This window comes from Aricia agestis, chromosome 5, assembly GCF_905147365.1.
Source record: "Aricia agestis chromosome 5, ilAriAges1.1, whole genome shotgun sequence".
Lineage (NCBI taxonomy): Eukaryota > Metazoa > Arthropoda > Insecta > Lepidoptera > Lycaenidae > Aricia > Aricia agestis.
Window position 1 is genome coordinate 13,123,975 of NC_056410.1, and position 144,179 is coordinate 13,268,153.

A 144,179-nucleotide genomic window follows, 5' to 3' on the forward strand; every position below is an offset into this window, starting at 1 on the left:
CAAAGCACTAAATATTTAAAATTGACATGGATTTCAAAAGAAAGACATATAAAACTTACGTCAAATAAGCGAGTGGGCGAAATCTTTTGGTATTCTTGTTAATCCCGAGAAATCTAAGGCGCTCATCATAGGTAGTAGACGAATGCGTGCGATTCTTGACATACAATCTCTACCACCTATCACACTAAATGATGCACGCATTCCTTTCTCCGAGTCCGCTAAATACTTGGGTGTTACAGTGGATTCTACACTATCCTGGAATGTCAACATTAATGACATCAGTCGAAAGGTCAACTATGTTATTCATCCTCTTAAAGCTATGCAAAACTTTTTACCCATCTCCACCAAAATCACACTCATGCAGAGCATTGTAATGCCTATTATTGACTATGCAGACGTCTGTTATCCTGATGCTACTGAGGAAAATTTAAATAAATTAGAACGCTTACAAAACCTCTGCATTCGGTTTATATTTGGGCTAAAGAAATTTGACCACATCTCGGACTATCGCAATTAATTACAGTGGCTTCCTATTCGCCAGCGTCGAAACTATAGGACTCTTAGTCTGCTGTTCAAAGTACTTTTCTGTCCTTCTTCCCCCTCCTATCTGCACGATCTTTTTTCTTTTCCTCATCTCCAGGACGAGTCTTGTAGAACTTTTAGACGAACTCTTCTCCAAATTCCTTCTCACCATACTGACTTCTTTTCTTATTCTTTCACAGTTCATGCCGCCAGGCTTTGGAACTCCCTACCACCAGAGATTCGTGAAAGTAAAACTTTGGCACTATTTAAGAAGAGAGTCAGGTTACATTATCTGCGACAAAACACGTAAAATATATAATATTACTACTGTTATTCCATGTTAAGTTCATCTATAAATTATTTTTATTGTAAGTATATAAATTTTTATTATATTCAATATATGTTATATATAATTATATATGTATGTATATAATAATATATACTTCAATATATTTTATATATATTATATTATTATTATATGTTGTATATGTATATACTTTACTATAATATTACTAAATAAAAATAATGTACTAAGTTTATCTTTACTATTAAGTAATAATAATTTAAGCGTGCACACTAATTTTTGCATATTATATTTTTACAATCACACATTCCTATTTTCAGTCAGGTCTTCTGGAAGACATTCCATTTTGGAATAAGATGTACCTTTGTACAAACATATTTTTAGTTCTAAGCTGGTTTGTTAACTTCTATTTGTGTGTACATAAATTGTAAAATAAATAAAAAATAAATAAAATTCAAAACATAGTTTTTAATACCTACATTTTAATACGACATTAAATCAATCAACTCAAAATATTTAAAGTCAACAGAAAGAATAAAAGTTCAAACTAAACACTTATCAAGGGACACAAGTAACTGATTAAACGCAAAACAAAACGTATGTACGTACGCGTAAGGAACGACTTCACTGAGTACTGAAAAAAAATCCCCGGCCATAGAGAAGAGAGCGACACTAGTGTGACTGGTGAGTGGTGACTGGTGTCATCATCGATATCCAACTCGTGTATAGTCTGTCAAAAAGTGAAGAAATTAAAAAGTGGCAACATTGTAGTGTCATATTATCGTTTGTTTTGTATCTTTCAAATCAATCGAAAAAAAAGGGATGACACTAGGATGTTGCCACTTTTTAATTTCTTCACTTTTTTGACAGACTATAAATGCGAGAGATAGCGTGAGCGGTGAAATGATTCCAGAAAAAGGTCACTATATCAATTTATTTATAATTAAAGAACAGACATGAAAAAAACACTAAAATTGCACTGTGCACTAAAAATCTTGGATGCGCACTGAACATACCAAAAATGCAATAGATTTAGTGCCGAAAGCACTAAAATGGCAACACTAAAGCTCCTTAAAGCTTCATACAGATTGGTCTAAGCGGAGCGATCCGTACCAACTGTCCGCGTGACACTAAAACCAGTCTCATACATAAAAGTACCTTAGTAATTTACAAATACATTAGATGTACTTGCAGCTCTTTTGTACACAGAAGGAATCATTTTTGGGTTTGTATAGTTTCATTGAGGGGTGGCTGAGGTATATCACTTGATCCAGCATCTGTCAGTCGTCAGAATACCTCTTAACAAACCAGGGCAATTGGAGTCTTGCTCATCATGATTCTCTTTCAGCTGACCTCCAGCAAGCAGCACAAACTCTTTCCAATCTTGAGATCTAAAAAGTAATATGTAATATAGTAATAATATATTCATTTTATTATTAAAACTTAAAACTTACAAATAATAGTGACAAGAAATAAAAATGTTTCATTAAATTATTTGTGAAACCATATTTATTAGGACGCGATAAGAAAAGCACTACCAACAGTATCAAATATTGGAGACTAAAAATGAAAAATATTAATAGGATACAACTTAAAATAAACAAAAATTATTACCAAGTGCAACGGAACTAGTCTACTGTCTAATATAATGTTTCTCTCATGTCGATCTTGTCTTACAGGATATTATGTTCTTGTAGTAGGAAGAATAGACTGGCCACAAGAAAAACATACTCTTCTATGAGTTATGACCAAAAGCAGTTAAAGAGCCTTCACTGGTTCTGTTTGCTCTGTACAGAATCGGAAGTCAGCTGTAATAAAACAATGAATTAAATAGTGTTTGTAATATATTCATAGAAATAACATCTATACTTTAAAGTCTAAATGGTAATTGTGAAATCAAATCTATACTAATATGTATTATAATTCTGCAGTTTGTTTGTTTGTTTGTTTGAACGCACTAATCTCAGGAACTACAGGTCCGATTTGAAATTTTTTTTTACTGTTGGATAGCCCATTGATCGAGGAAGGGCTGTATTTTATCACGCTAAGACTAATAGGAGCGAAGAAATAGAGTAAAATGTGGAAAAAACGGGGGAAATTATATGAAAGGGCTTATTTGAACGCGCTAATGTCAGGAACTACTGGTACGATTTGAAAAATTCTTTCAGTGTTAGATAGCCCATTGATTGAGGAAGGCTATAGGCTATATTTTATCTCGCTAAGACTAATAGGAGCTAAGAAATAGAGGACAATGTGGAAAAAACGTGGGAAATTATATGAAAGGGCTTATTTAAACGCGCTAATCTCAGGAACTACTGGTCCGATTTGAAAAAATTTTTCAGTGTTAGATAGCCCATTTCTCGAGGAAGGCTATAGGCTATATTTTATCACGCTAAGATTAATAAAAGCAAAGAAATAGAGGAAAATGTGGAAAAAACGGAGGGAAATTATTTGAAATTGCTTATTATCTTAAGAACTACTGGAGCAATTTTTATGTTATTTGGCAAACATGAAGAATAGACCACGTGAAGGGACAAATGCTATTTTTTGCGGAAAAATATACGGTTGCGTGAAATTCCTAAATTACGCAAGTGAAGCCGCGCGGAACATCTACATATAATAAAATCGTAGGAAAGTCAATTCTGTACATTGAATATTTTTGTACAATAAATAATACTTGGGATGTGATCTACTATGCTAAAGCGGACGAAGTCGCGGGCTACAGCTAGTACTAGATGATTTGTCAGGAAATAGGTACATAGAAGGTGCTTTTTTACTTAGAATTTAATATAGGTACCTACTTACTTTACATATTCAGAATATAAATTAAGGTGTGCTTACCGGACTAAGAGTTATCCAAGATTGTGATTAATTAAACATTGTAGTAGACACTTGTTCTGAAGTATTTATTATTATTTTGTGAAAATAATTCTGAAAAATAAAAGACGTATTCGCAAATGTCACAATGACAGATGTTAGAAAAAATGCGTCGGCTAGGGATGCAATCGATAAATCGAAGTCTATGAAAAAAATCTATTTTATGTCTAATAGCAGTAATGAATCGATTAGGTGTAATGGATTAGCTTAATTTTACTGTTATTTAACACACATAATATAGAAAAGCTAATGCATGATATCAATAAATAATATTGATATCACGAAATTGGTATTAAAGCAAGTAATATTTATAAAAATTGGAATATCGATTGAATTAACTGCTTTAGTCGAATGAATCGATATTGTTACAATATATTGTTTGATGTGTTTCTAATGTCGGCTGTACACTCTCGCCGAGACACAGCGAGGCGGACCGAGTGCGAGAGTGTAAATGGGTGCGCTCGCCTCGTCTCGCCTGTCTCGGACCCTCTCGGTCCGGTGTCGGTATTTTGCGCCCGAGACAAAGGGTCTCGCGAGGAAAGCGAGCGCATTACTGTACACTCTCGCGTTTTTCACTACTAGTCGCGCCGCTAGACAGTGCATAACAGAAAAATAACAATAATAAACGTCATTATCAGTCATTATCTGTGAGAAATAAAATTATTTATGATTATAGATCTTTGGATTACAATGATTTCTTTCGATGCATAGAGAAAAATAATGGTCCATCTTCTCTGAGTTCATAACTGCAATTGAACTAAGCGAGAATGTACATGATCGCACTCAGGCAAGGGGCTCTCGCACGAGACTCTCGCCCGAGAGCTCTCGGCGAGAGTGTACAGCCGACATAATAATGCATCACTAATCGAATGTGGAGGGAGTTATTTAGTAACTTTTATTCTTTAATTTAAATTCCGGGTTTAAAAATTGGATTCCGGGTAATTATGTAAAAAACGTCGAACAATAATTACTATAAGAATTTCATATTGACGCATGAGAATTAATGGTACCGACCTTGGGCATTCTCCTTTGACCGATATATCCATATTTTTTTCGCGATATATCGAGACCGATATTGATATTTTTTCAAATATCGATGTATCAATACATCGATATTTTCTTTCAATTTTGACATCCCTATTATACGACACTTTGACAGTTTATGTACCTATGGAGAACCGGAACATAAAATGGCGGACCGGCCACACTATTTTGATTAGGTAGAGACCATTATGCCGAGTCCACTCTATAAAAGTCAATGCCAAAAAATGATGGAATCGTCAGCTGTCGCCTGACAGAAGATGTCATTATAAAAGTCAATGGTCATTACCGGTGAGTGCGCGGCGGTGACACGCACAGACGCACAGTAGATCGAAAATCGAGTTTCAAGTTTCAACTTTCATAGGAACTTGAATATTAATATTTTTTTTGGTTGAAATATACAGTTTTCCTAGTTGCTATAGGCAGGTATTACACGCATCAATATTATCACGATTAAGATTCCGTGATGATATTGATGGCTAATAAGCACTTATTCCACCTTACTAAATTTAGACGTCTAAATGATTCAGTAACTAAATTCAGTCAAGTGGAATAGCATTTAGAAAGTTACTAAATGTTATTTTACTTGACTAAAATGCCAGAGCTTGAAGATATTTACATTAGGAAACTACAGACTAGAACGTACACCAGCAAACTCTCTTGTAGCTCACAACTTCCTAAGCAATAGAGTTGTGCAGACTTGGAATATGTTGTCCGATGATATTGTATCTGCACCAACTGTTAACAAATAACAGCTTTAAAAATAGACTTGACAAATGGTTGATGACAAATAAGTCCTGCAAAAAAAATTAATAACGGCCGTGTTCGTCGGCGTATTTTTGGACAAACCTTTTATTGCGCATGTCCAAAAGATGTCATGGCAACGCCATAACAAGTTGCTGGTCAAGTCGTAAACAACGTCTTAATTGTTTATACATGATTAAAATAATAAATGCTAAACATAAAATATACATAAGCCAAAATTGTCTAACAGCCGCACAAATAATTTATTTAACACTATGATAGTGTTTGATTATTTTATTTTGGAAAATATGGATATGGATCACTTTTTTTTTATGAAATAAGAGGGCAAACGAGCAAACGGGTCACCTGATGGAAAATAACTTCCGTCACCCATGGACACTCGTAGCATCAGAAGAGATGCAGGTGCGTTGCCGGCTTTTTAAGAGGGAATAGGGTAACAGGGGAGGGTAGGGATGGGAATAGGGGAAGGTAGGGAAGGGAATAGGGGAAGGTAGGGAAGGGAATAGGGTAGGGGATTGGGCCTCCGGTAAACTCACTCAAACGGCGTGAAACAGCGCAAGCGCTGTTTCACGCCGGTTTTCTAAGAGAGCGTGGTATTTCTCCGGTCGTGCCGGCCCATTCGTGCCGAAGCATGGCTCTCCCACTGGTTTGTTCATTGCAACGCCACCAACAAATTGCAATTGGGTTAAATGTCAAGTCGTAAACAGTTGTCGTTGCCATGGCATGACATGATTTGGACATGCGCAATAACTAAGTTTTGCAGTGAATGCGCTAAAAATTACGCCGACGAACACGGCTAACGAGTGTGTGAATTACAACACTATGTCATATGGTCATTATCAGCTAAATGCTGCTAGATCATTAATTAAAAATAAATAAATAAATAAATTTAGTTACTAGTATGTAACTTTAATCTTTGGATTCAGCGCGGATGTCAGAGTGCGATCAGCTGTAAAATACGGTTTATCTAAAATGAAAACACGTTGATAACGTAAAAAGTGCTTCAGAGCACAGAGGAAAATATGGGTGGTACAGTAACTACAGTTGTGACTCTTGTGAGTTGTGGCTTTGTGAGTCGTCACCATTGACTTTTATAAGGTCGTCACCGCAATTAGTCGTGTCGTCAGTCGTGTCGTGTCTCGTGGGAAAACGTCCTTTTAATTTCCATAGACAAATGTCAAAAGATCAAAAATAAAAAGTGTTACGCCACCAACTTTGTCTATTCCTCTTACGTAAACTCTACTGAGTGCCGATTTTCGAAAGAGGAATAATTTTGCGACCACTTTACATTCCTTCGAAGACTCCCAAAAACGAAAATGTTTTCTACCGTCGGTAGAGCTGGCCTTCTGGCCACAAGAACGGTAGTAAACAACTCCTTGGCCGAAAAAACTCCGTTGGTTGCTGGTGCCCTGGCGAACAAACGTGATTATGCTGCTAAAGCCGCTGGCAAAGGTCAAGGTAAGGTGGTCGCTGTTATCGGTGCCGTCGTAGACGTGCAGTTTGAAGACAATCTACCACCCATCCTCAATGCCCTGGAAGTACAAAACCGCTCCCCGCGCCTCGTTCTTGAGGTCGCGCAGCACTTGGGTGAGAACACCGTCCGCACCATCGCCATGGACGGAACTGAGGGTCTAGTGCGAGGCCAACCCGTCCTCGACTCGGGCTCGCCCATCCGTATTCCCGTGGGAGCAGAAACTTTGGGCCGTATCATCAACGTAATCGGCGAGCCCATCGACGAGCGCGGCCCCATTCCCACCGACAAGACCGCTGCTATCCACGCCGAAGCCCCGGAGTTCGTTGACATGTCTGTCCAGCAGGAGATCCTGGTCACTGGTATCAAGGTCGTAGATTTACTCGCCCCTTACGCCAAGGGAGGAAAGATCGGCCTCTTCGGTGGCGCCGGTGTCGGTAAAACTGTACTCATTATGGAGCTCATCAACAACGTCGCCAAGGCTCACGGTGGTTACTCAGTATTTGCTGGCGTGGGTGAGCGCACCCGTGAGGGTAACGATTTGTACCATGAAATGATTGAGTCTGGTGTAATCTCCCTGAAGGACAAGACCTCCAAAGTAGCCCTTGTATATGGTCAGATGAACGAGCCCCCCGGCGCGCGTGCCCGTGTTGCCCTGACTGGTTTGACTGTGGCTGAGTACTTCCGTGATCAGGAGGGTCAGGATGTACTGCTGTTCATTGACAACATTTTCCGTTTCACCCAGGCCGGTTCCGAGGTGTCTGCCTTGCTGGGTCGTATTCCATCAGCTGTAGGTTATCAACCAACTCTGGCCACTGACATGGGTACCATGCAGGAACGTATCACCACCACAAAGAAGGGATCCATCACATCTGTACAGGCTATCTATGTACCAGCCGATGACTTGACTGATCCAGCCCCTGCTACCACCTTCGCTCATTTGGACGCCACCACTGTGCTGTCAAGAGCTATAGCTGAATTGGGTATCTACCCAGCAGTGGACCCTCTCGACTCCACCTCTCGTATCATGGACCCCAACATTATTGGAGCTGAGCACTACAATGTTGCCCGTGGTGTGCAGAAGATCCTTCAAGATTACAAATCCCTGCAGGACATCATTGCTATCCTGGGTATGGATGAATTGTCTGAGGAAGACAAACTTACTGTAGCCCGTGCCCGTAAAATCCAGAGGTTCCTGTCTCAACCTTTCCAAGTAGCCGAGGTGTTCACTGGTCATGCTGGAAAACTTGTCCCCCTAGAGGAAACTATCAAGGGATTCTCCAAGATCTTACAAGGAGAATATGACCATTTGCCTGAGGTAGCATTTTATATGGTTGGACCAATTGAAGAGGTAGTAGCTAAAGCTGAAACCCTGGCTAAGAATGCCTAAGCTATATTACAACTAAATAGTCTATTATTTTAATTTATTAACTTTTGTCAGTCTATTGTATCTAGCATGTTTGTTTAATAAAGGTAAACAAATGCATACAATAAAGTGATCAAAGCATGTTAGCTAATGTTTTTACTTTTTTTTGTTAATACCCAGGGTAAAGGGTGTTCCAGTTTGTGCTCTATAAAAGAATTTTGCTGCAATGAAATTGCAGGTTGCAATCTAGATGCAAGAAATTGTCAGACTAAAAAAATCGGCCAAATGCGAGTCGGACTCGCGCACAAAAACAGTCCAAAAATTGTGATTTTTGTATTGGAGCCCCCCTTAAATATTTTTTTATTTTTATAATTATGTAAGTAAGGTACAAATATAATTAAATATTTTGTGAAAATTTCAAGTACTTAGCTATTATGCGCAAAAAAGGGGAAAAAAACACGGTTCTTGTATGGGAGCCCTTAAATATTTAATTTCTTTTGTTTTTAGTCCTACTAATCTATACCTACTAATATTATAAAGCGGAAGAGTTTGTTTGTTTGTTTGAACGCGCTAATCTCAGGAACTACTGGTCCGATTTGAAAAATTCTTTCAGTGTTAGTCCATTTATCGAGGAAGGCTATAGGTTAGATTTTATCACGCTAAGACTAATAGGAGCGAAGAAATAGTAGAAAATGTGGGAAAACGGGGGGAAATTATTTGAAAGGGCTTATTTGAACGCGCTAAGCTCAGGAACTACTGTACCGATTCGAAAAATTATTTCAGTGTTAGATAGCCCAGTTATTGAGGAAGGCTATAGGCTGTATTTTATCTTGCTTAAACTAATAGGAACGAAGAAATAGAGGAAAATGTGGAAAAACGGGGAAAATTATTTGAAAGGGTTTATTTTAACGCGCTAATCTCAGGAACTACTGGTCCGATTTAAAAAATTATTTCAGTGTTAGATAGCCCAGTTATCGACAAAGGCTATAAGCTATATTTTATCACGCTAAAACTAATAAGAGCGAAGAATAGAGGAAAATGTGGAAAAAAACGGGGGAAATTATTTGAAAGGGCTTATTTGAACGCGCTAATCTCAGGTAATACTGATTAGATTTAAAAAATTCTTTCAGTGTTAGATAGCCCAGTTATCGACAAAGGCTATAAGCTATATTTTATCACGCTAAGACTAATAGGAGCGAAGAAATAGAGGAAAAAACGGGGGAAATTATTTGAAAGGGCTTATTTGAACGCGCTAATCTCAGGAAATACTGATTAGATTTAAAAAAATATTTCAATGTTAGATAGCGCAGTCAGAAAATGTGGAAAAAACTGGGGAAATTATATAAAAGGGCTTATTTCAAGAACTACTAGAGCATTTTTTCTGTTAATTGGATCAGATAAGAAAGAAAGTGAAAGATAGGCTTTTTTTGTGGACTAATTTTTCTGTGAAACCTCTAATTTACGCGGGCGAAGCCACGCGGAACGTCTAGTCTAGTATATTATTATAAAGGCGAAAGTTTGTATGTATGGGTGTGTGGATGTATGGATGTTTGTTACTCTTTCACGCAAAAACTACTGAATGTATCTTAATGAAACTTTACAATAATATAGCTTATACATCATAATAACACATAGGCTACAATTTTAACCGACTTTCAAAATGGGGGAGGTGTTATCTTCGTTTTCTTTTCAACTAGATGTCCCGCGTGGCTATATAAATTAGGAATTTTACGGAAACCGTACATTTTCCTATAAAAAATAGCTTATGCCCCTACTCCCTTCACGTGGTCTACTCTATATCTGTACCAGATATTGCCATAAAAATTGCTCCAGTAGTTCGTGAGATAAACCCTTTCTAATATTTCCCCCGTTTTCCCCATATTTTCCTTATTTTCTTCGGTCGTATTAGTCTCAGCGTGAATTATCACGTTAGTAGTAGTGATGATGATGAATGTAATTTGCATAGTAGCATAATATGCTTTCCGTTTTTAAAACAACGCCGCTACTCCCAAACTTGTATCTATAAAGAATTAGGAGTTCTCTCAGCACCTTCCGAACCACGGTATACCAGGTATAGCTCGTTGTAAAATCTTACTTATTGGTAGCATATGCTTAGAAATTAGAATACTTCTCACGAAACCGAAGTCACCACACGTTTCCCTATAAATTTTGAGGAGTTCCCTCGATTACTTATGGATCTTTCATCAGATCACCACTTTTGTAAATGTAATACCAAATTGGGATGATACTCTATATACCAAAAGAAAAATTTTGAAAATCGGTTAACAAACGGCGGAGTAATCGATAAACATAAAAAAACGAACATAATTACACCATCAGATCACTACTTTGAAAGTCGGTTAAAATTGTAGCCTATGTGCTAGATGTTTATGCTATATTAGGTATTGTAAAGTTTCATTAAAATCCGTCAAGTAGTTTTTGCGTGAATAGGCGGGTCCACATCAAGCGAGCCGCCTCGGGCGAGGCCCGCCGCGGGCGAGGCATGCTCGCCGAGGGCGAGGCGGACAGGCGTACACAGCAAGGTTGCCTCACTCGAACAGCCTGAGCCATTGCTCACAAAGACACGATGGCACCGCACGTACGCACAGCCGTGGCAGCTTATGTTTTATTTTGCTATACACAACTATAAAAAATAGGAGAATCTCGTCTGTATGATCCAAACAAAGACTCCATATTTTTAGATCCTTACAGGAATATTCATTTTGCGGCTGATTTTTCTCCAAGATCCCTGGCATCCCAAAGCCATACATTTGCGGCGTATAAACTTATTAGTTGTCGACTCTGATCGTTCAGTTTTGACTGCGGCACAAAATAAAACATGTCGCTACTCGCCGCCCTAGTTCAACAGATGTCAAAAAAATGCCGTTCCTTTTTGGCAACTCACCGAGGCGGCCATTTTTAAAAGAAGAAGAAGAATGGTTGCTATGGAAAGAGTTTCTTGTCTTTTGTCCACTGAAACTCAACTCGATGGGTGGTGCCATGCTCGGGAAAAAGATATGTAGTCATGGGAAAGAAACTGCCATTACTTTCTTCCGAAGAATCGACTGGGAAACCCCTTGCTAGCTATGCTGGTTTTGAGTTGGAAGAAGACAAATATATATCTGCGAAAACTACATTCAAATCGGATCAGTAGTTTTCTTGTGATGCTGGAACAAACATACAGACAGACAGAACTAACCACAGTTTTGGCTTCTATAGCGATGTAGTGACACCCCCCGCTTATTATTTTTTGAATATCTTTAAGGGCTCATTTTCATTAGTCGTTAACTCGTACGGTATACAGCATACGGGGAGTCTATGATAACGAATGGCGCATGTCTATTGGTCGTGCCATGATCTCCCGCACCCGCATGCGGCCCTATCGACCAGTGAAAATGCGCCATGTACAGAATTTTCATTTCTACCGTTTTATTAAGTATATTATGTTGTATAGACAAAGTCGCTTTTTTTTGCTCATTTCCCTTTAATCTACTTCTACTACGCAACGGATTTTGATGATTCTTCCAGTGTTAGATAGCCCATTTATCAAGGAAGGCTATAGGCTATAGTCTATCTCGCTAAGACTAATAAGAGCGAAGAATTAAAAGCTAAGGAGGGCTAGCCCTCCTCAATAAATGGGCTATCTAACACTGAAAGATTTTTTCAAATCGGACCAGTAATTCGACCTGAGATTTGCGCGTTCAAGTTATAATTTTCCCCGTTTTTTCCACATTTTCCTCTATTGGCCATGCTTTTTATCACGCTAAGACTAATAGGAGAATGTGGAAAAAACGGGGAAAATTATAACTTGAACGCGCTAATCTCAGGAACTACTGGAGCAATTTTTGTTATTTGGCACAGATAAGAAGTAGACCACGTGAAGGATCATAAGGCTATCAATTTTAATCATTTTTTCAGTGGCTATATATTTTTCAAAGCCTTCACCAATGAGTTTCTAAAATAGTAACATAGAATATCATTGGCCTTCACAGACACATCTGTAATAACAAAACTCAACTTTAACACCAACCACCGCATGGTAAGAAGTTCCCTACGAATAGAAGCACCAAAACGGTCAAGGAATCAACTAAGACCACCAAAAACAGATCTTGACAAAACAACTATAGGAAACATAGCATCTTCGTTGGTGGGCTTCAGTAAGTCTATCAGAACAGAAGACCGTCAAAAGTCCTTGCAAAATACTCAGAAACTAGAAAAGAAATTAACTGGAATCCCAAAAGTACCTAAGCACAAATCGCACTAAATATAACCTATCCGATACAACATTGCAACTAATTGAAGAAAGGAAAAAAAATATCTCAAACAACACTAAAAAAGAAAACATTAAAAAGATATCTGAGCTAAGTAAAAAAATTAGGACAAACATTAGGAAAGAGAGAAAAATTAAGAGACTCCAAACATTAGAAAAACATATTGTTACGGTACATGGTATACGGACACGTGGTCTATCTAGCGACAAACCAGCGAAGCTTACCGAGAGAGCACAGGCAACATAAATCCCCTACTCAATACTAGATGGCATCAGGTGCGCAAGTACATACTCGAACCTTCTAGAAAGGTCCAATGTTTGTTTACGTGTTTACCGTTTATTTGTTAGCGTGTTTTAATTTAGACCTTATGACTGAGTCCATAAGGTCTAAATTAAATTCAACTTACTGCACTTATCGTAAGGACGGCAGTTTTATTGTGGTACATGCCCGAGCCTCCTACACAGTTCCCACGGTTGTTTACTTGTTTACGTGAATCGGGAAATTTCTGGAATTCGTCTCGCCATATAAAAAGAGCCGCAGGCAGGCCCGGCCAGTCAGTTCGTTTCGAGCTATCATCAAGGCGATTTCGGAGTGACAAGTGATTAATAGTGAGTGAACCAGTGAAACCTGCGACTTGGCTACGACCTAGGACAGTGATAGTGCTTAGTGATTGGACCTAGTGATTAGTGTTTGGACTTAGTGCTAAGTGTTGTGACCTAGTGTTTAGTGCAGTGTTAATAAAGTCTTCAAGAGAGTCACCAGGTCTTTCTCTCCAAATCCTCGAACCCTAGCACGTAACAATATAATCAGAAAAGGAGGGGTGAGCACTTAAGGAACCCAAAGGACACACTAAAGAGTGGATACCCAATCTTAAAAAACGTACAACTACCAGCACAAATAGAAAAGGCGTCAGCAAAATAGCTACAACTTTTTACAGAAATGTGTATGCAAACTCACAAAAGCAAACTACAGTAAATAGAGAAAGTGTGGCGTCTCTGTCGCACCTGCGAGCTATTCGCCATATTATATTGTCGAGAATCGGGACTTTTCGCTGGCGATCAATTCGGTGGTGTGGCCCTACAGTAGTCTACTTCCGCTTTCACTTCATTCGTTTATAGTGTTGGCCGTATTTACTAGTGACATAATATTTTGTCATTCGTTTCCGAATCTTTGACTGTGACTTTTACACCTCGGAACATATGGTATTATTATCTATGCTCGGAACGGTCTTTTGTCGTTTGTGGTACGTCAATATCTGTCAAGTGAGAAAAACGTAAACAAACTTTGGTGATAACGGGAAAAGAGTTTTTATGTCGTTTTCTTCGAACTTTTAACAGTAAGTTAGTTAGGTTTTTTTCAAAGGACAATTTAGTTAGTACGTAGTTATAATGTGTATAAACGTATATTGGTAAATGTTTGGCACGTTTTGTTTGCAATTAATCACATTTTTGGGACATTGCATTAACATAGACTAATTTTGTTTTCTTACCGGTTTAAACTTAACTTTATGCATATATTATGCTATTTTGCTAAAAACTAATAGTAATATTGTCAATTCACGCCAGGCACTACATTAGTTTTACGCAATTAAGGTTTTTTTTGCACTAATTTCACGTGTTTTTGCCTGTAAAGTCTGAATGTTTATTTTAACAAACTAATTTTTATTTTTACAACATTATTGCCTTTAGTTTAACATTTCTTTTAATTTTTGCATTTCTTTGTGTGTTTGAATGCTGTTTTCGGGAAATAACCTTTCCTTTGTAAATATGTGTTTGCGAAATACTTAATTTTAATTTTTATTAATAAGATATTAGTTTTTAAGTTACCATTTGTACATTAACTTGGGACATATTTGGTGCACAATTTTTTTTTTTCTTTTCTCGCGGTTTTGGTTATTCCTTTTTCTCAATATGGCAGACAGTGAGGGTGAAGGTGACACATTTCAGCCGGATTTGTCACAACAGTTAGCTAATCTAGTACCTTCGGCAGTGTTCTTTACAGCTGCGTCGTCAGCCAGCGTTTCACCCTCCTTTCCTCCTTCCCAGGATCTTTTGGTCAGTTTGATGGATAAAATCGAGAAACTTAGCAAACGGATCAATGCTCTCTCCTTACGTGACCGTCCCCGACCCCGTGTCCGCAACCGGAACAGGTCAAGGTCTAGGAACTCTCGTGCGAACTCACCAGTTCCAAGTACACTATGCTGGTACCACCGGCATTTCGGGGTTAAAGGTGCCAAATGCATAAAGCCGTGCACCTGGACCGAGCCCCCGGAAAACTCCAGAGGCAATCAGTAGTGGCGGAGACTGATTGTTCATCAGTTAGCCGCCGTCTCTTCGTTACTGACCAGGTAACTAAACGCCAATTTTTAATTGACACCGGATCGGATTTATGCTGCTTCCCCCATAGCTGGCTTCCTAGACGGGCAGAATCGCCTGACTACGTGTTAACAGCTGCAAACGGAAGTAATGTCAAAACTTTTGGTACAGTCAACCTCCGGCTCAATTTAGGTTTACGCCGGGACTTTGAGTGGCTATTTGTCGTTGCTGACGTACAGCGGGCGATAATAGGTGCGGATTTTCTAGCACATTACCGCCTGTTACCTGATTGTCGCAATAAGACATTGATAGATGGTATCACCGGTTTATCTTGCCCTGCATCCTGCGCATCCGTCGAGCAGCCCAGCGTCAAAGCCATCGTCGGCGGTAATTCCAACTTTGTGTCTGTACTCGCTGAATTTCCGGATATCACCCGACCGCCTGGTTTGCCCAGAGTCATTAAGCACAATACTGTGCATCACATACAGACTACGGATGGTCCCCCAGTTTCTTGCCGCCCTCGTCGTTTAGCGCCTCAGAAATTGATTTCTGCTAAAAAAGAATTCGAGGACATGGTACGTAGTGGCATTGCCAGACCTTCTAAGAGCGCCTGGTCGTCTCCCTTGCATATGACCGTAAAAAAGGACAATTCCTGGCGCCCTTGTGGCGACTACCGCGCCCTGAACGCTAGGACCATTCCCGATAAGTACCCCGTGAGGCACATTAATGACTTTACTCACAACCTCGCTGGAGCCAAGGTGTTCAGTACCCTCGTCCTGGTGAAAGCATACCATCAGATCCCGGTCTTCAAGGACCATATTTCGAAGACAGCCATCACGACTCCGTTTGGCCTCTTCGAATTTCCTTTTATGACCTTCGGTTTGCGCAACGCTGGTCAAACTTTCCAGCGTTTTATTGATGAGGTCACTCGGGGTCTTGATTTCTGCTTCCCTTATGTGGATGACATTCTGATCTTTTCACCAGACGAGGGTACTCACAAAGAGCACTTGCGCACTCTATTTTTGCGTCTCCAGGAGTATGGTGTTGTGTTAAACCCCTCCAAGTGCATCCTGGGTGTCAGCGAGGTAAAGTTCCTAGGATATCACATCAGTGCCGATGGCACTCGTCCTCCACAGGAACGTGTCCAAGCACTTTTGGATTTTAAGCCCCCTGAGAATGTCCAGGGGATGCGCCGTTTCCTAGGCATGATTAACTTTTATAGGCGTTTTATTCCCCAAGCTGCTAAGTTTCAGGCGCCTCTCATTAACGCCCTGGTTGCTACCAAAAGTAAAGGCTCGAAGCCATTTCCTTGGTCACCAGAACTTCTTAAAAATTTCGAGGAGTGTAAGAAGACCCTCTCGGCTGCAACAATGCTCCATCATCCCGTCGCCAATGCACCTCTCGGCTTATTTACCGACGCGTCCAGTGTGCATATCGGCGCTTGCTTACAGCAACATATCGATGGGCAATGGTTACCGCTAGCATTTTTTAGTAAAAAACTGACCCCTCGTCAGTGTGAGTGGCCAGCGTACTATCGCGAACTTTTGGCTGTGTACGAAAGTGTACAGCACTTTCGGCACATCGTTGAGGTTCAACACGTGACTGTTTTCACGGACCACAAGCCATTGCTGTACGCTTTCGTACAACGTCGCGAAAAGCTACCTCCACCACAGTTGAACCAGTTGTCATTTATCAGTCAATTCACGACTGATATTAGATACATTCATGGGGAGGACAACATCGTTGCAGACGCTATGTCACGAATCGACGCAATATCCCTGGAACAGGAATATGAGGCACTTGCCAAGTCGCAGGAGACAGACAAAGAGTTGTCCCAACTTCTGAAAAATTCCAGTTTAAAGCTTACAAAAGTAAGCGTACCAGGCACTGACTTCTCTTTATTCTGTGATTTCTCGACTGGCAAGCCTCGTCCTTATGTTCCCTTGGATCTACGTCGCTTAGTATTTAATAAAATGCACAATTTGAGCCACCCTGGCATAAAGTGTTCGGCTCGCCTCATAGCTGATCGCTATGTCTGGCCGTCTCTTAACAAAGATTGCCGGCAGTGGGCTCGTACATGCGATGCGTGTCAACGCAGTAAAGTGTCGAGACACAATTCGTCTCCACTTGGTCAATTCGACACTCCGACTGGTCGATTTATGCATGTGAATATCGACATTGTCGGTCCACTTCCTCCTTGCAAAGGCTTTCGTTATTGCCTAACCGCCATTGATCGGGTATCTAGATGGCCCGAAGTCTGGCCAATGCAAGGTATAACTGCTGAGGAAGTAGCGGAAACTTTTGTTCGTGAGTGGGTCTCGCGCTTTGGTGTACCATCGACCATTACGACTGACCAAGGTACTCAATTTGAGTCGGACTTGTTTCGTAGGTTGATGCAGAGTTTTGCCACTAAGCGCATCAGAACCACCGCTTATCATCCACAAGCGAATGGAATGATCGAGAGATTTCATCGACAGTTAAAGGCTTCCATCATGTGTCACGGTGGCGACTGGGTTACTGCCCTGCCCCTGGCACTGTTGGGCATCCGTTCTGCTTTTAAGGAGGACATTGGATCATCTGCTGCGGAGATGCTTTATGGTGAAACTCTGCGTCTTCCGGGCGAATTAGTAGTTCCCCCTCTTCATGCTGTTGCCTCTAGAGATCCTGCTGATTTCGTGACGCGCCTTTGCGAGCATATGTCTTCAATTCGACCGACACCTGTTTCTCGTCATGGGAATAAATCCAATTTTATTTTCAAGGATCTAGCTTCAGCCTCGCATATCTACTTAAGAGATGATGCTGTTCGTCGACCCCTTCAGCCACCGTATAGCGGACCATTTAAAATTCTGGATAGATCTGCCGACGGTAAGACCTTTACAGTCTCTATCAAGGGAAAATCAGTCAATGTTAGTGTCGACCGAATAAAACCAGCGTACATAGTTCAGGATGATGCTCCCTCCTCTGTAGCTCCAAATCTACCTTTTCCTGACCCTGTCATTCCTTCGTCCACAGTTACTTCATCTCCTCAGCCTTCACCTTCTACTGATCTGCCCAAAGAACCTTACACAACAAGGTCTGGCAGACGAGTGAGGTTCAGATTGTTTGATTAGTTTGCCCCCGGGGTTTGCTTTCTCCGTGGGGGGGTGGTGTGGCGTCTCTGTCGCACCTGCGAGCTTAATTTTAATTAATATTAATGATCGTTATTTAAATCTGATAATTTTAGTTTGTAGTCTATGACACTATTGCTTATATTATATTTTAAGGCTGGAGAGGAAAAAAATGTACGGAAGACAGTTGGTTGACAAATTGTTAAAAATTTATTATGGCTAGTCTCTTTTATGGCTAGCGACAAGCTAGATGTTGATTTTGTGAACACGCATTTTTTAAATATTATATTTCAGTGAGCTTTGAAGATCTGGTAGTTTCATTTATAGAAATATCTGCCTATCATTTCAATAATCTCCAAAAAAGCTTACCCAAAGCTAGCTACGGAGCTAGTCAAGTGCCGGAAATTCTGCCATGCGAAGTTGAAAAAGCCATTCGCAGTTAAAAAATGGAGAGAGCCCCAGGCCCAGACAAAGTACCAAACGAAATCCTAAAAGGCAGCATCAGTGAACTCGTACCTGTTCTTACCACAATATTTAATGACATACTAAAGACCTGCACATAACCGAAGCAATGGAAAACATTGCATATCATCTTAATACACAAGAAAGGTTCTAAAGAAGACTTAGGGAACTACAGACCAATAGGTCTCTTGTCAAATATCTACAAGGTCTTCTCCAAAGTTATCTTAGAGAGAATCAACAAACAGCTGGATGAAAGCCAACCGAAAGAGCAAGCAGGATTCAGGAAAAACTTTTCTACGTTAGACCACATAGACACAGTAAAGCAGATAATAGAAAAGTACAATGAATACAAGAAGGAACTGTATATGGCATTCATTGATTACTAAAAGGCCTTCGACAGCATAAGTCATGAAGCGATCTGGAAAAGCCTAGACCAGCAAGGCATACCCGTAACTTATATTGATATCATCAAAAACATATACCTAAATAGTGAAGCCAGAATAAGACTTGAAACAATAGGAAACAAATTTCAGATCGAAAGAGGCGCAAAACAGGGCGACCCCCTCTCTCCAAAACTATTTTCAGCTGTACTGGAAACCATCTTTCATGAACTAGACTGGGAGAAGTATGGCCTTAACGTGAACAGAGAAAAGCTAAAACATTTAAGATTTGCTGATGATATAATTATCTTTGAAGAAAACCCAAACAACCTTGACAATGATAAAAGCTCTTGATACAGAAAGCAAAAAAGTAGGCTGCAGCATGAATAAGGACAAAACCAAAGTACTTACAAACTCCAAGCTAATCACCATAAAAGTTGACGATCAACCTCTCGAATACGTAAAAGATTACATCTACCTTGGACAACTAATCTCCCATGAAAACCAGACCACAAAAGAAGTCAACCGTAGAATTGCAAATGGTTGGAAGAAGTACTGGTCGCTCAAAGAAATATTTAAATCTGACATGAGACCAACTGTAAAAAAGAAAGCATTCAACACCTGTGTCCTACCCATTATAACATATGGCTGTGAAAGTTGAAACGATGCCAGAGATCCATGGAGAGAAGCATGCTAGGTATAAAGACACAAGACAGGATCAGAAACACTACAATAAGAGAAAAAAACAAAAGTAATAGACATACTTACTCAAATAGACCAAAGAAAGTGGAGATGGGCCAGACACATGCTAAGAGACAAACAAAATAAATGGAGCACAGCCATCACTCACTGGTACCCGAGAGATGGTAAACGGAGTAGAGGTCGCCAACAAACCAGATGGGGAGATGATCTAGCATTAACAGCTGAACGCCAGTGGAGAAGAGTAGCACTAGACAGAACTGAGTGGAAAAGGCTGGAGGAGGCCTATGCCGAGAGGCACACTGACTTTCGAGACATCCTATAGCTTGAAGGCAGAATAAAAGGCTATCATCATCATCATAATATATTTTATACACGTGCGACGCCAGGGCGGGTCCCTAGTACATAATAATGATATTATAATCACAGAAATTTTTGAACATCCTACGAAGAGAAGAGATGTATATTTTACATGGAAATATATTGAGATGTATTAAAATGTAAATTTATATTTTCATATAGCTCAGTATCTTAAATATGAAGATGTAAAAATATACATCATAGCTGTTGTGTGTGGTCTGACGGTTTCTATAGAAAGATGTATCATGCTATTTTTTTTTTATGAAATAAGGGGGCAAACGAGCAAACGGGTCACCTGATGGAAAGCAACTTCCATCGCCCATGGACACTCACAGCATCAGAAGAGCTGCAAGTGCGTTGCCGACCTTTTAAGAGGGAATAGGGTAATAGGGGAGGGTAGGGAAGGGAAGGGAATAGTTGAGGGTAGGGAAGGGAATAGGGTAGGGGTTAGGGGATTGGGCCTCCGGTAAACTCACTCACTAGGCGAAACACAGCGCAAGCGCTGTTTCACGCTGGTTTTCTGTGAGAATGTGGTATTTATCCGGTCGAGCCGGCCCATTCGTGCCGAAGCATGGCTCTCCCACGTATATAATATACATCTTTACATTACCTGCTCTGTCTATGACAGCCTTAAATCTTGACAGATCCGATGACATATCAATATTTAAAAAAAAAATTTTTACCCACCACATGAGAAATTTGATTTCTATACCATGAAAACTAGACATGTCAGAAGCCTATACTAGCTTAATCTGACTCGAGCTTGTCCCGAAATCCCCTCTTCCCCTCCTCAACTATAAATAAAAACAATAAGTTAATTGAGGTGTTTATTTATAGTCCTTATCGTTTTCCGCCAACACGGGGTGCAGCCTTTTGACTGACTTTGGCAGCCTTAGGTTTGGGCGGTGCCTTTACTTTTGTTGGTGGAGCTGTCGCTTTCTTTGCAGCTTTAGTGGACTTCTTCTGTTCCTTTGCAGCTCTGAAAAATTAATGTTTTAGGTTTACATTTTTTTCTCTTAATGAATTAATACAGAGAAGTATAAATATATGGACTTGAAAAAGATATTTATGAATAAACTAAGAACATAAAATTAACATTTATTTTTTAATATAATACAGTTTTATTAAACTCCAGTATGATAGATAACACTTACTTGATAGCTTGTTCTCTCTGAGCCTTCCTCACTTCAGGCTTCATGTTGCGCTTAGCCATGATGTCACTGAGGGAAGCTCCAACAATAGCACGTTGGAATTTCTGTGTCCTCCTTGTGCGCTTCTTGGCCTGTTCTTCTTCTTGACCCTTCTTGAACTTACGCCTGTAATTACATGAAGACATTTTTAGTTTTTACATAGTCTCTCATCTAATAAAAGTGTATCCATTTTGATATTACATATTTTGTTATAAATGAAGATAAATATAAAAAAACTGACAATAAATAATGGTAGTTTTCACTCCATAAACAAATATGTACATCATAACAAAAGGAGGATTAAAATGCTACAGGAGTTCAGGTTTTAAATCCTTAAAAAATTGGAAATATTTTTAAGCTTACCTATATAACACTGTCCAGGTTACTTTACGGGGATTTCTTCTCATCAAGTGAGCGGCTTCACATTTTGAATTTAAGAATGTGAATGTCTGAAATCAAATCAAATGGAGTTCAATGCTTGGATTAGCTGAAAATAAATTCATAAAATTAATATGGAGATTGCAATGTAATAGATATGATCCCTTTAAGTAGTTGTTAGTGACATATAAAATAAAACAATCAGCACTACTCTGCCTGAGGCAGAGATTTTCGATTAGACGTCAAAGAACGGAGGCAGTATGACATTTTATGTGAACAATATATGAACAAATACTTAATCATAAAGTACTCACTACTCAGTCATACATAGTAACAAACTTTTGCTTAATAAATAACAAATACATACCTTGCCGTCCACCTTAACCATGGTTTTACCATGGCCGGGGTAAATCTTGTAACCACTGTAGGCACACAGTCCGATCCTGAAAATAAAACACCGTAATCAAAAAACGTTCACTGCACTTTACATAATTTTCGACACACAAATTTATATTAAAGGATTACTGAGATAAATAGAAATTAAAATTTTAATACAAACGTACTTCATCTTGACTTCTTGTACAAAAAGAAAGAGCAAAAACTGAAACAGTCAAGTGTCAAAAGAAGTGACATTGACATAACCATAGACATTTTTTTTAATTCGTCCCGGTCGGGACAGGCAAAGAGAGCGTTGCCCATACAGCCATTTCTATGTTTTCTCTAAAATGCGTCAAGAATGTCTAATGTCGGCTGTACACTCTCGCCGAGAGCTCTCGGGCGAGAGTCTCGTGCGAGAGCCCCTTGCCCGAGTGGGAACTGGGATCATGTACATTCTCGCTTAGTTCAATTGCAGTTATGAACTCAGAGAAGATGGACCATTATTTTTCTCTATGCATCGAAAGATATCATTGTAATCCAAAGATCTATAATCATATTTAATTTTATTTCTTACAGATAATGACTGATAATGACGTTTATTATTGTTATTTTTCTGTTGATAGGAAGTGAAACTTTTTTTTTTAGCAATAGCAACACTCTTTTGACATTTGTCCCTTTGTTGTATCAATACTCTTTGACATAAAATTTACAAAACAAAGATTTTAAATTTTTGGTTTTACAATGTGAAAACTACATGTTACTTTGATTAATATTAATAATTAAAGTGAAAGACGTGTCAGAGTGCTGAAAATTTGAAGATTTTCATTGATGAAAAATAGTATAACACAAAAATATCACTGAAATTCTCGCGTCCACATTTTCGATTCTGATCGCCTAATCGCCATAGTAGCAGGTATTTAAGCGTTTGTTTTATAAATTCTGTATGTTAATTTTATTGTATAGTGCAATTTAAAGTAGCCTGAGTAAGTATTATGTGGAATAACAAAATAACAATTTTACATAAACCTTATGTTTACCTACGTAAACAATGAATCATTTAACGGGCCTAACAATGATTGATACTTTGACTTAGGTGCAGGGTTGCCAGATGCAATTTTACGATTTCCCCCAAACTGATTTTTATATTTCCCCAAAATGATACGTTTTCAAAAAAAATCCCCAATCACTTTGTTAGAGAAAAAAAAAGCGAATATAAAATTGAAACTACTTTTATTCGATCTAGTAGTTTCAATCACTCGACAGTTAAACAGATACACAACACATGGTCGCTCGCTCGATCAAAGAGACAATTTTTTTAAGGGGGTGACAGACGCGCGTGTAAGTACGCGGACTATGGCTCGACGATCTTAGGAGTTAGGTTGGTATATAGATAATATGGTCTCAAGACTCCAAATGTTGACAGCCAACCAATCACAGAGCCTGAACCGTGTCTTGAGACCGAGATGCATCTTGAGTACTGACTATTTATACCAGCCTTAATCGCCTGCAAAGAGCCGCGAGCCGCGAGCCGCGAGCCTGGGGGCATGGTAATCCAGTGTGAGCGATTCTCGTGTGTCACCGACGCGAGCCGAGTAAGTTCGCGAACTTAAAACCCGCGTAATTTAAGTTCGTACGTCTGTCAGGCCTTTTACGCACTCGACCAAACAAACCAAAACAAACAAACAACAAATTTGTCAGGATGTTAATCGAATGAAAAGGACGTTGGTTTCATTTGTTTGTTATGTTTTTTGGAAGTGCTAACCCCAAAAAATCCCCATAGTGTATTTATTTTCCCCAAACATTTTCCCAAAGATACTGTTTCCCCAAATTTTCGCCTAGAGTCAAAATTTTCCCCAGAATTGCGAAAAAAACCCCCAATCTGGCAACCCTGCTTAGGTGCTTTGCGTAAAATTATGTATCATAATGAGGGATTTTCATTTATTTTTAATTTGATTGTCAAACAGTTTCCATTTTAGTAACTAGATGGCGTATGGGTAGACAACTATCGGTAATACCAGGGAATACCATCAATAATTGCTACAAAACTGGGCAAAAGAATGTAAAACTTGATACATTTCAACTTGAAAAAGACGCAATAATATTCCAATGAATAGGATAATAAAGTTATTATAACGATATTTTAGTTAAATTCACGGAAGAAATAGCCCTATTTACCGATATTCACACCAAATGTCACAGAAATTATACATTTTGGTTTTGACAACATCTTACCTGCACTTGTGCAAGATAACGGATATTTAATGGCTAATATTTTACCAATAAGGAATATCAAAAACCCAAAAACCACAATTTAGGGAAAAAATAATAAAAACCACACCAACAATAAAAAGTAGAAGAAGTTTGAAAGTGACATGCCCGCCAAAACTCTTTCAGTTGTCAAGTTTCAGTTTGACAAGTTTTTATTATGTCAGCGTGTTCCTAAACTATTACTAGTGTACTGGCCTATTCGCTTAGGCCAATGATCGCTTAGGTTTAAGATATTTTGATTTATGTTTAGGTTTAAGATATTTTGATAATTTCAGATCGATGAGGAACCTATAGGGACCGTGCAGAAACTATAGAGGGCGTCGTAATTCGACAGCAGCGACACGATGCGAGTAAAAGAAGTAACTTGTGAGTGACTTTGGTTTCGCATTCTCTTTGACCCCGGCTAGTTCATAAGTGTTTTTTTTATGTTTTAGACTATAAAATGATTTAATGGCCACATGCAGCCGCGAGAACAACAACAGATTTCCAAGAACCCCCGATCGAAGGATTAAAGTAAAAGACTAGATGACGCCCGCAACTCCGTTGCGCCAAAAAACATTTATCGCGCGAGAACCGTACATTTTCCTGGGATAAAAAGTATCCTATCTATCCTTTCTCGGGGTTCAAATTAAATCCATACCAAATCTCAGCAAAATTGGTTCAGCGGTTTGGACGTTAAGTGCTAACAGACACACACTTTCGCATTTATAATATTTAGTATGGATGAGTTTCTAACCGTAAACAAAGAACGAAAGCGTGAATTAAAATGTATAAAGCTTATCTAGTAACTAGTTATCTAAGAAAATATCTGAAAAAGCAATGATATTGTATGCAAAAGTAGAATATCATTGAGAAAAAGTAATTAGTAGCATCCATCAGCATAGAAAGTAAAAACTTGATAAATATTGCAATAAAATAATGATTATGCAAAAATACTTATAATTATTACTGAAAATGCTTGTGGATTAATAAAATAAAACAAGTTCACTAAAATAAATGCTTTTATTTCATCAACCTTCTGCGAATCGCTCGATACCATCTTCACAACTTTTGTTTGTCACTATTTTTAACTAATTTCAGTCTGGACCTCATCAGTGCAAACACCAAATAAGTATTCTTTAAATAACACCCAAAGACCGCACTATTAATCTATTGCCTACTGGAAGAATCATCCTTTTGAGAACCAACACTTTGACAAGATGGTTCAAGTTCAATACTATCCTCAGTGTTGAATTCCTGGCAGGACTTCTCCAAATTATCCTTACTTTTGATGCAAATTTATGCCAAATAAATGAGCGGTGCTTATGTATGTATATCAATTTAGATGGAAGCCACTTTGGATGTTTACTGAAAGAAGCAAAGGTTATAGGTTAGGTTCATATTGTGTTCATCAAAAATGAATTTGTTTATAATCTACAAAATCCAGTGTTTTTACGAGTCTACACATAACATTCATGGAACTTTTTAAATGCTTACGTTGGTTTTTACCGGTTTTATCCATTTCTTTCGTTTTTCAATATGCCAAGGGATGTGAATACTTTTGGCAGAAAAATAGTAAAATTTTACTTCGTTCGATTTCCCTTTATTTTTCTTGTATGTATTAGAAAATCCGGGAACACAACAATGCATTTCCTTTCTTATAAATTCCCAAATGTCTCAAGAAATCTTATAATTTTCTGTAGCTCAACTAGAGCTTGACAATAAAATTTTCGTAAAAGTTTCGGCTACTCGTCACTAGTGGCAGTGTCATCGCTCTGCACGGTCTCTATAGAAAATCTAGAAGTGTCTATCCTTACGCCATCTAGTTAAGATTGTTAAAATTAAAATTAAAAAATATAAATGAAAATCCCTCTTTCTTAGATGTATATAAAATTCTTGTGTCACAGTGTATATGTCTCCTACACTTTGATGCAGCCATAGATAAAGTATTATAGTATAGATGTAGTCTTAGCCTGTCATCGCGAGGCCATTTTGTGCTTATTTTCATACAAGTAGTGTGCGTTTATTTTCTTGAATATTTCTATTTGTCGATTATTTCGAAGCACATTATGAAACAGGAAAGAAAGTCAATTAGTTCATGATATCGATTAACTATAGTTCAAGTGATGAGAATCCGTAAACACACGTAAAAAGCTATGCAATTTTTATATCCAAATTATTAATTGATGTGACATTTTTATCACTAATGCCTTATTATAAATCCACGTGTTTGAGGCATTCTTTGACCATTCCTACGGTTTATTATTTAGCGGAACTACAAAACTCAACAATATCTAGCATTAAATGTTCACTAAACACCTTTATTAACAACTAGCTGTTGCCCGCGACTTCGTCCGCGTGGACTTTAGTTTATAGCGCGCGGTGTCAACAAAATTTGTGTCAAATTTAAAAACTTTTTAAAACCCTGGTAAGTGGTACCCCTCTTAGGGCCGCGCTACACCGGAATGGCAGCGCTGAAAGTGCTCGCCTCGCCGCTGCCATTCCGGTGTAGCGCGGCCCTTAATTAATCAAAATACCCAAAAACAGCTGTGCAGTGTGCACATAATCTATACTTATACAGATAGTCTAAAGCCTGAGAAAGGACATAGGCTACTTTTTTTACTGGAAAAAAGGGTTGTAAGGGGGTGAAAATGCGTAAATTTGTTCAAATTAAATTAGTTCCAACAATTCATAATAGATGGCGCCGTGCGTCTTCTACATCGCGCTGACGCTTGCTCAAAAGTCTTCCTATAAGACGTGGTATCATCTTACATTTAAGTTTCGATTTTTTTCGATTGTTATATCTATTCTACGGTATTAAATAACTCAGTAGGTACTTTATCTGTGCAGTGACGTTACCTTAAATCTATCAATGATAAATAGTTTATGGGTAAAGTTGTGTAATCGGGGGGCTAAATAAGCTTTAAAATTTGGCATAAAATATAAAATTTAATATAAAAAAATGAAATACTTATTGTGTGCACACTGCACAGCTGTATTGATTTAAGGGGTACCAGGGTTTTTTTTTTATACACAGCTTTTGACACCAATTTTGTTGACATCGCGCGCTATAAAGTACTATAAACTGAAGTCCACGCGGACGAAGTCGCGGGCAACAGCTAGTACATAAAATATGTTTAAGATTTTTGAAATTTTATTTTAATACACATCCAAGACCCAGGAACATTGAAAACTTTTTGTTCCGCCTGCGGGACTCGAACCCAGGACCCCCGGGATGAGCGCTGGCCACGCGCAATGCGAATTCATTTTCATCGATATTTTCATGGAAATAAGATATTTTCCCACATCAAAATGTAGCCTATGTCCTTTCTCAGACTCTAGAATAACTGTGTACAAAATTTCATTGCAATCGGTTCAGTAGTTTTGGCGTGAAAGCAAGACAGACAGACAGACAGACAGACAGACAGACAGAGATACTTTCGCATTTATAATATTAGTATGGATAGTATGGATTAGAAATGCAGTAGGAGTTCTATAAGATAAGATAGATTGATTATTATTATACCAAGTGATTATATTATTAAACATAATATTCTAACGTATTAAAAACTATAAACAAAAACATACTAACAACTAATAAGTATGATTAGTTCTATGGTACAATAAAGTAAAAAATAAAACGCCATCTGTTGAATCGTATTAGAACTAAAATGTTCATTGCGTCGATATATTTCTGGATTTTTTATAATATTATACATAAAATATGTTTAAGATTTTTGAAATTTTATTTTAATACACATCCAAGACCCAGGAACATTGAAAACTTTTTGTTCCGCCTGCGGGACTCGAACCCAGGACCCCCGGGATGAGCGCTGGCCACGCGCAATGCGAATTCATTTTCATCGATATTTTCATGGAAATAAGATATTTTCCCACATCAAAATGTAGCCTATGTCCTTTCTCAGACTCTAGAATAACTGTGTACAAAATTTCATTGCAATCGGTTTAGTAGTTTTGGCGTGAAAGCAAGACAGACAGACAGACAGACAGACAGACAGACAGACAGACAGAGATACTTTCGCATTTATAATATTAGTATGGATTTTATTACATGAAATAATATGCAGACCGACTCCTTTGTTTTGTCCTAGTAAGTAGGACATAACATTACACGCTTTTGACGCTTATAAATGCACCGATAGGCTCTCTCCAGTCTATTGTACCTCAATGGATGCAGCGTTTTATAATATTATAATTATAATTATTAGTTACGTTACGTTACGTTTTATATTTACAGGTAGCCGAAAAAGCAATTAAACGAAATGACTGGGAGAATCCATACTAATATTATAAATGCGAAAGTATCTCTGTCTGTCTGTCTCGCTTTCACGCCAAAACTACTGAACCGATTGCAATAAAATTTTGTACACAGTTATTCTAGAGTCTGAGAAAGGACATAGGCTACATTTTGATGTGGGAAAATATCTTATTTCCATGAAAATATCGATGAAAATGAATTCGCATTGCGCGTGGCCAGCGCTCATCCCGGGGGTCCTGGGTTCGAGTCCCGCAGGCGGAACAAAAAGTTTTCAATGTTCCTGGATCTTGGATGTGTATTAAAATAAAATTTCAAAAATCTTAAATATATTTTATGTATAATATTATAAAAAATCCAGAAATATATCGATGCAATGAACATTTTAGTTCTAATACGATTCAACAGATGGCGTTTTATTTTTTACTTCATTGTAACATAGAACTAATCATATTTATTAGTTATTATGTTTTTGTTTATAGTTTTTAATACGTTAGAATATTATGTTTAATAATATTATCACTTGGTATAATAATAATCAATCTATCTTATCTTATAGAACTCCTACTGCATTTCTAATCCATATCCGTACTAATATTATAAATGCGAAAGTATCTCTGTCTGTCTGTCTGTCTGTCTCGCTTTCACGCCAAAACTACTGAACCGATTGCAATGAAATTTTGTACATAGTTATTCTAGAGTCTGAGAAAGGATATTGGTTACATTTTGATGTGGGAAAATATCTTATTTCCATGAAAATATCGATGAAAATGAATTCGCATTGCGCGTGGCCAGCGCTCATCCCGGGGGTCCTGGGTTCGAGTCCCGCAGGCGGAACAAAAAGTTTTCAATGCTCCTGGGTCTTGGATGTGTATTAAAATAAAATTTCAAAAATCTTAAATATATTTTATGTATAATATTATAAAAAATCCAGAAATATATCGATGCAATGAACATTTTAGTTCTAATACGATTCAACAGATGGCGTTTTGTTTTTTACTTCATTGTAACATAGAACTAATCATACTTATTAGTTACTAGCTGTTGCCCGCGACTTCGTCCGCGTGGACCTCAGTTTATAGCGCGCGATGTTCAAACAACAAAATTGGTGTCAAAAGCTTTTATAAAAAAAAACCCTGGTACCCCTTAAATCAAAACACCCAAAAACAGCTGTGCAGTGTGCACATAACTTATTTAATTTTTTTAAATTAAACTTTATTTATGGCAAATTTTAAAGTATATATTTTAGCCCCCCAATTACACAACTTTACCCATAAACTATCATTGATAGGTTTAAGGTTACGTCACTCATCACTGCATAGATAAAGTACAAAGTTATAATTTAATAAAGAAATGACAATCGAAAAAACCGAAAATCGAATGTAAGATGATACCACATTTATAGAAAGACTTTTGCGCAAGCGTCAGCGCGATGTAGGAGACGGCACGGCGCCATCTATTATGTATTTTTGGAAGTAACTTAATTTGAACAAATTTACGGATTTTTACCCCCTTACAACCTTTTTTTCCGGTTAAAAAGTAGCCTATGTCCTTTCTCAGGCTTTAGACTATCTGTGTACAAAATTTCATTACAATCGATTCGGTAGTTTTGGCGTGAAAGTGAGACAGACAGACAGACAGATATACTTTCGCATTTATAATATTAGTATAGATTATGTTTTTGTTTATAGTTTTTAATACGTTAGAATATTATGTTTAATAATATTATCACTTGGTATAATAATAATCAATCTATCTTATCTTATAGAACTCCTACTGCATTTCTAATCCATATCCATACTAATATTATAAATGCGAAAGTATCTCTGTCTGTCTGTCTGTCTGTCTGTCTGTCTTGCTTTCACGCCAAAACTACTGAACCGATTGCAATAAAATTTTGTACACAGTTATTCTAGAGTGCGTGGCCAGCGCTCATCCCGGGGGTCCTGGGTTCGAGCCCCGCAGGCGGAACAAAACGTTTTCAATGTTCCTGGGTCTTGGATGTGTATTAAAATAAAATTTCAAAAATCTTAAACATATTTTATGTATAATACTAGCTGTTGACTTCAGTTTATAGCGTGCGATGTCAACAAAATTGGTGTCAAAAGCTTTTATAAAAAAAACCCTGGTACCCCTTAAATCAAAACAGCTGTGCAGTGTGCACATAATATTTCATTTTTTATTAAAATTAAACTTTATATTTTATGCCAAATTTTAAAGCTTATTTAGCCCCCCCAATTAAACAACTTTACCCATAAACTATTTATCATTGACAGGTTTAAGGTTACGTCACTGTATATGATATAAAGTACTTACTTATTACGAGTAAATAACGTAAAAAAGAAATAACAATCGAAAAAATCGAAACTTGTATGTATGATGATACCACCTCTTATAGAAAGATGTAGGGCAAGCGTTAGCGCGATGTAAGAGACGAACGGCGCCATCTAGTATGAATTTTTGGAACTAACTTAATTTGAACAAATTTTCGTATTTTCACCCCTTACAACCCTTTTTTCCAGTATAAAAGTAGCCTATGTCCTTTCTCAGGCTTTAGACTATCTGTATATAAAATTTCATTACAATCGGTTCGGTAGTTTTGGTGTGAAAGCAAGACAGACAGACAGACAGAGATACTTTCGCATTTATAATATTAGTATAGATTATAAAAAATCCAGAAATATATCGATGCAATGAACATTTTAGTTCTAATACGATTCAACAGATGGCGTTTTATTTTTTACTTTATTGTAACATAGAACTAATCATACTTATTAGTTAGTATGTTTTTGTTTATAGTTTTTAATACGTTAGAATATTATGTTTAATAATATAATCACTTGATATAATAATAATCAATTTATCTTATCTTATAGAACTCCTACTGCATTTCTAATTTAAGTGACAAGTTGACAACAGAAGGCGCTCTAAAATAAAGGAGTTCGAGTGTACCGTGTTGGCCTATATTCCATCCAGAAAATATATCAATGCAATCAACATTTTAATTCTAATATATGAAAACAGATGGCGTTTTATTTTTTACTTTATTATTGTAACAGAACTAATCATACCTACTTTACTATATAATATTGTTTTTATTCATAACTAGCTGTTGCCCGCGACATCGTCTGCGTGGACTTTAGTTTATAGCGCGCGGTGTCAACAAAATTTGTGTCAAATTTAAAAACTTTTTAAAACCCTGGTAAGTGGTACCCCTCTTAGGGCCGCGCTACACCGGAATGGCAGCGCTGAAAGTGCTCGCCTCGCATGGCAGCTCCATTCCGGTGTAGCGCGGCCCTTAATTAATCAAAATACCCAAAAACAGCTGTGCAGTGTGCACATAATCTATACTAATATTATAAATGCGAAAGTATCTCTGTCTGTCTGTCTGTCAGTCTCGCTTTCACGCCAAACGCCAAAAGTATCTCTGTCTGTTTGTTTGTCTGTCTGTATGTCAGTCTCGCTTTCACGCCAAACGCCAAAACTTCCGAACCGATTGCAATGAAATTTTGTATACAGATAGTCTAAAGCCTGAGAAAGGACATAGGCTACTTTTTTACTAGAAAAAAGGGTTGTAAGGGGGTGAAAATGCGTAAATTTGTTCAAATTAAGTTAGTTCCAACAATTCATAATAGATGGCGTCTTCTACATCGCGCTGACGCTTGCTCAAAAGTCTTTCTAAAAGACGTGGTATCATCTTACATTTAAGTTTCGATTTTTTTTTATTGTTATATCTATTCTACGGTATTAAATAACTCAGTACTTTATCTGTGCAGTGACGTAACCTTAAATCTATCAATGGTAGGCATCATGTAGGACTTTCTGAAAACATTTATTTTAAATTTATTCAGAAATAAAACAATTTTGATTTTGATTTTGATTTTTGATAATGATAAATAGTTTATGGGTAAAGTTGTGTAATTGGAGGGCTAAATAAGCTTTAAAATTTGGCATTAAATATAAAGTTTAATATAAAAAATTAAATACTTATTGTGTGCACACTGCACAGCTGTATTGATTTAAGGGGTACCAGGGTTTTTTTTATAAAAGCTTTTGACACCAATTTTGTTGACATCGCGCGCTATAAACTGAAGTCCACGCGGACGAAGTCGCGGGCAACAGCTAGTGTTATATAAAATACTAAGACTGGGTTGCACCAGAGGCGTGGGTAAAGTTAAATATGGCGTCCAAACACCCCATAATCTCATACGACATCTGTCAATTTTTCCGGTTATAGTTAAGGTTAAAGTTAAAGTTAGTTGGTGCAATCCAGTCTAACAATTTCTGCAGATTTTAGAATATGACACTTACACTGACACTCATTTTTAACTTCCCGCATGCGTAATGTGCATTGAAAAACGAAACGAACTCGACTTATGACATATACAAAGATTATAATACTTTACATAGATTCGATTGTTTCTTGTAATGTCGTAAATTAAACACACACTATAACTACATCATAATTATTTCCAATTTTCTTAACTACATAATTTATATAAATCATAATCACAGATTACTAGTATATATTTGATCATAATATTTACAACGTGTTTGTTAAACTGTATTTAATAGGGACCGTGCAGAGCGATGACACTGCCACTTGTGACGAGTAGCCGAAACTTTTACGAAAATTTTATTGACAAGTTCAAGTCAAGCTACGGAAAAGAGCTTTCTTGAGAAATTTGAGTATTTTCAAGCCACGATCAGTAATAACAAGGATGAGATTTGGACATTGCTTGGTCCCCTCCCACCTCCATAAATTAAGAATTTTAGATGATGCAAAATGCCCCAAATGCTTAGAAAATGATGCTGACCTCAAACATAATATAATCTTTGATTGCAAAGCACTAGGTCTGGAGTGGACAGAATTTTACTCTGCTTTGAAATAGATAAAATTTGTAAAGATGAAGATATAAGTGTACCCCGCCGCCCAGAAGATTTACTGTCTAATTACAATTTCTTCAAATGTTTATACCGTTATATATGCTCAACGATGGAAAAAGTTTAAATTGTAAAAAATAGGTACCGTCAGTGTTACCACCTCTCAAAAATATTTATCCCTAAATTGGTGTCAAAAACCCTTAAATCGCCTTAATTTTTCTGTTTTCCCCCTAAAATCTGTATATATATAAAAATGGATTTTCAATTATGTTAGTAACGCTAAAACTCGAAAACGGCTGAACGGATTGGGCTAATTTTAGTTAAATATTTCATCTTCATCTGAAGATTCAGATGTTTTGAAGTCGTACATCTTATTATTGAATAAATTCAACATTTTATTTGTTGGATTAAATGTTGCACAAGTGACATCATTACGATTTAATGTAAATCGGACCATCAGTATTGCCGCCAGTCACCACAGAGTGGTCATAGAATTACGTAATAGATGTCGCTAGAAGTCGCTAGGTCAAGAAATAATTAATATTAATATCAACAATTTAAAAATATTAAAAAGTATAAAAATCCCTGAAAATACCCCTAAAAATTTTAGACCCCTAAAAAAATCCCATCTCACTTATTTAACCCCTAAATCTGGGGGGAAAACCCCTAAGTTGGGAACACTGGGTACCGTAGTGTTTTTTTTTTTTTTTTTTGTAAATAGTGCTTAGTGTGAACATTGGTGAGAGCCTGTGGTGAGAACCATAGACATAATATAATGCTAAAGACCAACAAAGAGTGCGAGAGAGAAGAAAATCCTTTATGGAATTATAACAAGATGAAAAGAGAGAGGCAGTCTAATGAAAATTGTAACAACTTTTATTTGACAGGTCGTCAAAAGTCGTCAATCGTTTTTATGCCCTTCCGGTATTTGCAATTTATTATTTAAATCGTATGTTATTTTCAACAAATACTATTATATATAACAATAATAACTTGTGCTGTGAGTGATTGCAGTGTAAATCATAGGAATAATCCTGAAAAATATACATTTCACCCGTAATTAATCTTCATGTCCTAATTGCTACGATGTGTTTATTTTTGCTATATTCTGGTCTTTAGTTCTCTATTTCAAATAAAATATTGTGAATCCTCCCTTTTACTTTCATATTTTGCGTAACTAAAGGTACTATTGTTCCTATATTACACAAATTTTGAAGAAAAATTTTTCATAAAAATTTCTTACATATACGCTAGTGCTTGAATCAATTTTATCGATATGCTTATCGATATTTTACAATAACATAAATCTAAAATAAAAATCATTTACCTTTATATTTATCACCTTAAGCCCGGCCGCACATTATCCGAAATTTCTAATCAGAAAAATTCGGACGCCCGGCGGAACGCACTCTGTTATATAGTATACATTTTGTTGTAGACCCATCATACTAAAAGAATTTCTGACGTGTCAAAATGTATGAGCGGGGCGGGGCGTCCGAATTTTTGTGATCAAAAATTCGGAAAATGTGCGGCCGGACTAAAAAGGACATATTATCTTATTTTAACTAATATAATATAGTATAGTATAATATAGCTAATATAATATAACTACTATAATATAGAGTGACTCTAAAACTAGAGGAAGGTTTATATTTATACATCATAATCATTTGTTTTACAGATTCCCTCAAGATCCTCTAATAAGAGGAAAATGGCTGAAATTAATTGGGCGTGTTGGTTGGAATCCCAAGAAAAATTCAACAATATGTAGGCAAACATTTCATTGAAAATTTTTAAAGAAAAATTAGAATAAATACTAGTTTGGTTAAAGGAGCTATCCCAACTTTATTTGTGCCAGTAAGTTTGACATACTGTTGCACTTGTTACTGAAGCAATTATTAAAAATAAGCAATATAAGCAATTAATGCTTTTTAGTTCATTTAAGATTATACTTATATGAACTAAAAAGTATTAAATAATCCTTATTCTGTACTCAATCTTCATAATTTTGAAGTCGGTACCAGTCCTAAGTATATAAGTTGCTGTTATACCTATTCTGTCAGAGAACTGGCGATTAGGTTAGCTGGTACCGATTGCAAAATAATGAAGATTGAGAACAGAATTAATACTGAGTACAGAATAAGAATTATTTAATACTTTTTAGTTCATTTAAGTATAATATTACTATTGTCATTGCCTTGGAAGTCGGTTTTAATTTTTTGTTTAAAAATAATAATTTTACTCATTTAGCTGTCCTTAACGTTTTCTATACTTACAGTTGGTGTTTTAAAAAATCAAAATCAAAATTGCTTTATTTCTGAACAAATCTAAAATAAAATATATTTTCAGAATACATGGTGCCTACCACCGGTTCGGTAACTAAGCCGACGAGAAGAACCGGTGTAAGAAACTCGCACGCCCACTTTTTACCAAAAAAAGTGAGAAAAAAAATAATCTTTTAAAACAAAATTTACAATGCTGTAACTAAAAATTATACAATGTAAACATAGATAGATACATAATAATTGTAAGTCATGTAGAAGTAGCCTTGCAAGCAGTCATTCAGCATTCTACTCCCAAGATGTGCCATCAATTATGAAATCATTTTGGCTTTGGCACAAAACGTTCTTTGACTACTTTTTTAAATTTATTAATCGAAAGATTTTGAACGTTTTCTGGGACCATATGTTCCCATTTGAATATCAAGGAGTCACTTCGATTTCTCATTGTTTCCATCACCAGACCACCACTTTTGTGAACATGATACCTACTCGGAACAATACAATGTACAGCAAAAGAAAAAATTTGAAAATCGGTTCATAAACGGCGGAGTAATCGTTGAACATACATAAAAATATATCCACAGGCGAACGTCTAGACTCCTCCTGTTTGGAAGTCGGTTCAAAATAATTGTAATAAAATATTATGATATTTTATAATATGTATTTAATTTAAGAATAAAATATAATATACTATGTGTGTACTTTCAACGTTTACTTTCAATGTAAGGACTGATTTACCAGATAGATTTTACCTGAGTAATAAATAAGTAACTTTATAATGTGTTAAGTGTAAATTATTTACCTCTATAAGAACCCCATGTCATAACATATCCGACGATTGAAAAATCATTCCAAAAGAAAATGTGTATCTACTTTTCAATCGTCACCTTTTTTTGCCAATTAAAATTTATGATACCTTATTTTGAAATACAAATCTATCAAAGTTGCATATTATTTATTTCTTATAGAAACTCAGGTAAAATAACTCGAACGGACTAAACTATCGATAGCAAAATACTATACTATCGATAGTAAAATATACATCACTAGCACACGCACACATTGACAGATCAAAAATGGTCACGCATTTTCGAGTTGTCAGGTGGTCTTTACGACAGTATATATTATGTCTATGGTGAGAACCAACCATACGTAGTATCCCTAAGTAGTCTGTGGAACCAACATAGAAGAAAGCATAAACCTATAATGCTAAAGACCAACAAAGAGTGCGAGAGAGAAGAAAATCCTTTATGGAATTATAACAAGATGAAAAGAGAGAGGCAGTCTAATGAAAATTGTAACAACTTTTATTTGACAGGTCGTCAAAAGTCGTCAATCGTTTTTATGCCCTTTCGGTATTTGCAATTTATTATTTAAATCGTATGTTATTTTCAACAAATACTATTATATATAACAATAATAACTTGTGCTGTGAGTGATTGCAGTGTAAATCATAGGAATAATCCTGAAAAATATACATTTCACCCGTAATTAATCTTCATGTCCTAATTGATACGATGTGTTTATTTTTGCTATATTCTGTCTTTAGTTCTCTATTTCTAATAAAATATTGCGAATCCTCCCTTTTACTTTCATATTTTGCGTAACTAAAGGTACTATTGTTCCTATATTACACAAATTTTGAAGAAAAATTTTTCATCAAAATTTCTTACATATACGCTAGTGCTTGAATCAAATTTATCGATATGCTTATCGATATTTTACAATAACATAAATCTAAAATAAAAATCATTTACCTTAATATTTATCACCTCAAGCCCGGCCGCACATTATCCGAAATTTCTGATCAGAAAAAATCGGACGCCCGGCGGAACGCACTCTGTTCATAAAATTTGTTGTAGACCCATCATACTAAAAGAATTTCTGACGTGTCAAAATGTATGAGCGGGGCGGGGCGTCCGAATTTTTGTGATCAGAAATTCGGAAAATGTGCGGCCGGACTAAAAAGGACATATTATCTTATTTTAACTAATATAATATAGTATAGTATAATATAGCTAATATAATATAACTACTATAATATAGAGTGAGAGGAAGGTTTATATTTATATATCATAATCATTTGTTTTACAGATTCCCTCAAGATCCTCTAATAAGAGGAAAATGGCTGAAATTAATTGGGCGTGTTGGTTGGAATCCCAAGAAAAATTCAACAATATGTAGCAAACATTTCATTGAAAATTTTTAAAGAAAAATTAGAATAAATACTATTTTGGTTAAAGGAGCTATCCCAACTTTATTTGTGCCAGTAAGTTTGACATACTGTTGCACTTGTTACTGAAGCAATTATTAAAAATAAGCAATTATAAGCAATTAATGCTTTTTAGTTCATTTAAGATTATACTTATATGAACTAAAAAGTATTAAATAATCCTTATTCTGTACTCAATCTTCATAATTTTGAAGTCGGTACCAGTCCTAAGTATATAAGTTGCTGTTATACCTATTCTGTCAGAGAACTGGCGATTAGGTTAGCTGGTACCGATTGCAAAATAATGAAGATTGAGAACAGAATTAATACTGAGTACAGAATAAGAATTATTTAATACTTTTTAGTTCATTTAAGTATAATATTACTATTGTTATTGCCTTGGAAGTCGGTTATAATTTTTTGTTTAAAAATAACAATTTTACTCATTTTAGCTGTCCTTAAGGTTTTCTATACTTACAGTTGGTGTTTTAAAAAATCAAAATCAAAATTGCTTTATTTCTGAACAAATCTAAAATAAAATATATGTTCAGAATACATGGTGCCTACCACCGGTTCGGGAACTAAGCCGACGAGAAGAACCGGCGTAAGAAACTCGCACGGGGCCCACTTTTTACCAAAAAAAGTGAGAAAAAAATAATCTTTTAAAACAAAATTTACAATGCTGTAATAAAAATTATACAATGTAAACATAGATAGATACATAATAATTGTAAGTCATGTAGAAGTAGCCTTGCAAGCAGTCATTCAGCATTCTACTCCCAAGATGTGCCATCGTTTATGAAATCATTTTGGCTTTGGCACAAAACGTTCTTTGACTACTTTTTTAAATTTATTTATCGAAAGATTTTGAACGTTTTCTGGGACCATATGTTCCCATTTGAATATCAAGGAGTCACCTCGATTTCTCATTGTTTCCATCACCAGACCACCACTTTTGTGAACATGATACCTACTCGGAACAATAGAATGTACAGCAAAAGAAAAAATTTGAAAATCAGTTCATAAACGGCGGAGTAATCGTTGAACATACATAAAAATATATCCACAGGCGAACGTCTAGACTCCTCCTGTTTGGAAGTCGGTTCAAAATAATTGTAATAAAATATTATGATATTTTATAATATGTAAGTAAGTATTTAATTTAAGAATAAAATATAATATACTATGTGTGTTGTTTACTTTCAACGTTTACTTTCAATGTAAGGACTGATTTATCAGATAGATTTTACCTGAGTAATAAATAAGTAAGTAACTTTATAATGTGTTAAGTGTAAATTATTTACCCCTATAAGGGGGTCATGTCATAACATATCCGACGATTGAAAAATCATTCCAAAAGAAAATGTGTATCTACTTTTCAATCGTCACCTTTTTTTGCCAATTAAAATTTATGATACGTAGATACGTAATTTGAAATACAAATCTATCAAAGTTGCATATTATTTATTTCTTATAGAAACTCAGGTAAAATAACTCGAACGGACTAAACTATCGATAGCAAAATACTATACTATCGATAGTAAAATATACATCACTAGCCCACGCATACATTGACAGATCAAAAATGGTCACGCATTTTCGAGTTGTCAGGTGGTCTTTACGACAGTATATATTATGTCTATGGAAGAAAGACATTCCTTGTTTTTATTGTATTTTTTTTGGAGCTAAGGACTCGTTTCCAGCTCCCAATAAATTTAAAAAAAAAGTACAGGTGAAAGACTAGTAATCTGTGTGAAAGATCTACACACGATCTACAAATTTAAACTAGTAATCGGAAGAATGTGAAAGAGTGATGTTGTGTTTTTATATTATTTTCCTAAAATTGTGTTATCTGGGTTTTTAATGTGTAATATTGGTAGGATATTAACCATTAAATATTCGTTATCGTGCACAAGTGTAGGAAAGTGATGTAATAACCAGAAACGTGCTCTTTTGTGTTCCCTCCAAAACTCCATCAAAAGTTTCAGTAAAGCGTCCTACCACTTTACTGAATCGACCGACTTGACTTCTTGACTGTATTGACTTTATACTTAGACTTTGACTATACTTTAGACCTGACTGACCTGTCTTTCATATAGAAAAAATTGTATAAAGAATATTGTTTTCCCGCCATAATATTATACTCGACTAGAGTTGTAAATTGACCGTCACGTTATATCTGACAGACGGTCAGATTCGTCATTTATGGTCATTTATTCATTTCGACCGTCATTTTTGGTCATTTATTGTCAGAAACGTCAGATATGTTTTTTCTTTGTAAGTTTTACTTTCTTCAGCTCAATTATATAAAAAGAGACTGGTATTATGGTAGAATCTTTACATCTTAACAGATGTCGTTCATCTCCTGCAATACAGAAACAGTGAATATAAAGTGGTTTTGGAAAAGTCAGTGAGTAACATTTTTTCACCTTTTCAGCTTTTCGAGCCCTTTCATTTGATATATTGTGTGGATGTGCTACAGCTTGGGTACGGCTTACATACATTATTATTTTTTAACAAAAAATTAAAACCGACATCCAAGGTAAAAACAAAAGTAATATTCGTAAAAATAATCTAAAAAAATCAAATAATTTTTATTCCTTATTATAGTGCCGTCTTCAGACTTCGCCTAAACCTCAACTATTTCTGTACTCAATCTTCGTACTTTTGAAGTCGCTACCAGCCCGGAAAAGTTCTGAGATCCTTGACATAGAACTTACGCTAAGGTAAGCTGGTACCGACTTCAAAAGTACGAAGATTGAGTACAGAAATAGTTAAGGTTTAGGCGAAGTCTGAAGACGGCACTATAATAAGGAATAAAAATTATTTGATTCTTTTTAGATTATTTTTACGAATATTACTTTTGTTTTTACCTTGGAAGTCGGTTTTAATTCTTTGTTAAAAAATAATAATTTTACACTTTTTAGTTACCTATGAGACCACAAGGCTATATTACTTATAGCTTGTTGTCTTAGAGTTGTACAATGTACATATTATTACTAGCGGTCGCCCGCGGCTCCGCCCGCGTGGATGTCGGTTACGGCTGCAAAAAGCCTACCCAGGAAAGACTCGGTCAGCAAAATGATTCCCAGGTCAATTCATAGACTCCAATGCTGACATCGACGACGCGGAAGCATCATTATCCGAAGGGATGCAATATAGTGCACACTGCATAGCTGATTGTCTTCCTCCCGCACGCGCACCCCCGCTTAGTGACGCCCACTATCGTTATATTTTAAGTAATTTAATGTAGCCCAAAAAAAACCAAGATTTTTAAATAAAAAAATGGTTATTGTGCCTCACTCGACATATATAATTATAGTGTGTCGCGTACTTTTTCGTACATATTTATAAGATCTACAATTACTTATAACATTTTATGGTTCGATCTTTTATAGTTCCGGCAGCGTACGCAAAATAAGTAACTTTTTTGGTTGATTTTACACCTGGCGTCCGAAAATCCCAAATATCTTACGAAACCCAATTTTTTCCAAAATAAAATTTACTTAGCCTATGTTCAGCAGAAATAATGTAGAATTCATTGGCTTTTGCTTGGAGTAGTTTAAATAAAGCCAAAATCCTCGAACTTGTATCTACATATAAGGATTCAAAAGTTCTGTTGGGTAGCTTCGGAACCAGGGTACATCCTGGTGCAAAATCTTACTTTTTGGTAGTATATGCCTGAAACACTTCAGAAAAAATAGAAATCACTATATGTTTCCATATAAATTTTGAGGAGTTCCCTCGATTACTCATGGATCCCATCATCAAGTCACCATTTTTATGAACATGGTACCAAATTCGAGTCAAACCCTATACAACACAAAAAGAATTTTGTAAATCGGACCACAAACAGCTGAGTAATCGTTGAACATACATAAAAAAATAATAAAAAAAGATACATACAGCCAAACGTATCACCTCCTCCTTTTTGGAAGTCGGTCAAAAAATGTCCCATGTTCTTTCAATGGTTTTCTATTGATATTCTATTGTCAAATTGCATAATCGGTTCAGCGGTTTCGGCATGAAGAGGTAACAGACAGACAGACAGGCAGACAGACGGACGGACGGACAGACAGACACACTTTCGCATTTATGATATTATTAGTATGGAAGTAGGTATAAATATTTTTTCACTTTCACTTTCACTATGGTCACTTTATACTAAAACGTACTGCACCTTAAATTTTTAATTGAAATTTTAATAAAAAAAATAACGGATATTTATTGTTTTTCGTGTAATTCCGAAATAATATAACCCTTAAAGTCTTAAACGGTGAGGCAAAATTTAAAATACTTAGATAATTTAGAAGAAAATCCACATGATTCCGACAGAACCGGACTTCCTCATTTCTGCCGATGCCTTAGAATTTGAAATCCAAGGAATCGACAGGACTGACGAAGTAGATGAAGAAGAGGAAAGTATTTAACTTGCAACAAATATAACTGACACTAAAACTTGAAAAAAAAGAACCTTTATTTATTTACTCCTAAGTTTAGTTGCTAGTTACTAACTAAGTCGCTTTAAAAAGTTAGTAGGTATCATTTTACATTCATAAAGTTTTGAGTATGCTCAAAACTTAATTTTTTTACAAAATTATTGTCACACCAAGTAAAACATACTAATTATTATATCTGACCTATCTGACAATAAATGACTTTAAATGACGGTCATTTATTATAAATGACGGTCACTTATCGTATGTGACGGTCAGTTTACAATACTATACTCGACACTGGCCATGGTTATAGCCGAAGTGCCATTATATGGAAAAAAAAAACTAGTAATCTGTGGTGAAAGACGTCTCGAGTCTCAACATACGTAGTATCCCTTAGTAGTCTGTGGTCTCGACCGTCGTTGCCGCAGCGTTGCCAGAATGTTACTTTTGTAACATTTTACGTTACTTTTGACCCTTGCATGTAGAGATGGGCGATGGGTAAATACCCAATCTACCCACCTGGGTATTTACCGGGTAGATTGGGTATTTACCGGGTAGATTGGGTAAATACCCAAAAATGGTGGGTATTTATAATTCAGCGTACGTTTTCACATATTTTTTTTAGTAAATCCTTAGTAAAACTTCCATTAAATAATGCAAATTTGGTCACTAGCCCGTAACTGTTCGAATAAGCCCCTTTAAGTCTTAAACTAATGTATGTTTGCAATACAAAACCATGTTTTTCATGAATTTCGGCGCGCATGTCAAAGAGTGACGGTGTCTTTTTGAACTTTTTTCTAAATTTTGGCTTTGTATCTGTCGTATTAATATTCTTTAAAGTATACTACCTTTTTACAGTGATAAAAGTTAGCATTTAACACTTTTGGGGATTGAATAAATCGTCTTAGTGGACGCCTTCATCGTTAAGAGAAACACGCGTGCGAAATTTCAAAACGTTAATCCCTCCTTTAGGCTGAACTTTGAAAAATTCTAATATACGTACCTACGTACGAGTACGAGTATCTACTCGTAATTCAATATTTGTTAGTAATTGTAGGTACTTAACACGAAATATTGTTGAGTAATTTTGTCTAAGAAATTTTAAGGTTCCACTAGCTAACCTTGAGCCTATACAATTCCAACCTCAAGGTATAAAACCTCTTTGACGTAAGAATTTTGTGAAATACAATTATAATTAATGCCTGTTTCATTAGAGGAACACGTGTGCAAAATCTTGTCTCTTATATAGCCAGTACACAATGGCACGATGACCCACTGCAGGGCACGCGATTGCTCGCCACGCCTGAAAATCGTCCGCCATCATACACCATTATTCCGTTTACACAATGGCGATGACTTGTAGTGGACCTGCATAGTCCATTGTGAACCTTTACAGTCTTGAACCTATATATTATGTACATGCAAATTAATGTATTATGCAAATGAGAACTGTTTTTGAGTAAACGCTAATGACTCTAATAACGCGCAGGCCAAGAACTTTTTATATTTGAATATAAAAAGTTCTTGGCCTGTGCGTTAATTAAAAGAAAATTTTTCCCTTTTAACCGTGGGAGAGCGAACCTTCGGTACAAATGGGTCGACTCCGAAAAAACCGGCGTGAAACAGCGCTTGCACTGTGTTTCCTTCAACACACAAAAGAGAATGCCGATCTTATGACATGCTCTTTGCGTCCAACTCGACCCTTTATGATGAGGGCGGAAACCGCCAACCATACCGCGATGTACGAGCGTCATGTCGGATATTCGGTTTCATCAGCGCTCAGTGCAAGTAGCTCCAGTGAGTGCTCCAGAGTTGGCTCCGGTCTTAACTCTTAACGCGTCTTTTATGGCTCAACTATCCTTCTCACATAGTTTCGGCTTCTTGAAAGACAGCTTTTTGTGAATCCGATACTTAAAAATGTGACCGTTCCAATTCTTCCAACGGCAGATCAATCGCTATAACCTCCCTCTTCTCGAAGATGATGGAGTCCATCATCAATAGCCAGCTCTTTCGACACTTGGACGCTCAGGGATTACTAAGGCTCGGCTCGGCTCTCTTGGCGTACCTAATTCATCGTTGGCTCAGGCGATTAACAATGTGTTGGTATTAGCTGTCAGTTTGGACATCGCGAAGGCCTTTGATCGGGTTTGGTACAAATCACTATTATCCAAGATTCCATCATACGGAGTCCCAAGAAATTATGCAAGTGGTTCACAAGTTTCTTAGCAGTCATAGTTGATGGTGAATGCTCTGATACTCTATCTGTTGACGCTGGTATCCCTCAGGGCTGTGTGCTGTCGCTTACCCTATTCATACAACATATCAATGACATGTTACAGACCAACGGCATTCATTGATATGCGGATGATTGTACAGATAATGTGACTTCCCGTATATTTCTCGGGGTTGAATGGGGTAGACGTAACTCAGTTCCATTTAACCGCACCAAAACACAAGTCAGCGCGTTCACCACAAAAAAGTCACCAATGGTATATCCTCGTTTGAGGGAATCACTTTATCAATCTTCCCCAGCATGAAAATTGGCGTAAACATTTCACCAAAAATACTAAAAGAGCTACCAAAAAAAGGAATCAAATATCTCACTCAAATCTTTAACGCGTGTATTTAAAAAAGTAGCCCCCCGGAAAGTAGCAGAGATTATATTAATCCCCAAACCCAAAGAATCCATCGGATGAAAAAGATCCATCGGATGAAAAATCTCACCGGAATATAAGTCTTCTGCCAGTGTCCTCCAAGGTCTTAGAAATACTCTTCCTGAAACGCATGATGCTAGAAAGCTAGTAAACTGTTACCCCATCACCAATTCGGTTTTCGCCAAGCGCATTGGACTATTGAGCAGGTACCTGCTCAATAGTCCCATGCGCTTGGCGAAACTGGGACTATTGAGCAGGACAGACTGGTATAAGAAGTTCAAAAAGCTTTTGAAAGCAAATCTTACTGTTTTTCTGGATATATTACAGGCCTTCGATCGATTATGGCATCGTAGACTGTTGTATAAAGTTCGTAAAAAGCCACCCTTAAACTTCTACCTCTTCATAAACTGGCAGAACAGTGCCCTCCAAGGTCTTACAAATACTTTTCCTGAAACGCATGATGTCAGAAATCAGAGCTAGTAAACTGTTACCCGATATCAATTCGGTTTTCGCCAAGCGCATGGGACTGAAGACTGGTAGAAGAAATTCAAAAAGCTTTTGAAAGCAAATCTTACTGTTTTTCTGGATATATCACAGGCCTTCGATCGATTATGGCATCGTAAACTGTTGTATAAAGTTCATAAAAAGTCACTCTTAAACTTTTACCTCTTCATTAACGCATACCTCAGCAATAGATATTTCTATGTTAAGTACGGAGATAGTGTCACATGTCTCCATGAAATCGAAGCAGGAGTGCCGCAAGGCAGTATATTGAGCCGTTATCTCTACCTTCTAAACACATTTGACCTTCCAAGTGCTAATGAAGCTCTGACAGGCACATTCGCAGATGACACAGCAATCCTCGCAGTAGACCAAACAGCCCATGTAGCATCGGCAAAATTGCAAAGAACTTTAAACCTATCAAAGTGGTTAAAAGATTGGAGGATAAAAGCCAACGAGAATAAATCTGTCCATGTAACTTTCACATTAAGACACGAAACATGTCCAGAAGTAGAACTTAATCGTATAAAAATACCACAGTCAAACGATGTTAGATACCTAGGAATTTATCTCAACAGGCGATTAACATGGAGAACACATAGGAACAAAAGAAAGGCTTTAGACAAGCAGCTACGAAAGCTTTACTGGCTGATAGGCCGCAAGTCACAACTATCACTAGAAAATAAACTTATTTTGTATAAAAGAATACTCAAACCCATCTGAACCTATGGGATGCAGTTGTGGGGCACAACCTCCACATCAAACATAGAAGTTCTACAACGATTCCAATCTAAAACCCTGCGTTCAATAACTGGAGCCCCATATTATGTTAGGAATAGCCAAATCCACAATGATCTAAAAATCAAGTATGTAAAAGAGGAAATTAAAAACTCCCTCCAAAACTATTGTAAAAGGATAAAATCACATCCCAATATATTGGCAAAAAAATTAATGAAAACTATACCAAACCAAACATTCAAAAGATTAAAAAGACGAGCCCCACAAGATCTTCTGTAAATAAAGATAAATAGTAAATACATGGACGCATCAATGGATGCGTGCCATACAAAGAAGAAATTCAAAATTTTAAAAGTAATTTTCGAGGGTCTTCGGCAAATCGATTTATTACGTCTTCTGTGTAAGAATCGCTCATATTATCTTTTAGTTTTCTGTGAAAGTACTAGATATTTTTTCTCAGGTGGGGGCAGCTGCCCCCCTGCCCCCCTCGGTACGCCCATATGTGAAAGAATAACAAACATCCATACATCTAAACAAACTTTCGCCTTTATAAGATTAGTAGGATTAACATTTTAAGTATAAAAATGTAATAAAATAATAGAATGTAAATAAAAAAATCGGCCAAGTGCGAGTCGGACTCGCGCACGAAGGGTTCCGTACCATTATAGAGAAAAATTAGGGTAAAATTTGTGTTTTTTGTATGACAGCCCCTTTTATTTTTTTATTTTATATTAATATTATTGTTAAATATTAAAGTTAACATAAAACTAAAGATTGTGTGAAAAAATCAAGTACCTACCTGTTGCTTTTATTGATATAGAGCAGAAAAGGCCAAAAAAATCACGTTTGTTGTATGGGAGCCCCCCTTAAATATTAATTTTAATTTGTTTTTAGTATTTGTTGTTATAGTGGCAACGGATATACAAAATCTGCGAAAATTTCAACTCTTTAGCTATTACCGTTCTTGAGGTGGTTGTAACTTAAGTATTGAATTTTATCTACCCGCCCTTTTGGGTAGATACGGGTATTTACCGGGTACGTGAGGGTAAATACCGGGTAGATGGGTAAATACCCAGGTACGTGCCCATCTCTACTTGCATGTTACATTCATGTGACATGACTACAGATGTTACTTTTACGTTACTTTTGGTAATTGAAAAAAAAAAGATATTTGAAACCAAAAATGCGAAAACGAAACCATAACGAAACGCACTAAGTTTTATTGAGTTTTGTCGTCACAGCTGACAAAGCTTTAAATGAACGTGGCGAAAAAAGGAACTAATGCTGCCATCATACAAAAACGCCCCCGCCCACGTTCATAAAATTAAAGCCTTGTCGCACCTTAGTTTAAAGTTTTAATGACGGTCCTATTGGTAGACTTGGAGCTAAACAAAATAAAATGCCTTCGTAAAAATAAAATATAATCGGCCAAGTGTGAGTCTGACTCACTCATAAAGGGTTCCATACCGTGGTAGAGCAAAAATAGGTCAAAAATTGTGTTTTTTTTGTATAAGAGCTTATTTTATTATAATATGTTAATTTGAATATTTTTTTATTTAAGTATAAATAAAGTACACATGGGATTTTGTGGAAATATCAAGTGCCTACCTATTATTGATATCCAGCAAAAAATGCCAAGAAATCAAGTTATAGGAGCCCCCTTTAACTATAATATTTTGTTTTTAGTATTTGTTGTTATAGCGGGAACAAAAATACATAATCTGTGAAAATTTCATAAGTCTAGCTATAGCGGTTCTTGCGATACAGCCTGGGGACAGACACACGGATAGACGGACATACATTAAAGTCTCAGTAATAGGGTCCCGTTTTACCGGAACCCTAAAAATAAATAACTTCATCTCTATATGTATAGTATTTTTCGTGCATTCTGAATCCTAACACCCCCCCCCCCCCCCTCCCCCCGGCATTTTAAATATTAAATAATACGAAATGTTACTTTTCCCCACAAAATGTTACTTTTAGCATGACATTAAGTAACTTTGGAACATACAGCACTGGCAACACTGCGTTGCCGTCAAGTCGCCGCCTCGATCGAATTCGTTGAGCAATCCGAAAAAATACAAATGAATTACGAAAAGTTTATAGTAATCTGATTTATGATATGAAATTACATAATGTTATGTACTAATTAAGCAATATCTTCTACGATTTTAAACATTGTTTTTATGCAGTTCAATTTTTAAGGTTATGCAGAGATTGACGATTGTGATTATCATCTATTGATATTACTTTTTGAGAAAAGAAACACAAGATGACTTTCATTTGCCCTGATTTTTTAGAGTTTCAGGTTTGTATTTCGTATTACATACATAAATTTTATATCATTGCCGGCGAAATAACCTCTTTTCATTTCTGTAGGACATCCTGAAGAAAATGAGGGTCCTAGACGACAAAATTGTTTATGCATTGAATACTTCTATCCCCACTGAATCGTTTAAAGCAAAAGTAGATGCTTCTTCTGCTTGTCAAGATTTATATGAACAAATTCAAAAAGGACATACTGAAAGGGAAAATGTTATTAAAAATTGTATTGTTGTCACTGCTGAAACTGTAAAAAATCTTAAGATTGCCAAGGAACAGCAACCTGATAGTTTAGACATCCTAAAAAAATTAAAATTTGAACAAAGAAAGGTATGTATTGCAAAATCATGTAAAATGAATTTGTGTTTATAAAAGTTGCAGCAAGAGAAACTATGTCATAACGAGAAAAAAAAAGAAAGAGATTATTTTGACTATTTAATTCTTCAAGCCTCATAAGAGCACTGATGATTGCGACAACAATAGAATACAAAAGCATTTCCTGGAATCTGCGATCGAAGTATTAATCATCTAATAGGTCATCTAAGGGACCATCCATAAAGTATGTCACACAATTTTCATGATTTTCACCCCCTTTGTCACATTTGAGTGTCCGTGGCGGGTCACCTAATGGGTAGACCTTTGGCTCGCACTCAAAGAGGGTGCAGGTTCGATCCCGATAAATATTTAGTTGTGCCAAGAATCTCGTATAATATATACATATAAATATATGCACATTGCACATATTATAATGCAAAATCCTGAATCAACAAAAATTTTTTTTTTGTTTCAGTTACGCCTGCTGCGAACAGAGTTAAGTGTGGAAGAGGTTATTAAGGAAAAGACTGGAAAATTGTTTACAGAAAAATGTAGAACTTACTATAAACCCAATGAGTTATGAAGACTGTTGTTTTACAAATAAATTTTGTATAGTCTATAGTTAAAGCACTGTTTTATTAAAGACTAGATGACGCCCGCAACTCCGTAGCGCCGAAATTCGTTTATCGCGTATATTATTATACATTTTTCCGGGATAAAAAGTATCCCATCACCTATGTCCTTTCCTGGGACTCAAACATACCAAATTTCAGCAAAATCGGTTCAGAGGCTTGGGCGTGAAGAGGTAACAGACAGCCAGACAGACACTTTCGCAGTTATAATATTAATATGGATCTTAAAACCATCTATACTAATATAATTATGCAGAGTTTGTTTGTTTGTTTGTTTGAACGCGCTAATCTCAGGCACTACTGGTCCGATTTGAACAATTCTTTCAGTGTTAGATAGCCCATTTATCGAGGAAGGCTATCCATACTAATATTATAAATGCGAAAGTATCTCTGTCTGTCTCGCTTTCACGCCAAAACTACTGAACCGATTCCAATGAAATTTTGTACACAGTTATTCTAGAGTCTGAGAAAGGACCATAGGCTACATTTTGATGTGGGAAAATATCTTATTTCCATGAAAATATCGATGAAAATGAATTCGCATTGCGCGTGGCCAGCGCTCATCCCGGGGGCCCTGGGTTCGTGTCCCGCAGGCGGAACAAAAAGTTTTCAATGTTCCTGGGTCTTAGATGTGTATTAAAATAATATTTCAAAAATCTTAAATGTATTAATTTATGTATAATATTATAAAAAATCCAGAAATATATCGATGCAATGAACACTTTAGTTCTAATACGATTCAACAGATGGCGTTTTATTTTTTACTTTATTGTAACATAGAACTAATCATACTTATTCGTTAGTATGTTTTTGTTTATAGTTTTTAATACGTTAGAATATTATGTTTAATAATATTATCACTTGGTATAATAATAATCTATCTTATCTTATAGAACTCCTACTGCATTTCTAATCCATACTATCCATACTAATATTATAAATGCGAAAGTATCTCTGTCTGTCTGTCTGTCTGTCTCGCTTTCACGCCAAAACTACTGAACCGATTGCAATGAAATTTTGTACACAGTTATTCTAGAGTCTGAGAAAGGACATAGGCTACATTTTGATGTGGGAAAATATCTTATTTCCATGAAAATATCGATGAAAATGAATTCGCATTGCGCGTGGCCAGCGCTCATCCCGGGGGTCCTGGGTTCGAGTCCCGCAGGCGGAACAAAAAGTTTTCAATGTTCCTGGGTCTTGGATGTGTATTAAAAAAAAATTTCAAAAATCTTAAATATATTTTATGTATAATATTATAAAAAATCCAGAAATATATCGATGCAATGAACATTTTAGTTCTAATACGATTAAACAGATGGCGTTTTATTTTTTACTTTATTGTAACATAGAACTAATCATACTTATTAGTTAGTATGTTTTTGTTTATAGTTTTTAATACGTTAAAATATTATCTATATCTATATCTATACTATAATATTATAAATGCGAAAGTATCTCTGTCTGTCTGTCTGTCTCGCTTTCACGCCAAAACTACTGAACCGATTGTAATGAAATTTTGTACACAGATAGTCTAAAGCCTGAGAAAGGACATAGGCTACTTTTTAACTGGAAAAGGGTATTGTAAGGGGGTGAAAATGCGTAAATTTGGTCAAATTAAGTTAGTTCCAAAAACTCAAAATAGATGGCGCCAAGAGTCCCCTAGATCGCGCTATTGCTTGCTCATGCGTATTTCTATAAGACGTGGTACCATGTCAAGCTACGTTTTTAGGTTCTTTCGATTGTTATACACGTTATTAACTAAGAACTCACCTACCAACTTAGATTAGATATCAAATTCAAAAACAACAGCGCCAAAAGTACTGAACCGATTGTAATGAAATTTTGTACACAGATAGTCTAAGGCCTGAGAAAGGACATAGGCTACTTTTTAACTGGAAAAGGGGGTTGTAAGGGGGTGAAAATGCGTAAATTTGGTCAAATTAAGTTAGTTCCAAAAACTCAAAATAGATGGCACCAAGAGTCCCCTAGATCGCGCTATTGCTTGCTCATGCGTATTTCTATAAGATGTGGTACCATGTCAAGCTAGGATTTTTGATTCTTTCGATTGTTATACACGTTATTAACTAAGAACTCACCTACCAACTTAGATTAGATATAAAATTCAAAAACAACAGCGCCAAAACTACTGAACCGATTGTAATGAAATTTTGTACACAGATAGTCTAAAGTCTGAGAAAGGACATAGGCTACTTCTTACTGGAAAAAGGGGTTGTAAGGGGGTGTTTATGCGTAAATTTGTTCAAATTAAGTTAGTTCCAAAAACTGGAACAGATGGCGCCAAGAGTCGCCTAGATCGCGCTATCGCTTGCTCATATGTATTTCTATAAGAGGTGGTACCATGTTGAGATAAGATTTCGATTCTTTCGATTGTTATACATGATATTAAATAACTCACGTACCAACATAGAAATCAGAAACAACAGTCTACTAATAATAAATACTAAATAGTTTAATGGCCTATGGGTATTAGCTATTGGGCAAAGCTAAAGTTGTGTAATGCATTATGCAGCTAAGTTGTGTAAAGCTAAATAAGCTTTAAAAGGTATAAAAAAGTTTAATTAAAAAAAATCATATTATGTGCACACTACACGGCTGTTTTGGGTATTTTGATTTAAGGGGTACCAGGGTTTTAAAAAGCTTTTGACACCAATTTTATTGACACCGCGCGCTATAAACTGAAGTCCACGCGGACGAAGTCGCGGGCAACAGCTAGTAATATTATAAATGCGAAAGTATCTCTGTCTGTCTGTCTGTCTGTCTCGCTTTCACGCCAAAACTACTGAACCGATTGCAATGAAATTTTGTACACAGTTATTCTAGAGTCTGAGAAAGGACATAGGCTACATTTTGATGTGGGAAAATATCTTATTTCCATGAAAATATCGATGAAAATTAATTCGCATTGCGCGTGGGCAGCGCTCATCCCTGGGGTCCTGGGTTCGAGTCCCGCAGGCGGAACAAAAAGTTTTCAATGTTCCTGGGTCTTGGATGTGTATTATTATAATATTTCAAAAATCTTAAATGTATTAATCTATGTATAATATATAAAAAATCCAGAAATATATCGATGCAATGAACATTTTAGTTCTAATACGATTCAACAGATGGCGTTTTATTTTTTACTTTATTGTAACAAAGAACTAATCATACTTATTAGTTAGTATGTTTTTGTTTATAGTTTTTAATACGTTAGAATATTATGTTTAATAATATAATCACTTGGTATAATAATAATCAATCTATCTTATCTTATAGAACTCCTACTGCATTTCTAATATATGTGACAAGTTGACAACAGAAGGCGCTTTAAAATAAAGGAGTTCGAGTGTACCGTGTTGGCCTATATTCCATCCAGAAAATATATCAATGCAATCAGCATTTTAATTCTCATATATAAAAACAGATGGCGTTTTATTTTTTACTTTATTATTGTAACAGAACTAATCATACCTACTTTACTATATAATATTGTTTTTATTCATAACTAGCTGTTGCCCGCAACTTCGTCCGCGTGGACTTTAGTTTATAGCGCGCGGTGTCAACAAAATTTGTGTCAAATTTAAAAAACTTTTTAAAACCCTGGTAAGTGGTACCCCTCTTAGGGCCGCGCTACACCGGAATGGCAGCGCTGAAAGTGCTCGCCTCGCCGCTGCCATTCCGGTGTAGCGCGGCCCTTAATTAATCAAAATACCCAAAAACAGCTGTGCAGTGTGCACATAATCTATACTAATATTATAAATGCGAAAGTATCTCTGTCTGTCTGTCTGTCAGTCTCGCTTTCACGCCAATCGCCAAAAGTATCTCTGTCTGTCTGTCTGTCTGTCAGTCTCGCTTTCACGCCAAACGCTAAAACTACCGAACCGATTGTAATGAAATTTTGTATACAGGTAGTCTAAAGCCTGAGAAAGGACATAGGCTACTTTTTTACTGGAAAAAAGGGTTGTATGGGGGTGAAAATGCGTAAATTTGTTCAAATTAAGTTAGTTCCAACAATTCATAATAGATGGCGCCGTACGTCTTCTACATCGCGCTGACGCTTGCTCAAAAGTTTTCCTATAAGACGTGGTATCATCTTACATTTAAGTTTCGATTTTTCTTGATTGTTTTATTTATTCTACGGTATTAAATAACTCAGTACTTATCTGTGCAGTGACGTAACCTTAAATCTATCAATGATAAATAGTTTATGGGTAAAGTTGTGTAATTGGAGGGCTAAATAAGCTTTAAAATTTGGCATAAAATATAAAGTTTAATATAAAAAAATGAAATACTTATTGTGTGCACACTGCACAGCTCTATTGATTTAAGGGGTACCAGGGTTTTTTTACACCAATTTTGTTGACATCGCGCGCTATAAACTGAAGTCCACGCGGACGAAGTCGCGGGCACCAGCTAGTAGGCTATATTTTATCACGCTAAGACTAATAGAAACGAAGAAATAGAGGAAAATGTGGAAAAAACGGGGGGAAATTATTTGAAAGGGCTTATTTGAATGCGCTAATCTCAGGAACTACTGGTCCGATTTAAAAAATTATTTCAGTGTTAGATAGCCTATTGATTGAGGAAGGCTATAGGCTATATTTTATCACGCTAAGTAGTCTTTCCATATTTTCCACTATTTCTGCGCTCCTATTAGTATAGGAGCGCAGAAATTGTGGAAAATATGGAAAAAACGGGGGAAATTATATGAAAGGGCTTATTTGAACGCGCTAATCTCAGGAACTACTGGTCCGATGTAAAAAAATATTTCAGTGTTAGATAGCCCATTTATTGAGGAAGGTTATAGGCTATATTTTATAACGCTAAGACTGATAGGAGCCAAGAAATAGTGGAAAAAACGGGGGAAATTATATAAAAAGGGCTTATTATCTTAAGATTCTTATGGCCGATTTACACGGGTGACTAAAGCCGCACGATTTCCGCCGCACGGTGAAAATCGACCGTGTAAATGGCAATTCGACTACGCCGCATGCGGCTAATGGTCGATTTACACGGGTAACTAACGGGTCGATTTTAGTCACCCGGCAAGTCACCAGTCGAATCGCCTGTCCAAGTCGAATCGCCACCCCATTTACACGGGTGACTAACGGGTCGGTTTTAGTCACCTGGCAAGTCACCAGTCAACAGTAGTATTCGCAGGAAGCGATCGCTTGCGATCGATTTTAGTCACCAGCCGCATGCGGCTATTGGCCGCACGACTTTGGGGCTTGCGACTTTAGCCGCATGCGGTCTGTATTTTGGTGATCGTTTACTATTTTTGTCTGTGAAATGTTACTATTTCTGGTGATCAGTTAATTATAAGCCATTATTAATTACTAGCTGTTGCCCGCGACTTCGTCCGCGTTAGTATAGTAGATCACGTCCCAAGTATTATTTATTGTACAAAAATATTCAATGTAAAGCATTGACTTTCCTACGATTTTATTATATGTTCCGCGCGGCTTCGCTTGCGTAATTTAGGAATTTCACGCGACCGTACATTTTTCCGCAAAAAAATAGCGTATGTCCCTTAACGTCCCTTCATGTTTGCCAAATAACATAAAAATTGCTCCAGTAGTTCTTAATGGTCGATTTACACGGGTGACTAACGGGTCGATTTTAGTCACCCGGCAAGTCACCAGTCGAATCGCCTGTCCAAGTCGAATCGCCACCCCATTTACACGGGTGACTAACGGGTCGGTTTTAGTCACCTGGCAAGTCACCAGTCAACAGTAGTATTCGCAGCAAGCGATCGCTTGCGATCGATTTTAGTCACCAGCCGCATGCGGCTATTGGCCGCACGACTTTGGGGCTTGCGACTTTAGCCGCATGCGGCGTAGTCGAATTGCCATATATATACAAGAATTGCTCGTTTAAATATATAAGATTTACTGATGGTATGAGATGCCAGTACCTTTCTTGTTTCTTGTAGTGTTATTATTGCATAGTTTCACTACGCAAACTGGCATTTTGCTACGGACGTAACATAAAATTTCGAAAATTATCGACACATCTACCTCACCCGAAGCTTGCGGCGCGACTGGCGCGCTTACGCCTTATCAGGCGTATGATTTGTTGCCGCATTTTTCAAGTACTCCGACGGTATCTAGTCGTAGCGCGAGCGCGAGACCAATCATTCATCTAAGAGACCACCATTTTAATGTAAAATGATAACCAAAGATTTAACATCTTAAAACCAAAAATAGTAAATGATCACCAAAATAAGTAAATAATCACCAAAATTAGTAAATGATCACCAACATTATACTAGCATTTTAATGTAAAATTATCACCAAAGATTTATTATCTCGCTATCCTATTTATGCAAAATGACTCCAAATAAATCATTGTTACATAAACCAAAAGTATTAAACGATCACCAACATTATACGTTAGTATTTTAATGTAAAATTATAACCAAATATATTTTTATGTAGCAAATATCCTAGTAAAGAGAAAAAGACGTATAGACGGACAGACAGACATCGAAGTCTTAGTAAAAGAGTCCCGTTTGTAACTTTTGGGTACGGAACCTTATAAGCGGGTCTCTATTTCTGAGACTTCTATGTCTGTCCGTCTGTTCGTCCATCTCTAGGGCCTAGGCTGTATCTCAAGAACCACTCCAGCTAGACTCCTAAAAATTTTACAGATCGGTATATCTGTTGCAAGTACTAAAACAAAATAAAATTATTATTTGAGGGGGGCGCCCATACAACAACACAATATTAGGTCTAATTTGTTACCTACTAATATGCTTGTTACATGTTTTGTCAATCGTAGTGATTTATTTGGACAAAAATATCGCATTGATTTGCTCACAAGGATTTGGTGATCATTTACTATATTTGGTGATCATCTATACTATCCATACTAATATTATAAATGCGAAAGTATCTCTGTCTATCTGTCTGTCTCGCTTTCACGCCAAAACTACTGAACCGATTGTAATGAAATTTTGTACACAGATAGTCTAAAGCCTGAGAAAGGACATAGGCTACTTTTTAACTGGAAAAGGGGGTTGTAAGGGGGTGAAAATGCGTAAATTTGGTCAAATTAAGTTAGTTCCAAAAACTCAAAATAGATGGCGCCAAGAGTCCCCTAGATCGCGCTATTGCTTGCTCATGCGTATTTCTATAAGAGGTGGTACCATGTCAAGCTAAGTTTTTCGATTCTTTCGATTGTTATACACGTTCTATACTAATATTATAAATGCGAAAGTATATCTGTCTGTCTGTCTCGCTTTCACGCTAAAACTACTGAACCGATTGTAATTAAATTTTGTACACAGATAGTCTAAAGCCTGAGAAAGGACATAGGCTACTTTTTAACTGGAAAAGGGGGTTGTAAGGAGTTGAAAATGCGTAAATTTGGTCAAATTAAGTTAGTTCCAAAAATTCAAAATAGATGGCACCAAGAGACCCCTAGATCGCGCTATTGCTTGCTCATGCGTATTTCTATAAGAGGTGATACCATGTTGAGTTAATATTTCGATTCTTTCGATTGTTATACATGTTATTAAAATAACTCACGTACCAACATAGAAATCAGAAACAACAGTCAAATACTAAATAGTTTATGGCCTATGGGCTATGGGTATTGGCTATTGGGCAAAGCTAAAGTTGTGTAATGCATAATGCAGCTAAGTTGTGTAACGCTAAATAAGCTTTAAAAGGTATAAAAAAATTTAATTAAAAAAAAATCATATTATTATGTGCACACTACACGGCTGTTTTGGGTATTTTGATTTAAGGGGTACCAGGGTTTTAAAAAGCTTTTGACACCAATTTTATTGACACCGCACGCTATAAACTGAAGTCCACGCGGACGAAGTCGCGGGCAACAGCTAGTTTACTATATTTGGCTATCATTTACTATATTTGGTGGTCATTTACTATATTTGGTGATCATTTACTTTGGTGTTCGATTACAATTTGAAGTGTTGTCATGACTAAAATAGCTGGTAGTATTGCAATTTTAGACTTTAGTTTTTTGGTGTTAATTATCTTTTTTTGGTAAACAAGTTTAGGGTATCACTATCAGTGCATTTTTTGGTGGTCATTATATTTGTTCCCATTGTGGCTCAGTTGGTGGGCTGTTGGTAGCTCAAACCGGGGGTCGCGGGTTTGAATCCCGCCGACGGAACAAAAAGTTCTCAAAGTTCCTGGGTCATGGATGTGTATTAAATATGTGTATGATATAATAAAAATCTTAAAAATATGTATAGTCACGAATGTATAATTCGTCCATGGTATAGTATAAAATTATTAAATATAATTCTGTTATCTGGTACGGGGTACCCATAACACAAGTCCTTCAGGTCAGGGATGTTGCGGATCCCGATTTTTTCACATCCGCGGATGCGGATTTTTAGAGGTTCACATCCGCGGATGCGGATGTAGATGTTTCAGATCCTACATAAATATAGTTCATAAAATGAAAAAGTATTATTTTAATTTTTAATTAATGTGTTACAAACAATGTGTACAGGTTCCTTAGAACAAATTTTTAATTAATATCAAGCTACTTTTTGTGAGTAGCTTCATTTTGAAACGCATTTTGAATAGAACAATCCATATTTTAAGACAATTGAAATATTAAATCATATTTATCTTTGTAAGCTACCACTTTCGCAGAGGAAATTGTTCCTTTTATCAAAATGAACTGCTAACAAAAAATTACCTTGATAGTAATAAAAAAATTGTTCTAGGGTACCTGTACTATAAGAATACTTTTATATTAAAGAGATAATAATTTGTAAATGAAAAATTATATTAATTCCCCTGTATTAACCTCTACCACTTTTTTGTTAGTACAAAAATTTATAAATAGGAGCATAAAGCATTATACTTAAATTATTTAATAGTAATAATGCCGCTTTTTATTAAGTAAGAAGCACAAACAAACACGTAGTGATTAATTTACACAAGGCAATAGTTGATGCACCACAATAAACGCGTCGGATCCTGTGACAGTTTTTAGGGTTCCGTAACTAACAAGGAACCCTTATATTTTCGATATATCTGTCCGTCTGTCTGTCTTTTCTCCGCGGTTTCGCTCAGAGAATAACCCGAAGCCGAAATTCGGCATGCCAGTCGACAAAATGGTATATAAAACCTTTGAAAAAAATTATGGGACCTCCCTTACACACCAAGCGTGGACAAGTCTTTTTTTTTGCGTCCACTCCACCGTGTGTGCTGTCGTTGGATAGGGTTTTTAAAAATATTACGAGTATTATTATTCGAAGAAATATGTAAAGTTTTAAAGTGGAAGAAATCGTTAGTGTCCAGTGTCTCCTCCTAGTACCAGCTATTAGCTAAACGGTTGATTCTGAAAAATATGTGGAAAAATTCACGGGAGTAGAAAATATGCTTAATTTAAATATAAAATTATCACGGCTAAGAAGACATTATAAGTTATTGAGAAGTACAAAGGAATTTTTCGTTCAAATTCATTTGAATGTAACTGAGATGATGTTGTTAGTAGTGTAAAACATGTTATAATTGTACATTCATTGACGATACAAAACTTATCAAAAACTGGCGATACTACGGTACCCTCTATTGTGCGTAGCCGACACGCACTTGGCCGGCTATTTCGCTCCCATTGGTCATTTGTCACGCGCAAACGGCGGAACAAAAAAAGCGGCGGAACGGAAAAAAAAGCGGCGGGGTTTGTGAATGGCACGTGCCATTCACAGACCCCGCCGCTTTTTTTTCTTGTCGCAACTCGTATGACATTCGCATCCGCATAAAAATCCGCATGGATTTAATGCGGATGCGGATGTCCAAATATATGCGGATGCGGATATTCGCAGCATCCCTGCTTCAGGTACTTATCATGGGGCCAGACTGACGTGGTGTGCAGCGTCCATAGATATTATAATATAGTTTCTTATAAAATATGTGTACAGGGTAAGAAAAACTAAATGTTAGTCTAGTTTTGTCCGTGGGAGAGCCATGCTTCGGCACGAATGGGCCGGCTCGACCGGAGAAATACCACGGCCTCACAGAAAACCGGCGTGAAACAGCGCTTGCACTGTGTTTCGCCGAGTGAGTGAGTTTACCGGAGGCCCAATCCCCTACCCCCCTAGAAATGCCGCAGTTGAAAAACAATTTGTTACCCCAGGAGGAGTAACAAAATGTTCAAACTGCGTTGGAGAATCCCTCTCTGGACGTCCAGGCTCAGGAACTCCTGGAACTGAACGTGGACGTCCAGGCTGCCCCTCGTATTCTGGGGAGGGCAAAACTGCGCTCCAATCTGCTCGGGGCAAGAGCAAACACACAAAGGCACCCCCGTAGATATTAAACATGGACTTTTGTAATATCAGGGGATTACACTCCAACCTTAATGCTGTCCATTACCACCTTGAGACGGCAAAGCTTTGCTCTTTTTAACCGAGACGCAGATATCATCTCCGAGTGACACATCATACCTTTCCCACCCAGGGTATTACCTCGAGCACTCCTTTCTACCCAAAGCTGGAGTGTGTGTGTATATCAGAGATGATATCAGCTCTCGCCGCCTCAGCAATCTTGAGGTCATGGACCTATCAAACTTATGGCTCCGCATAGATTGCGACGACCACCCTCTCGTCTATGCGTGCCTATATAGGTCCCATAGTGGTGACCCCGAGACGGACCGACTCTTGGAGCACCTGCAAGCTGCTTCAGATTTTGTGCAGCAGCAGATCCCATCCGCAGAGATCATAATACTTGGCGACTTTAATGCCCACCACGCCGACTGGCTCAATTCCAGTAAAACTGATCATGCGGGGAGATCTGTCTGCAACTTTGCCCTTGCGAACGACTTGACACAACTGGTTACTACGCCTACGCTACACTGTTAAATACCGTCGTGTGTGGCACTACAAGTCAGCAGGCTGGGATGGGATGCGGTCGTTTTTTGCATCCTATCCTTGGGGGCACGCGTGCTTCTCGCCGGATGATCCCGACAACACTGCCAACTCTGTTGCCGATGTGGTGATGCAGGGGATGGAACTTTTCATTCCGACCTCTGTAGTGCCAACTGGCGGCAGATTTCGTCCCTGGTTTGGTTCATCCCCCAAAAAAGGTTCTCGCCGGAAGCAGGAGGCTTACCAATCCTGGGCCAACGCAGTGTCTGCTCGGGATTTAAATACCAGCACATATAAAAAGGAGTACAACCTTGCCTCTAGGTCCCTCAAGAAAGAGATTACTCGGGCAAAGCAGCAAAGCAACAGCACGTCAATAGGATTCCTCCCCTCGGGAACCCGTGCATTCTGGTCTCTGGCCAAAGCTATTGAAGGAAATTTCTGCAAGCCAACCCTACCATCCCTACACGTAGGAAATGGATCGTTGGCCCAGTACGCAAAGGACAAAGCCGATCTTCTGGGCAAGCTCTTTGCGTCAAACTCGACCCTGGATGACGGGGGGCAGAAACCGCCGACCATACCGCGATGCACGAGCATCATGGCTCTCCTATTCCAATGGCATCGTCCCGGCTTCCTGGAAGACAGCCTTGGTGCACCCGATCCCCAAAAAAGGTGACCGCTCAAATCCTTCTAACTACAGACCAATCGCTATATAACCTCTCTCTTCTCGAAGATAATGGAATCCATTATCATTAGCCAGCTTCTTCGATACTTGGACGGCCAGGGATTGCTAAGCGACAAACAATACGGGTTCCGTAAGGGTCGCTCGACTGGTGATCTCTTGGCATACCTGACTCATCGTTGGGCTCAGGCAATTGAGTCGAAGGGAGAGGCATTGGCTGTTAGTTTGGACATTGCGAAGGCCTTTGATCGGGTTTGGCATAAAGCGCTGCTATCAAAGCTTCCATCATACGGGCTTCCCGAGAAATTATGTAAGTGGGTCACTAGTTTCTTAGCAGACAGAAGCATAAAGGTCGTAGTTGACGGCGAATGCTCGGAAACTCAGTCTGTTAATGCTGGTGTCCCTCAGGGCTGTGTGCTATCGCCTACTCTATTCATACTGCATATCAATGACAAGTTACAAACCAACGGCATTCATTGCTATGCGGATGATAGTACAGGTGATGCTGTATATACCGGCTCCCCTAATATTTCTCGGCAAAATGTCACTGAGAGTCAAAACGAATTTGTGTCTAAGGTGGAGAATTCATTGGAGAAGGTCTCTGAATGGGGTAGACGTAACTTAGTCCAATTCAACCCCACCAAGACACAAGTCTGCGCGTTCACCACTAAAAAGTCACCAATGGTCGTTTATCCTCGTTTCGAGGGCATATCTTTAACCATCTCCCCTAGCATTGAGATACTTGGCGTCAACATATCGAGCGAAGTCCAGTTCCGATATCATCTTGAGGGTAAGGCCAAATTAGCCTCGAAGAAGCTTGGTGTACTTAACAGAGCGAGACAGTACTTCAGTCCGGACCAACGCCTACAACTCTACAAGGCGCAGGTTTGGCCTCATATGGAATATTGTTCTCATCTCTGGGCAGGGGCGCCAAAATACCAACTGCTCCCTCTGGATCGTATCCAACGAAGGGCTGCTCGAATTGTTGACTGCCATAGTGTTTCAAACAGCTTGGACCCCCTGGAATTACGCCGAGATGTAGCTTCACTCTGCATCCTTTATCGGTTGTATCACGGGGAGTGCTCTGAGGAATTGTTCGGAATCATACCACCTGCAACTTTTCGCTATCGTCCCATGCGAAAAACATACCATCCTCATCACCTTGATGAGTGGCAGTCTTCCACAGTGCGTTTTTCGCGTAACTTTCTGCCGCGCACTGTAAAACTCTGGAATGAACTGTCACCAGCAGTATTTCCAGACCGATACGACCTGCAAACCTTCAAGAAAAGAGCGTATTCCCTCTTAAAAGGCCGGCAACGCACCTGCAGCTCTTCTGATGTTGCGAGTGTCCATGGGCGACGGTAGTTGCTTACCATCAGGTGACCCGTTTGCCCCCTTAATTAATAAAAAAAAAAGACATTATTCTCTTATAGCTTTACATGTATCAAGTAGATAAGTAGTCAACAAAATTTTAAATTATTAATTGCATGTAAACAAAATTTTGTAGCAAGTAGCAAGTGCAAATTTAATTAAGTATAAAGTCATATGTTAAAATTTTGTTGACTACTTATTTACTTAATACAATAATATTATGTAAACCAGCCATAACTTAACTAAATTTGAACTTGTTACTTGCTACTAAATTTTGTGTTTACATGCAATTAATAACTTAAAATTAAGTTAAAATTTTGTTAATTCTACTTATCTACTTAATAATATGTGTAAACCAGCCATTAGATCTCATCATAAATTTAATAAATAATAAATCATTGGCAACTTCACATATTTTTTTATATTACAATACAATATCTCAACAAATGAAGTGTAACTTAGATTATTTACATGGGTCACTTACTTTGATTAGTATTCTTCTTATCTAAGATGCTCATTAATTTTGAATTATTTTTAATAAATATTAGAATTACAAAGAGTTTCAACAATATTGTCAATTAACGACAACAATAATACAATAGACATATCCTATACAATTGCTTGAACTCTACTAGGAAAATAACAAAACTACTTTGGTTGTAAATTCCCAAGGAAAATGAGATAAATAATATCATAGAAACTTTAGTAGGCACATCTGTAATATTTCTTTAGACGAAATTGGTATTTTCAAAAAATAATATCTCAAGGGCAACTACAAAAATAGTATTTGAATATTCATAAATGTATGAAACTTCGGTCAAAATTATTTACAAAGCATTATTATGGCATGTCTTGGTGTTTAAGCAGCTTTAGGTTCACCCTCTTGTTTCTTCTTATAATCTTCTTCATACTGTTTGTGCCAGTCCAGGTTCATTTTGTGTACAGATTCCCCTCTCTTAGCTGCTGCTTTTCCTAATAATATTGCACTAAAACTTCCAAGTGCAGTCAGTACTATCAAAAAGTTTGAAAATTTAATCCTAGCTTCAGTTCGAGCTCTATCAATTGTTTCTGATCTGTAAAATATCATTAGTTCAAAATGTTGGACTATTTGGAGAGAAACGTAACGTACGTTTTTCTTATTTTTAAGATTGAAAACTTACGACACCAATGATGGGATTTCCTCCTTGCTTTTATACTTTTTAGTCCATACAAGAAGAGTTTTTTGAAATTCTGTTGGTTTGTATCTTGGAGAAACACTTCCTCCATCGACAGGCTTGGGTCCTGAAGGCGTGGCCATAAATCGTATAACTGCGAAATTATTTCTTCCCAGTAAATTTATTCGATTCATCTTCGTAAACATCTGGATTCCAATCTGATAGGAAAACACTAGGAAAATCACAAAGTGAGGGAATCAAGTGGCTGCGAGTGGCAATGATTTCGATAAACTGACCACAGATTACCAACTGACAAATGAGTATTGAGTACCTATTGTAAATACTAGGTCGTATTATCTAGAGCACAGGGTTCAGAATAAATTGAACAACGAAATGAAACTTTATTTTGCACACCGTCATAGACACCAACAGTGTCGGTAACGTAGACAGAGTAAACTTTAATTTTTGCAACTATCACATTACATAACGAGCAAGACTTTTCACAGAATAAAGATACCTATAACCTATTACCTACCAGTGTTGCCAACTTTTTTTTTACTAACCCACCAAATTCAGCAGCGTAAACCACCAGAAACCGCTAAAACCTAAATGGCCTCTCAAACCACCAGAATTCCACTAAACAACGTAAAGACAACAATAACCTATCTGAATATAATTCGAAAATAATACAACAACAACGTCATTATATTAATGAAATAATTATTTTTGTTACTACAAAAAGGAAAACTTTAGTTACCTATGTACCTATGTATAAGTAGGTACTTAACTAAAGAGTAAAGATGAACGTCTTCAGAAGAATCATTGTTATTTACTTGTTCAGTTTGTGAAGAATAAATTTCTTTAGTTCTAAAGCCTCGTTTCCACTAAGCAACAATTCACGCGCAACATGCTGGACAACAAGTTGCCCAACATGTTGAAAGTCAGCGCGGGACTTTTGATGAACTACGTTGTCTGTCTACGCATCTACTTTACGTCAGTCGTCGCCAACATGTCGCCAGAGGAACTTGTGTTGATTTTAGTGGCAGTGGTTATAATTTTTTTTATAGTATCTGTGAGCAGTATACCCATAGACGTGTTTGAAAGTGCTCAAATTAAGCGAACTGTACCAAAACTATGAGTTTTGGTACAGTTCGCTTAATTTGAGCACTTGTTCGTTAGATCACACTACGGACATTGTTGCGCGCGTCTCCACTTGACGACAATTGATGCAATTCTCTTTAAACAAACAACAAGCCGCGCGTCATGTTGCGCGTCAGCTGGCAATATCGCGCGCTGTTGTGCAGCGTTGCCGTACATGTTGAGCGTCACGTGTCGCACGCTAAATGTTGCCTAGTGGAGACGCGGCTTAATTTTTGTAATACGGTATTTGGTATTATGTTGTTATTACAGCATTTGCCGTCGCGTGCTAACCTTGCACGAAAGAAAGGCGATCAAACTTCACCCGGTTTCTCTTGTAGTCTTGACAACATTCATCATGCTAAATAATCGCTCTTTAACAGCGTTAGTAAAGATAATAATAATATAATTAAGTTTCCAGTGTGCGTCTTCAAGGGTTAGAAACATAATAAACTACGATGTTGCCACTTTTTAATTTCTTCACTTTCTTGACAGAGACAGACTTTGACATATACAAAGATTATAATACTTTACATTAGATTAGATTGTTTCTTGTAATGTCGTAAATTAAACACACACTACATCATAATTATTTCAAATTTTCTTAACTACATAATATATAAATCATAATAATTATTTACAACTTGGTTTTTTAAACTGTATTTAATATAAAGTATCAAAATCTTTTATAGTGACTGGATACAGTGTGGCCATAAGAGGCCACACCGGAAACAAGTGGCGACTCTATTAATGTCGTGACTTTTTTGACGGGCTATACTTGGGGTGTGTTCTACTTAGCGCTCAAAACGCTGAAATACACCTTCATGCGGTTTAATTTTTGTTAGGTAGGTAACTATTGCCAATAACATTTTGGTGTGGCAGCACTGGTTTTAACTGTCATAATTTAAAAAATATAAACGTCATTTTTCAATGGTTGAGTGACGTGATTTATAGATTGGATTGAAAATTTCTAAAATTCAACTTCTTTTTACAATAAAATTAAATGGTGAATTGAGTTTTACTCGCCTTTGTAATTGTTTATTTAACTATAGTATACTACAGTAAGTATTTTATAATTAATTAAGTTATGATCGTTTACAACGTTTCTATTGATTTGACTAAGTTAAATAGTAATTTTATAAATTTTTATTTATGTACCAGCCCGATTGTTAAAATTTTTAGGTTTTGTAGAGTCACTACGATACACAGGTTAGGTACAGTTTTGTATTTGGACTAGATTTAATTGTTTTCTTGGTTTCTGTGCAAGTGTTTGGATGACAACCAACTCAAGTGTTTGTTTGTTAGTAACACATGTAACAAAAACCTGATACGAATTACGATCATATAATTAATGTTTTTAAATATATTAATGAATTTAACCAAGATCTAACTTAAGTGTTATTTTTGTAAATTTTTAATTCTTTAAATTATTAGATGTCCAGTGGTCATAAGCACCGTTACAAGAATGCTGGGTTGAGTGCTGATGAGCTCCGACGTCGACGGGAAGAAGAAGGTGTACAGTTAAGGAAACAAAAAAGGGAGCAGCAACTTTTTAAACGTAGAAATGTTAATTTGCCCGGACCAGATGCACCTGATATACCATTGCAGGTTACTATAAACTTTTGCCTGACTAATCATAGTATTTTGCTGTGGGAGTTTGGTGTTGGCAAGAAAAAAAGTAGATTTTCAAATGTAGATTTTGGTTTTATTTTGCAAAATTTGCTCTTTCTAATTCTGAAGCATAACCCTGGTTTAGTCTAGTTCATAGGAAGATAATACACATTTAAATTAACTAGACACACGGTTTGATGACATCATTGTGGAGCTAGCGTGTTATATGTATATTTTGATGCGTCAAGTTAATGTGACCGTGTCGTAGTTGAAATAAAATTTGTTTTAGGATGATGTTGGAATATTACCTACAGAAGATATAACACCAGCTATGATAGCAGCCCTATATGGAGACAACCCACAGGAACAAGTTATGGCAACACAAAAATTTAGAAAACTTCTAAGTCGAGAACCAAATCCACTCATAGATGAAGTCATCCGAACTGGAATAGTACCAAAATTTGTTGAATTTTTAACAAATACTACTAATCCCACATTACAGGTATCTTATTTTAATTATTTCATTATTTTTACTGTCTATAACAGGGGTTTCCAAACTGTGCGCCGCGGCTCCAAGGCAAGAGGGGCGCCGTGAGTCGATCCTCCATCATTATATATTACTAGCTGTCCCGGCAAACGTTTCTTTGTCATAATATAAAGTATTTCGGCCCTATTATTTTATTGAAGTGACTAAATAAGTATGTCACCATGGCAACGTCCATCGCTATCCCGTCTCACAAGCAATGGTCGCTGTCAGTCTCGAGTTGTGATAATTTACTATTATTTTTTCAACAAATGCACTTATCAATATAAAAAGTACCCAGTAGCCAGATTCTCAGATCCACTGAATATGCATATAAAATTTGGTTAAAATCAGTAAAGCCGTTTCGGAGGAGTATGCGGCCTAACATTGTGACACGAGAATTTTATATATAAGATAAAATAAAATTATAATATTATGAATAATACAAAGAAGGCAGATGATTATCGAAATGTTTGTTTATTATTATTTAAGTACTTGCCTAACCTAACTATAATCATTAAGGGGCCGGGTGCCAATGAAATTCTCATACAATATGTAACGTAATACCAAAATAATTTTCTCATACGAAAATATTTACCATGTTTAGTTATTTTTCAGCTTAAAATAATAATTACCTAGGTTCCTGCATAAAAATTGACTACAACATATTTAAACACTAAAAAACTTTTTTGTGTTTAAATATTTTGTAGTAAATTTTTTATTTATTTATTTTATTTATAGCCTTTATTTTTCAGACTTGTTGGATTTTTCTTTTAGCTTAACCCGCTGACTCTAGCGGGTCAGTAGTACCATATACTCGGTCTGTTTGCCCTTTGGCAAAGGCCTCCCCCATTTCTTTCCATTTTGTTCTGTTTAGCACTGTCCTTGTCCAAGCTTTTCCTGCTGTAATTTTTAATTCATCCCCCCACCTCCGGAACTGCCTTCCTCTATTTCTTTTACCATTTCTTGGTGCCTCTTATTATGTGACCGGTCCACTTCCATTTTAGTTTCCTAATTCTTGTTATTACATCCTCCATTTTTGTACGTTTTCTAATTGTTTTGTTTCTTATTCTGTCGGTCTTCCGGTAACTTTAGGTATCCAGGTTGTTTTGTCCAATAAAAACTTGAGCGCCTTTTTTATCCCTCCCGTCTTATTTATATAGTTTTCAAAGGTTCTGAGTCTATGCTGTTCTCTGTCTTTTCTCATTTATAGTAAATTTACTACTACTTAAATATTAAAAAAAAAAAAACACTAAAAAATATAGTAAAATACTAAAAATATTATTTTGTAGTAAATTTACTACAAAATATTTAAATACTAAAAAATATTTTTTATAGTAATAAATATTTTGTAGTAAATTGCTATTTATTTATATATATTTTAGTGTTTTACTATATTTTTTAGTGTTTAAATATTTACTAGTTTTACTACAAAATATTTAATCACTAAAAAAATAAATTTAATATTTTTTAGTGGTTAAATATTTTGTGCTTAGTAAAGTTTTGTGCAGGAACTTAGGTAATTACTATTTAAGCTGAAAAATAACTCAAACATGTTAAATATTTTCGTATGAGAAAATTATTTTGGTATTACGTATGTATGAGAATTTCTATGGCACTCGGCCTCTTATGGCGACATCTTGAAAATTTGGCTGAAGCGATATCGATTTTTCTCAGCAATGACTAAAGCTAAGCTATTAAGGTTCATTGTCAGTTTTCATCATGTCTTTGTCTTTGAATTATACAATATAGCATAACACGATTGGTCAACTTTTATAACACAGAATAATCAATAAAAAAGATCTGTGTAAAAAAGGGATTCCTATTTTGCCAACAGAGGAGTGATTTAAGCTTCCAAAATTTGTACATAAATTGGTTCAAGCATTAATTTGCCCATAGCTTATATGAAATGTATTTATGGTTTTTAAATAACGCGACAAAAACCATTTTGTCGCTTACGCCCTTTCCATTTTTTGCTGTTCCATCGGCCTCTCATAGAAAACAAGCAGTGGTACACATCTAAATAATAGAAAACATCTAAATTTTTCTTCGCCGTAAAAAGGATGGAGATCTAAATGAGTGCCAAGTTCTATGGAAAATTGAAATATGTATGTATAGGAACCAAATAACATTATCAACAAATAATAGAGTATATTTCTTTGCTTTATTGAATATCTATAACAATTGATTTTATTTATGTAATGCGAGATCTTAAACTAGATTAGATTTGACTTGGCTAGTTTTCATCAGAAATAAAATGTTCAATAACTATGAAATGACTGATGTAATAAAAACTGGCCAAATTAGATCTAATCTACTATTTAAATTTTCCATAGAACTTGGCACTCATAACTTATTTAGATCTCCATCCTTTTTACGGCGAAGTCCATAGACAAGTATGCTTGTATGGAACTTGGCTCTCCATTTTTACATTTATGTTTTTGGTGGGATTCATGTAACTTTGGCATAATGTGGTTCTGACACTATGGTGAAGCTAACTTTGAACTTGAATGATTGAACTTAATTGAGTTAATATAATAATAAATAAGGTTGATATTTTGTTTTTTTCTTCAGTTTGAAGCTGCGTGGGCGTTAACCAACATAGCTTCGGGGACGTCGGAGCAGACGCGAGTAGTGGTCGAGTGCGGGGCGGTGGGCGTGCTTGTTGCGCTAGTGGGCGGGGCCAGTGACGACGTTCGCGAGCAGGCGGTTTGGGCGCTCGGCAACATCGCCGGGGATTCCCCGCGATTCCGCGATGCTGTTCTCGCCGCTGGTGTGCTGCCACCGCTGCTCGAGTGAGTATAGCTGCGTATAGAGACTTTTTACCATCGCATGAGCACTGTTTGACCGCGGTTCCGCATTGGTTCAGGAGCCAAATTAGACCACAATTTATTTGTAACGCAGCTGGCCAACACTAACCCAACTGGACGAGTAGATTGCACGCTATGGTTTTTCTAATGCGCTTTTAAAATCGACATTTAGCTGTTGTTCATCGCGCGGCATGTTCGAGCGCTCCACAGTTTGGGTAGCTTCGCGTGGTGCCTCGGTCCGATATACGTGATGCGCAACTGCCGTGCGACCCAATATTCGATGCTTTGCCACCCGCAAATGGGCTGCTTTGTATGTAACATAATTTTGGGAACAATTGAGTTGTCTTTTTTCTGAATTCTTGCTACTTACATATTATGCGTATTTAAATTAAAACACTGTATAATCTTAATTTTATTAATAATTAACATATTATAATATCTTTAATATATTATTTCAGAATATTCAATAAACCGGCGAGGTTATCCATAACAAAAAATGCAGTATGGACACTGTCAAATCTGTGTAGGGGCAAAAATCCACCCACAAATTTTGAAGCTGTGGCACCAGGTAAATGAACATATTGTTACACACAGTGCCATCTAGCATCAACCAGTGGAGTCGCTCGGGGAACAAAGACAACGTGAATCCCCCTACTTGATACTAGATGGCGTTAGGTGCGCGAGTACGTGCGTGAATTTTGTGGAAACATTCCACACTTGTTCACGCAAAATGGGTAAGTTCTAGGAAGGAATTTTCTAGAACTCGTCTCGGCCTATATAAATAGCCACAGGTAGACGAGCCAGTCAATCAGTTTAGTTTGAGCGATCTTCAGGGTGACTTCGGAGTGAAAACAAGTGATCAAGAGTCATACCTACGACTTGGCTACGAGTTACGACCTAGGACAGTGATAGTGCTTAGTGTTTTGGACAGTGGCGTAGCTACCGGCGTATATGCCGTATCAATTATACGAGGGCCCGGGCCACGGGGGGCCCCAACGTGAGCAAAATTATTAATAACTCACTATTTCTCAAAGTTATAAATAAAAAAAAATATATCTTTTTATTCAAAATGGGTATCATGATACACTTTTTGAAAGTCGAACGAAGAAACTACGTTGCCTACCACCGGTTCGGGAACTACCCCGCCGAGAAGAACCGGCGTAAGAAACTCGCATGGGGCCATCTTTTACTAAAAAAATGGAAAATTACAATGTTATGGCTTACAGCTATGTAACAAAATAAAAGAAAAGTAACCTGCATGGAGCCACCCTATTCCCAAGGTGTGCTGTCCTCGCAGAAATCATTGACTTTATAATATGCTTTAGCACACAAACGTTCTTTAACTGCTTTTTTAAATTTGTTTAAAGGTAGATTGTGAACATTTTCTGGGATTTTATTGTATAGGTGTATACATTGGCCTTTAAAGGATTTTCTTATTTTGGCTAGTCTGAACATTGGTATTGCTAACTTGTTCTTATTTCTAGTATTTATATAATGATTATCACTTTTCTTTTTGAAAATATTTATGTTCTTTCTAACATATAAGAGATTTTCCAAAATGTATTCAGATGTGACGGTCAGAATTCTTATTTCTTTAAATTATTCTCTTAGAGATTCCAAAGACGACATCTTATAAATAGAACGAATAGCTCGCTTCTGCAGCACAAATATTGTATTAATGTCCGCCGTGTTTCCCCAGAAGAGGATGCCGTAAGACATTATGCTATGAAAGTAGCTAAAGTAAATTAATCGCGCGGTCTCTACATCAGTGATTTCACGAATTTTTTTAACAGCATATGCTGCAGAACTAAGCCTATCTGCCAGTTTCGCAATATGTGGACCCCATTGTAACTTACAATCCAGCGTTATCCCTAGGAATATGGTGTGGTGTCTACTAAATTCATTTTCTCATCATTTAATAGTACATTGGTTTGTACTTGCCTAACATTTGGCAAGATAAATTATAAACATTTTGTTTTATTAGAGTTCAAAAGTAAATTATTAGCATTAAACCAATGTACTATTTTTGAGAGAGCACGATTTACCTCGTCATAATTAAATTGTCGCCTCTTCACATTAAAAATTAGGGAAGTGTCATCAGCAAAATGTACTATCTTATGCTTATCTTTAACAAGATAAGGTAAATCATTTATATAGATGAGAAAAAGGAAAAGGCCCTAAAGTGGACCTTTGTGGCACACCTAGTTTTATTTTGGTTCCATTAGACCTTATGGAGTTAACTTCCACCCTCTGCGTTCTATTTGTAAGGTAAGATTTTAGAAGTTTGAGTGCCGTGCCCCTTACACCATAATGGTGTAGTTTTCTTATTGGAGTATCATACTTTAAGGGTTCAGTATGAGCCTTTACCTCTGAACAGGTAACTGAAATGTCAAGATCATGCTGTGAATGATTTACATTTCTGAGACACTGACAGTTATTGAGCAAAGAGTTTACTCGTTCCTCATTGTAGCGTCCCATTTCTATTAAACCATCCATAGCCGATATATGACAGACAATTTCTTTTTGCGCTAATTCATATCTATTTTTTATTTGTGTTAGGGAACTATGTAGTTCTGTAATTTCAGACTGAAGGCTACATACATCAGGCTCGTAGCTAAGCCTAGTATGTTCAAACTCTTCACAACAGCTTAATAATTGATCTTTAACTATTTGTTTATTTTTTGGTACATTTTTAAGCTGCTTCACAATTTTTCGTTTTTTTTGTAGCAATTTTTCAGTTTTTCTAATACATTTTTTAACTTTAACATATTTTTTTATCTTCCTTTTACTGTTCATGGTGTGACAAGTCGTTATTGTGTCATCACCAGTCAAGAGAAGTTCCAAGTAACTGGAAACAGGTGTTATTTAACGGGATGAAAACAATTAAAAGTTGTCAGCCCCAAATTTTGTTTTAGTTGTACAGTAAACAGTAAAGTGTGGAAACTGTTGAAATTAATGTAGCAAAATGAAGAGATGAAAAGAAAGTTATGTAAAATGAGAGAAAAGGATCAGGAAAGACAGATTAAAGTAGTGACTGAAATCCGAGTATACTGTACTGAAATATTATGTAAAACAAAATTATATTTTAATTGAACAAATTTGAGAATGACAGAGTATGTTAGTTATACTGTTTTAATATACTATATTGTAAGTGTTTCAGAGTATGTTAGTGTTGTTTTTTTTTACCATCTACTTTGATTTAACATCAGTTAAACCAAGAGAGTGACGATGAAAAGATTGGTAATTTGTTTTAGTTAATAAATGTACTTACATAGACTTATATACGAAATTTGTTGTGAGAGCAGTAAAATTATGATAGTAGCTAACACGGATTATGGTATATGAGTCGGCTAGAGTATGTCCATCATCTTTTTAGCTTCCACAAACGTTAAGCTAAGAGAGAACTAACAAAGCCAAAGTAAACCTTGTTTGTAAGTGACTCAGGGTAAGTTTTGTGAAGTGTTAGATGTCAATATCATATAATTTTGAGCAGAAAGTGTATTAGTATGTGAATAAAACACTATACTCCCCGGGTTTTTGCAGAATATCAGGAACAAAATTCATCCACTTTGATTTCGTAAAGTTTGTTAGCTTGCCGTCAGCTGTCACTTTGAAATTCCTTGGAAGTCCACATTAAAGTTCATCTATACTATCTATACTAATATTATAAAGAGGTAAACTTTGTTTGTTTGTTTGTTTAATTGTAATGAATAGGCTCAAAAACTACTGGGCCGATTTTAAAAATTCTTTCACCATTCGAAAGCTACATTATTTACGAGTAACATAGGCTACTTTTTATTTTGGAGAATATAGGGTTCCGTAAGATATTTCAGTTTTTCGGAAACAACCAGAAAATTTACTTATTTTGAGTACGCTGCCTAAACTATAAAAGATAGAACTATTCCATGTTCTAAGTAAATGTAGATCTTATAAATATCTACAAAAATGTCCGCGACACAATATACCTATCTATGTCAAGTGAGACACAAAAAACATTTTTTTATTTAAAAATCTTGATTTTTTTGGACTACATTTAAACGCATTTATTTTACTCATGCTAATAATCCTTATCAAAATAAATAATTTCATCACTAAGTACAGTTTATGTAGATTATATTTGCTCTTTGAATGATTAAAATTGGACGTTTGGTTTAGAAGTTATGGCGAAATTAAAATATTGCGATTTACGTCCGTTTCGAAATGGGCGCTACCAATGCCACAGAATAGATAATAGAACAAGTACCAATGCAGGGGTGCGCATTCTACACATTGAAAAGGTCTACAGAAAACTCCGCGATGGTATATTTTTTCTTTATGAAATAAGGGGGCAAACGAGAAAACGGGTCACCTGGTGGAAAGCAACTTCCGTCGCCCATGGACACTCGCAGCATCAGAAGAGCTGTAGGTGCGTTACCGGCCTTTTAAGAGGAAATAGGGTAATAGGGGAGGGCAAGGTTGGGAAGGGAAGGGAAGGGAATAAGGGAGGGTAGGGAAGGGAATAGGGTAGGGGATTGGGTTCCGGTAAACTCACTCGGCGAAACACAGCGTAAAGCGCTTACGCTGTGTTTCGCCGAGTGAGTTTCACGCCAGTTTTCTGTGAGAATGTGGTATTTCTCCGGTCGAGCCGGTCCATTCGTGCCGAAGCATGGCTCTCCCACGTATAAGTATATCTCGTATGGATATATCCCACAATAACATATTTTTTGTCATTTACTTTTAACTTCAAATGGCTAATTTTCGAAGCGATTTTAACCAATACGGCAATAATCCTTATTCAATTAAATACTTTAAATACATTGTTGATTATGGCCCTTTACAGCATAATTATTACGATTTAAATTTTAAAGGAATATTTTCGAAGATAATACAGATTTAAAAATTGCGGGACGTTAAAGTAGCTTTTGCGGCAGTACCGACCAATGCGGGCCATGGGTAGTAATGAATATAAATTATTTAAAATCAAACTACTGAATCGATTTTAATAATTTTTTCAGTGACTTAGGCCATAATTTATTTTATACCCGTGCGAAGCTGGGGCGGGTCGCTAGTTAACTAGTAAAATTATTATTTTTTCTTGAAGTTTACACACTAAGCATTAGTTTTACAAACAATTTTAACACAAATTACTAATTTAAATAATTTTATAATCTGGAGATACAATTTCACACACAGTTAAAAAAGGCAACCATACCTTAGGGCCCCCTAATATTTTTAATACGGGGCCCCGCCAAGGCACGCTACGCTTCTGGTTTTGGACCTAGTGCTTTGAGTTAGACCTAGTGCTAATTAATAAAGTCTTCAAGAGAGCAGGTTTTTTTTCTCGAAATCCTTCAAACCCTAGCATGTAACAACTTAATATTAGGGAGTGCCTCCGCTGCCGGCGCCGGTTGCCGAAATGGCTGCCGGCGCAGTGTTGCCAGATGGTCTCGGCGCCGTACCCCTGAACAAATTTGATTTCCCCCTAGAAATCCCCTAGATTACTTTTTCTTTTAATATTCAATAAAAATATATTACTTAACTTTATTACAGCTCGACAAGGCTTTATATGAATGTGGCGAGAAAAGGAACTAACTCTTCTATCATACAAAAACGTCATTTTTGACAGTTCTCCTTTACCAGCAGCGCCCATTGACATCATTGACATATTCATTTAAAGCCTTGTTGAACTGTGTTCATCTTTTCAACATCTCGAATCTCGACCTCGATTAGTTGTTGTGTAAGGTCATAATGTAGGGATGTATAATATAATTATAATTTTAATAGTGGTGATGATGATGTTGTGATGATGTTATCTACATAGTAGCATAATATAAGTACCTTTGCTTCTTTAAACAACGATATATATATAACTGTGGTGCAAAATCTTTTCTTCTCAAAACTTTTTGGTAGCTGAAAAAATGTAGCTAAGGTAGATGAAAATGCATCACATAAAACTAAAATATCCACAGCCGGACATAACTTATATTATGTTCGGCTATGGATATTTTGAAGGTTACTTCACCTTTGGAAGTCAGTTGAAGTCGAATATTTGAGATTATAATTATTTCTTTTTAAAATTTGTGTATCGGCACTGAAACCTAGCGTTTTACGCATTATCACCGGTTCCCATTTCGAGTGCCAGCGCCGGCAGCCGTTGTTTTAAATCTCGGCTGCCGGCAGTATACTTATCGCCGGTTCCCATTACTGATATTTTTGGGAGCCGGCGCCGGCAGCGGAGGCACTCCCATAATATTATAATGTATTTTATATTTAATAATTTTAAAATTATATTTCAGGGTAATAATAAAGTCCTGCACATCTGTGAGACAATCCATTCTTCTTGTTCTCCAAGTTTAAGGCGAGGATAAAGCCCAATTTGTTACTCCGTGACTCCCGGTTTACCTAGTTCCAATATAATAACGAAGTGTTAAAAAATATGAGATATAAAGCACAATATTTAAAATACCTTAAACCATAAACATTTTAATAAAACGTGTATTACGTTTTATTAAAATGTTTGGCTGTAATTAATTTACAAACTCACCTCCGATAAAAATCCATTTCATCGAAATATAAGTATTAACTAGGATAATTATATATTTTATTTGAATTAATTGTTAGTAAATCTATATCAAAATGCCCTTAACCGAACAATTTTGTTTCTTAATGTTTATTTGATATTTCCAAAGATATTTTTAAAAAACATGAAAAAATAGAGAAGATCCGTCCGAGTAACTGGAGTTTTATGCTAAGCTAAAATCAATCTTATTGCGATGCGTTTACGCTTGGTCTTTGGTTGTGTGCAAGGTTATCGTTTTGGATTGAGATTAATCCCCGCCTTAAGTTAATTTTATTTAAAAAAATTTGGTTCTTGAGAAGTGTTGTTAAGTTAAATCAAACATACTTTGAGATATGACTCAACTATTGTGAGCACCTACAAAATATTGTACTGATAGATAAAATCATGTTTTCCAGGTATACCGGTTCTAGCAAGATTATTACACCACACTGATGCAGATCTACTGAGCGATGCTTGCTGGGCTCTGTCATATCTGTCAGACGGACCCAACGAGAAGATCCAAGCGGTCATAGACGCTGGCGTTTGTAGGCGGCTTGTCGAGTTGCTATCGTAAGTGTCATATTGGTTAAACACCTTTTCAATTGGTACATTAAATGTAGAAATGTTATATTTAAATGATCACTAGCTGTTTGACCGAGCTTTGCTCGGTATTCGATAAAACACGAATAAAATGTCATTTTCTAAAAATGATTCTTAGCTATTGCTCCTTTAAAGATATAAGATAAGATAACCCACATGTAACTTAATGGTGAAGGAAGAAATAGTAATGGAAAATGCTATTTTCTATTAGTTCCATTAATATGCTAATTTTCATGTCATAGCATGTGCTTTTGCTTTGTTATTTGCTAAGCTTGTATTGCTATATCAGTCGATGCGCGCGCGCGCTAACGAGCGGACCGTATTGAAGTATAATGTCTGTGAATAAGTGTGCGTGTGCTAATTGTAACGTAGTTATTTCGGAAGTTTTGTCGTTTATACGAAATAGACAAGATGTGATGGATAATGAAAGTATTATTCGGATTTGCGTGTCGGCATTCTCTGAAGAGGATATAAGTGAGGCAAAAACACTTTTATTCACTTCGACCAAAACTAGCAAGAAATGCATTTCCCGTCGCAAGGACAGAAAGCAGAAGGATCTCGAGGACATAATTACAGTGTTTAAAACAATAGATCCCGATCAATTGCCCCTGTTCGTGGCCTATGAGCTTCATAAGCTACCGCCAGTTACCTTCGATCATGTCGACGTTACGAAGCTGTTAAAAGACATTTTGGTGTTACAATCAGAAATCGCGACGCTGCAATCGGTGACTTCGGATATTAAAAACAATTACGTTACGAAAGAACATCTAAAAAATGTTAGTGAAGAAATCATAAATCCGTTTTTTCATTCAAATGTGAATAAAATCCGAGGTGGAGGGTACGGCTTTGATAGCGGGCCGGTCGGCCTACAGCCGGTACAATCAGCTGATCATGGCGGCGTACACGACGTGACAGTGGAGGAGTCGTCACAGTATACCTCTCCCGTACGCACGCATTTGGACCCAGGGAGCTGTAGTAACCCCGTCCTTGTCGCGCTAACTAACTCGAATATGACTGCTACAAATGTCACTGATAATAAGTCTTCGCCGCAAAAATTGCCCGTATCTCAGAATAAACCTACTTTGGCTCAGATTGTAAACAATGGGCCTAAAAACGATACTGAAGACGGTTGGTCGCTGGTACAAAAGAAAAAAATAAAGAAACGATTTGAAAGCAAATCAGGGAAGGCGTGTTCTGATATATCTGAAAAGTTTAAGGCGTCAGATATTAAAATTCCTTTGTTCATCTCAAACGTGAACAAAGAAACTACTGAAAATGACATCTGTGAATATGTAACCAAAATGACCGGTGAAACAGTTAGCTTACAAAAAATTAATATGATGAAGGAGCGTCCGTACAATGCTTTCAAATTGTATGTGTCAAAGTTAAAAATTAGTAAATTTTTAGACGATAATTTATGGCCGGAGGGCGTTACTTTTAGACGTTTTATTTATTTTAAAAAACGTCAGCTGGATGTACATACTCCGAACGAGAATAGGCCACCCGAAAATAAATAATGGATAGAAACACAAGATCAAATGTTAAGCTTTGTACATTCAATTGTAAGAATATTATGCGATCAGCTGACTGTGTTCGTCGCCTGTGTGATCAAGTGGACGTGCTCGCCCTGCAGGAAACCTGGCTCCTGCCCCACGACGTATCATACCTGGGAACCATCCACAATGACTTCGCGTACACAGGGAAATCAGCAGTGGATACCTCAAACGGAGTCCTCATTGGAAGACCATACGGGGGTGTAGCGCTCCTGTGGAGAAAATCGTTGTTTGCTTCTGTGTCGGTAGTTCAATGTATTAGTGATCGCTTAGTGTGTATTAAAGTGGAACAGGATAATCGATCTTTGTTATTGATTTGTGTGTATATGCCCACGGATTGCAGTGAGAATCTTCCTGAATTCACAAACTGCCTCTGTGAAATTATTTCCATAATTGAAAACCATCAAGTGGAATCGGTTTTTATCTTGGAAGATTTTAACGCACACCCTGGAACCAGATTTTCACGTGAGTTGCTTAACACCTGTTCCGATGAGTCATGGTCGTGCATTGATACAGAGTTGTTGTCGTCGGACTCACATACTTTTGTTAGCGTAGCCAACGGATCCCTACGTTGGTTAGACCATTGTATAGTTACAAACTCTGCTAAACATTTAGTCAATAATGCATGCATTTTATACGGCGTTTACGCGTCGGATCATGTGCCTCTGTTAATAAATTGTAATATAAACTTAATTAAACCTAAAATAATAAATTCAAATAATAAATGTAGTAGTATTATTTGGGGAGAAAGAAATTTGAATCAAAAAAATAGCTATTCTAAATTTTGTAACGAAAAATTAAAGGACATAGATTTTCCAAAGGAATTTTGTAACTGTGCTGACAATATCTGTACGAACCATGAACACTACGTGTTATTAGATAATATGTACAATGATTTAATTTATATTCTAAAGAGAGGCGCCGAAATCTCGCATTCTGTGAAAAGGCGACGTAACTATGTTATTGGCTGGAACAGACACGTTCGCGAGGCTCACCGCGAGGCCAGGCTTTGCTATCAAATATGGTTGCAACATAATAAACCTACTTCTGGTGACATTTACAGGGACATGTGCCTATCTCGTCGTAATTTTAAATCGAAATTAAAATATTGCCAAAACAATCAGGTTCAAATTAAAATGGATATGATAGCCAAATCTCATGAAACAAAACAATTCTCAAAATTCTGGAAATTAACAAATAATTTAAATCATAGACCTGGCATTCCGGTGAGCGTCGCGGGCGTGTCTGCTCCTACGGAAATAGCTAATGCTTTTTTGGAACATTTTAAAATAAAATCGACTTCGATTGTAACTGCCGATACAAACTGTTTTTGTACAGAGGCTATCGTGAGGGGGGGCGCCCCGTTAGATTTTCTGGTAAACAAATTGCAAAAGTAATACAGAACATACGCCTACAAACTGCTTGTTCAGTTTGGCGTATTAATGTATACTGTATACGTGGGAGAGCCATGCTTCGGCACGAATGGGCCGGCTCGACCGGATAAATACCACGTTCTCACAGAAAACCGGCGTGAAACAGCGCTTGCGCTGTGTTTCGCCGAGTGAGTGAGTTTACCGGAGGCCCAATCCCCTAACCCCTACCCTATTCCCTTCCCTACCCTCAACTATTCCCTTCCCTTCCCTACCCTCAACTATTCCCTTCCCTTCCCTACCCTCCCCTATTACCCTATTCCCTCTTAAAAGGTCGGCAACGCACTTGCGGCTCTTCTGATGCTGCGAGTGTCCATGGGCGACGGAAGTTGCTTTCCATCAGGTGACCCGTTTGCTCGTTTGCCCCCTTATTTCATAAAAAAAAAAAAAAAAAAACAATTGTAATAAAGTGAATAAAGTATTTAAAAAATAAAAAAAAAACATGACTAGGGGCAAGTCCCCCGGTCACGATGGCCTCAGTATTGAACATCTTAAGTACGCTGGTGGCCACCTACCACGGGTGCTGTCAATGTTTTTTAACCTATGCATAAGTCACAGTTACTTACCTGCGGAGCTTACTAAGACTATTGTAGTGCCAATTATCAAAAATAAAACTGCGGATGCCTCTGATATTTCTAATTACAGGCCAATCTCCTTGGCGACTGTTATCGCAAAAATACTGGACAGTCTGGTTGATACAATCTTAGCTAAACACATTGTACTTGAAGATGGTCAGTTTGGTTTCAGACCAAATTTGTCTACGGAAAGTGCAATTTTGTGTCTCAAACAGACTGTTCAGTATTATACAGATCGTAAAACGCCTATAATAGCCTGTTTTCTGGATTTATCAAGGGCGTTCGACTTAGTTAATTATAATTTGCTCTGGCATAAGTTAGCTCACGATACATCCGTCCCAGATGATATTATCTCACTGTTAAAATGTTGGTACAGTAAACAATCGAACACAGTTAAATGGGCTGGCTCATACTCTGACTCGTTTGGGTTAGATTGTGGCGTGAGACAGGGTGGACTTAGCTCACCTCGCCTGTTCAACCTGTATATCAATAAGCTTATAAGTGAGCTGAATAAAGCCAAAACAGGTTGCCACATAGATGGCGTTAGTGTCAACAATGTCAGCTACGCAGATGATATGGTTCTGCTGAGTCCGTCAGTCAGCGCGATGAGACAGCTTCTTAAAATATGTGATAGCTATGCTGCGGCCCATGGGCTCAAATATAATACCACGAAGAGTGAGTGGATCGTCTTCAAATCCGGTTTTGAGGGGTATAAGCATATGGCTGATCTCTCTCTCTCGGGATCTCCCCTAGTCCGGGTTCAGAAGTTCAAATATTTGGGTCACTGGGTCACAGAAAACATGAAAGACAATGTCGACATTGATAGGGAGCGCCGGTCGTTGGCCGTCCGTTGCAATATGCTGGCTCGTAGATTCGCTCGCTGTACTGAAGCAGTTAAAATCACGCTCTTTAAATCTTTCTGCCAGTCATTCTACACGTGTAGCCTGTGGAATAATTTTTCCCAGCGGGCGTACAACGACCTGCGCGTCCAGTACAACAATACTCTTAGGATGCTGTTGGGGTTGCCGTGGAGATGCAGCGCGTCAGGCATGTTCGCCGAGGCGCGCGTGGACGGGTTCGCGGCCATAATGCGCAAACGCTGTGCCTCAATGCTGGCGCGCTTGCGATCCTCCTCCAACGGCATCCTAAGAGTTTTCACCGACAGATGGGACTCTCGTCTTCTACATAGGTGGATTACGATTCACTGTTGTTAATATGTAGTTAAAGATATGTAATTTTACTAACAATAGGTTAAGAATAAATTGTTACTAACACCTATGGATGAATAATCTGAAATAAATTATTATTATTATTATTATTATAAAGAATAAAAAATTAATAATTTTTAGTTGTATTGCAAACAAATGGCAAATAATCGTTATTTTTATAGATGAAAGTACTAGATAATATACTTAGTAGGGACGTCAACATGATTCAGGGGGGGGGGCACCCCCCCTGCCCCCCCCCCCTCGGTACGCCCATGTACTTCAATATGTGTGGAATAAAGATTGAGGGTATCTCAAAGTTGTTGTTGGAAATACATATTAATATTGTATTGAGCATTGACGTTATAATGATCCCAATTCGCACCCAATAAAGGTTCATATCTGGATAATACACATTTAGGTTCGATAGGTGTTATTTTAGTTTTAGTATGTAACAACAGGTGGCGCTTTACAAGTAAAATCTATATAATTCTTCCTCACAAATATTGACTATCGAATTAATTACTTACTAAATAAAATTGCTATATGAGACAATGGTATAGTTCATTCAAACGAAAATCGTCGTCAGCTGAATGTTTATAGGTGCTAAATGTTGTCTACACGACGCCCTCAGATACATCGAGCTCGAAGTATGGTTAATAGTTATATCGCTGGCTGACGGTTTCTCCACCGTCATAATAACGACTGACGGTTTTCTTTATTATTTACAAAGTAGAAACATTCATCTGAAAGTTATTAGTTTCTTCTTTTAGGGATTTCCGTTACGGTATAGCGGATGGTACCAATTTTTTTTTTTAATTTAAATAAAGTAAGTATATATTACTTATTTCTCGCAATTTTTTTAGCGCAAAATTCTAATATACACGTGGGAGAGCCATGCTTCGGCACGAATGGGCCGGCTCGACCGGAGAAATACCACGTTCTCACAGAAAACCGGCGTGAAACAGCGCTTGCGCTGTGTTTCGCTGAGTGAGTGAGTTTACCGGAGGCCCAATTCCCTTTCCTATTCCTTTCCCTTCCCATCCCTACCCTCCCCTAGTACCCTATTCCCTCTTAAAAGGCCGGCAACGCACCTGCAGCTCTTCTGATGCTGCAAGTGTCCATGGGCGACGGAAGTTGCTTTCCATCAGGTGACCCGTTTGCTCGTTTGCCCCCTTCTTTCATAAAAAAAAAAATTTAAAAAAATGTGTATGTACTTATAAATTTTGTATGGTATAAAATTACTTAATGTTCAACATTTTTTTACATAGTCAGTAAGGCGACTGACGTTAAATACGGTTTGAAATACGGCTGACGGTGATTTTTTGCTTAAATATGACCTCAATAATCATCCATCAAACTTTCATACGGTATAAAATTACTTTTAGCAAAATTATTTACGACAACTTTGTCTCAAACTTGTCTCTCAATGTACAACCTCATTATGTTGATTATTAATTATTAAACTACTAGCTGTCCCGCTGAACTTCATGTTACTTTAAAACCTTCCCTGGACTTCTACGAATATTTTAAGACTAAAATTAGCCCAATCCGTTCAGCCGTTTTCGAGTTTTAGCGTTACTAACATAATTGAAAATCCATTTTTATATAATATATAGATTAATCTAGTACTGGACAAAAATTTTGTCGGTATGAATATGAAATGCCTTTGCAAAAAATAGCATCAATGCCCCTACTTTTCACGTTCCATATTACTGACGTTTCGTGTCGCGTAGCTCCGTTGCTGCTTAGTGCGGCTTAGCTCATACGATGTCATGTACGAAGAACGTGACATGTCGCGTCGCCACCAACTAACCAATAGAAATGCTCCATTTGTCTGACCACATTCTGCGGAACGATTCTATTGGTTGTAAAACACATTTCTCGCAAAGCAGCGTAGCTCATTTCTGGTGAAAACGTAGCCTATTGCTAAGTACTCATATACGATTTTGCTCGATAGTTTTACTCTAAATCGAGCGAGTAATAATTACTGTGTGGACCGCAAAACTCACAGCTCGATGGTTTGCATCGAGCCAGTTTGAAGGCTCGCATCGAGCCGGCTTGACAGAATTAAATATATCGATTTAGGCGCTTTGCAGACGACGGGGCATGGCGGGCCGGTAAATTTCGTCGCGAACGATAGCACAAAAGGAATCCTATATTACCAACGCACACGGCGGGCAAAAATACCGCGCCGCTGGTGCCCGGCGGGCACTGGCGGCGCATGTCCGCGGCTGCCCGCCGTGGATCACACAACCCAGTGTACGCAGCGCGGGCAGCCGCAGACATCGACGGGCGTACGCGGCGACATTGACCGGCCCGCCCCGCCCCGTCGTCTGCAAAGCACCATAGAGTAAAACTATCGAGCAATGCTGAATGTTTGGACGAAAGCCCGAGCAGGTTTTGCTCGGCGTTATTGGATCGATCGAGCAAAACCGTATGTGAGTACTTAGCATATGGGTTAAATCAGACCGCAACGCGACACGCATGGATTTGACAGATTCTATTGGTTGTAAAACACATTTCTCGCAAAGCAGCGTAGCTCATTTCTGGTGAAAACGTAGCCTATTGCTAAGTACTCATATACGATTTTGCTCGATAGTTTTACTCTAAATCGAGCGAGTAATAATTACTGTGTGGACCGCAAAACTCACAGCTCGATGGTTTGCATCGAGCCAGTTTGAAGGCTCGCATCGAGCCGGCTTGACAGAATTAAATATATCGATTTAGGCGCTTTGCAGACGACGGGGCATGGCGGGCCGGTAAATTTCGTCGCGAACGATAGCACAAAGGGAATCCTATATTACCAACGCACACGGCGGGCAAAAATACCGCGCCGCTGGTGCCCGGCGGGCACTGGCGGCGCATGTTCGCGGCTGCCCGCCGTGGATCACACAACCCAGTGTACGCAGCGCGGGCAGCCGCAGACATCGACGGGCGTACGCGGTGACATTGACCGGCCCGCCCCGCCCCGTCGTCTGCAAAGCACCATAGAGTAAAACTATCGAGCAATGCTGAATGTTTGGACGAAAGCCCGAGCAGGTTTTGCTCGGCGTTATTGGATCGATCGAGCAAAACCGTATGTGAGTACTTAGCATATGGGTTAAATCAGACCGCAACGCGACACGCATGGATTTGACAGATTTGCAAATGAAATCTGTCAATTCAGTACAAATTTCTAAATGCATCTACGCGTCACGTTGTGGTCTGGATCGAGCCTAATACATATTCTTGTGCAGGCACAGCAAATACAGCGTGGTGTCGGCGGCGCTGCGGGCGGTGGGCAACATAGTGACGGGCAACGACGCCCAGACGCAGGCGGTATTGAACTGCACGCCGCTGCCAGCGCTGCGGGCGCTGCTCGCGTCGCCCACTGAGGCGCTGCGCAAGGAGGCCTGCTGGACGCTGTCCAACGTCACCGCCGGCAACGCCGTACAGATACAGGTGGTTATTGCTGACGTAATATATTTTTTATTATCCTTCTTTTCTTTTGTTTGTATTGTCCGTCATATTGGAATACGCGCTTGATAGATAAGGAAAAAACATTGTATATCCATTATCACAAGACATTTTATTCGATAGATACTTCTGCCTCTTTAATAAAAATAGTTACGCTTTGCGACGTTTTATCCTTATTAATCAAGTCTTTTTCGGGGTCCTATGTCTAGTTTATACAATGGAAAAATTATACAAAATTGTTTTCTTGTCTGGATTGTGTAATTTATCCATTACATAAACATTTTTGTGGTAAGACTTAAGAGGTTAAAAATAGCCAACGAATTATTGGTTAGAATTTTATTATAGATATTGAGTAGATAAACTTATATTTTTATATATATGATTGACACAAGTAACATTTAACTTTTACTCTATTTAATGGATAATAAGTCAATAAGGGTCTCGTTAGTGGTCGACATTTGGACCACTTTAGTTCATTCTCATTTCGTATAATTTATCCATTACATAAACATTTTTGTAAGAAGTTAAAAAGTAGCTGACGGATTATTGGTTGGAATTTTATTATATACTAGCTGTTGCCCGCGACTTCGTCCGCGTGGACTTCAGTTTATAGCGCGCGATGTCAACAAAATTGGTGTCAAAAGCTTTTATAAAAAAACCCTGGTACCCCTTAAATCAATACAGCTGTGCAGTGTGCAAACAATAAGTACTTCATTTTTGTATGTTAAACTTTATATATTATGCCAAATTTTAAAGCTTATTTAGCCCCCCAATTACACAACTTTACCCATAAACTATTTATCATTGATAGGTTTAGCCCCAATTTCACCAACGTCTGTTAGTGTTAACAGCTTGTTAAAATATCCTGTCTTCTCTTTCATTCATATGAAAAACGAAACAGCTAACGTGATACTAATTCGAGCATTAACTTTAACAGTCGTTGGTGAAATTTGGTCTTAAGGTTACGTCACTGCCTGCACAGATAAAGTACTGAGTTATTTAATACCGTAGAATAGATATAACAATCGAAAAAAATCGAGACTTAAATGTAAGATGATACCACCTCTTATAGAAAGACTTTTGAGCAAGCGTCAGCGCCATGTAGAAGACGCACGGCGCCATATGAACGCCATTATGAATTTTTTGAACAAATTTACGACCCTTACAACCCTTTTTTCCAGTAAAAAAGTAGCCTGTGTCCTTTCTCAGGCTTTAGACTATCAGTATACAAAATTTCATTACAATCGGTTCGGTAGTTTTGGCGTTTGGCGTGAAAGCGAGACTGACAGACAGACAGACAGACAGAGATACTTTCGCATTCATAATATTAGTACAGATTATGTGCACACTGCACAGCTGTTTTTGGGTATTTTGATTAATTAAGGGCCGCGCTACACCGGAATGGCAGCGGCGAGGCGAGCACTTTCAGCGCTGCCATTCCGGTGTAGCGCGCTGCGCGGCCCTAAGAGGGGTACCACTTACCAGGGTTTTAAAAAGTTTTTAAATTTGACACAAATTTTGTTGACACCGCGCACTATAAACTAAAGTCCACGCGGACGAAGTCGCGGGCAACAGCTAGTTATGAATAAAAACAATAATATATAATAAAGTAGGTATGATTAGTTCTGTTATAATAATGAAGTAAAAAATAAAGCGCCATCTGTTTTCATATATTAGAATTAAAATGTAAAAATATTTTCTGGATGGAATATAGGCCAACACAACACACTCGAACTCCTTAGAAATGCAGTAGGAGTTCTATAAGATCAGATAGATTGATTATTATTATAGCCAGTGATAATATTATTAAACATAATATTCTAACGTATTAAAAACTATAAACAAAAACATAATAACTAATAAGTATGATTAGTTCTATGTTACAACGAAGTAAAAAAAAAGCGCCATCTGTTGAATCGTATTAGAACTAAAATGTTCATTGCATCGCGTCGATATATTTCTGGATTTTTTATAATATTATACATAAAATATATTTAAGATTTTTGAAATATTATTTTAATACACATCCAAGACCCAGGAACATTGAAAACTTTTTGTTCCGCCTGCGGGACTCGAACCCAGGACCCCCGGGATGAGCGCTGGCCACGCGCAATGCGAAGTAATTTTCATCGATATTTTCATGGATAAGATATTTTCCCACATCAAAATGTAGCCTATGTCCTTTCTCAGACTCTAGAGTAACTGTGTACAAAATTTCATTGCAATCGGTTCAGTAGTTTTGGCGTGAAAGCGAGACAGACAGACAGACAGACAGACAGACAGAGATACTTTCGCATTTATAATATTAGTATAGATTATTGGGTAGATTTTATAACTTATATTTTTATATGATTGACACAAGTAACATTTAACTTTTTGTCACACAATACTATATATTGTTTTCCAGGCAGTAATCGACGCCGACATATTCCCGAGGTTAATAGATATACTGAGGCACGCGGAATTCAAGACGAGGAAAGAGGCGGCGTGGGCGATCACGAACGCGACTAGCGGCGGCACGCACGCGCAAATTGGGTAACTTCACATTACTAGACACTAGCCTGCTAACAATGATGAAAAACTCAAAGATATGTTACTACCACGCGCGTTGTAAAGATTCAAATACGACCCAATTGGGCCGTCTGTTGTTTAGTCTGCATCGAGCGCAGTCACGAACGTGCCACGTCTTGTCTTAGCTAAATAAATTGAAAATGACGTCGTGCGTGTTTCGAAAATGTACCAATTATGACTCGAAAGTAAACAAAACACATGGAATCTCTTACCACATGTCTTGATTGCAATAAATACCTCGATTGTTTACATTTTCAATTATTTTTTTGAACAATCTGGAAAAAATCGAATTTTCGTCATAGCTCAGGCGAAGAAAGAGACAGCGATACGATTCGACGTTTAAAAATAGAACGGTCTCTTTTATGTAAATGGTTTTTCGTATCTTTTGTTTCACTTATCTGTCAAAGTCAATGTTTGCAATTTTGAATTTGAAAATTGTTCGGAAGAGATTTAACCCGGAAAATAGTATGGACGTAACATATATCTGTATAAGTAGAATGTCATTGCCTGCTAATAAATAAAGTTACAAAATGAGTAAGCACAATTAATTCTTGTTCACTACATTGGATCAGACGCTTAGAGAAGTTCAAAACATTGTACAGTGCATTTTTTATTAGTAAGATAATAAATAATTTACTTAAACGTCTTTGCAAGTTATACATTAAAAATCTATATATATAAAACTCAAAGGTGACTGACTGACATAGTGATCTATCAACGCACAGTCCAAACCACTGGACCGATCGGGCTGAAATTTTGCATGCAGGTAGATGTTATGACGTAGGCATCCGCTAAGAAAAGATTTTGATCAATTCCAAACCCAAGGGGTTAAAATAGGGGATGAAAGTTTGTATATAATAATACTTCTTAACGCGAGCGAAGCGAAGCAAAAGCTCGTTAAAATATAAGAATTATTATTATTATTATACAACACATTGTCAACAATAGTTTGGCAAAATTTAAATGTACTGTTATTCATAATAATTATATTAAAAAACGTTAAATTAAATTAATACAAGTGGGAGAGCCTTGCTTCGGCATGAATGGGCCGGCTCAACCGGAGAAATACCACGTTCTCACAGAAAACCGGCGTGAAACAGCGCTTGCGCTGTGTTTCGCCGAGTGAGTGAGTTTACCGGAGACCCAATCCCCTACCCTATTCCCTTCCCTACCCTCCCCTATTACCTTATTCCCTCTTAAAAGGCCGGCAACGCACTTGCAGCTCTTCTGATGCTGCGAGTGTCCATGGGCGACGGAAGTTGCTTTCCATCAAGTGACCCGTTTGCTCGTTTGCCCCCTTATTTCATTAAAAAAAACGTTAAATTATTATTGTTAGATGTTGCTATGATATTCTTTTTTACTCTTATTAAAAATATTTTATGTATTATGTTTAATAACATCATCATTACCATTTCTATACAAACATTTATAATTTTTTTCAGTTATCTAGTGAAGCAGGGTTGTATATTGGCGCTGTGCGACCTGCTGACGCTGACCGACACTAAGACGGTGCAGGTGGCGCTGAACGGCCTCGACAATATACTGAAGGCGGGACAGCAGACACCAGGCGTTAACCCCTACGCCGCACTCATTGAGGAGTGCTTCGGTAAGACTTTTTATACTTTCTATACTGAAGGCGAGGCCGCATTAGGTGTATCTTAACTGCAGTGCGCGTCATTCACGCGACATAGAAATGTGATGGAAAGGGCGAACAAAGCAAAGGATAAATTTATTAAATTGATATTCTTTGATTTATTAAAGATCAATAAAGCAGTCCAATGTGTGGTACAAGCTAACACTTGACATTAATAAGAGAGAGACAAAACTGAGGAACAGAATAAGATACTTAGTCAATAATATAGGACAGACAATAATTGTTGCACCTGCTGAGCTATTTCTTGCAATATTGTCAATCATATCGTTTAGGTTAATGAACTAGTTCGTAAAAGTTGCGAATTACGCCAAGTGTGGCCTTAAAACCATCAAACGAAATGAACGGTTCCTTTTAGGGATTTCCATAAATATGACATATTAATATGTGACGACATAGTCAAAAGGCAGAAGCAAAGTTTTTTGTTTCACTTTAACTATATTCGACCGAATGGGATTGTTTATTAGTTGCCAGTGGCATGTTATAATAAAATTTGGGTTTATTTAATTTATGATCACGCATTTTGACAAAGTTCTTCACAGACAGAACAGAACGAGTAACTTCGGCCCGTATAAATAGTTGGCTCTTACCACTAAGAGCTCGCTTAAAACGTGTTTCAAGCTGCTATCCTTATTAATAAACCTCACTTGAGTACAGCTTTTAAGTGCCTTTGATCAAGCGAGTGGGCAACGTATTAATAAACCAAATCTTGCACTTAACTGTACTGTCAAACTGACGCTTGAGCGCGCAACGTATTAATAAACGAAATCTTGCACTCAAATGTGCTATCAAACTGTTGCTTGAGTGGCTAATTCTTGAGTGTGGGCAGACCTTGACTTAAGATACCAATTTAGGGATTTTTCCCACAATTAGGAGAAAAATACCATCTTGGGGATACCACCGTAGGGATTTTTCCCACAATTAGAAGAAAAAAAAATAATAATTTCAAGAGTATTTTCTTGGATATGGAATGCTTATTTTTAAACACAAAATTAATTTTGCTGTTTCACTGTAATGAAAATATCCATAGTACCATAATATCCGTGCTAATATTATTACTGTCTGTCTGTCTGGCGCTGGTTATGGATATTTTATAAATAATAATGATAAACATGTTATGCAGTGATTTAGTGAAAGAAAAATAATTTGGAGTACGCGTGGTAATTCAAATATAATCTTCCATACCTATGGACGATTAATCAATCAAGAACAAATTAAGAAAAAACGAATAGCATATCAGCCACGACACGAATTTCGCGTTATGGTCTTTTTGTGATTGCCAGAACGCGTCGTGGCCGTTTTCATTAGAGCCACGACGCGAATTTTGCGTCGTGGTTGTTTCACTGTGACCACAACGCGTTGTGAGCCATTTTTTCGTTCATTGAGCGTTTTCGGTCTTTGAGCGTAACATATATTTAAAACGAATTTGCAGTGTTTAATACTTTTGACCTTAAATCGGGGCAAGGGTAGTCATCACATTACATTATTCTAATAATTAATCTATTTAAAGTAAGTAGGTATAAACCGCCTTATCAAGCTAATATAAATACTAATAATGAATCTTAAATAAACCGTACTTGCAGATCTAATTTTGCCATAAGTACTAATAAAGGCTTATGTAGTCTACTGAAATTAATTAAGAAGGCGACTAACCCCAAAAATCAAACATCGTCCTTTTCTCTTCACACTCACGCCCGTCTTTCATATGCCAGTTGAAAAAGAACGATGCGGATTCATCGCCAAATTAGTTTTTTCTCAATAACTCGATAAATATACAACATTTTAAAAATCCGCTAGGTCGATCTCTCAATGATAGAATTTTATACAATGTGTTAAAATATTAACTTACTTTAATGCACGGTTATGGCAATAAATGAAAAATTCGTGAAAATTAGATGCATCTTTGTGAATTTTTTCTATCGAGAAAATTTTAAGATATGTTTTTGCTCAATTCGAATTCTCGGAAATATAATGTAGTATCTAATTTTAGAAAATGAAACAATTCGGGGCTAATTTTCAAGTATAAAAATGAATTATAAAATCGACACTTTAGGGTTAGTCGCCCCCTTAATAAACAAATATAAGTACTTTATTGTGCAAAAAAATGCAATAAAACTTAAATATTAACAACAATTATTGATAAATAAGACATATAGTACACAAAATGCTGCAAGTTTTTCGAATAAAAAAAATAAAAAATAAAAGGCGGCCATATTACATAGAAGCAATTTCTTCCAGGCAACCTTTAACATTCAGTGATAAATCCAGAAAAATGGTGATGTGCAAAAGTATAGTTACTTAAATTAAAAACTATCAAAAGCACAAAATTAAACATGCGCCTTAAAATACATTAATAAAATTATACAATAAAATAAATAAATAATATACTAATAAATACAATACATACAATAAAATATTTAGGTTAGGAAATTACAGGTTTAATGCCAACTAGTAATGTTATATTATGTTCCCTAATGCCTTCGTCATCAGTAAATGAATTACTAATTAGTAAGATAGACTTGCTCTGTGGACTGTGCTAAAGTAACAGAATAATACAAGGAGGTTTAATTAAAAGTCCCTTTCTAACTATTATAGTCCAAATGACACAATTGGGATGGATTTTATTTGGTAAAATAGGTTCTTTGGGCATTTTCAAAAAAACGTGTACCCTTGCAAAAATATGTCTTTATTTTTTAAGGTCATTTATTTACCTTTTTTTGAATGTCATATACAAGGAAAAATATTGAACTAATGGAATAAGTTAAAAAGAACGCTGAAAACGTTATATTATTCTGATATTATTGAAACAAAATCGAATTTTCGACGAAACAGATTCCGTTGTGCGACTAAATGTAAAATATAATTTAATACAAAAAAATACAGCAATAAATGGATTTCTTCGTTAATTTAATCTAGTGAAATGCATATTTAATTGTTTATTAAAAAAAAATTAGATAATTTCAAGGATCAACAAGAGTAGCAATTATTTTTAATCCATAGTGTGACTATGTGACCCAACCACTAGGTTATTTTTCATTTTTTTACATGAGTAAGTAATATTTAACATATTTAAAGGAGTTTTTATAACACAAAAACCTTTTATTTAAACATTTTTATTGTTGCACTACTTATAAAAGTAAAAAATTCTTTGATTTCATAGATTTAACTTCAATAATTAGAGGGACGAACATCTCATAATCATAAAGATGTGTTCACATGTCTACGAATTCCTAAGTTATTAATGACATCGGATTATATGCACGATCAAAGTGCCGAAATATCCATGCAAATATGCACGAAAAATGGTCGAAATATGCACAAAATATGCACAATCAAAAGTCACTTAATATTAAAATTTATTATTTTTTTGAAGACTTTTCCGGTAGTGACATTAATAAAAGCGCCATTTTTTATAATTTCATAAAATCCAGGATTTTTAATTTCTTGAAATAAAGACTTTTTATTTATTTATTATACGCCAATAATAATTTTCTATCAACATTTTCCGATTGCAATCTTAATGCCCATGGAAGTTAAACTACCGAAATATGCACTATCAACGAAAAATTGCCAAAATATGCACTATCGCCTAAAAAGTGACATTATATGCATTTGCATATGCAAGTATGCAAATGCATATAATCTGATGTCTAGTTATTATAAATCTGCAAATATCAACGACACAAAATGATTTTCAACTTTACTGATAGAAAAGTAGTGGAAATAAAATCAAAATTAAAAAAAAAAAAAAACTTTTAGGTGCTTAAATTTTAAATATTTGTTATTGTTAAGTAAAGGCGACGCCTTGATAATTTGGCTGTAGCGATATCGATTTTTCAATGACTAAAGCTAAGAAATTAAAGTTCATTGTCAGTATTTATCATGTCTTTGTCTTTGATTTACCCATAGCATAACACGATTGGTCAATTTTTATAACACAGAATAATCAATCAAATAGACCTGTGTAAAAAAAAAAAGGATTCCTATTTTTCCAACAGAGGAGAGTGATTTAAGCTTCCAAATTTGTACATGGCTTGGTTCAAGCATACACTTTAATTTGCCCATAGCTTATATGAAATGTATTTATGGTTTTTAAATTACGCGACAAAAATATTTTGTCGCTTACGCCCTTTCCATTTTTTTCTGTTCCATTGCTTGTTTTCTGTGAAAGGCCGGGCCGGGCTTTCATAGAAAACTAGCAATCTAAAACATATCCAAAACGGTTTTTTACTTTAACGCGGCGTCACCTTAACACATAAGTAATAAAAAATATATTTGTACGTTAATCGTACCAGCTTAAAAATCTCCAATTTTCTTAATAAAATCTGTGAATAAAAAAATAATTTATTTAAAATGTGAACTAAGCCTTATGCTTTCCGCTTGTTGTGACTTGTCCGTTCCATTATATGTGACCATACGAAAAGTCACAAGTCGGAAGTCACGTAATATTACTTTCTTTTACTTTTAAAGTGTTTGTAAATAACCGATAATAGTTATCACAATTTCATTTTTTATACTAAATACTAAGCTAATTTTGCAACGTGTCAACAGTAGAAACAGTTGGAGAAAGAATAATAATGCTTACAAAATATGGTCACTTATCTGAACAAATAAACCGTTCCTGAAGAACCATCCAACCTGCGTCCGCGTCTTGTAGCAGATTTTTAACTACTAAATTCAAATTGAAGTTTCTCGATGTACAATGAAATATAGTGCTATCATTTAGTGCCGAAAATATTTTTGTAGTATGTTTATAAAACTAAAAAAAACGGTCACTAAACCGAACATTCCGGTTGGGTTGCTTTTTCATGATTATAATTTTAATTAATTTGTAGTTAAATTATGTTAGATTTTTCAATAACAAGACATTCAATTGATACATTAAGTATTTAGGAATCTAACATATGTTTTTTAAGTAACTTACTTTAAGAAAAAAAATAGTTATTAAAGATTTTGTTACAACTTCTGGGAAGGGGACAGGTGAATTTAATAGGTTTCGGTACTTAAAAACCCTTATAAATCTCATACTAAATAAAATTTTATACAAACGTGAATGTATTTTAATAAAAGAAAACTTGTTTATGCTCCTACATTAAAATTACAAAATGTTAGTATGTAATTTTTTACAAATAATCTGTAGCGAAGTCAAGGGACAAGGTAAAAACCAGGGGTACACATTTTTTTGAAAATGCCCCTTTAATCTTTTCAAACACCACAGGTTAAGTATAAGGTAGGGATTATAAAATACAAAATAATCTTTTACTTCATCATTATCTTTATTTTAACTTTAAGCATAATATGTTTCATCAGTTACATTATAAACTCTTAGCCACAGAAACAAAACAAAATATTTAAAGTATATACTGTGTCTGTGTTATCAAGTTCTAAAGTAAAGAAAAAAGGTAAACTTTAAACTTCAATTGTTAAGTTGGATGTAGAAGGTCCAAAGAATATTTCACTCAACTACCTAAAAGATACAAATGGATCAATCAAACTTCAGAGCCGGATATACATAGTTATAACTTCATAGAGATATAACATCATCTTGCCTAGATCTTAGGGTTAGATAAACTCACACAGCTCTGTGTGAGCTGTTGATAAATATAATCTATAATTTTGCTAACAAAATTACTACTAAGTAGGTAATAATATTTAAAAAATTGTTTTAGATACAATAAGGTAAATAAAAGACGGTGTCAAATATTTTCTTGTTACCAGTAGAAAGTTGTATATATTTAGGAAAATAAAATGTAATAAGGCTATTAAGCTTTTTTGTACAGAACAATTTCATAGCTTATTGATGACTGATGTTCTTTCAGTAGTTTCTCACATTTTTCTATGATAATATTCTTCTACATCAACAGCCTTGGTAAGGCAGGTACAGTTCTTTAATTGAATCTGAATTTATCTTCAAGAAAGCAAGAATGTGTGTTATTAGTAGTCACTGTTGGACAAACCACGTATGTTGGCCTGAAACAAAGAATAGGGTTACCAAGGGAATCGATTTTTAATCGTATAAACGAAACGTAACTCGTATGTGTAGAATAGGCTTATAATATTTATTTTATATTTAGTTGCTGATTTGGATTGTTAGTTGCTGATTTGGGGTGATTGAGTCGATATCATGATATTAGTATCAACCGAAACGCTCCTGATGCTAAACTATTAATAAGATAACATCCTAAGTTGCTGATCAGTGTTTGAGAGGATATCAACCAACTAGCATCTTGAGATGAATTTTACTATATGTTCGGACAATGCCATTTCTTATGACTCATACTCATTTCAGGTTTGGACAAGATAGAGTTTCTCCAGTCGCACGAGAATGTAGACATATACCAGAAGTCGTTCGAAATAATAGAGAACTTCTTCAGCCTTGAGAGTGAGGACAGCCGGCTCGCGCCCGAAGTGTCGTCCACCACCGACCAGTACGAGTTCAACGCTGACCAATCTGTGCCTATGGGTGGTTACCAGTTTTAAATCAAGTCGCAGAAATGCTTAATTAACATGAAGTAAGTATTATAACTAGCTTTTGCCTGCGGCTCTGTCCGCATAAATGGCATTCCTAACATTTAAAACTTTTTTCGTAATTGACAACATTTCAAAATTTTTAAGCCTTAAAATAAAAAATACTGTTTCTTTAGTTTCTTCTCCTGATATCAAAAAATATTCATTTTTTTTTATATTGCTTATTTACTGAGAAAATAAAGAAAAACTGAAAAATAGGCTGTGACGTCATACTTACGGCATAACATCATACAGTTTGTTTGCCTGGTGTAAAATGGTTTTAAAAAGACAACATGAAGCATAAAAACAAAAACGTCACTGTCAACCACCTGTCAATGACATTTCTAAAAAATAACATTACCTCATTGGTTACCTATCCTCCAGGTTGACGATGACATTGACAGACGTCATAATAAACGTAACAAACTTACATTGACAGATTTTTTCTTTTGTTAAAGTGTAATGGAATTAACCGTTCAGACCAGCGTTGCCAGAATGTTACTTTTGTAACATTTTACGTTACTTTTGACCTTTGCATGTTACATTCATGTGACATGACTACAGATGTTACTTTTACGTTACTTTTGGTAATTGAAAAAAAAAAGATATTTGAAACCAAAAATGCGAAAACGAAACCATAACGAAACGCACTAAGTTTTATTGAGTTTTGTCGTTACAGCTGACAAAGCTTTAAATGAACGTGGCGAAAAAAGGAACTAATGCTGCCATTATACAAAAACGCCCCCGTCCACGTTCATAAAATTAAAGCCTTGTCGCTGTCTGTTTAAAGTTTTAGTGACGGTCCTATTGGTAGACTTGGAGCTAAACAAAATAAAATGCCTTCGTAAAAATAAAATATAATCGGCCAAGTGTGAGTCTGACTCGCTCATTAAGGGTTCCATACCGTGATAGAGCAAAAATAGGTCAAAAATTGTGTTTTTTTGTATAAGAGCTTATTTTATTATAATATGTTAATTTGAATATTTATTTATTTAAGTATAAATAAAGTACATATGGGATTTTGTGGAAATATCAAGTGCCTACCTATTATTGATATCCAGCAAAAAATGCCAAGAAATCAAGTTTGTTGTATAGGAGCCCCCTTTAACTATAATATTTTGTTTTTAGTATTTGTTGTCATAGCGGGAACAGAAATACATAATCTGTGAAAATTTCATAAGTCTAGCTATAGCGGTTCTTGCGGAGGCACACGGAGCCTGGAGGCAGACACACGGATAGACGGACATACATTAAAGTCTTAATAATAGGGTCGTTTTACCCTTTGGGTACGGAACCCTAAAAAGAAATAACTTCATCTCTATATGTATAGTATTTACCCCACAAAATGTTACTTTTTGCATGACATTAAGTAACTTTGGAACATACAGCACTGGCAACACTGGTTCAGACGTAAGTATGACGCATACGTCTCTTTAGAATACGAAGGATTAAAATTTATTTTTTAGGTATCATAAAAACATAATTTTGAACAAGCAAAAAACATGTGTCGCCTTATTTTAAGTCTACTTTCATATAAAATAATAAAAAAGCCATGTTAAAATTTTGAAATGTTGTCAATTTTGAATATTTTTTTCGAAATCATTTTAGGCAACAGTATTTATTATAATATTATTAAGTGATCATACTCGGGCTAGTCTACACAATATTGTCTATCTTTGAGTAATTAATGAAATTTTTACCTAGAAGGGTTCAGCAGCTTTTTTTATTTTAATTTTTATTGTTTTCTTATATAATTCGATAGCACTTATCATTTGTGTGTCTGTGACGTCGTAGCTCCCAAACAGAAAAACGATTTTGATCGAAATTTTCTTTTAAAGCTGACACAACCGAAACTGTTCTATCTTAGATAATAATTCATCATCATTATGAATTACTAATTGTTTCATTTTTTGGTTGCAGTTGTCTGCTGTATGAAATTTGAAAGTTTAAATTGACTGCGACAGAGAAAGCAATCTACACCAACTAAGTGTAATTATAATAATTTGCACTAATACTGTAGTATTGTAGATCTATTAATTTATATTTAAAATGATTAACGTGTAACCTCGCCTATTATTTTTGCTATTATAGATAATGGTGGAGTTATTTTATGTTATACATATACAAAAATTTGTTGGCTGACTATAAGTCTTCGTTACAATTCCTTTGTATGTTGTTATGTGATATAATTTTTTTTTTGCGTATATACTAAAATAAAGATTGGTACCAACATATTCTTGCGTTCTTTTAAAATGTTACCTGTGACCTTTTTCTCATAATAAGTATAATATATTATTTATATTATATGTATTATTTTATTTTTCTATTATAACAATGTTAGAATTGGAAATTAAAACAAAACATGATCACATGAAACATTTAATAAATAAAAATTTCTGTATTAATCAAGTGTATCATTATCACAATAACTCCGACAATAAGTAAGAAAGGTATTTTAACTACAATATGATATGAGGCACTTTTAGTAACTTACAGCTAATAACGGTACGGCGGCCCGCAGGGCTTTATCGTTACAATATGAGGTCAAAAAAAAATGTTGAAAATCAACAGCTTTATTACTATAGTCGAAATGGATGATGGAGAAATTAGGCCATTGACCAATCAATTCTTGCCTCTTCTATCTTTACCCACGCAAGGATAATAATAATTAATATATTATTATCTCGTTACGCCAGGTTCGCGATGAGAGCACGATAGCGATATTTTCTTGCCTGAGTTAAAGTGCCAAGTATTAGGTCATTTGACGAATTTCCTCTTATTCGGTAACTGAGTTAGCCTTTACAATATGATCACCCATATTCCATATTAAGAATTTGATACTGTAAAATGTAAATGCATTCATAGTATAATTACCTATTATAGTCAAATGTGTACGTGTAGTATGTACATTGTACATACAATCTATAAAAATTACAATATATTTAATTTGTTGTAAAAGGAATGTTATAAAATTTCACGTAAATCATTTTTTTTTAATCTATTGACGCTTCACACCACGTCAGTCTGGCCCCGTGCTAAGTACCTAAAGGACTAGTGTTACAGGTACCAGACAACGGAAATATATTTAATACTTTTATACTATACATAATATATTTAAGATTTTTATTATATCATACACATATTTAATATACATCCAGACCCGGGAACATTGAAAACTTTTTGTTCCGTCGGCGGGATTCGAACCCGCGACCTCCGGCTTGAGCTACCGACGCGCTCACCACTGAGCCACAGAGGTCGTCAAATTGAATTACTTAAAACTATTAGAGACATTATTTACTACTAATGTCTAATTTTATTACGTTCGATCCCTGTAAGTATTAAAATCGTAAATGCTTTTGGTTTATGCCAATGCACAAAAGCTGTAGGAGTAAATTATTTAGGCAATGCACATAACATTGTAAGTAAGGGGGCGACTAACCCTAAAGTGTCGATTTTATAATTCATTTTTACACTTGAAAATAAGCCCCGAATTGTTTTATTTTCTAAAATTAGATACTACATTATATTTCCGAGAATTCGATCTGAGCAAAAACACGATATCTTAAAATTTTCTCGATAGAAAAAAAAACACAAAGATGCATCAAATTTTCACAAATTTTTCATTTATTGCCATAAACGTGCATTGAACTAAGTTAATATTTTAAACCATTGTATAAAATTCTATCATTGAGAGATCGACCTAGCGGATTTTTGAAATGTTGTATATTTATCGAGTTATTGAGAAAAATCTAATTTGGCGATGAATCCGCGTCGGTCTTTTTCACCTAGCATATGAAAGACGGGCTTGAGTGTGAAGAGAGAAGGACGATGTTTGATTTTTGGGGTTTGTCGCCCTCTTAAAGGGGTTATGAAGATTTTTATATGGAGCCTGGCCGACCTACTGTCCGCCATTCTGTTCAATACAAACAGAAATCATCTTAGACAAAACCACGTAAAGTGTCACATTTCAAAGATATCAGCTGCCAAAGTTTTACCAATTTAAGATGTTGCAACTTTGGCAGCTCAAATCTCTAGCGGACAGTAGGTCGGCCAAAATCTTCATACCCCTTTAATAACTTAAGAGGATACACCAGGGGCGAGAGAAATTGAAAATAGGTATTTGAAAATGTATTGCTGTCTCACCAATCTCAAGTCTCCCACCGCAGAGCGCGATAGAGACAACACGACAAAAGTTCTAATAAAAGAACAGAAAATCATCGATTCGTTGTCCGCTGATTCCTTCTCCAAAACTTAACCGATTTAAGTACTTTTTTCATTTAGAATTAAAGCAAGGCTTGAGCTGTGTTCCTATGTTTTATTTTTTATTGTATATTATAGCCAGTTTTGTTTTCTGGGCGTTTGAACACAGAGGAAAATCTTGCCATTTTTTTGGGTTTTTGGACGTTGTTATCTTTTTTAATAACAAAGTTATGAAAAAAAAAGAAAACATAGGGACATGCTAATAGTGGCCATAGATATTCAGGAAAAAAAATCATAACTCTACCGGCATTATCCAGGGAGGAAACAGGGGACAGCGTTTGTATGGACAAACGGCGGTGTGGACTCCTCTTAAAACCTAAACATAGTAAAATTTACAGTCACCGACCAATAACTACCACTATTAAACTTCATGGCTATGCACTACTATTACTAATAAAAGGATAAATAGACACACACACAGACGGTTATGAAATATTTGTCCTTGTCTGATACCGCAAACAAGATATTAGACAAAAATGACAAAACATTTTAATGTCTGCATAAATGTGAATATTTTTATCACTAAGTCCCTACGCCTTATTAACACGTCGTAGATGTTTCGGACATCTACGACGTGTTTATAAGTTAATATAAAAATATATATTTCAGATAATAATTCGATTACAAAAAAAATAATAATATTTAAATACGTCTATATTTAAAGACGGACCTTTAAAAATATATACAGATACCTTTTAACAGTAAGCCTCGTTTTATCACAAATTTTTAGGAGAAAGCTAAAACATAATAAAATTTATATAAAAATTATAACAATTTAAACTGTATTTACCAAATAGGTGCTTACTCAGCATGTGTTGCGATCGTAGTTGCAACGCTGATTTTCAGTAAGAAAAAAACATATTATACACAACAATATCTTAAAACACATACAGTTTGCATACAGTCAAATAAAAATAAAAACAGGGCTTAGATAATAACAATAACATTAGTGTAGCTCGCAAATAGCCGCTAAAATTTTGCAGGTCTAGATATTACAACTCTACCAGCTTATATAACTAATAACAATATTTTACATTATAAGAGCTAATAAGTATTTATTAACTGTGTTGGATTACAGACAGTATGTTAAACGGCGTTTTTTTGTTCGTTCAGAAATCAGAAGGTAATCGCGCAGTTTACGTTTAAAATTTAAACGTGATAGGTAGAAGGTAAATAAGTAATAACCTCTTAGCGGGGTATTACATTATCATTTATATATATTAATTTCTATGATCATATATAGGATCCAATATATATGATCATTTGATCATATCTGCATATTACATTATCATATTTCATTGATCCTATTTTACGTCATAATATGTGGTTTCAATAGCCAATGGAGAGCGCTAACGCTGACAGGTATTGACGTCAGGGTTACTAGAGTCTAGATCTCAGAGAATTCGATTTGTCAAAAGACATCGTCATTTTTAATATGGCTTGTTTTTTGTTATTTCAGCAAGATTATCCAAGTATATAATTAGAAAAATAATTACATTACATTATTTGAAACATATTAACGAACAAGAAATTAAAAACTTTTTTATATTAAATAACTGGCAACACCTATTTCTATGACCGTATTGGATCCAATCTCTCAACAAATGTCAAAAATCTATGATCAAGGAAGAAATGAATCATATGTCTATATTAAATTATCCAATATCATTGACTCAATGATCTCGGATCCAATATATATGATAATCTAATATCCCCCTTACTATAGTTTGTGCGTTTTAAGATGATATGGGTGACACTTCTCATATTCCTTGCTACGGGTTTTTTACAAGAAAACAAAAAAAATCAAAATGTAATAAATTATATTCCATCTACAAAAACAAATGTTTCCTTTAATTGTAAATGAATAAAAATGAAAAGTTGATAAATGCTAACTTATTAATATAAAATTATAAATTTTAACTGTGAAAATTATTGTTACGAAAATATTTGAAAAATGTCAGATGCATGAAATGGAACTTAAGCCAATAGAGATTGACACTGTTGAATCGAAATCAAATCGATAAAAAGGGCGGCCATTTTAAATCGCCGGCGCCACTCTGAAACGTCAGTACGAAATCGATAATTTCGATTGCAATTCCTTTACGAAGTGGTTCGATATTTTTAAATTATCGATTAATTTTCTTAGGTAACTCCCCTCCTATTGTCAATTATAATGTGTCACCCATATCATCTTAAAACGCACAAACTATAATAAAAATATTTACTAGTCTGGCATGTCGAAAATGTCACATGACAGAAAAAGACAACGGACCTGGAAAAGTAGTTGATTTACTTCCGCTGCGTAAATATTTTTACTGGGAAAGGGTTGATCACAGACAAGTGAAACACAGTGAACGAACAATTGACATAGTGTGTTCCTGTTATCACATAAAAAATATTCTATAGATATAATAAACAATTAACTAAAGTAAATTTTAACATCACATACAATGGCACTTATCAGCTATAAAAACTGCAATTCCTCACTGTTTATTTATAGCTTGTACATAATATTTTAAGCCATTTAATCATCGCAGATGACACATCTTACACATGATCCAATCGTGTTTGACATCAAGGATCTCCACATTGCAACGTGACGCGCCGATGCAATGCGATGCATTTTTCTATTACTAGCTGTTTGACCGAGCTTTGCTCGGTGTTCGATAAAACACGAATTAAATGACATTTTCTAATAATGATTCCTAGCTAGATCGATTTATCGCCCCCGAAACCCTTTATATACAAAATTTCATGAAAATCGTTGGAGCCGATTCCGAGGTTCCAATTATATATAAATATATATACAAGAATTGCTCGTTTAAAGATATAAGATACATACAACAAAATGGTACAGATTAGCAGAGGACTAACAACGAATTACTGGCATTCTATAATTTCAATCCACTAGAATTCTAATATTATCAATGTCTGCCAGATTATTGTTAAATGTTATATATAAAAAAAAATAACTGCCACCAGTCACCACCGTCCATCACCCGCTAATCGCTATATTATGTTACTAACGCTGTTTTCAAATTGCAGCACTAGAGCGCATTATGCGGCATAGTCTTCAACATTTAATGTTACAACTATAGCAACACTTCGCACAATCAAGCACTCTTGCTGCCGTACTCAGAAACAAACATTAATTACTTAATTGTAATTAATTTTGTTGTAACTTTAAAAAATTAATGAAGATTTTGACATAAGCCCCATACATCTGCAGCTGCATTGCGGCTCTTGAGGGAGGTCGTGGGTTCGATTCCCTCGTTGAAAACTTGTTATTTCCAAGTTTGGTTAGGACAATGCAGGCTGATCACCTGATTGTCTGACAAGTAAGATGATCCATGCGTCGGATGGGCATGTAAAAAGTCGGCCCTACGCCTGATCTCTCGCCGGTCGTGTCGGCCTTCCGTCCCACTGGGTTATGAGAGTAAAGGAATAGAGAGGGCTCTTGTGTACTGCGCACACACTTGGGCACTATAAAATTACTCCTGCGTAGCTGTCCTGGTTTCAGTGAAACCGGGCACCATCCTCGAAACCGGTGTGGGAGCTATTATTATTATTACATTACCTGACAAAGCAGCTTCATCATAATTAAATAACTCTGAATGCGGCCGTTACTGTCACACTCAGAGACAAACATAAATTACTTAATTGTAATTAATTATTGAAGATTTCGACATAAGCTCTTCGACATTATCTGTCAAATTCTTCATTTAATTGAAGTTAAATCATCATTTAATGTCTCTGAGTGCGGCCGTCAATCTAATTCATGTTTCAATTAAGCATTAACATACTTTGGTATTGTACGATATTAAGTCGCTTTCTGCTCTGCAATTGGAAGACAGGGTTAATTGAATTTATATATGATATTTAGAGATGTGCCGACTAGTCGGGAAAGCCGACTATCCGGCCACTTTTGTAGTCGGCGAATAATTATATTAAAGAAAAACCTTGATTATTATTTATAATGTGTTAAGACACTCTCAAAGAATTATTTTTGTATATATGTTACGCTCAAAGACCGAAAACGCTCAGTGAGCGAAAAAATGGCTCACAACGCGTTGTGATAATAGTGAAACGGCCACGACGCGTTCTGGTAATCACAGAAATACCACAAAGCGAAATTCGTGTCGTGGCTGACGTGCTATTCGACCACAACGCGTTGTGGTCGAATGCGAAGGCTGTTTTTAAATGCTCAGAACGCGTCATGGCTTTTTTAGATTACCAGAACGCGTTGTGGTCGAATAGCACGTCAGCTACGACAAGAATTTCGCTATGTGGTATTTCTGTGATTACCAGAACGCGTCGTGGCCGTTTCACTATAACCACAACGCGTTGTGAGCCATTTTTTCGCTCACTGAGCGTTTTCGGTCTTTGAGCGTAACATATATAATTTTAACAACATTATATTCTCGATTTAATAATATTAAGTGCTATGTATTATTAAATCGAGATTTCATGTACATGAAATATTTAATCAAAACCATCAACTGTACTTATCATAGCTAAACAGAAAAAATAACGTACGCGAAGTAAACATACTTAACACGATTCGACACGTTTGCAGGCGGCGTGTGCGACTTACCCGCGAAATAGCAGTAAAAAAGCGTTACAGAAACTTCCGAAACCATGATCGGCTTGGCCGACTAGTCGGCCGATTAGTCGGCTTCTTTGCAGCCGACTAATCGGCTAGTCGGCTAGTCGGCCATAGTCATGATTGGCACATCTCTAATGATATTGAATGTACTGTAACTTCTTGGTGGAAATTCATGTTTCACAGTAAAAATATACACTTTTCATGTACTTACTTATTCCACTATTAATTTATTTAATTACAATTATGTTTCATGTGACCGGTTTCTATAAGTTAGTCCTGATGGCTGATGATGATTTTAACAAAACCGGTCGTGTGAAACATAATTGTAATTAAATTATAAATAAATTAATAAAAGTGGAATAAGTGCATGAAAAGTGTATATTTTTACTGTTAATTGATTTTCTCACTTACCATGATATGCCATTATCACTAAAATATACGAGAGTTCTCAAAAACAAAAACTCATCATGTAGATGATCCCAAAACTTCATTCGCTCATGGAAAGGGTTCTGACCTTTAGTAAGTTCATACCCAATGCTTAAGTAATTTAGTTGTTCAGGGGATTTCACTGGGTCCCAAGTTATTTGCAAATCTTCATCTTTTTCATCAGGAGTTGGATTCCTAAAAATTAATCAAGCAGTTAGGATACCAGTAAAATCAGTAATTACATAATAATTTTATTTTACATCACTATTCTTAAACAAAATCGAAGTAACAATATTATTGCTTTAACTCACCCATGTTTAGCAAAATTAGTCCACATTTTTACGACCCTTTTTCTTGTGTTTATTGAATCTCTGGTTCCATCACAAAATGATGAATCTTTATTTTTGATATGGAATAGAAAAGGAAGTTCGGCAAAATGTCCTATTGAATTGAAAATCTCCAAGCATTTAGGCACCAACCACTCCCCAGCATAATTCAACACATAGTAGTAAATAGGGCACTCTGGAGCTTTCTCAGAGTGCCGACGAACTGTAGTATTAATATAATATAAGCACTGATAGTCACTTAGTAGCTGTATATATTGTGTTCTATCATTCTTTTTCACTTTACCCTTAAAGTAAAAATCTATTAAACATTTACCAAATTTTTTTGCTGAGGTTTCATCTATTAAATGGTATTTTGGAACAATTAGTGCTGTATCTTCATTAAATTTTTCAAGATTGTCATAGAGATCATGTTTAATTGCCTGTATCACTGAGGACTCCGTATTATTGCTCCCAATAATTATAGGGACTTTGTTAAATTTCTTTGTTTTAATGATAATCTCTGGACTTTTACTAAGAAAAACCGGTTGGCCTTCCAATTCTTCTTCAATGCAGGGTTTGAACATGGCATCAAATATTTCAGTTTCTGGTGTGAAATATTTGCTGAACCAGATTTCCATAGCTGCTTGCGTTATTTTTGTTGCATCAAAATTTTTCAACTCTTCTACAATTTCAGTGTTGTCTGTTTTGGATATATTTAATTTTCTCGCTAGATGTGTCAAACTTTGAATTGGATTTTTTGTTATGGCCCATGGGTTTAGGGAACTGAAACTTTGCATGATGGCTTTGTGAAATAAACCAGAAGCCATAGGCGAGAGTATCATAAAATGTACAATGGAACCCCCAGTGTTGTTTCCAAAAATTGTGACATTCTGTGGGTCTCCACCAAACTCACTTATATTTTTTTGAACCCATTGTAAGGCCATGACAATATCTTTTAAGCCACAATTACCGGGAGCCGTTATTTCTTTATTGGACAAAAAACCAAAAGGGCCTAACCTAAAGCCGCAACGGACATAGATAACATCTTGGTTTATTAGTAAAGTTGGATCAATTATTTCATCAGCATACAATGTAAAGCGAACACTTCCAATCCAAAACATGACAGGCAGAGGTTTATCCGGTTTTAAATTTGGAGTAGATACTTCTAAGTAGAGACAGTCTTCTGATCCTCTAATACCTTCGTGCATTCGAAAGCTCATAGGCTCAGGTGCATCTTCTGTACAGTCCAGTACTTGAGTCCAAGGCTCTATAGGGACTGGTGGCTGAAAAAGCAAAGCACAACAATAGTAGAAAGGGGCAAGGACCCTGACATTATCATAACCATTTATTAAATTAAGAGTGCCTCACCATGAACCTGAGTAATCCAGTTGGCGGCTTAGCATATGGAATACGTTTAAATTTATAATAGGTACCAACATCATTTTTTGTGATATACCCACATATTGGCCCATTTCTTGTTTGCAATATTATGCAATGCTCGTCCTTTGGTATCTTATCCATAGTTAAGATACTGACATTAAAAGTGGATTAATAATTATGGCTCATTACTTCATAATTTTTTTAGTTGTGGTTTTAAAGTGATGAAACTAAAAAAACATTATTATTAACCGACTTAAAAAAAAAGGAGGTTATCAACTCGACATATGTATGTAATATTACCAGAACTGCCCAATTTTCGTAATATGCTAGTCTATATCAGCATCTGAACAAATGTACCAAATTTCAAAAGTGTATGCATGTATGTTTTTATGTTTGTGTTCGCTTATCTCTGGAACTACCATTCCGATTTCAGGAATTCTTTTTTGTTGTACTAGGTATTGTTCAACTTAGGGAATAGTGCAAGTTTCATCAAAATCGGTTTAGTAGTTTTGGAGATAGGGATTAATTCTCAATTATGTACAATTTTGAAGTGGGTTTTATCTTTTTAAAATACAGTTATGACATTAAAGGTTGAAGATGATGACCTTTCCTGTATGTTATAACTTATAGCCATACATAATATGATAAATGTTAAAAAATGTGTCTGTCCGAATTATTGATTTTAAATAAAAATTGGCAATGAGATAATTTAAACTCTAAGAAAGATTAATAGGATTTATAGATATGATAAGTTTTTATTTACGGAAATAATAAAATATTTGTGGTTACATGAATAAGCAACAAATATTATCTACCTATATCTACCTAAAGTAAAATAAAACAGTAATAAGTATTAATACTTAATCTTTGAAAATAATTAATACCGAAAAAAATATTTCAATGAAAAATGAGAATGTAGAATTATTTCGTACAAGCATTAAAACATATAATCATAGAAGATTTAAATACAAATACGACCTACGACTTGCTTATCTTATAAGTATGTAAATGGTACACTACATCATATTATTCAAATCAATTATCATTACGGTAGTCTTCTTACGCAATAGATAAAGTTAACTGCAAAACATAATATCACTACCGTAGTCCGTACTTATTGGTTCTCTATTATGTTCAAGAATTTCCTTATAAAATAATGTAAACAACTAAACACTTTGTCAAAATATGTCAATAGAACTAAGCAAACATTGCACAAACCTTTATTTATCATCATAGGAAATAACGCAGTCTTTCACTGAATTATTATTAATCTTTTTTTATAGCAATTGCTTTGTAAATACTAATTACATATTATTTTAAAAATTAAAACTTTTATCTAGTTTTATTGTACAGTTCGACAAGGCCTGTAATATATACTAGTAATCTGTGAGGCCTGTGGACAAGGCTTTACTGGCTTTATTTGAAATTTGATTATTTTGAACGTGGGTGACATTGACGGGAGCGCTTTTTTTTCTTCTTATAATGGCACTTCGGCTATAGCCATGGCCAGTGTCGAGTATAATATTATGGCGGGAAAACAATATTCTTTAATACAATTTTTTCTATATTATCGTCAGGTCAGTCAGGTCTAAAGTCTAGTCAAAGTCTAAGTATAAAGTCAAGAAGTCAAGTCGGTCGATTCAGTAAAGTGGTAGACACTTTACTGAAACTTTCGATGGAGTTTTGGAGGGAACACAAAAGAGCACGTTTCTGGTTATTACATCACTTTCCCACACTTGTGCACGATAACGAATGTCTAATGGTTAATATCCTACCAATATTACACATTAAAAACCAATGATGAAAAACTCAAAGCAGATAATATTATGTTACTACCGCGCGCGTTGTGAAGATTCAAATACGGCCCAATTGGGCCGTCTGTTATTTAGTCTGCATCGAGCGCAGTCACGAACGTGCCGCGTCTTGTCTTGCCTAAATAATTTGAAAATGACGTCGTGCGTGTTTCTAAAATGTACCAATTATGACTCGAAAGTAAACAAAACACATGGAATCTCTTACCACATGTCTTGATTGCAATAAATACCTCGATTATTTACATTTTCAATTATTTTTTTGAACAATGTGGAAAGAATCGAATTTTCGTCATAGCTCAGGCGAAGAAAGAGACAGCGATACGATTCGACGTTTAAAAATATAACGGTCTCTTTATGTAAATGGTTTTTCGTATCTTTTGTTTCACTTATTTGTAAATGTCGACCACTGTAGCCCAGTGGGTGGTCTGTCGGTAGCTCAAGCCGGGGGTCGCGGGTTCGAATCCCGCCGACGGAACAAAAAGTTTTCAAAGTTCCTGGGTCATGAGTGTGTATTAAATATGTGTATGATATAATAAAAATCTTAAATATATTATGTATAGTATAAAAGTATTAAATATATTTCCGTTGTCTGGTACCCGTAACACAAGTCCTTCAGGTACTTACCACGGGGCCAGACTGACGTGGTGTGAAGCGTCCATAGATATTATATTATTATTATTAAATTTGTCAATGTTTGCAATTTTGAATTTGAAAATTGTTCGGAAGAGATTTAAGCCGGAAAATAAAATAAAAAAGATTGTTAAAATCCTAGATAACACAATTTTAGGAAAATCATATAAAAACACAACATCACTCTTTCACATTCTCCGCAAAATCCGACGGGAGCGCTGCTGGTAAAGGAGAACTGTCAAACACATGTCAAAAATGACGTTTTTCTATGATAGAAGCGTTTAGTTCCTTTTCTCGCCACGTTCATAATAAATATAAAACCCATTTCTAGCTGTTGCCCGCGACTTCATCCGCGTGGACTTAAGTTTATAGTTGTTCCCGTACATCGATTTATACTATTCGTAGCTATAGATAGTATTTCTTGCCTATTATGGCTCGTCCTTTTTGCAGTTTTTAGCCCTCTATCCACGTCCTATAAGCTCGAAGGTCTTTGTTGGCTCTCTTTAAACTCCCAGACTGCACAATAGACATAACTATGCTGATTAATTTGTATAGGGCCTTCAATTCGTTTCTCATACTTCTGGATTTTGGTTTTGTAGTCTACAATTCTTAAACTTAACTTGAAAAACAGTGCTTTGCGGCGACGTAGAGACGCCAGACGGTGCTTGGACGTTGCCATGGTAACGTCACTGGCCATGTCGCGATGGCGTCCCGGTGTGTTATGGCCCTTATAAAAACGTCCGATAATTTGTTTCCAGCTTTATTGTCACATTCCCCTATGTGTGTGCGTCTCTTATTTCGACATGTACTTACTTACTATTATTATACATTTTACTATTCGTGAATCGTGACCCTCTTTAAAATATTATTATTAGGCTCGCATAGTTCTTTATATTGGCGGGGCAAGACCTAAAGTTAATGTGGGCCAGATATATTTCGCGAGGCCCCCTGATGGATGACGCACGGAGACGGATTATATTGAAAGAAAGAATTTTCTGATACTCGAACACATTTGAAAATCCATTTTTATATATATATATATATATAGATGTATTACTAGCTGGTTGTTTCTTCCCTCTTTCCTTCCATCTTTTGCCGTGTTTGGCCTTGGTTTGGTCACTCGATCTTTATCTGTAGATAGAGATCGAGCGACGAACGAGACGCTGTAGCGTCTCGTTCGTCGCGTCACCTTCTTGGGTCTGGCTCTGTTTTGCCGACCTTTCGGTAGCCACTCCGAAACTAGAGGTAGACTCAAACTTGTATAATTTATGAAAAAAAAAATTATAAAAATGTTAGTATCAAAACTTGTAAATTCTACAAAAATAATTACAAATGGCGAACCGAGGCTAAAATTAGGGCTCTAACTTCTATATATCTAAAATCTTATATCTTTAAACGAGAAAAAAAAAAAAAAAAAATATATATATATATATATATATATATATATATATATATATATATATATATATATATATATATATATATATATATATATATATATATATATATATATATATATATATATATATATATATATATATATATATATATATATATATATATATAATTGAAATCTCGGAATCGGCTCCAACGGTTTTGAAATTTAGGCGGTTTCGGGGGCGATAAATCGATCTAGCTAGGAATAATTTCTAGAAAATGTCATTTTCTAGAAACACCTAGTAAGTATAAAATGTTAAATTTCTATGAAATTCCAGACGTTTTTTTTTTGGTCGGGTAGTAATTGCTGTATGTTGCTGACAAGTGACAACCCCCTTGCCTTATTATCGGACCGCGCTTAGTAACAAGAATTCCTTATCATTACTTAATATTATGTACGGAGGTCGGAGACCTTGAGGATGCAATGGCTATCGATAAGTCCAATTCAGTCAACAATTTTATTTTTTTAAGCAATATTTTATCTTTTCCAAGAAATTGTCTTGTATTTTCTTTAAATCCGTATCTAACATTTCTTTGAATTTGGGTGAGCTGACGAGATTGGCAATGTACTTGCGATTTTTACTAAATCTTTCACTTGTTGTTACATTGATTCTAAAATTTAAAATGTTGTCCACCAGGAATCTGAAAAACACAAATCTATTTTTGATTGTATACTTAATACTAAATATAAATACCTAATATAATATAATGCTGACCTTTTGTTATACAATTTTGAAAAAATACATCCCCCGAAAATGTTCTTGAAATATGATTTGTATATTTTTAGAGCAAATGATTTAATCTGCTTTTTATTTCTGTAACAAAAACATAATCCCTTTAAAGTCGAGTAACTAATTCTTTATTACTTATTTTATATATGTATATATAAAATAAGTACATACGTGTTTGACAAATTTTGCCTTGTTGTATGTGCTTGTAAAATGCAGATTATTATTAATAGCAAAAAAGGTAATATTTTGAGAAATGTCATCGCAGGTATCTAAAGTAGCTGGAGGTTTTAAAGTAGTGTAGCTGTAGTTAGCTATGAATTTAAAAGCTGAAATATAAACCAAATCATTGCTGTCACTATTTATTAATCTTTATCTAGAATGAATGAGAGTTATTATAATATAAGAAGTGACGTACGCACGTAGATTTTGTTGAAAAATACGACATTTCTCTTACTTTATTCATACTCAAATTGAAAGAATACGTTTTCGCCGATAAGAATATTTTCAATTCTACTTTTTATTGGAAATTTTTACAAGGTTTTTATGGACGATTCACTGTGGCTCTATTTTGGTTAATATTTTTTGTAGTGCATTAAATTTCTGTTATTATGGTAAATGAGGTTCATACCTATTAAGCAGGTAGTACTATAGACCAAAGTAAACCTTAGATAGGTACCTACTCATATAATTTACAATTAACTTCAGACTTCAGTTATTCCAATTTCAAGCTGTTTTGTGGAGTGGCTCGCTCCTGAGGTAGCGGTAAAAGCGATGCAGTCGCGAGATCATTTCTCAGGTGACTTTCAATTTTAACTCAAACAAACTAGGTTTTTTTTTCTTTTTTTTATGAAATAAGGGGGCAAACGAGCAAACGGGTCACCTGATGGAAAGCAACTTCCGTCGCCCATGGACACTCGCAGCATCAGAAGAGCTGCAGGTGCGTTGCCGGCCTTTTAAGGGGTAACAGGGGAGGGTAGGGAAGGGAATTTCAGGGGAGGGTGAGGAAGGAAATAGGGGAGGGTAGGGAAGAGAAAAGGGTAGGGGATTGGGCCTCCGGTAAACTCACTCACTCGGCGAAACACAGCGCAAGCGCTGTTTCACGCCGGTTTTCTGTGAGGACGTGGTATTTCTCCGGTCGAGCCGGCCCATTCGTGCCGAAGCATGGCTCTCCCACGTCAAAAGGTAAGAATGTTTATAATAAATATGATTTTCGTCAAGTATTCATTACTCACAAACTGTCTTACGTTGTCTTGTACAAAACTTGGTATTGTTACGGACATATAGTGCCATCTAGCGTCAAATCAGCGAAACTTATCGAGGGGAACACAGACAACATAAATCCCCTACTCAATAGTAGATGGCGTGAGATGCGCAAGTACATACTCGAACCTTCTAGAAAAGTCCAACAGTTGTTTACGTGTTTACCTGTTTATTTGTTTACGTGTTTACTTCTTTACGTTTATTGTGTACATTCGGGAAGGAATGTTCTCGAATAGTCTAGGGCTCGCCTCAACCCACATAAATAGTCGCAGGAGGACGGGCCGTAAGTCAGTTCGATCTGAGCGATCTTCGAGGCGATTTCGGAGTGACAACAAGTGATCAATAGTGAGTGAATTAGTGAAACCTGCGACTTGGCTACGACCTAGGACAGTGATAGTGCTTAGTGATTGAACCTAGTGATTAGGTAGCGCGCGCGGCTTTAAAACCGAGCACGTCACACTGATTATTTTTTAAAGGTATTAAATATAAATTTAAAAATTTCAAAAACTTATGGTGTATTCCGAACACTTCAAAGAATTTGGAAATTTCGAACTTCCTTCCTCATTGTACTTCAAATAAAATCTTAAATAATTTTCGTAAAAATTTTTCATTTCGTGGAGCCCTTGATATAAACATACTTAACAAGATTACGCCATAAAAGTTGAAAAAAAATTAATACTTTGTTTATAATAATTTTTTAACTTGAAGAAAAAACTAGAAATCTAGGTAATATTGTCAAAAAAAATTTTGTTTCATTTCTTATCACGTAATTTTTTTCATATCAATGAAGGACATGTATTAACTAAAAAAAAAGTTCCGCCATTTGCTAATAAAAAATTTATAAACCAATGGACTATTTCGATGCTTTTTAAAAAAAAAAAATTACCTTTATTCTCTTGAAAATATTATGATTTTTAGAAACAATTTTTTTTCTTAATAACAATATTTTATTGTTTATAATCGTTTTTTAAATATTTTAATTGTTTAAATTACTACTTTAGAAAAAAAAATCCTCTTCAAAATCATGATTGATTGTCCTCAATATGGTTACAAAAACAATTTTTTTTTATGAACAATTTCACTGTTTATTAACACTCTCACTGCCACCCTTATAAAGATTTTTTTAGTGCAGCAGGCCGTGCGGGACACCAGCAGCCGTAATTTTGTCTACCCTTGGAGGCCAAGGTGAATATTCAGTAACGAGTTTAGCAGGCCATACGGGCCGCTGGCCGCTGGTAAACCCCGTTTATATATAAAAATCATTAATTACACAAATTATATTCCTTAACGGAACGTCAAAGAAATGGGTAAAATTTTAATGGCGACCTATACCAAAAAAAAACAACTGGCTTCAATTATGATTCGACGTATATTCGAGTAGGACTTCTGGGTGGTTTACAAAAAAATAACCACTATGGCTAAGGCGCCTTAGCCATCTAACCTAACCCAAAAAAGTCGTATTGGTCCGCAGCCCAACTCACCTGACTGCAACGATTCGTCGCCCCGCCCCCATTCGAATTCGCACGCATTTAACAATATGTAGTTTTCATTAAAACACGTATCAAAATATAAAATATAAAGCCTGAATTAGAATATCAGTAACCAATTATCATTAAGAAAGCAGCTCACAAAAGTTTGCTCAAAATGAACTTTTTAGTAGTTTTAATAAATAACCTCACTTAGAAAAATTGAATCTATATTTAATATTGAAGTTGCCCGCTATGTATTTCCAGTCGCTCAGTTAGTAATACAGTCGCTCGGATAGAATTTTAATATCTGAAATAGATTAATCGCAATCCACATTTTGTAAGCTCGTTTTGGATTTTATTATAAATCAATATTAGTCATAAGTTTAGTTCATTTTTCGCTTAGTCAAATTAATACCGCTCATGTTATTAAAACAGTATGTTCATCATCAGTCGCAAAGTAATTTTTTATTCGCTCGTTTTATTATTTCCCATTTAAAAAGACGCGCCCATCCGCGCGAATTCGCTTGAATGCGCCCGACCAACCTTGATTGGCCTCGCAGAAGTAATGTATGCGTTACGCTGTGGAGTTAAGGTTCAATTTTCTGTGTTCAGTTTTTGGGAATTCGCTTCGCTTCGACTCTCCGCTATTAAACGCAGCGTATAACTAATAACTATTCAAGGTATCCTGTCTTTGTCTGTCACATTATTTTTCCAATTAATGTTTAGCACATTGAAAAAATCAAACAAGAAAACAAACAGAAACCGTAAACAAAGACGAACAGAACATATTTGCTTCAAAAATATTTCTTAAGTAACGGGTTCATATTATGTATTATAAAGCGGAAGAGTGTTTCGGCTAAATGGCTGATTTGAAAAATGGTCGATTAAATACTAGACGTTCCGCAAAGCCGCGCGGAACGTCTAGTATATAACATTTAAAAAAATCAAAATATTTTTCACAATGTCAGGAACATGAATTTAACAAAATGCAAGAATAACAAAAAGAAACATTGAGCAGAAAGCAAATCTGAAAACCTAAACAAGACAAATCACGTTTAAGGTTATAAAAGAACAGGCCAGGTCGAGGAAATTATCATTTTTCCCGAAGCGGCGCGCGGCGCGTAGCGACAGGTTTGCATTTTGAAACGACATTTGAAATAAATTTCCGGCGCTGCCGTCGCCGAGGGCGTTCAATTGGAACATTGGCCCGATAATAATTAATTTCTTCAAACCGCATTCCGGTTTTGAGCTCCCCCGGCTCTACACCGTATAATGTTTTATTTCCTTTTTCGAATCCGCGCGGTACATATTTCACTTCGGCTGCGAATATGAAAAATGTATTTCTCGCAGCACAGTTTTTATTCCAATATTTCTGACGTATCGCGTTACTGTAGGCAACTTTAACGCGAGCACAGAATTACTTCAAATTGTTATTTAAGAGGATACACCAGGGGCTAGAGAAATGAAAAAAAAGTACGTGTTATATCTATAGCTGTCTCCCTTACCTCAAGCCTATACCGCAGAACGCGATAGAGACAACTGCAGAAAATCAACGATTCGTTGTCCCCTGATTCCTTCTCCAAAACTTAACCGATTTAAGTACTTTTTTCATTAAGGAAAGGCTTGAGCTGTGTTCCTATGTTTTATTTTTTTGTCTAACCAAATCTGTTTTCTGGAATTTTTGAACACAGCGGAAAATCTGGCCATTTTTTTGGGTTTTTGAACGTTCATATCTTATTTAATAATTAAATTATGAAAAAAAGAAAACATGGGGACGTTGTATTAGTGGCCGTAGATATTCAGGAAAAAAATTATAACTCTACTAGCATTATCCAGGGAGGAAACAGGGGACAACGTTTGTATAGAAAAAAGGGCGGTGTGGACTCCTCTTAACGCTCTGAGTTAAGAGAGTTCTACCCTGATCTCTACTTAGATATCAATTTACTCTTTTTGCGTTCGTAAAGTAAAATTGTATGCAGTAACTGAGGATTCAAAGTTTTAAGTACCTATAATGCATGAACATACTTTTTTAGTAACAACATATTAAATTGAATAAATCTGGGAGCACGGAAGTGCTCCAGCCAAGCTTTTTAGCAAAGGCACGGCCGTAGCATACTTTTCTCGAAGCGGTTCGCGGCTTTTTCACACCCCCTTTATCTTCGATGCTAACAAAGCTAGGGATTTAGAATTTCGGTGACTAGGAGCAAGTATTAAAACTAGCTTAACCTCCAAATTACATAACATTTCGATAAATAGTTTAATAGTTACGGATGATCAAAGTTACTACATTTTGTCACTCACTGACTGACAGATCATCAAAATTCTAAAGTACTTCTAGCAGACTTAGAACCTTGAAATTTGGCAACAAGGTAGGTCGTTATCCACAATGAAAGGAAAAATTATGAAACTGACCAAGTGCGAGTCGGACTGGCGTACATAGGGTTCCGTACCGTAAATTTGTATGGGAGCCCCTCTTAAATCACATGTACTTTTTATTACTTATTATTAAAGTTGAAATATAATTAAGTATTTTCTGAAATTTTCAAAAACCTTACTTTTACCATTATGGATATAGAGCAAAAAAGGGCAAAAAAACGTGTTTGTTGTATGAGACCCCCGATTGATCATTTATTTTATTTTAGTTGGACTATTAGCTTTTATAGCGACAACGAAAGTAAATAATTTGTAAAAAATTAAAATATCTAGCTATTGCGGTTCTCGAGATCTAGCCTCGTGACACACGGACTTACGACAGACAGACAGCGAAGTCTAGACTCATTAGGAATAGGCTCCCGTTTTCATCCTTTGGGCAAGGATGAAAACGGGAAAATTTAAAATCTGAAAAGTATAATATAAGTTTATTAAATAAAAGAAAAGATTTTTATGTTAGTGGCTTTGAACATTAAAAATGAGTTTCGACTTCATAATAATTATTTTACGTACAAAAGGAAAAATAGTGTTAACAAAGATAACAATGAAACTATGATAATTAAATTCGATTAACATATAAATGAAATCAGAACTGCGAATTACGATGTACAGTTGTACACTCTATTACCCGCTCGATAGATGGTGTAGCACTCCATTTATATCGCGGTATCGCTTGTTTGCGGAGTATAATTATTATGGTTTAAAAAAACTCCGGGATAGGTCGTAATACTCAATCGAAAGTAACATCGGTGCACGAACAACCTCCTGAAAGTTCAAAAGTTGTTGGGCTATCGTCATAGAATTTGTACTTTGTAGAAGTACCTACCTGTTATTATCAATTAATTTTACGACCTAGAATATATACCTAGAGATAGAAAATGTGTACTAAGCTAAATACAGAAAAGTTTTAACGTGAACTGAAAAGAAAAGAAACCTTAAAAAAAGAAATGAAATCCCACCAAAATATTAAAATGTAATAAGGAGCCAAGCAAAATATTGCATAGCTATGCAATATATCTATCGTAAAAAAGTTTTCAGATCACATTCAAGCCAAGCCTTCAACTTATTTTGTAATTTAAATCAACATTCAGTGAATTTATCAATAGTTTTTCTTTATTTTATAATTATTATAGTGGCTCGGCAATGAGCACTAGAGAAATAATCATCGACTGATTGGATTTATTGGGTACCATCGTCCACATTCGTCGTTACACACTTTTCGATTGCCGTTTGTGTAAGTATGAACTACCCCAAATATGAAGTTAATATTTTTTTTCTTGTGCATGGCTATGCAATATTTTGCTTGGCGCCTTTTTACATTTTAATGTTTTGGTGGGATTACTTTATCGGTATAATGACAATAATAATAATTACTAGAAATACAAAAAGAAAAATACAGACGATTAGGATTTATTAAGGCGGCATAATTAATTGACAAAGGCTTTATCTGCGACACGTATGTCAACACAGGGCGGTAGGGCCAGGGCGGCACATGCCTCCGGTCTGCCAATCGCACTCTGCGCTGACGGGCCGGTAATTACTCAGTCGGCCTGGACTTCCATTTCCACGGGGAGATGACGGATTTCATTTTATTAATTACCAACGATATTCCATTTGTTTTATTGGCACTACGTATTCGATTAGGCAACGGATGTATCGTTATTTATTATCGAAATAATATTCTGATATGCGATTTCTGTGTTTTTTTGCCAAAATTGTTACAAGAATGAGAGTTTGTTAGAGCTATAGCTGTAGAAGGTAATGAAGGAAGAAGAACTGAAGTAATCTTTTCTGTGATTTTTAATACCATCTCAGAATTTAAAAAAAATCGGGGATTTCATAGAATGTAAAACCCATATAAGTAACCTTATTCTATCTTACTAACAACATTGTACAACTATCTCGTTATTACTGACAAGTGACAACATTGTACTACTCAACACACACAAGAGTGGATGCCATTTTTAGGGTTCCGTACACCTTGGTAAAAACGGGACCCTATTACTAAGACTTCGTTGTCTGTCCGTCTGTTCGTCTGTCTGTCTGTTTGTCTGTCTGTCTGTCTGTCTGTCTGTCTGTCTGTCTGTCCGTCTGTCCGTCCGTTCGTCCATCGGTCCGTCCGTCCGTCCTTCCGTCCGTCCGTCTGTCTGTACGTAACATACGTGATTTTTTTGGCCTTTTTTGCTAAATATCAATAATAGCAACAGTTAGGCACCTGAAATTTTCACTAAGGCCTTAATAATTTTATGTGTATTTTAATAATTAATAATAATATTAAAATAAAATAAAAATGTAGAAAAAAAAAACCACAACCTTTGGCCTATTTTTGCTCTATAACGGTACGGAACCCTTCGTGCGCGAGTCCGACTCGCACTCGGCCGATTATTCCTTCATCTTGATCCGAAATTGAATTTTATTATTTATGAACCGGTTAGGGTAGTAACTTCCAATATCCCTGCGCCATAATGTCGTTTGCGTAAATTTGAATATTAACTGGCTGATGACAAATTCGTCAGTCGCGAATGAAAGCCGGTAATGAACATTTTGCCTCCTCTCCCGTAATAGTAGGGGGAGGTAGGTAGTGCTACATTTTGAAAAGTCATATTTTCATACCGTGTCAGTCAGTCTTTCCACTAATGTCTACTATGGGCGGAGAGACAGACTGACACTTAAGAAGGCGACTAATCCAAAATTGTCGATTTTATAAATCATTTTTGTACTTGATAATAAGCTTCGAATTGTTTAATTTTCAAAACATAGATACTTCATTATATTTCCAAGAATTCGATCTGAGCGAAAACACGATATCGTAAAATTTTCTCGATAGAAAAAAATCACAAAAATGCATCTAACTTTGACGATTTTTTTCATATATTGCCAAAACCATGCATTAAACTGAGTTAATATTTTTACACATCTAATAAAAGTCTATCGCCGAGGGTTCGACCTAGCGGATTTTTAATATTCTTTATATTTTTAAAGATATTTTAAGAAAAACCACATTGGAGCTTCACCGCTAAATTTGTCTCACCTCTCAGTCGCCAACAGTCGCGTTCGCGCGCGCCTGAGGAGAGGATGTACTTCTTTTTCCTTTACTCCGGATTGAGAAATATTTAATCGAAACCATGGGAAACAAACAAAAATTAAATAAACACACTAAAATCAACCATTACAGGAGAAAACGGGAGCCGATGAACAATTGTAGAAGGCTTTTTAATTTAATATAAAATATGTTTATTTGTTTACGAATATGATAATATTATCATGACAAATAATTTGTCAAACCCATATGTAGCGGCCGCGCATGCGTAGTGCTTCGTGCTTGAGATGAAACCATTGGACGATCTGCGTGTATCGTCCAATGGTATCGTCTCATAGCACGAAGCTTCGTGACGCTAGACGAATCAGCGGCCGCGGCAATAGAGATTGAAAAAATAAATCAGCTTTAAATCGATATCGTTTTGACAAAAACTAGTGTATGACAGCGATTTGAAAATCGATTTGGTTTCAATGAATGTCGTACTCGATACTATGGAAATATCGAATAAATTTCTTCGGAACAACGCTACGGTCTTGAAATGATAAGATTAAATTGTCAAACAGTGATAAAATTATAATATTATATGCAAAATTCACTATTTCGACCATTCGCTTGTTAATAAATAATAATAAGAGTATGAACAAAGTTGATGGTACATTTAGTAAGGATTTAGAAGAGTACATAATATACTTACTACCATAGCTGGGCACCGTTAATCAAATAGTTAACTTCGTTAATCGTTAATCCGTTAAAAAAAATTTTAGCTTCGTTAAACGTTAAAGCGTTACATTTCGGACGAATTAACGCAAGTTAACGTTAATCGTTAATCCGTTAATATGTAATACGGCCTTGTTGTAATTTATATCATTGCGTTAGTGTACATACAAAACCTGTTAGTTTAAGGTTTAGGAAGTTAAAATGTTAGGGACAAAACAAAATACTTCTATAATGATTGTATTCTACCTAACTAAATTATACTGCACTCTTCTTTATCAACATGCAAATGATGTATAATAATCTCTCTTGCACCGGCGCTGAGTAATGAAATGATAAAACGAAACAAATCTCTTCTCACTCGCACGCGCCTGAAAATGCTGCCGTGCCGCGGCACCGCGCTGCCCGCCCGCCCGGCACTTGTCGTTTCATACTGTCTGAAGTTCAGACTCTGAACCTGTTTTTGCGCCGTGCCGTGGTGCTATGCAGTAAATAGTAGGCATTGGATTAACGATTAACGGACTTATGCATATTAACGGAAGTTAATGAGTCCGTTAATATTTTTAAAAGTTAACTTAAAAGTTAATCCGTTAATCAAAATGTTAACTTCGTTAATTAACGATTAACGGCTTAACGAGTTAATGCCCAGCTATGCTTACTACATAATATATTATTATAAGGTCTTTTATACCTATGATATTGCCGTTTTGTTTGAAAAATGTTCTTTTGAGGGTTCCATACCCAAAGGGTAAAAACGGGGCCCTATTACTAAGACTTCAATGTCTGTCTGTCCGTCTGTCTGTCTCCAGGCTGTATCTCAAGAACGGCTATAGCTAGACTTCTGAAATTTTCACAGAATGTATACATCTGTTGCCGCTATAACAAAAAATACTAAAAACAAAATAAAATAAATATTTAACGTGCAACAAATCAGATTTTTCGCTTGATATCAATAATTACTATAGCTATAGGCACTTGAAATTTTTACAAAATCCTTAATTTTATTTGTACTTTAATAATGGACAGTAAAATTAATATTTAGGGGCAGTGCCGTAAATAGCCTTTTTTGCGCCCTGTGCGAGCTTCACTGGGCCCTAGTTTTTTAAATTAGGTATTATAGGTACCCAGAGCAGATATGCTATGTATATCTAGGACTATTTTGTTTCATTCAGGGTGATAAAATAAAACTTGATGTTAGTAGACCAATTACAATAATAAATAATATGATATTGAATACTAATATTTCGGTTTTTTTTTTTTTTTTTTTTATGTTTTGTCTTATTTAATAAACTTTTGGTGTTACTGGCATGTAAGTATAACGTATTGTTGTTATCGAGCACTAGGGGCGCAGCGGGAACTTATCAGTTATCAGGAGCAAACCGAAAAAATAATTTATAATAGTACTGGCTGGTCTGGCCATTTTTGCGCCCCCCAGAGTCTACTCCCTGTGCCTGGGCACCGGTGGCACCGCCCTATTTACGGCACTGCTTAGGGGGGCTCCCATACAAAAATTACAATTTTTGGGCTATTTTTAGCTCTATAACGGTACGGAACCCTTCGTACGCGAGTCTGACTCACACTTGGCTGATTATTTCGAACTTACTTATTTCTGTTATTCAAAGTAATCGCTCGTGCAATCAATGCACCTTTGCCAACGCAGTAGCAGTGTATGGATGCCCTTCTTGAAAATATCAGCTGGACGGCACTACACAAAATCTTTGACATTCCCGAACACGTGATTTTACTAGTATATCGAGATGAAATTTGAGCTGGGTTTTTTATCAGCACCAGCATCAGAGGCGGGAAACTCCGCCGTTAGTTGACGGATTTGCAAAATTCTTTTGCTATTGTATAAGATGTAGTCCGAATTTCGTAACATGTTAACAAAAGTGGTGATCTGATGGTGCAATTCATGAGAAATCGAGGGGAGCTAAAAGGAGAAAACTAGCTGACCCGGAAAACATTGTTTTGCCAATTATTATTTTTTATAGTATCAATATAAAAAGTAAATAATAACCTATTGTCAGGCCTAACGAATGTACATAGCATTATAATCGGTTGAACCGTTTTGGATAAGTTCGCGCACAAACACTGTGACCCGAGATTTGACTAGATGATCCGGCAACAAGTTAGTTATAATATTTTTGTAACAACTACAGCAGAATCGATCTAGTAGTGTCAGAGGCTCAGAGCCTCTTCGATTTCGATAAATAAACATATTATCATAAAGTATTACTAGTGTTTATGGCAAAAAGTATTAATTTGATTCTCAAAGTACAGATAGAAAATGTGACTCGAACTTCTCAAAATTTTATCTGATATATTTAGTTATACTACGTTCGTACAAAAAGTGATTACGAGAATAATTACACAAAATAGCCGCGGTGACATTTTGAATGCGTTGGGCGAGTGCGGGGGGAGGGGGGGGGGGGTATGAAGTGCGCGGGTGAAAACAGATTTTTTTCTGTCATAGCCTCATAGGTCGCCCCCTTAACACGACCACCATGGAAAAATGTAATTATGTTTCGATGATCCATCAGTATTTCTATTCTTTCGTATTTTCCTCCCGACATTCTACCGTGCTCATACTAAGCGTTCAAGTAGTGATTATCTACTGCACTGGATTGACTGGATGTTATTTTTGGCAATAAATGTGATTATGCGACTAAAAAGATACGAGAAATGCTATAAGTACAACTTTTTAATAGTAATCACGAAGTTTTGATTTAAAGCGTAGATTGATTGTATTTTGACGACCTCTGTGGCTCAGTGGTGAGCGCGTTGGTAGCTCAAGCCGGGGGTCGCGGGTTCGAATCCCGCCGACGGAACATAAAGTTTTCAATGTTCCCGGGTCTGGATGTGTATTAAATATGTGTATGATATAATAAAAATCTTAAATATAATATGTAAAGTATAAAAGTATTAAATATATTTCCGTTGTCTGGTACCTGTAACACAAGTCCTTTAGGTACTTAGCACGGGGCCATACTGACGTGGTGTGAAGCGTCCATAGATATTATTATTATATTTATATTATTTAAAGTGTATTACTTATGTCCAGGTTAAAATCGTGACAATATCCGTCACAATATCGTCTGTGCTCTTGTCACCGCATCAAACTTCGATCCTGTAGGCCTACTACGAAACCGTTTTGAGACTCAATTAATAATCGGACGAGAATGCCGCGTCCTGCTCTAACAACGTCATTTCACGTTTGTTAGAGTAGGACACAACATTCTCATACGATTGTTTGAATCTCAAAACCGTTTCGTGGAACGGGCCCTGAGCCCAGTCTGGAAACCGCTAATAAACTTTGATAACATTTTTTTTTATCTTTAGACTATTAATTCTCAAATTGTATAATTAAGACGTTGAGTGTGTCTGTCCATCTGCTACTTCCTCACGCTTACACTGCTGAACTTAATGTTTAGCAGTGTAAGCGTGAATATTATACAGTACATCAGGGGTTCCCAATCTTTTTCAGCCTGCGGTGCAGTTACACGTAAAATATATTATCACGGCGCCCTACTCTACCTAGCTATAAGAAAAAGATACATAAATAAATACATTTAATGAATATAGTTAGTGTACGATGCAAGCATCGCACATTCCTAGGTCAGCATAATAATTGGTTTATCAATTTAGTAAATATCTTAATATTTTAACGATTTCGTAATGTTTTAATTTTTGCTATACTCATCATTATCTTTGTGTATATAAAATGTGTCTGCTATAATACGCTAGCACTTATTCTTATTTATATCACTTATACTTATGTCATTACTCTTATATCAATTCTCTTATATCACCGTACCTTTGTTAGTGTATCAATAAACAGTTAACATTTTACGGCTGTTTCTATAATCAATCATTACTTTCAGCGTGTAAGGTGTACAGACCCGTACAGTCAGGTTAAGCAGGTAAATAGTAAGTAATAAACAAATATTTAATCATCTACCTGCTTTACATAATTAATATTATTAATTTAATTTTATAATATTTGTGGTTTCGGATAATGATGGTGGATGACTCACGGCGTCGCTCTTGCCTTTCCACGGCGCACCAGGGCGCCGCGGCGCACAGTTTGGGAACCCCTGCAGTACATGTACATCTTTTTAGATAAAATTTTGTATGGAGACAATCTGAGGCTCGAAAAGGACACAGGATAGTTTTCAATACAGAAGAATGAACGATTCCTACACGATATATGAATTTCAGGGAAATTAAATTATGCGCAACTTCTAGTACCCAACAATACTACTTGTTTTAGTTACTTTAATAAACTTATAAATATAATTTAATTGTGATAGCATCATTCAATATTTTATTTTTAAAATATTCCTAACAAAGGAATAAAATACTACAAACAAATAAACATATCGCATATCCCTACAAATAATTAGTACATACAGCACTATGTAATCAAAACCGAGTTCTGGCATAAGCTTGCCAATTATAACGTCTTGTTTGTTATTGGGTAATATTCAATATAGCGTTTGCCTCGGGCACTCGGGAGTCGGGGAACTTGTAGAGTAATAGCTATATAGTGTTACGGTACATGGTATACGGACACGTGGTGCGCAAGTACATACTCGAACCTTCTAAAAAGGTCCAATGTTTGTTTACGTGTTTACCCTTTATTTGTTAGCGTGTTTGAATTTAGACCTTATGACTGAGTCCATAAGGTCTAAATTAAATTCAACTTACTGCACTTATCGCAAGGACGGCAGTTTTATTGTGGTACATTCCCGAGCCTCCTAGAAATTTCCCACGGTTGTTTACTTGTTTACGTGAATCGGGAAATTTCTGGAATTCGTCTCGCCATATAAAAAGAGCCGCAGGCAGGTCCGGCAATTCAGTTTGTTTCGAGCTTTCATCAAGGCGATTTCGGAGTGAACACAAGTGATCAATAGTGAGTGAACCAGTGAAACCTGCGACTTGGCTACGACCTAGGACAGTGATAGTGCTTAGTGATTGGACCTAGTGCTAAGTGTTGTGACCTAGTGTTTAGTGCAGTGTTAATAAAGTCTTCAAGAGAGTCACCAGGTCTTTCTCTCCAAATCCTCGAACCCTAGCACGTAACAACTGGTGTCAGAAGTGCGATTTGGAGATGCCATTGACTCCGAGAGAGGACTTCAAGGGGAGTGTCAGGACAAGGGCGCAGCGAGCTGCTGCCATTGACTCCGAGAGAGGAGTTGCGGAGGCCACACCCACTGGGGACCAAGCTCCGCCCACTGAGGGACAGGCCCCACCCACTGGCCCCGCCCACATGGCTCCGCCCACTGGCCACGCCCACCAGGCTCCGCCCACTTTGGCTGAAGCCACGCCCACTGGCTCCGCCCACCGGGACACGCCCACTGGCCACGCCCCTCAGGCTCCGCCCACTTTGGGCATGGCCACGCCCACTGGCTCCGCCCACCAGGCCACGCCCACTCAGGCCACGCCCACTAGCACCGCCCACCGAGCTCCGTCTGCTCAACCCCTGCCTACTGGCTCCAGACACCATGCATCACCCGTAGCTTCTGCGGCCCCTCAAATGGCTCCTCAATTGGAAAGTATAATTGAGTTAATTCAGGCTTTGCAAGATTCTCAAAAGGCAATGATGGAGGCACAAGACCGCAAGCTCGGCGCTTTGCAGGAGTCACAAGACCGCAAGCTCGGCGCTTTGCAGGAGTCACAAGACCGCAAGCTCGGCGCTTTGCAGGAGTCACAAGACCGTAAGCTCGGCGCTTTGCAGGAGTCCCAAGAGCAACAAAAGGACCTCCAAGAGAAAGCGCTTCTGGCCATAAAGGATGTCAGTGACACGGTGACTAAGCTTCGTAAAGATGTCGACGTAATGGACGAACGCGTTACCGGGTTAGGAGTGGATGTGGAAAATGTGAAAACCGGCCTCACTGAACTACAGAAGAAAGTAGTGCGCCTGGAAACCACAGGAGTCGCGGCGTTTAGTGGAGCTTCCGTAGTAGTACAAGGACCAAGAGTTAAAGTGCCACCATACGACGGTACTACTTCCTGGAACGCTTATCGTCAGCAATTCCAGACGGTTGCTTCTGCCAACGGATGGAATGATGAACAATGCCTGACCGCTCTCACAGTTGCGCTCAGAGGGCAAGCTTTGTCGGTCCTAGAAGCGCATACAGGAAATGGGTTTAAAGACCTGATGGAGGCACTTGAATCCAGATACGGGGAGCGACACCTGGAGCACGTATTCCGTGCCCAACTGCGTGACAGAGTCCAACGCCCAGGAGAAGGACTACAACAATGGGCGTTGGAAATAGAAAAACTGGTCAAGAAGGCACACCCAGGAGCCGATTCCAAGATGATCGACACGAACATTGTGCAAGCATTTGTCGACGGAATCAGGGACCTAGAGGTCAGAGCTGCAGTGAGGCTACGTCACCACACCTCGCTTAAGGAAGCATTGGCGCATGCTTTAGAGGTCGAGGCTGTTCGGCGTGACATACGGCAGACATATAAGATCCGCGATGTCTCTGAGGAAGTCAAGGAGGTTAAGGCTCCTACGAAGAGAAGTTCTGGAGCCATGTGCTACAAGTGCGGCGAGAGGGGCCATCTTCAGCTTAACTGCCCGCAAAAAGAGACCCAGATGGCAAGAATGAAAAGGCTCGAGGAACAAATGGAGGAGCTGAAGAAGCAAGGGGCTTCATCCCCTGCCCGGGAGCAGGGAAACGAATAAAAGCCAGGACTAAGGGGCGAGTGCTGGCTGACACGGAGGAAGCCCCAATAACGGTTGTCTCCCAAGCAAGCAGCGGGAATAGTCTGGTGATTCAGGGGACTATTAACGGGACGGATTGCAAAATGACTCTAGACACAGGAGCCTCTAGAACAATAGTGAACCCAAATTTGATAAAAGCCGCAAGGAGGCACAAGAGGAGAATTAACTGTCGGCTTCTTACCGCCTCCGGTCAGCCAATACCCGTCCTGGGAGAAATGTCAGTTACGATGAATGTGGGGGAGTTCTCATACCCTCATGACGTTATCGTGGCTGAGATTATGGATGATTGCATCTTGGGTTTGGATTTCATGAAGAAGCACAACTGCAGAATTAATGTCGCCGACGGAGTGTTCAAGTGTGGCGAAGAAGAAATTTTCATCCTTGGAGGCGCCTGCGGGAAAGTTGAATGTGTAAAGAAAGTCATAATACCTGGACGTGCGGAAGCTCGGGTGCTGGTGAAACTACCGCCAGCTGGAAAGAAGAAGTCAAACAGATGCGTGTTAATCGAAGACACACCTACCAAGACATCAGCGCAAAAATTGATGACGGCAAGAACCCTTGTTAGTGGAAGCAGTAACGCTGTGGTCAGAGTTTTGAATCTTGGTGATCGCGAGATCTGCTTGAACAAAGGTGACGTCATTGGAAAGTGCGAGGAAGTTGTCTGGATGAGAAAGTGTAATTCGATCACAGGCTCAGACGCAGCAAACACCAGCAACTATGGAATAGTGACTGAGCTACTCGATGACTGCAAGAGTAATCTGACTTATTCGCAGGGCATGAAAGCTAAGAAGTTTTTACAACGCCACGCAAATATCTTCTCCAGTCAGGAAGGCGACCTTGGAAGAACGTCGATGGTTCAGCACAGGATAGATACCGGAAGCGAGAACCCAATTCGTCAACGAGCAAGACGGATACCCATTGCAAAGGAAAAAGAAGTTGAAGGCCTGTTGGAGGACATGAGAAGGCATAAGATCATTGAACCGTCTGCAAGTCCGTGGTGCTCACCGGTTGTATTAGTGAAGAAGAAAGATGGCAGCACAAGATTTTGTGTGGACTACAGACGTCTCAATGATGTCACCAAGAAGGACAGTTATCCATTACCTCGAATTGACGACACTCTGGATACCTTGAGTGGCATGAAATGGTTCTCGACCCTGGACCTGAAATCTGGATACTGGCAGGTGGAAATTCATCCAAAAGACAAAGAGAAGACAGCTTTCTCCACCGGTAAAGGTTTATGGCAGTTTAACGTCATGCCCTTTGGATTGTGCAACGCACCTGCCACATTTGAGCGACTCATGGAGTGTGTACTGGCAGGCTTAGTTGGAGAGGCTTGCTTAGTCTACTTGGACGACGTCATCATTGTTGGCCGCGACTTCGAGGACCATTTGCGAAACTTAGAACGAGTTTTCGCCAAAATAGAGGGGGCCAAGTTAAAGTTGAATCCGAAAAAGTGTCGTTTATTCAGGGGTAAGGTGAACTATCTCGGCCATGTTATCTCCAGTGATGGAATTCAGACGGACCCGGAGAAACTAGAAGCAGTCCAAAATTGGCCAACCCCTAAGAACAAAACCGAAGTGCGGGCATTTCTCGGCCTATGCTCCTACTACAGGCGTTTTGTTAAGGGATTCTCAGAGATAGCCAAGCCATTACATCGGCTGACAGAAGATAAACGACAGTTTATTTGGGACGAGACTTCCGAAGATTCTTTTCAGAAACTAAAGAAACATCTGTGTGAAACACCAATCCTGGGGTATCCACAACCTGAAGGTCAGTTTATAGTTGACACGGACGCAAGCAACACGGCCATTGGAGGGGTGTTATCTCAAAAACAGGGTGAAAGAGAAGTTGTAATTGCATATTTCAGCAAATCCTTATCTAAGCCAGAGAGAAACTACTGTGTGACAAGAAGAGAACTCTTGGCTGTCGTAAAGACGCTACAACATTTCAGCAAGTATCTCATCGGCAGACAGTTTCTACTGCGAACTGATCACGCAGCCTTGAAGTGGCTACTACAATTCAAGAACCCAGAAGGCCAAGTAGCTCGATGGATAGAACAACTCCAGGAGTATGACTTCAAGACGGAACACCGCAGCGGAAAGTCGCATGGGAATGCCGACGCACTCTCACGAAGGCCGTGTTCAGAAGACTGCAAACATTGTGTTAAGCAGGAATCTAATGAAGTAACATTAAAGTTAACGAAAACAAGTCCTTTGGGTCCATGGGAGAATGATGGTATGAGAGAGGCCCAAGAAAAAGATGACGACCTTCGACACATCATCACATGGAAGAAACGGGATGACGTAAAGCCAATCTGGAGTGAGGTTGCACCCACTGGCGCTGTCACTAAGGCGTACTGGGCGCAATGGGACAGTCTGATTCTTCAAAACGGAATACTTTACCGGAAATGGGAGAAGACTAACGGTAGAGAGTTCCATCTTCAGATAGTGGTCCCAAGAACGAGAGTACCGGATGTTCTCCGTGAAATGCATGATGGCGTATCAGGAGGTCATCTAGGAGTAAAGAGGACGTTAACAAAAGTGCGAGAACGATTCTACTGGTTGCATTGTCGAGACGATGTACAGGATTGGTGCCGCAAATGCACTACTTGCGCTGCAGTGAAGGGACCACAGACAAGGAGCCGTGGGAGCCTGCACTTGTATAACGTTGGCGCACCGTGGGAACGAATCGCAGTTGACGTAGCTGGGCCATTTCCTGTAACGGAATCAGGAAACAAGTATTTCATGGTTGTCATGGATTACTTCACCAAATGGCCCGAAGTGTTCGCCATACCAAACCAGGAAGCTACAACAGTTGCTTCTAAGCTAGTCGAAGAAGTAATATCTCGCTTTGGTGTGCCTCTAGAAATCCATTCCGATCAGGGCAGGAATTTCGAATCGCAGGTCTTCCAGGAAGTGTGCAGAATTTTGGGAATGCATAAAACGAGGACCACCGCGTACCATCCACAGTCTGATGGAATGGTTGAGAGATTTAACCAGACCCTTGAGAGGCATTTGGCGAAATTGGTAGATGACAAACAAAAGGACTGGGACAAGTATATACCACTCTTCCTTCTGTCGTACCGTACCGCCGAGCATGAGAGCATAAAAGCTACCCCGGCGTATGTCAATTACGGTAGAGAACTACGAGTACCAGTAGACCTTTTGACAGGAGGATCACCGGAAGAACCAAAGACCGTACCTGATTATGTCTGCGATTTAAGGGAAAAGATGCGCTATATACACACCATGGTTCGGGAAAATGGGTTACAGTCAAGTGAGAACATGAAGACCAGATACGACCGGAAATCGAATACAAGCGGCTTCGAAGAAGGGTCACTGGTGTGGCTGCATAACCCAACTCGCCGAAAAGGCAAATCTCCAAAGTTGCAGACCAAGTGGGACGGCCCATACAAAGTGGTTACCCGATTGAATGACGTGACTTACAGGATTCAAAAGCAACCAAGAGGGACATTCAAAGTGGTACACATAGACCGTCTGGCGCGTTACCATGGCAGTAACAATGATGCTCGGGACGAGCATCTCTAAGAGGGGAGTAGTGTTACGGTACATGGTATACGGACACGTGGTGCGCAAGTACATACTCGAACCTTCTAAAAAGGTCCAATGTTTGTTTACGTGTTTACCCTTTATTTGTTAGCGTGTTTGAATTTAGACCTTATGACTGAGTCCATAAGGTCTAAATTAAATTCAACTTACTGCACTTATCGCAAGGACGGCAGTTTTATTGTGGTACATTCCCGAGCCTCCTAGAAATTTCCCACGGTTGTTTACTTGTTTACGTGAATCGGGAAATTTCTGGAATTCGTCTCGCCATATAAAAAGAGCCGCAGGCAGGTCCGGCAATTCAGTTTGTTTCGAGCTTTCATCAAGGCGATTTCGGAGTGAACACAAGTGATCAATAGTGAGTGAACCAGTGAAACCTGCGACTTGGCTACGACCTAGGACAGTGATAGTGCTTAGTGATTGGACCTAGTGCTAAGTGTTGTGACCTAGTGTTTAGTGCAGTGTTAATAAAGTCTTCAAGAGAGTCACCAGGTCTTTCTCTCCAAATCCTCGAACCCTAGCACGTAACAATAGTAACGAAGTAACGGGGTAACAGAGTAAGATGGTAACGGAGTAAGAGAGTAACACTCGCAGTTTCGTTCACTTCAACATTATCATTATTAATTTTATTCATTCAAATAATAGTAGGCACTAAATGAACTATTAGCTTTTATGGCATTCAAACAACATTAAGCGTTCAGTTGTGCTGTCATTTCAGTAATTTCTGTGAATATACTAAATATAATTGAAGATCCGTAGGCTTTAGTAATAGCGGAAAATACCCCATCGTAGGCACTTTAGGTTAGGCTTTTGTATACCCACAATAGAATTTTTGGCATTATGAACTCTGAAAGTGACAATAATTGGGTTTTTAGTACATCTCACATCCCAAATAGGTCTATAATTATTGTTAATAAAATAAAATTTAAAGTATGTAACATATTTGGTTCGATTACTACGAACACAGTGTACTAACTGAACAAGTTACGGCAATAAGTCTTGCCTGCCAATATATCAGCGGTATCCACATCCACAATATTTTATCCCACCGCGCGTAGACCAAAGGTGCCCACTTGGAACATTTTCATCAGATATTCATTTAATGTCGATTGTCGTCATCTAGTTTGAATACAGCTTCATTATCCGATATAAAATTTAAACTTTTAAAATTATAATATTATGTGCAAATCTGCTAATATTTAACATATTAGCAGACTCGCAAAATGGAGGAGGTTTTATGTTCACCTATGGATATTTCATTTTATTGTTTTTAATTTATACTGGTTTATTCACTTATTTTAGTTCTGAATTTGAAGACCATTTCATTATAATAAAGGGAATTGAGTTTTTAAAGTGGCACTGGTAGTGGAAAGCATTTAATTTATTTGCATGTTGTAAGTGCCAGAGTCGTCACGCTCGGTGAGCACAGGCTGGGTGAGAGGGGGGACGACGGGTAATGAGCACAAAAGCTATTTACCACGCTGGTTCGAGGCAGGTGGGACAAATAGTCTGCCCAACAACCCTTGCTCCTATAGCTTTATACGATTATCGCAAGGAATAATTTATAGTAGATACTTACCGTTTTAAATGTGAAAGTGTGTCTGTCTGTAGGGATTTTGTAGGAATTTAGTGATACTTTAAGTTATGAAAAAAGACAAAGGGTAGCTGTTGTTTTCTCAATTTTTTACAGTTCCTAAGCTATTCGAATATTTCACTGAGTATGTAACTGGGAAGGAAATCTAATATATAAAATTCTCGTGTCACAACGCTAGTTACCGTACTCCTCCGTAACTTTACTGATTTTAACTTTTATATGCATATTCAGTAGGTCTGAAAACCTGCTACCGGCTACTTTTTATATTGATAAGTGCATTTGTTGAATAAATAATAGTAAATTATTACAACTCGAGACTGACGGCGACCATTGTTTGTGCGACGGGAGAGCGATGGACGTCGCTATGGTGACATACTTATTTAGTCACTTCAATTAAATAATATGGATGAAATACTTTATATGGCAAAACAACGTTTGCCAGGACAGCTAGTAATATATATAAAGTATAATACAATCAATAAATTGTTAATTACTTTATTATAATTCTTTTTGAGATGTTCCCTTAAAACTTAAAAGCATTTTAAGACGTATCAGAAATTCTAGAACCGAATATTTACATTTGTGCTACTGCACATGTTATTTCAATATTAAAATTTCAAGTTTAAACGTAATGCAAATATTATTATCTCTACTAACATTAACTCAAAAGCTTTTTATCCCTATTAATGTTTATCTCCTCGGTATGTTTACGCTGCTAAATAACTCAACCGCTGCTTATTAGCATATTAAAATATGAAAAGAACGATGCTGTTTCATAAACAACATCGGATATGCTTTTAAATTAAATAATATTTTTAAACATTTTTTGTTTAAATTTGCTTTCGAGAACTTCGTAATTAAAAAGTACTGTTAACTCTAATACGTGGTACCAGTAAAAAGTGCAAGAAAACACACAACGATAATTTTCATCTACAATGTACAATAATTAGGAAACTAAAATGGGACTAGTCGGTGCAATTTTTGTTTCGCCAATTAGTATTTGTGGTACGTTTAAAACATCGGACTGCAGCAGGCGGGCTGCCAACTGCCAAGGGTAAGGTTCATTAGGTCTAGAACAGGGGCTCCCAAACTTTTAGTAGGACGGGGACCACTTTTATATTTTTTCTGTATAAGTGGAACCGCTATGAAGGGAATAAAAACTCAATAAGAAATTACATAAAAAGAAAACTTTGGTATTTTTGTACGTGATTCATGAGTTTATATCTTCTTCAAGAGGTCGGCTAATTTTATAATGATACGCGGACCATATCTTGGCTCCTGCGAGCCACTGGTGGTCCACGGACTACAGGTTGGGAGCTAGTGCAGGTCTACACTCTACAGTTACCTCGTGCTGCGTCAGCCCCCGCCCGCACCCCTCGTTACCCTAATGACAGCGATTTTGTACCGAAGCGCAATTTCAGCTCGGCGGTACTGTTACTCTTTTCACTAATGACCTATAAAGCTACTGCCTCGATTTTTTTGTTGGACTTTTGTATTTTTAATTAAAATTACTTCTAATTTTGTGATTTCGTTTATAACGCCACAGGTCTTTGCCTACGTAAAAGATTTGATTTTTCGTACTTTGTATTTCAATTATACAGTGATGATTATTTCGGTCCTGTACGTTTTAAAGTATACTATAAAAATTGGAATAATTACTTTTCAATAAAGTACTAAAACTAAATTCTACAACAAAATATGAAATTGAATTGACAATATAATCTTCGAGTGGAAAAGTGTCTTGTATATTTTGATAGGTAAATCTGGGGGCACGGCAGTGTCCCAGCCAAGCTTTTTAGCAAAGGCACGGCCGTACCATACTTTTCTCGAAGCGGTTCGCGGCTATTTCACACCCCCTTTATCTTCGATGTTTACAAAGCTAGGGATTTAGAATTTCGGCCACTAGGAGCAAGTATTAAAACTAGCTTAACCTCCAAATTGCATGAAATTTCGATAAATAGTTTAATAGTTACGGATGGTCAAAGTTACTACATTTTGTCACTCACTGACTGACAGATCATGAAAATTCTAAGGTACTTCTAGCAGACTTAGAACCTTGAAATTTGGTACCCGGGTAGGTCTATATTCACAATGAAAGGAAAAAATTATGAAACCGGCCAAGTGCGAGTCTGACTGGCGTACAGAGGGTTCCGTACCGTAAATTAGTATGGGAACCCCCCTTAAATAATATATATTTTTTAATTTTTATTATTAATTATTAAAGTTAAAATACCGTTATAATTATGGATATAGAGCAAAAAACTGGAAAAAATCGTGTTTGTTGTATGAGGCCCCCCATTAATAATTAATTTTATTTTAATTGGACTATTAGCTTTTATAACGACACCAGAAATACATAATTTGTGAAAATTACAACTATCTAGCTATTGCGGTTCTCAAGATCCAGCCTGGTGCATTATGGGCGCACGTGGAGGGGCCCCATTATGGCGAAGTAACGAAAACGTCAGTAATGATGGCTTGTAATGAAGGTAGAGTCCCTTTTTATATGGTGCACCGCGGCCCGCGGCCCTCAGCCCTCTATTTCCTGACGATGATTTATCTGGCGGCTGGACGTTAGGTCGAGGGTCGCATTTTATAAATGTATTTGGGCTTTTCTCTAAATGCAATGCCGCAAATGTGACCAACTTTTATTAGATAATTATTTACTTGCTCCCTTTAGTTGAGTGTTTGTTGTGTTGAGAAATAATAATAGTAAGATGTGGGTACTTATTTCTGAGTTCTGATCGAGCGAGATGGAATGCTCGTTCAGGCCGGGATCCACTATGTTCAATTGTTTTGTTGTCTTATTTGTCCGTCATTATTGATTGATTGTAATTACTATAGAAATCTTAATTGGTTTTCCTTATTTCCTTTTTTTCATTTTAGGAAGTCAGGTAAAATAAACTTAAATAAACGTAACAAAGACATAACATTTATTAATGTCTTCTAGATGTTTATTTTAACTACTGCATCACAGAAGCAAAGGATGTTTACAGACTACTTAAACTAAAATTAAAAGGAAGACTGTAAAATTAAAAGCAAACATAAATTTAAAGTAATAAGGACTTATAAATAACAAAATCAGCCAAGTGCGAGTCGGACACGCGCACGAAGGGTTCAGTACCGTTATAGAGCAAAAATAGGCCAAAAATTGTGTTTTTTGTATGGGAGCCCCCCTTAAATGTATATTTAATTTAAATATTATTATTAATTATAAAAGAAAACATATAATTAAGACGTTTGTGAAAGTGCCCATCTGTCGCCATTATTGATATCGAGCAAAAAATAGCAAAAAAATCACGTCTGTTGTATGGAAGCCCGCCTTAAATATTAATTTTATTTTGTTTTTAGTATTTATTGTTATAGCGGCAACAGAACACAATCTGTGAAAATTTCAGAAGTCTAGCTTTAGCGGCTCTTGAGATACAGCCTGGTGACAGACATACGGACACACGGACAGACAACGAAGTCCTATTTTACCCTTTGGGTACGGAACCCTCAAAAGTGACCTATTTTTTTTCCCAACTGCTTTTGCATTATGCTCACTCTTGATTTTATTTGCAGGAGTGAGGAGACCATTTACTGAATACGAGCTCCTAACAAGAAGCGTTAGAAGCAAATCAGAAGTAATATTTATCGTTTAAATCATAGTTTCGCGCTGCGAGGGCCCAACGGGGAGCAATTTCAAGCGGGTCGAGAAATATAAATAACACCTCCGAATACTCTACCCGAAATGATGTACACCTACGTATTATAGAGCGCCTCGTATGACACACATAAATAGTGGCGGCAGAGAAGTTAGTCGACTATATAAAAATGATAGGAAGTGAGAGGCGGCAGGGCGCCGGCGCCCCGCGGCCGAGCCTCGCTCGCGGCCAGTACGGCCAGACCAGTCGTCGCCGCCGCGCCGTCACGCCGTGACACCGCGCGCCGCTCCTCCACACGTCGAACTGTCACGTGCTCTCCGCCGGAGACCCGCGAGTCGCGATGACAATAAGTGACACTGAACTGTTTGTGTTTCGGCTGACGTAGTGCCTGTGCCGCGATCCTAGTAGCTATGATGTGCCCAATTTCCAAACAAATTAACACGAATCCGATTCGTCGCAAGTTTCAGTCGATTGAACTTTTGAGTTACTTAATTTTTAACCCCGCTTAGTTGGTGACCATGATGGTTGGCATGGCTCGCGACGCCGAAAAGTTTTTATTTACATTTTTAGTGGCTACCTGGACGATAGGAAGCTCGGTCACGACGTGTCCGGACGTCTGCAAAAGTGACAACAATAAAACGTCCTGTTTGCCCTCCTCCTTCAATATAACCCTGAAGGAAAACGAGGTAACCCATGACTTACGAGTGTGTTGTGACGAGGATCTGGCGAATATTTTGCTCTACAAATTCGCGAAAATATACACCGAAGTTTCGGTTCACTACGAAAACTTATGCAACTCGAGCGTCGTCGTTTTTGATTTTCCCACGCTAAGTGCTCTCGCAATTACATTGGCGAATAACAGTATTTCGAAAGTGATTATGAACGTACAATTTTTGAAAGTACGTCAAATCGATTTATCTTATAATAGACTACGATCCTTGAATAAGGCGCAGTTCGGAGATTTCGTAAATTTAAGGCAGCTGATACTGAGAAAGAACGAAATACATAGCATTGCCGAGGATAGTTTCGTAGGATTGACGAAGCTCGAGACTCTCGATCTCTCCGACAACCGATTAACAATATTGACAAACGTGTTCCTACCGCTGAGCAATCTTCAGCACCTCAATATTAGTAGAAACGAGCTGCAGAATTTGAGCGACAATTATTTCAATAACTGGGTTCTGCAACACCTGGACATTTCACACAACGAGTTGCGGACGGTGGCGCCGGCCGCGCTGCAGCACCTGCCCAACCTCGCGCGCCTGCTGATAGCGGACAACCCGCACCTGGGGATCGCGCGGCTGGACACGCAGCTACTGGTCGGCACGGGGCGTCGGCTCCAGCAGATCGACGCCTCCCGGACGGGACTCTCCAAGGTCCCCGAAGCGTTCACGCATTCGGTTCGCTTCCTGTCTCTGGTCGGCAACAACATCACGGCGATACGCTGCGGGGACCTCGACAGCTATCCTCTGCTCCAATCGCTGGACTTTTCGGAAAATAAGATTTCCTCGATTGAGGACGATTCTCTGGGGCGCCTGGAGATGCTTCTGTTTCTAAACGTAAACAAAAATTACCTCGGCGCCGTACCGAAATCACTGCCGGACGAGCTGAAGTACCTGTCTTTCAACGATAACTTAATAAAAAATCTATCGATACTGGATTTCAAAAATCTACCGAACCTCAAAATTTTACTGATCAAAAACAATCTGATAAGCTACATCGAGGACCACGTGTTCGACGATTTACTGTCTCTGGAAATGTTAGATCTCTCGAACAACCCCATAAGGACCCTGTCGTCGAATACGTTCGACGGGCCGCTGTCGCTACGCGACTTGAGACTTTGCTTTCTCAATGTTTCCATGCCGGGGGCGGACGGCTCGTTCCCCATGTCGTCGCCTGAAAGCGTACAGATGCTGCACCTCAAGTCTAGTCCGGGGCTCGCCCGCCTGCTGCTCGCCGACTCGGCGGCGCTCGCCGCCTTCTCGCGTTTGCAGTATCTAGATCTAAGAATGAACAATATAAGCGAGGTACGAAACGACCTCCTATTTTATCTAGTCCAGCTGAAGACGTTGCGTCTGCACGGGAATCGATTGAATTGCACCAACGAGACCTGGCTCACCGACTGGATGAACTGGAACAGAAACTCGTCGAACGACGAAACGTGCTACTACTCGACGCCCGAGGCCAAATTAGAGATGAGCAAGTACAACTGTACGTTTCCCGAGACGTTCACCATAAGCGAGAGTCTGCCCCCGGTCAACCTGTACAGCACCGAGATGATAAATAAGTTGCTTAGGTACTACGGATACTTGTACAACAAAACAGAGAAGTCGCCGCCGAAAAGAAGCAACGACATTCAGACTGCCGCGACGAATCAAAACAAAAATTCATACGAAAATTTTACGTCGTCCGGGGAGCAAGTAAAAGATAGAAGAAAGATAAATATCGGAAACGATTCGAACGAAATAAACTTTTCTAATAAACCTTCATTTGGTGGGACGCAGTTGCGCAAAAAGAGCGCCTCGTTTTATGAATCTATAAATAAGCGACCGCTAGATAGTAGAAAAAGTTCCGCTACTCGAGTCGAAAATAACAATAACATAAAAACGGGCGTCGACTCTTACGTACCTTTCGTTAGAGCAAAGTTAAACATAGACGGCGTCGATCGTGTCACGCAACCGAAGAGTACAGATGCACCGATACTCGTCCCAGAAAAAAAAAGCAACTTCGAGGAGAACCAAAACGCGCCTACCGAGAACGCTTATACCAACAACAACCTCCTAGAGTACTCCCCATACCAGTCGATCAGGTCGAAGTACGCGGAGTACACTATCACCATCGGCGTCGTTTCCCTCCTGGTGACCGCTGTGGGCCTGTGGGTGGGCTTCCGATTGCACTTCAAGCGGCGGAGAGCGCAAGAAATAAACTCGAGCATAGAGGACCAGATAGAGGTGTCCAACATCTCAGGGGGAGTGCTGTGGTGACATTTCCGAGCAGCTGACCCTACGCCTTTTGAATATGACTCACTTCTGACGTAGCGCTAATGTAAGTTAATATTCTCTTATGTGTCAGTTTTTTTCTTTTTAACCGACTTCAAAAAAGGAGGATCAATTCGACCTGGATGTATGTAATATTTCCAGAAATTTCTAGTTTTCTTGTACGTTAGTCTATATCAGCGTTAATAAATGAGCCAAATTTAAAAAGTGTATACAGTGTGTAACAAAAATAAGTGATAATACTTTACGGTGTGAACGTGTTCCTTGTAGAGAGTTCACTGTACAAAAGTGAAAAAAAAAAGATTTTTCAGCGCTGCTACTTTCACAGTGAACTCTCTACAAGGAACACGTACACACCCTAAAATATTATCACTTATTTTTGTTACACCCTGTATATGTATAATATGTACTATCCGAGAAATTGATTCATAGGCAGATGGCGGGCCTACGTAATTTGGTAGAGTTATGTCAAACTTAGCCAACAGTTCAAGACTAATATTTAAAAAAATCTAAATATTTATTTCTAAACAGGTTAACAAAGTTTTAGTTCAAAGTTTCTACATGATGCCTACCACCGGTTCGGGAATTAACCCGGCGAGAAGAACCGGAATTGAATTGACATAATTCGACCAAATGACGTAGGTCCGTGCCTATGAATCAATTTCTTGATGTATCATTATTTAACTTAGGGATTATTGCAAGTTTCACAAAAATCGGTTCAGTAGTTTTTCAGATAGGGAATTTTAAGTACAATTTTGAAGTCGGTTTTATTTTATTAATATACAAATTGTTGTCATAAACATATTATTATATTTAATAATATAAAACTATAATTAAAAACTTTTACAAATGTTTAACGTATAACAATAAATATAATACATATCACATACACGAGTAAATAATTATGAAGGCAAGCCGCGAAGGATATTTTATGCTAAGTACTCAAATGCTAAGTACTCACGTACGGTTTTGCTCGATAGTTTTACTCCAAATCGAGCAATAACCACCGTGTGGACCGCAAAACTGACAGCTCGAAGGCTCGCTTCTAGCCGGCTAGATGGAATTAAATATGTCAAATATTATGCCATTTCCTTCGATTCAGAGTAAAACCACAAAACTATCGAGCAAAACTCGATCGAGCAATAACGTCGAGCAAAACCCGCGGCTCGGCTTTCGTACACACGATCAGCATTGCTCGATAGTTTTTATTCTAAATCGATATATTTAATTCCATTAAGTCGACTCGATGCGAGCCTTCGAGTTTTGGAGAGTTTTGCGGTCCACACAGTAATTATTACTCAATTTGGAGTAGTTTTTTTTAATGAATTTATTTATTTCAGGTCATAACGTAGGCCCATACAATATATGCCTTAATGTCTAATATACATATTAATTATAATCTTAATAAGTACACTTTGTCACGAATTAACGGCGATGTGGCGCTCGCTTCTAAACTATCGAGCAAAACCGTATGTCAGTACTAAGCTTTACATTGACGTAGACGCTCTACGCCGCGCTACGAGTTTCGTAGCCCGTCTGCTACCGGTTTGATTCTTGAAATTATTGAAATAATTCAAAGACCACAAATAGACTTTTTATTAAACCGATTAGGTCCACACATACCACATAACATTATATTTTAGATAAAAATATGTTTTATCGGTGTAGCGACGACGAGGAAGGATAGATTGCCTGCAAAACACTGTGTAGAGTTGAGGTCTATTATGTAGTATGAGACATTTGCAAGCGACTTATATCCTAATCGTCTAATGGGTATTATTACTTTAGTGCCTTTTAGGGATGATCAATATATTGATGTCAGAATTATTTTTGTTGCAGTGAAAGGCGGTCGGCTGCGGGGGAGGCGGCAATTGTGATATACATGACGTACATATTTTTATATGATATAAGTACAAATTGAGATATATACTGTCTAGCTTTGGCTGTAGTTAGCGAGTGTAAATATTGTAAATAATCATGGTTTAATATATAATAGTTTAACTGATACGTCTCATTTATATCTTTTTTTATGTTACTTATATGAAGCAATCTTAAGATTACAGATCGAGGAGGTAATAAAATTTTACCACCGGATATAAAACGAGAACAAAACGTATTCTTGATTGTAAACTTAAAAACAGTGTATAAAATATATATATTGGTGAAATTGACAGCTACTCAAAGATTTTGACTATTTTTACCTTTACCTAAAATTAAATTAAGTTAAACAAACGTAACGCATTTGTAAATGAGATAAGACTTGATTGGATTAAGTTAAAGGTTATTGTAACATAGCATTATGCTTGACATATAAATCGTATGGATAGTGTAAACTGTAAATGATGAATGTAATCATAGAGTAACTTTGTCCCGTTGTTGTGATATAGCGTGATGTTAACGGTATTAAAATCCAAAATATTTGCAAAGTTCAAGTCTTCCCTGTAACTTTTCTAACGCTATTAGTCATAAAAGTTTTAATCTTGTCATATTTTCATAATGTGAAGCGGTGGGTATGAGCTCTGATTGGGACGTGTGGTGCTGACGAGATTATAATGTGAAAAACATGATTCAAACAAATTAATTGCTATATTTTTTTAAACATGCCGTAGTGACGGAAAGTTGCGTTTAAATTGTGGTGTAGGTGCATTGCTTATAACTTTTTTCAGGTTTGAATCATTACAAACTTTAACATAGAACTGTTATTGATACAAGTTTTTAATATGTTTGATGAAGATTTCCCAAATTCTAAACTTCGCAGTTAGGTGCGATGCGATCGTAAACGACTGTCATCACCAGCGAATAGACAAAGGTTCTAAGATCACGACTTCGCGCATATTATAACTTATTTCAATATGTTGCTCAACTATAATTATATATTTACGCAATCCGAGTACCGAGAAATTTTTTTGTTAATTCCCACAGGGAGAAGTTCTTTCTTATCAATGCCAAGTAATTGAACCATCATTCCTTACGCTGGGAAGTGACAAAAACACAGGTCTCTGGCCAAGCGTCACTGTCGCTATGGAACTGAATGCTACCTTAATATTTTACACTTTACAATGACATCAGACATCATCATCGTACGCGCGGTCGCGGCCGACATAATCCGCAGTCGGTCGGGGCCCACCGCACGATGAATAATTATTACTCCCCAATAAGTAAGCTTATTTATATTTACGTAAGCTATTTAGTTCGCTCACAATTAAGGCCAAACAGATTAATGTTCGGATTAATTTAATGGGCTATGCATTAAATATCACGTCAATTTGATCGATGTTATTGGTAACTGGGGTTTGCATGAAATGTTTTTTCGTTTTTTATATACATCTAGGATGTTTTAAAACATATTATTCGACGTGACTAACAATAAATGCACGCAAATTGGTATGTTAAACTATACAAACTCTCAAAAAGAATTTATTAAACGGAACGAAGAGCACATTCACATTTTCTTTGCGACATTGAAATTTAAAAAAAAATATTTTCGTATGCATTTTAGGTAATAAATTGAACAAAACCATGCAAGTTATGTCAGCACTGCACGTCTAGTCTTGTGATATTTATGTATAAATGTGTGCCAAAATTTATCTTGGAATGTAAGCCCAGGCCGTGTTTTAAATATTACGATTGTTAAAACCATAAGCAGATGACTTTTATATTTTTTATTGCGTTATACGTAGTTTCTTTTTATGTAATAGATATAAACACTAACTATTATAATAAACTTTTTGATAAGTTGGACAAACATGTCACACGTATATGAAATGAAACTTTTCTTAAAATACAATTTTTTTTTCGTACTAGTACTCCTTCAATCATGTGTAAGTACTTTACAAATATATGTTACTTACTTACATAATTTTCTGTAGTGTTTTATCAAACTCATTGTATTCCATTTTAAAAAGTATAAATCATGTATTCACTTATTTACATTAGCGACACATACTATTTATTTCAAAAGTCACTTGAAACTAAGGTTGTAACTCGATATATAAAAATTTTGAAAAAAACTGTGTGTAGATACATGTTTTTACGTAAGTAGTTCGTACTGTACAAATGATAGCCAAAGAAAATAAATAGAAAGAAAGAACATTTTATTTTTTTATTTCTCTTAAAACTTTCATTTTGAAGCCTCCAAATTTAAAAAGCACTCACCTACGCGAGGAGGGAAATCCTAAAAATGACGATCTTTTCACATTTTCACGAAAAAAATATATGAAAGGGACTTCACGGATGTTCATGGGTCCGTGAGTCCTTGAAATATCTTACAGAATCAGCGAATTGTGGTAAAATACTTTCCATTGTTTAGATCGCTAAGATTTTATGAAAGGAAAACCTCATAGCAATTGTGTATAAGGTGTTTATTACACAAAAAGTAAATTGTCACATAACCCATATCAATTCGTGAGATTCGGGTCTCAGTGACCGCGAAATCGGTGGGTCCGCCCGCCCTAGCCGCCCGCCCGAGCCGCCCGCCCGAGCGCCCGCATGCGATATCCGAAGTCTAAATAAATAAATCGTACATACAAGGTTCACCAGCCCTGACACGGAAGTTACACTACGAGCCGCAGAATTCAATTAACTTCGGCTTTTAGAAATCCAAACGAATCCAGATATTGATTTCCTGTGACATAGAGGACGAAACTTCTTAATTGCCTTTAAATATTTAAAACTTATTATTAAAATATATACAAGGTGTAATAAAACATAGTGATAATACTTTAGGGTGTATATGTGTCCGTTATACAGAGTTTACTGTGAAAGTAGCAGCGCTGAACGAGCAAAATTTTTTGGGATTTGGATGGGCAAACGCTTGCCTGTCATACAAAAAAATACTCTTTCAGCTCTGCTACTTTCACAGTAACGTCTATAAAGGGGACTCATACACACCCTAAAGTATTATCACTATGTTTTGTTACACCCTGTATACAGCCAATACCAATACAAGGGCTATCTTGTCCTTGTCTGGCATATCGAACACGTCACATGACAAAAGCTTTGTCCACACTGTGCCTTTTTCTGTTCGTCAAGGGCATGCGTTATAGCACAGTCAACAGCGAACGTGAGGCGTGCCCGCGACGCATGCCCTCTGACCGTATCCAAAACTTCAAAAATGACAATATTGGCGTTGCGTTCTTTGACGCGTTCAATTATTTAATGCGCCAATATGAAAGTTGATGACGAAAATTGAAGATGAAAGTGCACAGTGTGGACATAGCTAATGACAGTGCATCGTAGTTATATTGTGTGTAAATATTTTTTACACTAAAGTATTAAAAAAATGAGTTTTTTTTAACTGGATACTTGGTTTAGTCTCATTCTAACGTGGAAGGAACAAATTCCGTGTCACAAAATAGGTTTAGTAGGGTGAAGGGTCTAATTAGATTCACTGCTTCAAATCTCATATTGTATTCTATTCGATTCATTTATTCATTCCTTGTCGAATGCGAAATAAGATTCACTTATACGACAAGCCACAGCCTTAAGGTATTTACTCATTTAG

The 144,179-nt window shown here is 36.9% G+C and overlaps 7 protein-coding genes and 2 long non-coding RNA genes across 10 annotated transcripts; 4 read left to right on the forward strand and 5 right to left on the reverse strand.

The window, feature by feature from the left end:
* The first annotated feature begins 6,718 nt into the window (after positions 1-6,718).
* LOC121727501 (ATP synthase subunit beta, mitochondrial) lies at positions 6,719-8,484 on the forward strand. The gene has a single exon (XM_042115388.1). The coding sequence runs from the start codon at positions 6,826-6,828 to the stop codon at positions 8,368-8,370; it is 1,545 nt and encodes a 514-aa protein (XP_041971322.1). The 5' UTR covers positions 6,719-6,825; the 3' UTR covers positions 8,371-8,484.
* A 12,270-nt stretch (positions 8,485-20,754) lies between these two features.
* On the reverse strand, positions 20,755-22,142 carry LOC121727511 (60S ribosomal protein L24). The gene is made up of 5 exons (XM_042115404.1): positions 22,072-22,142; positions 21,876-21,951; positions 21,494-21,579; positions 21,095-21,256; positions 20,755-20,919 (listed from the first exon to the last, which is right to left on the reverse strand). The coding sequence occupies exons 1-5, from the start codon at positions 22,074-22,076 to the stop codon at positions 20,781-20,783; spliced, it is 468 nt and encodes a 155-aa protein (XP_041971338.1). The 5' UTR covers positions 22,077-22,142; the 3' UTR covers positions 20,755-20,780.
* Positions 22,143-23,647: 1,505 nt separating this feature from the next.
* Positions 23,648-41,956, reverse strand: LOC121727521. Its single transcript, XR_006035687.1, has 4 exons — positions 41,946-41,956; positions 39,863-39,871; positions 25,915-25,917; positions 23,648-23,777 (listed from the first exon to the last, which is right to left on the reverse strand). It is a non-coding gene; the product is annotated as an uncharacterized LOC121727521 (long non-coding RNA).
* Positions 41,957-48,148: 6,192 nt separating this feature from the next.
* Positions 48,149-49,383, forward strand: LOC121727513 (protein MIX23). Its single transcript, XM_042115406.1, has 4 exons — positions 48,149-48,224; positions 48,325-48,427; positions 48,499-48,771; positions 49,232-49,383. Exons 2-4 carry the CDS (start codon positions 48,392-48,394, stop codon positions 49,337-49,339), a joined length of 417 nt encoding a protein of 138 aa, XP_041971340.1. The 5' UTR covers positions 48,149-48,224; positions 48,325-48,391; the 3' UTR covers positions 49,340-49,383.
* Positions 49,384-62,994: 13,611 nt separating this feature from the next.
* Positions 62,995-74,645, reverse strand: LOC121727514 (UPF0389 protein CG9231). 2 transcript variants are annotated; one of them, XM_042115409.1, is made up of 3 exons: positions 74,634-74,645; positions 63,454-63,712; positions 62,995-63,366 (listed from the first exon to the last, which is right to left on the reverse strand). In XM_042115409.1, exons 2-3 carry the CDS (start codon positions 63,651-63,653, stop codon positions 63,153-63,155), a joined length of 414 nt encoding a protein of 137 aa, XP_041971343.1. In that variant the 5' UTR covers positions 63,654-63,712; positions 74,634-74,645; the 3' UTR covers positions 62,995-63,152. The 2 variants fall into 2 exon arrangements, with proteins under 2 accessions (XP_041971343.1, XP_041971341.1); XM_042115407.1 differs by lacking the exon at positions 74,634-74,645 and having other exon boundaries at positions 63,454-63,903.
* On the forward strand, positions 65,497-97,851 carry LOC121727498 (importin subunit alpha-7). The gene is made up of 11 exons (XM_042115386.1): positions 65,497-65,645; positions 66,019-66,192; positions 66,485-66,697; positions 69,293-69,513; positions 69,987-70,096; positions 76,483-76,636; positions 84,669-84,873; positions 87,296-87,423; positions 88,902-89,065; positions 95,400-95,622; positions 97,538-97,851. The coding sequence occupies exons 2-10, from the start codon at positions 66,019-66,021 to the stop codon at positions 95,588-95,590; spliced, it is 1,560 nt and encodes a 519-aa protein (XP_041971320.1). The 5' UTR covers positions 65,497-65,645; the 3' UTR covers positions 95,591-95,622; positions 97,538-97,851.
* On the reverse strand, positions 94,873-107,877 carry LOC121727495 (juvenile hormone esterase-like). Its single transcript, XM_042115380.1, has 5 exons — positions 107,834-107,877; positions 106,604-106,842; positions 105,221-106,518; positions 104,895-105,104; positions 94,873-95,080 (listed from the first exon to the last, which is right to left on the reverse strand). The coding sequence occupies exons 2-5, from the start codon at positions 106,754-106,756 to the stop codon at positions 94,999-95,001; spliced, it is 1,743 nt and encodes a 580-aa protein (XP_041971314.1). The 5' UTR covers positions 106,757-106,842; positions 107,834-107,877; the 3' UTR covers positions 94,873-94,998.
* A 1,589-nt stretch (positions 107,878-109,466) lies between these two features.
* On the reverse strand, positions 109,467-116,451 carry LOC121727520. The gene is made up of 3 exons (XR_006035686.1): positions 116,440-116,451; positions 115,462-115,468; positions 109,467-109,575 (listed from the first exon to the last, which is right to left on the reverse strand). It is a non-coding gene; the product is annotated as an uncharacterized LOC121727520 (long non-coding RNA).
* A 19,480-nt stretch (positions 116,452-135,931) lies between these two features.
* Positions 135,932-140,890, forward strand: LOC121727492 (leucine-rich repeat-containing protein 40). Its single transcript, XM_042115376.1, has 2 exons — positions 135,932-138,725; positions 140,516-140,890. The coding sequence occupies exon 1, from the start codon at positions 136,199-136,201 to the stop codon at positions 138,662-138,664; it is 2,466 nt and encodes an 821-aa protein (XP_041971310.1). The 5' UTR covers positions 135,932-136,198; the 3' UTR covers positions 138,665-138,725; positions 140,516-140,890.
* The last annotated feature ends 3,289 nt before the right edge of the window (positions 140,891-144,179 follow it).

Excerpts from the sequence above, each read along its gene's own strand:
- LOC121727495 (XM_042115380.1), bottom strand. The coding sequence starts at position 106,756 with ATGGATAAGATACCAAAGGACGAGCATTGCATAATATTGCAAACAAGA. Across the intron at positions 106,519-106,603 it reads CTGGATTACTCAGGTTCATG|CCACCAGTCCCTATAGAGCC; the intron begins GTGAGGCACTCT and ends TTGCTTTTTCAG. Across the intron at positions 95,081-104,894 it reads AGTGATAATGGCATATCATG|GCCAACATACGTGGTTTGTC; the intron begins GTAAGTGAGAAA and ends TCTTTGTTTCAG.
- LOC121727513 (XM_042115406.1), top strand. The coding sequence starts at position 48,392 with ATGACTTTCATTTGCCCTGATTTTTTAGAGTTTCAG. Across the intron at positions 48,428-48,498 it reads CTGATTTTTTAGAGTTTCAG|GACATCCTGAAGAAAATGAG; the intron begins GTTTGTATTTCG and ends TCATTTCTGTAG. Across the intron at positions 48,772-49,231 it reads TAAAATTTGAACAAAGAAAG|TTACGCCTGCTGCGAACAGA; the intron begins GTATGTATTGCA and ends TTTTTGTTTCAG.
- LOC121727514 (XM_042115409.1), bottom strand. The coding sequence starts at position 63,653 with ATGTTTACGAAGATGAATCGAATAAATTTACTGGGAAGAAATAATTTC. Across the intron at positions 63,367-63,453 it reads GAAATCCCATCATTGGTGTC|ATCAGAAACAATTGATAGAG; the intron begins GTAAGTTTTCAA and ends GATATTTTACAG.
- LOC121727501 (XM_042115388.1), top strand. The coding sequence starts at position 6,826 with ATGTTTTCTACCGTCGGTAGAGCTGGCCTTCTGGCCACAAGAACGGTA.
- LOC121727511 (XM_042115404.1), bottom strand. Across the intron at positions 21,257-21,493 it reads ACCTGGACAGTGTTATATAG|GCGTAAGTTCAAGAAGGGTC; the intron begins GTAAGCTTAAAA and ends ATGTAATTACAG. Across the intron at positions 20,920-21,094 it reads CAGAGAGAACAAGCTATCAA|AGCTGCAAAGGAACAGAAGA; the intron begins GTAAGTGTTATC and ends TTAATTTTTCAG.
- LOC121727498 (XM_042115386.1), top strand. The coding sequence starts at position 66,019 with ATGTCCAGTGGTCATAAGCACCGTTACAAGAATGCTGGGTTGAGTGCT. Across the intron at positions 69,514-69,986 it reads GTGCTGCCACCGCTGCTCGA|AATATTCAATAAACCGGCGA; the intron begins GTGAGTATAGCT and ends ATATTATTTCAG. Across the intron at positions 70,097-76,482 it reads TTTTGAAGCTGTGGCACCAG|GTATACCGGTTCTAGCAAGA; the intron begins GTAAATGAACAT and ends CATGTTTTCCAG.
- LOC121727492 (XM_042115376.1), top strand. The coding sequence starts at position 136,199 with ATGATGGTTGGCATGGCTCGCGACGCCGAAAAGTTTTTATTTACATTT.